We start from the raw sequence: 142,301 nt of genomic DNA on the forward strand, positions 1-142,301 counted from the left end.
TTTGAGAGTTTGTTGAAGAAGCAAAAACCCGTAACAAGCTGAAGATGCAAATTTGGTTCAGCAAAATAAATTAAGCAAATATGAACTAAATGTGATTTGTTTGTTTTGTTGTAAATGTTTTTGCAAATTCCTTTTGAGAATGTACATTGCAGAAACAGGAAATGTTGACCAATGATTGTGTTGCAATGCTGTTCAAGAAATATGACCCCAATTAGCCAGATGGGTGCTCAAAAATGAAGACCCAAATACTCAATTTTGGAAACGCTACACCCCTCACACTGTAGATCAAACTGAGTTGAAATGGGACTCATAAGTCCAGCTCAATGCGCTCCACAAAGGTTTGAGATTACAGTCATAAAGCCTGGTAGTTATCTTTAATGCTTTAATGTATGTTTTGGAAATTGTCAAAGATCTTGATCCTTTGTAGTTTTCAAGGGTCTGTGTTAGCTTGGACCCCAGAATTGCTGCTTTGAATATTTCATTGTTTTCTTTTTAAAACATAGTTCAAACATCTGTAAACTTTTTATGTTTATGCAGTTGTGTATCCTTCATAGACGTCTTTTAATTCATCACAGAAACACATAAAGTTGCGGTATGGCCTCGATTAAAATTGCTTTCATGTGCAAAACATTAAAAACAGGAAATTCCCTGGCAGAGTGGCAGAGTAGTGAAATGAAACAATGAAACAAACTTTACAACACCCAGAGCTCTCTTATCATTCAGCAGTAGTTTACTTAGTGTCAGGCTTTGCACGTTGAAATCTATAAAACTAGCGTGCTCAAATAAGAGGAGGAATTGTTTCAAGCCAAAAAATAAACAACACAAAATGTTGTCTGCAGGAAAAACAAGAAACAAATCAACATAACTGGAGGAGGAGGAGGAGACTAAATCCTGTCGTGCTGCATTACACAGCCTTCTCATGTTTCTCTGCATAAAAGCAGAGCGCAGCAGACAGAGGTTCCACCTCTCAGTGTGTGCACTTTGGAAGAGAGAGCCATCTTGTTGCTGAAACTTTCTGATCGGTAAGTAGATCTCTTGCTCTCAGCTAAAAACACTGAATGGTTTCACTTTATTAATTCAGTAATGAAAAATTGATTGGACAAGATTGTATAAACCAACAGTGTGCACAACTGGAGCCCTTGGATCTAATCTTTAACACCAAACACCAAACAGTCCCTTAGAGATCATTTTTTTAGGGATTATATGTGCTTTTCACTCCTCAGTTCATGTTTATGTGCATGTCACACATTTTGTCAGGATTGTGTATTTTTGTTTAATCTTTGAAAAACCAGCTCAGCTCCTACAATAAGTCTAAAATACACAGTGTAAACACAATTGTTACATTCAGACTGTGCAAAAAAAAAGCACCAATGAAACCCATTCAAACTGTAATTTTTGATCCCACAGCAATCAAAGCATAAAAACATGCATAGTATTATTTCTGGGTGTCATTCTGGGCTTCTGCCTTGGATCGCAAAGCAAGAGGCCTCCTTCCACATGTGCATGAAACGCCTTCTGGCTGCATCAGCTGAGAGCCGTCATGTGAGACAGAGCAGTTGGCTGAGTTAAGTAGTGTCACAGCTTTTCGGGGGGAATAAAGGCTGTTTTTCTTTCTTTTTGTGTGTGCGAATTGATCTAAAATTTCATCATTAATCAGGAAAGTTAAAAATGTTTTTTAAGGTATATGAGGTACCAGAGCAAATAAAAAGAGAAGAGTTTGGTTATTAAAAAATAAATCCAGAGAAAGGATCCCCTGGACCTCTGTACTGAGGTGCAGGCTAAGCCCCCGAAGTCCTCAAATCCTAGAAACGCCCCTGTGGAGCAACTGTCTCAGTGCATGAATGTGTCTGTTGAACTCAAGCTGACAAATATTTGCAAAAGCAGTTGACCATCGAGGTGTGACACACACTACAATGCTGATTGTTAAGATTCTGGAGGACAAAATTTACAAGCGAGAAGAGAATCGGATTCAAGGAGGAAGCTGATTAATGTTCCCCTCCCAAGAAAACAAATTCTTCTGATCACCTCTGTCTTTAATTTCTCCCAGATATGATGAAGAAGAAGGTGATCATTGACGTGGACACAGGGGTGGATGACGCTCAGGCCATCATGATGGCCCTCGCAGCCCCAAACGTGGAGATCCTGGCCATCACCTGCACCCATGGCAACACATCCCTGGACAACGCCTGCAAGAACACATTGCGTGTCTTAAAGGAATGCAACAGGATGGATGTAAGACTTTGTCAGATCCAAGCTTGTATATTATGCAATAATGATTTAGTGGCATCAGCAAATGTTGAACCTGAAATGCCCCACAGATCCCGGTGTACCGTGGCTCTGAAGGGCCCCTGCTGGGTCGTAAACGCCACGCTGGAGAATTCCATGGGAAGGACGGTCTGGGAGACGTCCCAGATCCAGACGCTCCGGGCCTGGAGCTGCTACAGAAGAAAAAAGCAGCAAAGGCCATATCCAAAATTGTCAATGCACATCCTGGAGAGGTGAGTAGATGGTAAACCTCAAATACAAAACACACCATGTCTTTTCAAAAATGGCGGTCCAATTTTTTTGGGAAGCAGTAAGTTACTGCATTATTTTCTACCCTAACACTTATTCAGTGCTTTATACTTAATGATAAATACTATGTTTGCATGTTTTAGGAGAATAACAAAAGGAACAGTTCACCCCCTAATCAAAAACACAGTTTTTCAGAAATAGCTTTTTTACTTAAGATAATGTACAGAATGTTTTTTGAGACGAAGAGAAGGCAGACATTTCTAAAGCCGATATCTCAGTGAAACTGCTAACAACAAGCTCTGTGGAATAAAACTTCAGTCACCAGGTCATGATTTATGGAAAGAGACATTTCTGTTGAGTTTTTTAAATAGTTGTTTTTGGTGCTTTGAGCACCACAAGCTGAGTGCTATCTGGTTCCATATTACTTTAGAGAAGACAGACATCCCTTAGGACGATATCTCCAACACTCTGCAATATACACCAAAACAATCTTGACTGATAAACAGCTCTACAGGTTAAGGGGAAAATATGTATTTCTGATTAAGGGGTGAATTGCACATTTAAATCAAAATATAGATTTAACATTGCTATTTTAGACAGCGCTACAAGTTTTGATTGCTTGTCTTTTGCTGTAAAGTCTAATGTAAAACGTTCAACTGTGTGCAGGTGAGTCTGGTTGCCACGGCACCCCTCACTAACCTGGCCCTCGCAGTACTCATGGCCCCGAACTTCCACAAGAGGCTGAAGGGGCTCTACATCATGGGAGGAAACACTGAGTGTATGTGTATCTGTGTGCAAACACATACTGTGAGTGTTAAACTCAGTGTCATGTACAGTTAACATGGAGAATAATGTGTGTGTGTGTGTGTGCAGCCAGGGGTAACACCACAGTGTGCGGAGAGTTTAACTTCGTGGCTGACCCTGAGTCTGCCTACATCGTGCTGGACCGATATACCTGCCCCACCTACATCGCCACCTGGGAGTTCAGCTGCAGGAACAGCCTGCCGTGGGTCTGTAATTATGTTGTTATGAGAATTTTAATGTGCAAAAGTTGTTTTTTTCCTTTTCTGGCACTGACAATCACCCCCCCCCCCCACCGGTCCACAGACAACAAAGCAATGACACTGGTCTGGATATTGTATAAATATGAAAAAAAGCAACAATAATAGTGAACTTAAAGATACTTTGAGAAAAATTATAATTAAAACAGCACTAACACGAGGACTTAGTTACATTTTTTGCAAGAGCATTTCGTGCAAAAACTAATTAAATAAACAACATAACTGACTTATTTAAATCAGTTTGTGGAAGTAAAAGACGCCTTACTTTCTATCTTTTTCTCCGTCAGTCTTTCTGCGACACTTGGCTGGCCCAAGACACGGACAAGGCTCGTTTCATGGACAAGATTTACAGCCACACCAGAAAGGTACGGAAGCGTCTTGCTTTAATTTAGCACTCTCAAAAAGAATTCAGAATTAAAGTCACTTGTATGTCTCTTTTTTAACTGTCCTCACTGCAGATGGTCCAGACTGAGCGATATCAAAAGGAGCTGATAGGAGGACCTGGATTCAACACCTGTGACACCTACGCTATGGCTGCGGCCATCGAAGACGATTTGGTGACTGAGAGTGAAAAGGTGAAAATACTGCGCTCATCACTGTAACATGCTCTTCTCTGACACCAACATGTTCACACAGTTTCTGCACATTAAAAAAGGCGTATAGTGTGATTAAAGGAATACTTCACCCACCGAAAAAACATTTGTATATCAATCACTCACCCAGTGTTACATTGCATTCATGACTTTGCTTTTCTTGCATGTCTCCACCGTGAACGGAGAATTCAAAAATGGACACATTTCTTCATGAATTGAAGTCATAGGAGACCATGTTTAACAACAGCGAAACTATATCACAGAACTGATGCAGTAAAATTCAAGACTAATTTATCCAGTCTTATGATTGCTACTTTAACAGAAAGGGGAACTGAATGGAAAGAAGTTACACTTTTAGTTCAGTTCCTTTTCTGCTGGGGAAGTACTGAGTATATGACTGGATAAACAAAACTTGGATTATACTGCACAAATTATTTTGATACAGTTTTGCTGTTGTTAAACATGGACCCCTGTGGCTTTAATTTATCAAGAATTTTTGGATTCTTCATTGAGTGTGGAGACATGCCAGAAAAACAAATTTTTCTTCACAAATTTAGCATAAAACAGGGTGAGCAACTGCTATACAATGATAATTTTAGGAGTAAAGTATCCCTTTAAAGCACAGATTTTCAATTTTGACCAAGCAGCAGTATTTAATATAACCTCGTCTTCCTCCTCCAGGTCGCAGTGACAGTGGAGTTGGAGGGAACCTACACCCGAGGCATGATGGTCGTAGACCACATGGACCTGCTGAAGAAGGAACACAAGGTCACCATCATGAAGAAAATCGACTTGGAGAAGTTCAAAACACTGCTGATGAATGCACTGAAATAACTCAATACTCTGATCTTTGGAAAGTACAGTACTGACACAGTACAGACACAGTATAAACGTATTCAGCAGCGTGCAGCTGCATCAGAAAATATTGCATGCATTATAACCATGAACCACACTTAAAGGCCACCGAGGAGAAAAGTATACAGCTGTCCTGTGTTTTCTGACGCTGACTATTGCACTAACACAATGGAAAACATCTGGAAATATCCTGGTATTTTATGTCTTATAACATAAAAGGTAAACTAGAGCTAGACTTTAGAGAAATCAGTTACTTTTTAAATACATTATGTATACAAAAACATACTATTAGACTTTTTACTCATTACTTACATAGTGTTACATAATGTCCACATTATTTGATTAAAAATGTAATTTTTTATGAATGGAGATTGAGATTTTCTATTTTGGGGGATTTTATTGTATTCTATGGATTTGGGGGTATTTAGTCTCATTTCAGGGATGTTTTTTTTTCATCCATTATTGATGCTGTAACTGGCTCAGGTGTTTTGCACTGGTTGTTGTATTAAGTAAGCAGCTTATGATTCATATTGTGAGTTATTAGAAATTTCTGTAGAATTAAGACCCCCCCCAAAAACACTAGAACCTGATTACTGATGGCTGGGTGCCATCCAGAGGGGGGCTGACGAGATCCAATAAAATTGAACAGAAGGGAAAAATTGACTGACGTGTCTCGTGGTTTTGAGTGTATGTTAAGTTTGTTAGAGTATACTTTTAAAACATGAGTTGAAATTTGATATTTGTGTTGGTTTCGAATTGGCCTTTTTTCTTTTATGTAATGAATACTGTAAATATAAAAGATGTGCTTAGTCAGACAAAAGGATCACACTTAAACTTATAACATCTAATAAGATTTTTTTTTTTAATCACATATAATACTATCGGCTTATAAAAATACTTTTTTAGCTGAAGAGGCCTCACATGCATCTGCACCTGATATAAAATAATTTTCCCCTAAAACAAAAACATTTGTAAGGGTTGGAGGTTTAAACACGTCAGACTGGACGAGCAACGAAAAGTATTTATTCCTCCAGGAAGTGATACCGAGGCAGCCTAAATTAATAAAACCTTTTATTGAAAGTGCTCTGGAGTGTACACTTTAAGAAAAAAAGAAAAGGGAAAAAAAGTTCCCACCCAATGTTCCTCCACTTTCCTTTTTTCTCTTCAATAAGCAGAGTTAGATTTTTTTTTTAGTCATTTTTTAAGAAAACTCAAAGAAACAAAGCAAATTTTTCTCTTCAGACACAATCATCTGTTTATATATTACAACCTGCCAGAATACTATTTACAAATCATACAAAAAGAACAATAAAAGTCTGCCTCGTCTGTCCCCGTTTCTGTAACTCATCCGACTGTGAAGCTCAAAACAAGAGCCAAACATTAATAAGAGCAAAAGCTCAGCGTCCCAGTTTACTGAGAGTCAACCAGAGTCCTTCCCAAGCAGATGTTGACCTACAGAAGCTGGAAAAAGATTTGATTTCACCTTGATGTGAGTTGAAAACAGCTCTTAAATCAGCCAGGAGCCACCTGATGTCCATGTCAAAGAAAAACTGGTCCTACTGGACTCTGTACTTGTAAAACCAGCAGAGACCCTGAGTGAAATTCCAGCCCAGAGAGACGGAGAGGACGTATATGAGGCCGAGCAGAGCAAAGGGGTAGAGCAGCACCACGGTGTTCTTCAGGAAGGGGAGAGCTGTGTGGAGAACAAAACATTATACATCTATAAAGTCACAACGAAACATTCATAACATTCCTTTAAAAAGAACAGGCGGTGTTCATTAGTCTCTGACTCCCTTAGATGGAAATGAACACCCAAACCAATAAAATTATTTTTGCAAAGTCCTGCCCCTCCCAAACCCAAACACATCCACATGAATGATCTTTCTCTGTGGGGGGAGTCCCTAAAAGCTCAGTAATTCACCCAGCTGGGCATGGTTTTAGAGGAAACCTCAGTGCATGCTGCAGCAAGCTCCCAAAGTGTCTCAGCCTGTGCTCTGAGTGCATGTTTATACTTCACCTCTGTAAGAGCGCCAAAATTTTAAGTTTTACTTAAAAGTTAAAACTACAAACATTGCAAAGTAACAACAGCAGAGCTCTTGGGTTTCTGTTTGTCTCTGATCGAGTATCCTTTTGTTTTCCTAAATTTAACCCGATCTGCAATTCTGTCTGTTCACGGCAATATTGGAACTTTTCAGTGAAAATTTTGAGAACAATCTTAACTCAGTGTATTGAGTATGAATGGGACTTACCGTTGTACCCTAAGAAAGTGATGTAGAGATAATAACTAATGGCAATCAGCCACAAAGTGTTCCCGACAAAGTATCCCACGAACCAGTCGGAGTTTATCACCACCACATCTGCAACACACGAGACAAACTGTCATTTTAATCTGAATCTTCTGACAAAAACATATGACTTGAAATCACATGTTAGTAGTAATTTAGCCAAAGCGAATGTGCTCAAAGTACATGTGCAAACACCAGAATGTCCAAAAAAAGGTCACATGCTGTGTTATGTCAAAGCTTTTCTTTACAATAGTCAGTTTTCATTATGTCAACTGTTGTTTCTATGTTTAAATAGCAAAAAAGGTTTCTCAATTAACATTATAACTACAGATACTACAGATCTCTGACAAGAATAGCGTGTAAGATTTAGGTAGATTAAGTGGCATCTAGTGGTGAGGACTGTAGATTGCAACCAGATAAAACTTATCCTGTTTAGAGTTCCTTCAGTGTTAATTGTTCATGAGGTTTTTACTGGGAAAAACAAAATGACCTTGTGATTTAAACCAGTAAAAATATTTAATAAAATAGTTTCACATTTTTTAAAAAGTTCTTAAAAATCAGTGTTTTTCAGATGCCGCTTGTTGCTGAGGGGCTAAGAACTATGGTGGCTACTACTACTACTCACGGTTAATAAAGACGAGCTGCAGGAAATGCAGGATGACAAGAAGAGGGTAGAAGGCATTGAGGTGAACATCAAATGCGTAGCCCCACTCCACATCAAAGTTTCTGCTGGGATGTTTCAGAAGGTACTTGTTACTGATGATCCTGAAAAAGACAAAACAAATATTTCAGATGCAATAAAGAATCCATCTTAAAGTGTACAAGTAGCCCTTTGAAACCTGAGCAAACTGGCTGGGTTTCTTTAAAAAACACGGAGAAGACAATGAGTAACAAAAGAAGAAATTACCCAAAAATTAAAAAGTAATTTGTAAAAAGCAAGAAATCACCTGAAAATGTGTTATATAAACAAATAAATAAATATGACAAAAAAGAAAAGAAAAAGAAGAAAAAAACAGACAAAGGAGACTTGGAAAAAGTGCTCAGAAAATTAAAATAATTCTGTGAAATAAATTTGTAATTTTAATTATAAATATAGATATTTCCCTAAACATTTTTGCTTAGCTTTAAAAAAAAAATTTCAAACATTTGTTTTAAAAACAAATTTCTTGCAGTTTGTGGTAAATTTCTTTTCAAGTTGCTCATTGTGTAACCTAGATATATTCTCCTTTTTTTTCTTTCTTCTTCTTTACTAAAGGCCTAAATAGGGACCGAAGTTGGAAACATCAGTTGCTGCAGCTTGTGTGTAACAGGCAGACGCTGTACTATGTTTATTCACATTGTCCCTATAAAAAAAACTTTATAAATGGAAGAGATTGTCTTTTTTCCCATGTTTTTGAAAGAAATTGCACCAATGTGCTCAGATTCAATGGTTTAAATACTTATGAAAGGTATCTAAAAGCAGCGAAAGACAAGTACTCCAAGTTTCAAAGGGTTAAAGTAGAAAAATTACACTGACACAAAAACATGCCTCATTTCCCGACTTCTAAATCCTTTACTCACCACATGAGGGTTGATATGAGCAGACCGACTCCTATACAGTCGACAAAGACCACCCACAGCAGCAGCTTCAGAGTCTCCACCACTCCCATGTCCAGCACCAGACCAAAACCTATTGTTGACACTACAGAGGAACAGAGGGAGCATTCAGTAATCATAACACAACGTCAGAATTTAACGGGCTGCATTTGAATGACTTACCACACAGCCAAATGCTGAGCAGGACCAGGAAAGCCGGGTCGTCCCTGGCCCACTGGTCCTTGGTCTGTTTCCTGTAGTGGAAGTTGCGGTAGACCCTCTGTGGCGACGTGAACAAGTAAAGCATCTGCCACAGGGCAAAATCGAAATCCATTTGTTTGAAATGGAGCAGCCGCCGCAGGTACTTGTAGCGTTTTGCGCCTGCCGTGTGGCGTGCAGCATCTCTAGAACCGAGGGCGCCGTTGCTGTTGGTGGTTGGCAACATGGTGCTGAATGCCGGATGAGCAAAGAAGGAGGTACGGAAAAGCAGGGAGAGAAAATGGAGATAAAAAACGGTTGAATTGCTGAAATCACCCTGAGGAAGTTGAGCACTCTAACCTTAAAACAATACAGTTTAACTGCATTACACTGTATTATGCAATATTTCACGCTTAAAAATGTTCTGTTTTATCACCTGATGCATAATTCTTATTTTGCTTTCAGCCTACAGCTGATGGTGGACCTGACTTCTTCTTGCCTTCTATGTCTTTGAAGAGATGTGCAGATGTGATGTGAATAATTAATTTGCATTTTTGAAAACGTATTCTGCACACACTGTCTACTTTGTTGTTTAACTGATTTAGCACTCCTTCCTTGCATTTACACCTTCCTCCAAGGTGTAAATGCATTCACATTCAAATTTCAAGCAAAGCATGGTTCCTACACAGCTTCAATATTACATGTTTTTCCCATGCTGAAATTGATTTGTACAGTTTTGGTGGTAATTCTGTCACTTATCTTGTCCTCAGTCTAATCTTTACAGGGAGTCAATGGCAAATATAAAACCACATTAACTGCATTTATATCACTCAGGGGAGCAAGACAATATGACTTACATGCAATACTCAACTTTAAAATACCTGATATAGCACCTAATATAGTATGAATTATGTATATGGGCTATATGAATGTCCCATTGTCTATAAAAATGTTTTAACATGCCTTCCCCCTTTTTGCATCACCCCCTACTATCTCATTAATAACATACCGTACCCAGGATCAAACCCATATTGATGACATTGCCATTGTGGTGAACTGACATGAAGCTTTTCAGCCATTACTGCCCCACGAACACACAGAGAAGTTATTATCAAACCAAACAAGTCCTGTATCTTCGTTACGACAGCTTACAAATACGTTACACAGTCTAGTATCTGAAATTGCTATAAAATACCCCATAAACGTGTTACGTTGGTCCTACTGCATATTATAAAAGAACAAAGTCAAACATTGCTAATATTTTTAGCTTAAAACAGAGTGACAACACAGAAACTGAAGAGAATGTGCTAAATATGAACTAAATTGCAAGGAAAACATCTAAGTTATGCATATATATAATCCTATATAAACCAATGACATAGTATTACCCCCAACAAGCACTGATATATTTAATTTTCTCGGTAGTTGACGCTGTGTTTGCTAGCAGACACTGTTAGCTTGATGCTAATTTGTTCAGTAAGATGGGAAGGCCTGGTCAGTTTAATTATAATAAACTCGGCGTAAACGCAGTGGTGAAAGTTTGGTATTAGCTAAACTAAACCTCAACTAAACCTCTTTATTCTGAATAATATTCACCTCTTTTTGCTGTACTCCTTAGCAGGAGAAAGCACCAAACTCCTGCTCGTTTCTGGAGCTGTTTGTGGATGCTTCCTGAAGTGTCGCGAAAATGAACACGTAGCTACTTCCGGTAATAGCTCGGTCATCATGGGAAATGTAGTTGGAGGTGACACGTTTTGGCAGTTCTATTCAAAATAATTGAAATGTTAACCCAAAATTCTGTTTTCTTGTCATCCAGTTGGACACCAAACTGTATATTTTTATAATCTAGAATGATAATATTTCATTAGAAGTAGCCCAATATTAGAAAAAAAAAATAATCCAAAAAGGTCCTGGTTAAATTAAAAGAGAATAAAGATCTAAGTCTAAGGTTTTTGTCTAAGTGGTGTAAGAAGTCAATACATGTGTAAATCTTGGTCATTCATTTTTAGTGAACATTTTTAGCTTTGATGTTATGTAAATAAACATTAAAAAATAGTGTATGAAAGAAAGAACAACAGGACAATTCTAATTGCTTTACAGACCAATAAAACATAAAACATAATAAAGGACACAAAACTACAGCATATTGTACTTTACGATAATAATATGATATAATATAATATAATATAATATGATATAATATATATATAATATAATATAATAATAATATAATATAATATAATAATATAATATAATATAATATATATAATATAATATAATATAATATAATATAATATGACATGACATGACATGACATGACATGACATGACATAATAGAATAGGATAGAATAGAATAGTGAAGTTAGTTTTATTGTGAAAATTCGGGCCACATTTTAAACGGAACTAGCATACTGTTTTATTTCCGCTAGTTACGCCATAGGTTTTTGACTTGGAGTACAACTCTGAACACCGCTGTTCTGGTCAAGAAGGCCAAATAGCGAAAGGTAAGAATCGGAAACATAATATGCACTTAAAATCAGTTAAATATATTTGTTATTTAATTGCACAATCAGCTGATTTTGTTTTTGACCTTATTAGCAGCTGTAACCCCTTTACAACGTTGCATTGCCCGTGTCCTTGAGTGCTCTTAGCTAACGCTGCTAGCCTGCAAGCAAAGAATCCACATTGGGAGGTCCATGCTACATATTAGCTTCTTCTCTTGTCCATAATGTTTTAGACTTTATATATTCATATTAAACATTTATTTGTGTCAGTGTGTTTCGGAATCTCTGCATTTTGTCTCTGTGTATTGTCTCCTTGACACGTTAGCTACGTGTCTGGGTGGCTTGTTGTTGTTGTCAGTGAAAGCTAACGTACCTAGCACTTGCTATTTTGCCCCTTAATCGTCTCTGTATTCATTATTTAGACTGTCTAGATTACTTATAATGAATTAATTATGAATTTATGGGTAAGATATTTTATCTGTTAATTGCAAGTCTCAAACAAATAGATATTAACTTCAACATATGTTAAAGCTTTCTCAATATGAACTCAAACTAACCTAATACTGGCGTATTTTTGGCATCTTTTATCAGTTTTTGGGCTGATTAATTCAACTTTGATTTAATAAATACACATTGAAACCTGCAGCTGTGCCTTTCATGAAACCTGAGCAGTCTAAGATGATGTTGATTGGATTGTTAGTGACATAACATGATTATTAACCTTTATGAAACAAGCACTGTACTTAGTTTTACATAGTTCTCAGTTAATGAAATTTTTAAACTTCTTGAGTTTATTATGTTGAAACAGCAGATATACCATGGATCCCACACAGTTAGTTTAAAAGTAATGTTATTGCAAAACAATTCTGCAAAACCCTCAAGAGAAGTGCAACCCATGTAAAAGCACTGTATAGTCTCTGCAGTATTTTTATTTTATTTATTTAATTTAACCAGTATCTTGCCAGGTAAGTCCCGCTGAGATCAACAATCTCTTTTTCAATGGCGGCCTGGCCAAAACAGCAGCATTAGAAAAAGTTACAGACAAACAATGATACAGACAATAAAAACATAAAAGATTCTCAGTAAAATGTAAAAAAAAAAAAAAATAAAAAAAATAAAGACTCACACTCACTCATACAAGTCTTCAGTTGAAGTCTATAAATACATTACTTATCATTTTAGAGTCAGGTAAGCTCATATGTTGACAGCTTCTTTCTGTTTTTCTCTCACAGAGTCATGTTGCGACTGCCAAACGTCGGCCGGGCTCTAGCCGGAGCTGCTAAGAGCAGCCTGGCTCCAACCAACACTGGTAAGAGCTGTGTGTGTGACTGTGTGTCTGTATACACATCTAAATTAGCAGTCTATTTAAGTTCTTATGCATTTTATTTCTTAGTTTAAACAGGTGTGTGTTTTGGTATATCAGGCATTTTCTTAGTTTGTTTACTTTTCAAAAGCATGTGTGTTTTATTCATTTTCAGGTAGACACTTATGCATTTACATCATTTAAATCAGAAACAGAAACAGAATTCATTTTATACTCATTTTATTCACCAGGTTTTGATTAATTTCAGTGAATTTGACCGTTGCGTTTCCACTTGCAGTACGTACTTCAGTTCGTGCTGCCAGCAACATGGTGGAAGTGTTTGTGGATGGTAAACCAATAGAGGTGGAGCCTGGAACCACCGTGCTGCAGGTCAGAGACATCACATTATTTTACTGCAAACCAATACAGATGTTTCACATGGTCCCTTTTATATTGTATAATGTAGTTTTCTTTACATGCAGTGACCAGTTGGCGTTTTTTTCTGGTATATGTTTTGTCCTGTGATTTAGTGTATAGATGTGGACACAGTGCAGTCAGATAGAAATGAGTTTGCTTTATATTTTTGGATTATTGTCTCCTAATTTGATCTTTTTAGAATTTCACCCCTCATCTTGATCTTTTTTCTTCCTCCATCAGGCCTGTGAGAAGGCAGGGATCCAGATCCCCAGGTTCTGTTACCACGAGCGCCTCTCGGTGGCGGGAAACTGTCGTATGTGTCTGGTGGAGATTGAGAAAGCTCCAAAGGTAACAGAGTGCAGCTGATTGGTCAGCAGGCTGAATGTGTATTAAACTGAACAATGAAAAAAATTACAGTCGATACCTTTGTGCAGAAATTGCTTTAAATTATTGCAGTACTACTGTATTAACTGAAGTGTGTGTGGTCTGCAGCCAGTAGCAGCCTGTGCCATGCCCGTCATGAAGGGTTGGAACATCCTCACCAACTCAGAGAAGACACGCAAAGCTAGGTACAAATTTAACTGTTCAAATATGACCCAAGCTTTTAAAATTTCATGTAAGATAATGAATGTTCAAGTGGAAACAGACAACGTAACAACTTTTCCTGCAACTTTTCCCGTGTATGTGCTGAAATTAAAAATTCAGTGCAGCTTTTTTCTTTTTTGGAGCTCGCTGTGAGTGATTTGAATGGAGGAGCGGAGGCAACAAACGGCTCCTTGAGCTAGGAGCGTAAATTCCCACTGCTCCATTCTTACTACAGATAGTAACTGCAAAGGACTTAATACTGATACCTATGGATAGCCACGACAAAAGAAAAAGACCTCTCCTCTTCCTGTTTTGCTTGTGCAGGGGTTGACACACTTTGTTTGAGATCATATCCGGTGACATTCAGGCTCGTATAGTGAAAATGAGGCTATTAGGTACCGGTTTAAACGCTGATGGTATCATGATTCTATAGCCATTGCTTTGTGTATTTAGCATTTACTGCCTAATGAGAAGTTAAAACCACTTTAATGAATGTGTGTGTCTCTTCAGAGAGGGAGTGATGGAGTTCCTGTTGGCCAACCACCCATTGGACTGTCCCATCTGTGATCAGGGAGGAGAATGTGACCTACAGGTAACTGTGGACTAAGATATCACACATTGATTTATAGTTTAGTTTAGGTTAAAGGGCCAGTTCAAAAATCTGCCTTCCCACTAAAATCTAGTCATGCAGATAGTTTTGATGTTTTTTAAGATATTTGCTGTGACATTAGTACAACCGAGCTTTGAAAAACTCAGTTCCTTTTTTCACTTTTCACTCTGCGTGCTGTGATCTCAGGATCAGTCCATGCAGTTTGGTTCAGACCGCAGTCGTTTCACAGAAGGGAAGAGAGCAGTGGAGGACAAGAACATCGGGCCACTCATCAAAACCATCATGACTCGCTGCATCCAGTGCACACGCTGTGTCCGGTAAGAGCATCATAAACATCCATATTCATCTGCATATAAAGTATTAATGTTGTATGTCAATATATGAGATCATCTAACAGCACATTTATGCATTCCTGTCTGTGTAGTTTTGCCAGTGAGATCGCAGGTGTTGAAGATCTGGGAACAACAGGAAGAGGAAACAACCTGCAGATTGGGACGTACGTGGAGAAGATGTTTATGTCGGAGCTGTCGGGCAACGTTATCGATGTCTGTCCTGTCGGAGCGCTCACCTCCAAACCCTACGCTTTCACCGCTCGACCATGGGAGACCAGGTAGGACAGGATTTTATATTATCACTGTATAAAACCGGAACTGACGTTTACAGTTGCAATTCCTTTTTTGTGTCAGCAGTTTAGGGCGTTTTGGTCAGTTAATGCATTTTCTGTAACTTCATCTTCTGGTGTTCTGCTCCTGTTCTGCAGGAAAACAGAGTCGATTGACGTTCTGGATGCTGTCGGCAGTAACATTGTGGTGAGCACGAGAGGAGGGGAGGTGATGAGGGTGATGCCCAGGCTGAACGAAGACGTCAATGAAGAATGGATCTCTGACAAGACCAGGTAAAATACAGACCCCAGCCAGAAAACCCTAATGTTTCTGACTGAATTAAAGAAGTATTCTGTAAAATAAATGTTTGATCTCTTCACAAACATTATTCCACTTGAAAGATTGATTTTTTGCCATACAGCAAAATTAAGAAGAACAAAAACGTAAATGTGTGTCCTCAGGTTTGCATATGATGGTCTGAAGAGGCAGAGGTTGACCCAACCAATGGTGAAGGATGAGTCCGGTCAGCTGACCCCGACCAGCTGGGAGGATGCTCTCACTCGTGTTGCTGGAGCAGTAAGTTTGGATCTGCCTGATTTCTTTCCTTTCTATAGTTATTACAGGTAAGGTTGCACAGGTGACAGTCACCATTTTTTGTGCAAAATTGAGATTCTGATCATTTGTCACAGATGCCACTATGTGCAATTGGTATTCATATTTTTTACTGATGAGTTTTCCTTCTTGTTTTTATTATTTATGTTGTTCTGTTTATCTCATACATACCTGCTTTGATATGTGTTCATCACAACAGGTGATGATGGTTGATTCAGGAAGTTTTTCACATGCTGCTGCTGCTGCTGCAGAGTGCATGTGTTAAAACATGATCACTCGCTCTTAGTTGGGGAGGCACTTGATTTGACATGTAGCTGAGTTTTCTATGAGTGGAGTACAGATTTTAAAAGGCAGTGTTGCAGCTGGTCACTTTCATTTATTTGTGGCAAACCTAAATTGTGATCGTGATTAATATTCAATTGATTGTGCATCCCTAATTACAGGTGATATTTATGTCTTTTTATTCTTGCATCCCATTTTGATTGTATTTAAATTATCTATGTTTGTGTGTGTGTAGCTGCAGAGTGTGCAGGGCAATGAGATAGCAGCCATTGCAGGAGGCATGGCAGACGCTGAAGCTCTGGTCTCCCTCAAAGACCTCCTCAACAAACTCGACTCAGAAAACCTCTGCACTGAGGAACTCTTCCCGATGGCGGGTGCAGGGTAAGTCTGTGTGTGTGTGTGTGTGTGATGTTGTTTTACAATAAAGTAAACATATGTCTGTTTAGTTGTGCAGCTGAGACCAATGAATCTTTTCCCTGCAGCACTGACCTGCGCTCTAACTACCTGTTGAATTCTCGCATCGTCGGCATCGAGGACTGTGACATGCTGCTGCTGGTGGGAACCAACCCACGCTACGAAGCGCCACTGTTCAACGCCCGAATCCGCAAGAGGTGAACTTATACATCACTCCTTGCTCTTTTTATCAAGTCTCCATCTGGAAACCACAAAATTAGCCTTCATACAGCACTCACTCTATTATTTCTTTATATATTGCTGGATAAAATCAAAGTTATGTAATGTAAACTCTTTCCTGTGTTTCTGTTTTCCTCCTCTTCCTCCTCTGTCAGTTGGCTCCATAATGAGCTGCGTGTTGCTATGGTGGGTCATAAGGTTGATCTGAGCTACACATACAACCATCTGGGAGAGGAGACTTCAATACTGAGTGAGCTGGCGAACGGCACACACCCCTTCTGCCAGGTAACAGACTCGCACGCAATCTGACTTTGGAGGAAGCTTTGGTGCTGATTTATGAACTGATGTGACTTTTATTTTTTTGGCAGCTCTCTGATGAATTTCTGGCAAGTTTTACTTGAATTTTTCCCTTTTTCCTGTCTTCAGGTCCTGTCGGCAGCTAAGCGTCCTGTCGTGGTTGTGGGCAGCAGCGCTCTGCAGAGAGATGATGGAGCAGCAATTTTGAGGGCCGTCTCCACCATCGCTCAGAACGCCAGGACCAGCAGTGGAGTGGAAGAGGGTTGGAAAGTCCTCAACGTCCTTCACAGGTACACCTTGACAACTCTTATACGTTTGGGCTCATTTAAAGTCGTCAAGACATATTGTTTAACATTTAATTTAATATTCTGTAGATCTGATTGTTTGTAGTTGTCTTTTTTGCACAATCAGCCTCAATTAGTGAGGCACAGTTGATGCTTCATGCTCATACTTTGAGTGTTCGTTTTTGTGTGTGTGTGTGTGTGCGCGCACACAGAGTGGCCAGTCAGGTGGCTGCGTTGGATCTTGGCTACAAGGCTGGTGTGGATGCCATCAGGGCAAATCCACCTAAAGTCCTTTTCTTGCTGGGAGCTGATGCCGGCTGCATCACCCGTGCCGACCTGCCCAAAGACAGCCTCATCATCTACCAGGGTATGCACACACACGGATATGAAGAATGAAAAATGACTGAAGTGTCAATAAATAAATAGATGTATAAACTAATACAGGAATAAATAAATAAAGAAAGAATGTAAATAATAATATAAAATATTCTATAATTATATACACATTCAGTGTTAACCATAAAAATACATTAAAGATGATTTTCATCCCCTCCAGGTCACCATGGTGACGTAGGAGCACCTATGGCAGACATCATCCTGCCTGGTGCTGCATACACAGAAAAAAACGCCACTTATGTTAACACTGAAGGCCGAAGCCAGCACACCCGCGTGGCTGTCACCCCTCCTGGGATGGCCAGAGAGGACTGGAAGATCATCAGGGCCGTTTCTGAGGTAAGCAGGACGTCACTCACATGGCACATACCTTAGTCATACTTTATTCACATTAACGCTGTCATCAACATTTCGATTCGATGTCCTCCATCTAATGTGTTTGTGTGTTGCAGCTGGCCGGTCTGACGTTGTCCTACGACTCTCTGGATGATGTCCGATCCCGACTAGCCGAGGTGTCTCCAAATCTGGTCCGTTACGACGATGTAGAGGAGGCAAACTACTTCAAACAGGCCAATGAACTTGCCCAGGTGAACGCACAAATCCATAGAGTCAAAATGTGGAGTGGTATGGACTTAATGCCAGTAAAAAAAGAAAATGATCCATCTTTCTGTTCTTCGCAGGCCGTGAACCAAGACCTCATCGCAGCTCCTCTGGTGCCACCTCAGCTATCAGCAAAGGACTTCTACATGACAGGTGAGTGTGTTTTTAAAAAGGCAAAGGCAAAAAAGGACCAATAAAGACGTAAAATAATCTTCATATTCTTTTCCCTGTCTCTGTGTTCAGACTCTATCAGCAGAGCTTCCCAGACGATGGCCAAATGCGTCAAAGCCGTGACAGAAGGAGCCGCCGCCATCGATGAGCCGTCAGTTTGCTGAACACCTACAAACAGTAAAAACAGTTCTCTCTCCTCTGCTGAAACACACACATCGCCGAACAAACTCAGAGTCGCTCCTTAATTTAAAGTTGTCCTTGATGCTTGTAGTATATCGTTTTCACTCCTGTGAACAGGCTTTGTTGAATAAAGCGTATAAAAAGGTATGAAATATGAATAAAATCTTACAAATGTCTTTACTCCAGTTTTAATGGGTTCCTTTTATTGCGTTTTTGTTTGAAAATCCGCTTGTCACTAACGTTTGTCATTCCTTCACCTATTTTACTCACGTATTGAGGCTCTAAAACTTCAAAACATTGTTCGATGTTGTTTTCTATATTATCATTTCAAAGTTTCACGCCAAATCAAAGTTCACACAGTATCTTTGCCATGCAGTAAAACTCTTAACTGTTCTTTCAACAGAAAGAAAAGTCTTAACTGTTATACTTCAAACATTAAAACGTCAGATTTTTTAATTTTCCAGGCAGCGATTGCCAAATCCTCTCCTATGAAATATGCTCAAATCTGGCTTCTTGCACACGTCTGCTGACATGCAGGTGAAAGAAGACAGTCTCTGCCGAACCCGGAGGTCAGGTCAAGGCCACTGCATTAGAAAAGTAAATAATTAAGACATTAATGACCTGATTGCTATTGTAAGAAAGAAAGAGACATTTCCAAGCATTGTGTTGACTGGTAAAAAAAAAACCACCTCATCGTTTACAAAAACTGTTCTTGAAGTAAAAGTTTGATATGTTGGGAAATGATTTAATTTGAAGATGTATTTTCCAAAATGCTTAATGATTCCTTTAAACTTCAAAATACTGACACTGCTAGTGACATTTGGAGGACAAAAAATGACTTAATTGTTAATAAATAGATTTCCAAATAAATGCAGAAATAAATGATGTAATAATACATGAATAAATCCATAAAGAAATGTATATATAAATACAGGAATAAATATAAAAAATAAAAAATAAATACAGGAATAACTACATAAATGATGAAAAAATACAAGAATGATTTCATAAAGAGATTATAAATACAGAAATACATTAAAAAAAAGTACAGGAATAAATTTGAAAAAAGAATAAAGGCTAATGTTAATAAAGAAATAAATTAAATAGAAATAGTTTAAAGAAATTGTTTAAATAAATTGATTTAAGTCTTTGAAACTTAATGACTGCTGGTGAGATTTTAGCCTCCAAGTCCATCAAAATACAAAGTTATAAGCCGCAGATACACCCCGTGATTGTTTAAGGGAGCTCACTTGACATTTTGAAAGTGATTTTTGGAAAAAAGTGGGATATGGAGGCCGATATTGACTGCCAGCAAGTTTATCTTTAGCTCCAGATTTAGGGCAAGCCTGTAGGGAACGATTGTAACTCATTGAGACTCCCTAAAAGCGGTGTGCATATGCTTCCTCCAGACAAATGGCTCTTGTCATGTACTGTTCCCTGAGAGAGAGAGAGAGAGAGAGAGAGAGAGAGAGAGCTCTTATAACCAAACAGAAGCACACACACACACACACACACACACACACACACACACACTTAAAAACAGAGAAGAGAGAAGACAGTCCCATCTCTTCATTCCCGTCTGCTCTGTGTCTGAGACTGAACACTGTGAGTTCACTACTTCACTCCTCTTCATACCTGGTGTTTATTTCTACTTAAAGGTCAGTATTATTGCAAACCTACATCGCTGTAGTACTTAGTTTGTGTCAGTTATACATTTGCATTATTCACATATGCTGCGATTTAAAGTTGCCCCCTCTGCTCTCTGCAGATTTCATGCAGGGACAGACAGTGGACTGATATTGGGCCCAACAGGAAAATGGTTCCAGTTAAACTCCTCATTCTGGGAGCTCATAACACTGGAAAAACAGGTACAAACTGCGCACTCAAACATTAATGCACAGGAATAGAGAAGGTGGGGAGACAGGTTATGTAACTGTAGCTCAGATCAGAGACGCTGTCACATGTTCATCACATGAAAAACGTTAGTTTAAGCAACCAGAAGAGGTTAACTTTAGGGTTAAGTTTTGGTCATGGTTAAAGGGCTTTTGCTAAATATGGAAACTGCACACAGATCTTAACGCTGACCCCTCTTCCTCTTCCTGAGCATTGAAGTGTAAATGTGTCCAGCCGAGGACTGCCTCATGGCTTTCGTCAAATCTTTTCATGGTGGAGAAACAGATCAGTGTGAGAAATGTTGTTTTTTTTTCATGCATGGGGTTTCACTATAAACTGTTAATTTTGCATAATTTAATAAGTCTGATGAAAGTGACTTCTTAAGTTGGTTTTTCTACCATAAAATTAAAGAAGGATGATTAAACTGAAGGTAAGAACACAACTGCCAACATCATGACTCAAGGGTTATATACTCAAAATTATTACCAAGTTGCATAGACTATTAAAACCAGTGTAAACCTTCAGGTTTGTACAAGTCAGCTACATTTTAGGAAGTGGAGGAAATATTCATATCCTTTACTTGAGTTAAAGTACTAGTACAAAACTTAGAAGAAATCTCGATTACAAGTAAAAGTCCTGCATTGAATATGTTACTAAAGAAAAGCAAATTGAATCCGGAAAATGTAATTAAAGTTTAAAAAATAAAAATAATAAAAAGGAAAAGCAGCACATCTTCACATTTGTGTAGCTGTAATCATTAAATGTTTTGCAACAAAAAATGACTCTAACAACCAGAATATTTGACAGTTAATTATTTTCTCTACCAACTTATTTTAGCTTTGTTTAAAGCAATACGTCAACTCCTGAATGACCATTTGTATTCCTTTAAATATTTTGGGTAATTTATTTACATCAAAACATCTGCATTCTGTACAATATTTTACCTGTTTCTCATATGTTTGGTATGCAAAAATCTTAATTTTAAAATAAATACAGCTTTCAAATAATTCTAATGGAGCACAAAGTACAATATTTTCCCCTGAACTGAAGTTGAGTAAAAGTATAAAGTGCCAGGAAAAGAAAGCTCTAAAGTATAAGTACCTTAAATTTTTAATTAAGTACAGTATTTTAGGAATGATCTGTTTCCACCACTGACTACAGGACACTTTCAGCAGATTTATTCCAAATAGTTATGATGACACCAGAGCTTCGAGCTCATAATATTACTCAAAATCCAAAGTAAAGCATAAAATATCAAAACTATCAAAATTATAGATGTGACAGAGGTAGATATCAAGCTTTAATTCCTTAAAATGCATTGAAAATGCCCTCATTTTTCAGACGTAAGGGCTCAAATTACAGCTTAGACAAGCCTGACAAACCTTTTAATGTGTCCTGCCAAAAGGAAATATAGAGAGCCCTCAAACAGCCGACGTCAAACAAACCGTCCAGACTCCTTCCACCCAAACACAGAGAAAACACTTCGGCATTTGTTTAAACAAGGCAGGTAACATTACAGAAAGGAAAGTCCTCAAAGCTGTGCAACACAGGAACATCCAGTACAGAAAGCTGCAGATCAGATGTGTAAATTAAACTTTATATGTGTGTGAACGCACAGTATGTCAAATTATTATTTTGTGTTTCTGGCAGTTCACTCTGTGTGTGTCTGCTTTGTGTCTCCAGCACTGTGTGTTCGTTTCATAACGAAGCGCTTCATTGGAGAATACGACCATAAAAAGGGTAAATATTTACTACAGTGAGCAGTATGGACATTCAAGCAAGAAATAATTGTACATGTATTACATAATAAATAAAAATAACACAAGTCAAATTTGTTTTTCTACAGAGGTGACCTACAGATGCAGTCGGGTGGTGGACCAGGAAGCTGTTGATCTTGAGATTTTGGATATAGCTTGTAAGGTAAATGCTGGCTTCTTATTGCTAAGTGACTGTAAGTGATTTAGTGAAGAAGCCTTTTTTCCAAAATGTTAAACAATCCCTTTGTTTGCACCACTATCGTGTGACATAATGTCCTCCAGGAGAGCTCTGTGGCGTCTCTGGAGTCCTCCATTCGCTGGGCAGACGGTTTCCTGCTGCTTTACTCCATCACACAACGCCTCAGCTTCCTGGAGGTCCCTCGACTCAAGAAACTCATCGAGCAAACCAAAGAAAGTCTGGGTAGGAAAACTTTTGTCTTTTCTACCACCACCTGTCTCTAGGAGTCACCAATGTCAAGCCTCAAAGGGAAGATCACTCTAAAATTAAAAATTAATATTTTTTCCTCTCATCTGTAGTGCTATTTTTCAGTCTATGTAATACATAATATATGTAGGAACTCTTTTCTCTATCCAAACTACACCCTCCAAACGTTAAACCAACCGTGTTGTTTTACAGTAATGTTTTTTTTACGTCGCATACTGACGTAACTCATCATGTATTTAATTCATGTTGCCTTTCGTTTCGTTTCATACTTTTTTTTTTACCCAAAACATATTTTTTCTAAACCTAACCAAATAGTTTTGTTGCCTAAACTTAACCAAGACTATTTAGCTGTGCATCACATAGATCTGCTTAACAGTTCCCCCAGTGCATCACTCTCAGACACGGTGGCGTCTATATTTGACAACCTGGGAATCAGAACAAGGTTGTGCGCATATCTACAACACTCAGCAACTCACACCAAAATTATCATTCATAAATTACACTCCATGTAAAAGGAAAAACATGCATTTTTGATTTTGGTGTGAACTGTCCCTTTAATGCCAGATGCTACACTTAAAGGCTTTAATGTCACTTATTTGACAGCATGTAGATAAAGGCTGCATGTGTGAAAACATGCCTTTTGTAAGTTTTGGCAGGAAGTCAGTGAAATTGTTTCACCTCCCCAATTTTGTTTTTAAAGAAAACACAATGTCGGCATCACCAGTAATTTTATATTAGTTCATCTATGATTTAGAGACACATGAAACAGAACTTTGACTACTAACTAACACACCAGCTGCTGAACGAATGAACCAGCTGTGTGAGCTCCACAGGAACACTGTGTTCAGCTATGTTTGCTCTTAAAGTCCACTGAGTCTCTGCTCTGACTCCATCTGTGTATTGTCACCTTTACACACACACATACACACACACACGCATGCACAGATGAAGCAGGGACATACAGTATATTCCATGTTTGGTAGGCCATCCTGTGATCTGTAGCTAACATGTGAACACAAACTCCCAACACTGCATAGCATCATCCTACTGGTTTATTGACACTCTGTGTGTGTGTGTGTGTGTGTGTGTGTGTGTGTGTGTGTGTGTGTGTGTGTGTGTGTGTGTGTGTGCCAGTTGTCCCTACAGTGCTGGTAGCCAATAAGGCAGACTTGGAGATTGGCAGGGAGGTGACGACAGAGGAAGGGCAGAGACTTGCCAAAGACTTGAGGTTTGTTTGTGGGTGTTTTCAATTATTTTCCCACTTCCTTCTCTAGACTGTTTTTAAATTCTAAATTGCCCACATCCTTGTTTGTTTTGTTTTCTTGATATAAATGACATTGTGTGTGTTGTAACTGTTATTTTGATGAAAATAATATGAGAAGAGGACAATGGCAATGTTATGGACTAAATGAGGATCTTATATTCAATTCAGTGAATATTACATATTAAGTGAAATGCAGGCGTCAGATATAACATTCAGTGTGTGTGTGTGTGTGTGTGTGTGTGTGTGTGTTTATGTTTACAGGTGCAGTTTCAGGGAGCTGTCGGTTGCAGAGGCTGTGTTAGCTGTGGAAGCGGCTGTGCTTCAGCTCATTAGGTTTGGTTCAGTTGTATTATAACTTATCGATGGATTAATTTCAGGAATTTGAATATGCTGTTTAAGCATTATGGATAATCTAAAACTCTGTCAATTTGAAATTTAAGGAATTACTTGCTGATATACTTTGGTTTCTTATTTTTCAGTTAATATCTTAAAGATAGTAACATTAGCCTCAAATTTTTTCCACCAGAGGGGATAGTGGGTGGCCCGAGCCCCCTGTGGAGGCACCACTGGACAGCTCCACATAATTACTCTTTAAGAGGAAATGCTATTTTCGTTTTCTGAAGTTTAATTGACAAATTCAGAGTCACAACTGGATTGATATCTAGTGTGTTGTATTATGTCCTATCTGAAAAAAATTGCAAAAGTATGTTGTTTTTTTTTGCACACTAACTGCCAAAACAGTTAAAAGATTAGTTTAAGGTTGTGTGTTGTATTGACCGGGGATGCAGAGGTTGGTAGTTGGTGGTGATTTTTAGTTTCTTGTGTCTGACAGGCTGGTGTTGGATCAGCAGCGCCCTCTGCCTGACCGCCGCTCCTACATGCTGACTGTTCGCCATGCTCTGACCCGGAAACTGACCCGCTCCAAGACCATGCAGTGGTGACCACAGCAAACACAATTCACCAGTTAGGCCTATAACAGTGGGGCATTTAATGAAATTTTGTAGGCTGATCTGACTGTTTTTGTAGCTTCAGTCTGGAGCTTCAGGCTGTCTGTGTTCATGGTTTTTCACTCTGGATTGTGCAGGAAAAGTGCTACAAAAATGTTTTACTTTACAAGGAAAATCACTGTAGACACAAAGTGTGAGTTTGACTACCTAAGAGAGTTAGTTGAACAAGCAAACTCCGATTTAAGTTTGCAGTTTTGGCGATATTTACTGCACGATTCCATCTCAGAGGTTGGATCTGGATTAATACAATATTAGAAGGAGAAATTTGTGTGTCAACAGTTTAACAGGCCTGTATGAGGATGCAGGGCAATTATTCAGAGAAGAAAACAGCTTCCTTTCTGGGGAGAACAAATATAAAATGGCCTAAATACATTTTCAAAGACAGTTGATGTTGATTTTTAGGTTGAACTTTAGATACACAAAGAGTTATTGTAGAGGACAATAATATCTGTGCAGTTACGGCAGAAATAAATGATAAATAATATATGTTTCTCTAATTACAGCCTTTATTTTTGTAAATTAACATGCATTTGTCCATATCCTAATGTCCTTGCGTGTAATGTGTTATATTCTCCAGTAGAGAGTGGTGCAGTCATTTCATGGTGCAGACTCACCACGGACCCAAAGTATGTGAAATTACACTGTTCAGCACAATTTGGCCAGTCTATGAGCAACTCTGTTGCCTTTATTATGGAAGAATCTAACCCAAAATCAAAGCAGTCTAAATCTTGTCGAAAGCCTTCTAGGAGGAGTGGAGGTCATTATAGCATCAGATTTTGGAATTAGAATCACATTTGGCTAACGTTGGGTGTCCACATAGTTTTGGCCAGGCTGTCAACTTCACGGTACATTTTTGTAATTTGTACAAGAATCTAAGCAGTGGATGAACCAGTCAGTGAAGTAAGTGAGTAAGACAGTTGAACGTGTAGGAGTATGTACATAACGTAACGTTGTGTAAAGAACAAAGCTGGCTTTGATTACAGTCTTGGCCTTATACAACTCTGTGTTTGTCTCCATGCATCGTTCTCTCTTTCTCCTCGTGCCACACTCTGAACTTCTGAACTTTACGACCAGCGAGAGACATCTGAAAAAAGACACGCAGGAAAAAGCAATACAAAAATAAGAGGTACTATAACAGGGAAGGAAAACATTGGGCTTCTTTGGCATCTGGTTTGTATGTGAGGAGCAGAGAGAGGAAAGAAGAGCTGCTGTTTAGAAAAACTGCTCGAGCTGCTCACTCGTAAAGGCATTATGGGAAAATTGACTGGATGCAGACTCTCCATCCCACCACTCTGTCCTCCCCCACGGCCATTTATTTTACATGAAATACTCCACCCAGCTACCACCAACCAACCACAGAACCCCACTGGGCTCCATGTACAAACACAGAGGATGAAAATGTGCATATAGTTACCAGTTTTGGCTTAAAAGTTACAAGTTCCACAATTTTCATTATATCTGACCACATTTTTTTTCTATTTATGGCTGGTATTTTTCAGCATTAGCCATTCAAAGATTTTTGATTCTGTGACTTCATCTTTATTTAGTAGTGTTCATCGTTAGGTCCATTGGCAGGATCTGCCTTTACTGTGTATTATAAAGCTACACCTGCTCTTACCTCCAGACACCACAGGTGTCGTTAAAAAAACATGATTGCAGGAGATGAATGCACCATTTCTGTATGATTTAGTGTCTGAGTTGGATTGTCTGCGCGTGGCTCTCAACATGGACGTGACCTTACATAATGTTACGCTTTAACAGCAGTGTCTTATTTTTTACATGGGACATGTACTGTGGTCCATCCACCTGTCCTCCCTCCCATCTATGTGGACTTTCTCAGTCTTTATACACGTCAGTTTGCCACACATCAGTTGTAGTTTATTGACGGCCCGGTGTGTCTTATAAACATGCTAAAGGTTGCCTTTGACATCGATATCACACAAAGGGATGTGATAAAGGGGCGGTATATGGTGCCAGGGAATGAGAATGGTCTCTTTACAATGTGATAAAAAGCCAAAAAACAGGAGAGCTTCTTGAGACTAGTAATAGTACAAAAAGACGGTGGTCTTTAATGAACAAATTAGAATAAACGGGTAGGAGCCAAGGCACTTATCTTGATGAAGAAAGTTAAAATGCCTTTATTTGATTGGCAGGTTCTAAAAGTAAAACATGCTGAAAAAACAACTGATTCTTCGATGCATTTCGGCGTCCAGCCTTCTTCTTCTTCCTTTTGTACCAGAACATATGTACATGCTTTACTATAAAAAACAACAACAAAAATTCATTTTTTTTTCTTATACTGTGCCTGATTGTACCTGTATTCACCATTTGTCTGAAACACTGCATTTTAGTGTGTCTTCATAAGTACCCCCTCTCAAAAAAGCCCTGTCTGCTCTGACTGGTGTTTCTATGTCTTCTGCATCTGCGCTCTCAGCATCTTTGCACCGTCATTGCTTCTGAAAAAGGTAATGGCACTTCAGCAGCACTTTATTCCTTTATATAGTGTACTTGTGACATCACAACTTCACAAAAGTCCTGAAGGCTCATTTATAGGCACAGTTTCTGTATGCAGACTGTGTGTATTTCTCTGTGGATTGAGAATTTCACAGTATTGATATAGCACCTATATCTGCCTTATAATAAAAAAAAGACATGGAAATCGGATTGTTACAATATGGGACCTTTAAAAAATCATTATACGCTGGTTTATTTAGCTGTTTTTCTGTATCCCTCAATCCCAGTTGAGGTGGTACTTTGATAGTCATGATGGTGGTTGATGGGGTCCTACTTCAAGTCCCCAAAAAGTCTTGTGCCGGCCCTGATTACTCATTTAACAGACTGCTTGGGGACAGAAGTCATCCATACCAAAGTATGAATTTATATTCACCGACATGAGTGGGTGCTACAGCGAATATGCTTTCGCCTGTTAACAGGGTCAGCGCAGGGAGGGAGAAAAAACACATTATGTGAGGACTAAGTAATTTTCTGGTGGTGACTGTGTGACGGAGAGTGAAACTGTCATTTACTCAGACAGACATAAACTGTGTGTTCTCCACCTCGAGGCTGTGATGTTTGTTTGTGATACCAACACACCCGATTAGATTTGAGAGACAGACGGACCGAGACTGAGGAGGATGATGACTACAATGGATGTGCGGAGAGGTAATGACATCAAAGCGGTCACCAAGGAGACGAAAGGTCAGAACCCAGAGTCACCTCAGATAATACATCCATGCTTCAGCTCAGAATAGGGGATGAGTCACACTTACTGCGTCATCACAGCAGGAGCCAATCAGATTGCTGCCTGTCACAACCTGCATCAATAGATAAGCAACCAATCAGACACCCAAAGCTTCTGGATTGTACAAATATCAATCAAATGTATCGCTCGTATCCTGATGAACACTTTATATGCAGTAAGGTAAACAGTTATTTACAGTGCATATGAATGTCCTTGTGTCCCGCTATCACTCTGCATCCTGGACTGTGTCCAGGAAGAGGTGGAAGCTTACTTTCCATAAAAGCCGACTGTTGTTTAGATCTGCCGATTAATGCAACTGAGTTTTTAAACCACAGACTGTATAAACACTGGAAAACTTTAAATAAAAGCCTAGTTCCAATTAAATGTTCACTCCCTTTCACTAGCCAGGTATGGCGACATATTTTGACAAATATCGGCCTGTCTCAATTTGAGGCCTGGTCTGGTTGCCTGTTCAGTATACCACTGTCGAAATTGAGTTGATTTCATGCTGAAGCGATGAACACAACTCATTGACAGTTTTGTTAACAATGACAATGAAAAAACTGAAAGGCACCATCCATAAATAATAATAAAAAATGGGGTTTTATATGAAAAAAGCTTAAGAACTAAAATTTTGTCATTAAAGGTAAAATGTGATGCATTTGTTGTTTTATTCAGCATGTCCTAATTTCTCTAAAACTTTTACAAAAACTTGTTCTTCATGTTTTGAGATTTTTTTTGTTTGTCTGTAGATTGTCTTCATCTATTCCTCTTTAACTTGCACATTACTGCCTCCAACTGTCGATATGCTTCACCACCCTCTGCACTTAGTCAAATTGCACATCACAAGTTATACAAACAAAAAAGGCATTGTCTCAATGAAAATATTGCTCCAAAGTGCCACCAGTGGTCAAAAACTCCACTTTAACTCCACTTTAAACCTTTAAATTTGAATTAGGATTATGGAAGATCCCCACAGTTATGCAATGTGTGGGAGAAACAAACACTCAGTCCCTTGAGGTGGGACACTGCTGCAAACTGATATGCAGACAAAGGAAGGAAAAAAGAGGAGCACAGAGAGAAGGAAAGAGCGATTAGTAAAAGGCAGAAAAACGAAACACCAGGAAGAAACAAGAGAAGAGGATGCAGAGTAACTGGAGATTATTACATAACTGTCACTAAGTATTGTTAAAACAGGAACATAGCACACACACACAAACACCTGATGGTAATCAGTGTCAGGTATGACAAAGGGCTTCATGAACTCGAACACACCCTCTGCAACCACTGATGGAGACAATACAATCACGGACAAATCCATGGAAATATCAAATATCACACATTGAGGGGAATGTTTTTAGGTCTGTATGTGCTCCATGTGGATATGACCTTGGTAGGTATTTAACACCATCATTGGGTCAATTTATTCTTTTTGTGGTGTGCTGATTTCATTCTGCAAAGTTGTATCACTTAAAAATGCCCTTCTTACAAGCCTCATTCACTTAAATATACCTTGACTATATAATGGTTTAGCACACACACACACACACACACACACATGCATCTCTGATACCTGCAGCACACCAGACAGAGTTTCAATCTCTCTGTCTCTCACAGGAGAAACAATCAGGGACAGGATGAGAGGTGACGAATTAGATGGGCGAGCCTGAGCAATCACGGAAGACAAAAAAATATCTGCTTCATTCCCACCTTGCAGTGTGTGTTTGTGTGTGTGTGTGTGTGTGTGTGTGTGTGTGTGTGTGTTTGTGTGAGAGTGTGTGTGTTGTAGCTGCAGGTAATATTTTGGGATGTCAAAACAGTTTATCTGCTCTGTTTTTCTTTTACACAGAAACACACATTTCTCTGTTGTGATTGTCTTACTTTCATAAATATATTAATCCTTTGAAACCTTGAGCGACATCACATTTCTTGTGCTGCTTTCAGATGCATTTAAAAAGTACTTATACCTTTGAGCCCTGAGCAGTGGTGCAATTTCTTTCAAAAACATGGGGAAAAAGGCAATTAGCAACTTGGTAAAAGAAATGTATATGAAAAAAAAATCCCCCCCAAAAAAATAGAGGAAAATGTCTTGGGAAAAAGCTAGAAAAAATATGTATAATTGGCATGTGTAATTATCATAATTAATTTCTTTCATTCATTTCTTTATGTTTTTTTCAATGTAACTTTACTGCAGTTTTTACTAATTTCTTCTTTTGTTGCTCATTGTCTTATTCCCATGTTTTTGAAGGAAATCGTGACAATTTGCTCTGGTTTCATAGGGTTTTAACAGCTCCCTCTGACCGAACGGACTCTTGGTAACCTTTTGACCTTTTCAACGATATTTGGATTTACACCAGAATAAGCCCTGTTGGAACCAATAACACTAACGAGGGCTCAGCTCCACTGAAGTGTCCCAGGATGTCACACAAATGAGCCACCAAACAAATCAAACAAATGAACTAAACACATCCTCTTCACATCCTTAAAGGCCACTTAGCCCAGCTGATTAGACCTGTGCTCCGTCTTGAAGTTGTGCGAGTCATTACAGGAGGTCATCGAACTTGTTGTGCTAATAAGAAGGATGAAGCTTTAATTTGTCCCCTAGGCTAACAAGAGAGTGAGAGGGATGTCAAACCAGTCTGTGCATGCCCACACAGTCCTAACAGGACATCTAATCAGTCAGCATAATTAAAAAAAACCTGTGAGTAAATCATGGGTGTGCAGGGCCTTTGATGCAGCAACTATTCTAAAAATCCACACCTTAAAAGCTTTGATGAAATAGTTACTTTTCATGATTTATAATGCCTTAATTGCTCATATGATTCTGTATTTTGTTGAATTATTAATTCTCTGGTTATATACAGTGGTGTAAGAAGTAACCAATTCATGTCCTTCATCTAAATATGTAAAAAAAAAAAAAAAAAAAAAAAAAAAAGAAAGAAAATGTATTCTGATATATTGCATTCAAACTTTTATCTAAAATAATAAATATAAATAATACATAAATATTAATAAATATTTAATTTGTATGTTTTCTTTCTTGTTCAATCACCCAAAAATAAAAATTGTTGTGTTTTTCATTGCCTCATAATGAGCCTTTTATGTCTGCATAGGACGCCAGGCCTAGTTTATGGGGATTAACAAAAAATATGTACAAAATATGCCAACAAACATAAGAGAGCACAAATATTTAACATTCTACACAGAACATAAATAATACTAATAGGCCTACTAATACTACCATTACCAATAATAATAATACTAATAAATATATGAATAAATAAATGGAGACAGACAGAAACAAAAGTAAGCAAACAAAAATACTTCATATTCATGTCACATCAGGGGGTTGATCCAAATAAGTTTTTATAGTAGTCTAAAAATCAGTTGCTCTTTTATTTTTATTTTTTTAAGTTGTAAAAGCAAGACAGGAAAGCATTGGGTTGAAATAAATTTTTTTAAAACCTAAAAAAACAATTTAATGGCTAAAGAATTTCGCCATTTAAATAAAAAAACATGAAAAAAATGACAGCATAGTAAAATATATTTTACGTTTTATCGTTTTATTTTTGTGTTTGGGGGCGTGTCCGTAATTTGACGCCACGGGGCGGGGCTTCACTGAATATTCATTGGCGCGTGGGGGCAGGCGGCGCACGCGAGCAGAGAGAGGCTGAGCCGCGCGCACACAGCTGAATGGATAACACCGTCTCCGCCACAGCAGTAAAAGGATGTGAATTTTCGACATTTTTCAAGTTTGTCACCAAAAGAAAGCAGCGGCCGGACTCGACTCACCGGTTTTACCGACAGGCGGTGCAAATTAACGGCCGGACACTGACCGAGCACGCGGCAGCCGTTAGACAATAAACTGCTTAATTTTAATGATTTGAATTTTAGATAGTTAGCTACTGAGCATCCGTCCAGTGAGCTGCAGACAGACACAGACAGTCATGATGGAGTCTATCTTAGACAGTTTGACAGCAGAGAAACTCTACCCGTCCGGCGGGACCAACCTGTTGGACCTGGAGGAACTCAGCGACGGAGATTTCCTCACTAATGTGGTGAGTTTGGAGCATTTAATTAGCTTGACTTTTGATAGCTTATCGTTTTTTACCCTCACATTTGTGTTAAACAGTTAATGAAACTATCCAGTCAGCTGTCAGTGTATCAAACTCACCTCTGCTGCCTGTTCCGCCCGGAGCCGGACCTCAGGAGGGCGGTGCAGTTATTAAGATCCTGACTGACATCCGGGGCTCGTACCCTGCGTGCGTGCGTATGTGTTTAATTGTGCAAACCATTATGTGAGACTGGGGACACCGACAGAGGCTGGAGTGTTACTGGTTAACTTGTGTTTTGTGCTTATATGTTCAAAAGGCAGGTGTTGCAGTCCTCTGGGTGTGTGTGTGTGTGTGTGTGTGTGTGTGTGTGTGTGTGTGTGTACAATAGACTGGGCATATCCTGAACAGAAACTGGTTTATGTACAGCTTGTGTGCAATCGAGACTATTAATTCAGTATTAATTCATTAGTTATTAATTAACTCTTTCAGTGCTTGTCTGGTAGGGTTTTGGGGAAGCATAGTAGCCTATTGCATAGTATTGCAATATTATTATAAGTACTAGGGGGTCGATATTGGTTTTTCAGGGCTTATACAGATAGCGAGTATTAGTAGTTTGTGTGAATATAAAAAACTCCAACACAAAAATTTGTTTAAATTCCTTTAGCACATTTTTAGTAAAAACTGAAACTTTCAACATCATATACAGCAAGTTCCCTAGAAACGTTTTGTTAAAATAAAGTTAAGTCAAAATTTAGATAAAAATAAATAAAAAATAGCTCCCTGAGGTTTTACAAAGTAAAAGTGGCCAATTATCAGCTCCAATAATCGACCAGGTGGAAAACCTGTCGACCCCTAATATGTACCTAGTATATAGTTACAAGTATCAGTTTTTAATTATATAAATTATTAATATTGCAAACAAATATAAAACTTTTGGTAGCCTACTAGAACAAAAAAAAAAAAAAAAACACAATGAAAACATTATCTTATGAGATAAAACAGATGTTGGCAAAGTTTTCCTTTGGGGACATAATTTGTAGTTGAAAAAAAAGTGATATATTGCAATGTATTTTATCATGACACTCAGCATATTGAAACGTGTTTAAAATCACAAAAATATTGCATCATGACTTATCATTAAATAGATGTGGTGATTCCCATGCCTATTTAAATGAAGGCATGATTATTAATTCAAATTCTAAAATGCACTGATTACTGTAACCTAAGTCTTGTTTTAATATTATTTTGACAACCAGTTTATCATTTAAGTGATCTTTAATGCAAAAATAGTAAACTTTAAGTTTTTCCACTTTCTCAAATGCTGCTTTCTTAATCTTCTATAAACTGTTGGTCAAGTAAACAAGACATTTAAAAATGTCTCAGTGGACTCTTGAAAATTTTAAATGGTGGACTCAAAGGGTGGAAACAACCAGAGGTCCCACGATCATGATAATTAAGTCACTATATTATTATTTAAGCCTTTTGCATTATGCTGAGCATTGCAATAACATTCATCGTCACACACTGTGATTTATTACCTTTTTTCGATTTAAATTGTGCCCCCAATGAAAAACTTTGTCAACATGTTTTATCTAATAAGAAAAAGTTTCTCACTTCCATCATTTTTATTGCAACAACATGTGTCAAGTAAACTGATAAAGCAACTTTTTTCATTGTTGTAACAGGCTACCAAAAGTTTAATTTGTGTTTGCAATATTAATAATTTATGTGATAAAAACATTAATATTTGCCACCCGTGTATTGATACAATAATTGCCACACAAATACTGCAATCTGGTAGATCCATTGCTAATGAATTGTATGTCTAACTTATTCAGTTTCTATCAACTGTATCAGTATAAAATTCACCCCAGACAGTTATACACTGTCAAATTGCAATCATGCATGCCACATCTACTGTGAACACTTTAATTAGATCTTCTCCAACCAGCTCAGTGCTGCTGCAAAATAATCAGTGTTGCCGTAAAAAGTCCACACACACATTTCAGACTGTTGCAATAAAAAAGTTAGAGGAAAATTACATATCTCTCCTGTCAAAAACCACCTGTTGCTATTGATTCTCTCGCCATAACCTCATTCAAGAACAGCAGGTTCCCTGGGGCTACAGCATGTATCATCTCCAGTCTGACATGAGACGTTGCGTCCTAAATTTGAAAGACCTGTGGCTGTAATGAACTGTGTGGTAGAGCAGAATCATGCTTGTTCATTAATGAAACAATCATGTTGGTTAAAGAAGCAAAAGTGGTGCAACAGGAAGTAATTAAGTGATTGTTTCATGCCCAGTTTTGGCAATAGCATCTGCACTGTTGCATATAAACATAGTAAAATCTAATAATGAGAGCACTGATGTATGACAATGTATTCCTCCTCATCCCACCCTGTTTCCAAGCGCACGGCATGTGTGCGGTGCACCTCCAGCCACAAAATGCCAAAAGTACACTGCTGTGCCCTCTGCGTGCGCCACGCTTGACCGAGCTTTGCACTCTTAATTCATGGAAACAGGCTGAGAGCCGTTTCACTGCTGCACACTGAGAGTTGAACGATAAATATCACAATATCAGCAGGAAGGTCTATTTCTTTATTTCTGCTCTGACTTTCTTTCCACTCTGTGTCATTTCCTTTTTTTAAACGGCACAGGTTTTTCAGAGCAGACCTCTATTCTAGTCAGTGAGTCAGCCCAGCAGTCTGCTTGTGGTTTAAACCCCCCCGCGCCTGTTCTAAATAAAGTAGTCCACTCTGCTGTGAAGCCACTAGGCTGGGCTGTACCACTGAGGGCATGGGAAAGGATGGATGATTAGCCACCGACCTGCAAAATGGCATGCTTATAAATATATTTCAATCGCTCTGTAATATAAAATCTGTTGTAGTGTTGTATGCACAGGTACTGATGATGTATCTGAGGCCTCCTTGTGTCATTGATGCTGGTGCTGCACAAGTGGCAAGAGCTTTTTTGCTGAAAATGCATCTACAAGTGGCGGTGATGAGAGCAGTGAGACTGAACCAAAACAGTAAAGTTGTGGGGCATAAAGCTAAGATGAGGAGCAGAAAAGTGCTATAAAGCTCCAAAGAGGGAGGGAGGGTGATGAGAGGTGACTAACCAACTCCACTTTCCTTTTTTCTCTCTCTCTCTTCTTATCTTTTTATTTATTCAGTTTATTTAATTTTTAAATAATTTTAATTTTTAAAAAATGTAATATTAATTTTAATTTTGGTTCATCACTCTGAATTATTCTTTCACATTACATATCATCATTTTATCCATTTTTAATATAAAAATATTGATTTTAGCACCTTTGATGTTGGGAGAAGATAAAGGAGAGTGCATTTTTTCCCATTCAGTGCTGCTGTGAAGTGCAATTTTGTCTATAATGGTTAGGACATCATGAATGGACACACAGAGACATGAGCTTGTTGTTATTTATTAAGGCGTGCTCTGTGGTGCAGTGCTGCAGAGATTTTTACACTTCCTGCTCTGTATTTTGTTTTCCTCTTCTGTGCCATGTTGATAACCAGGAGGTAAGACTCAGTGTAGATAAGAAAAAGGAGTGGGCACAGCAAAGCTGATAGAGATTCCTCATAATAAAACTAAACTGAACTGACATTATCAGCAGGATGAATGGCTGCACATTATTTTTTCATATGTTTTCTTAGAATTAGAATTACAGAATTAACATGCGATAGGATCAGATACTTATAATGGCATCTCTGTATTTCTGAGCATCAGTAAGGATTGCCTGATTACCTCAGGCCAGTAAAATGCCACATCAGGCTAGTAAATCTAGCAACTCACTTGTCTGATCGGGTAAGTGGTTAAAAAGAATTAAACACATTATTTAATTGTATGTATTTTTTTTAAAGATATTTTTTAGGGCTTTTTTGTTGCCATTATTGGACAGGATCGATGTAGTGTGACCGGGGCTGGACTCGAACCCTGCGACCGCTGCGGCGGTGACACAGCCTCTGGACATGGGGTGACATTTACCAACTGAGCCACTGGATGCCCCAAAAACATTTTTTTTAACAGCGCTGATGTTTGGCCATCTCGCTTCCCTCTGCATGCACAGTACTGATCACTAGAGAATAATGGCAGGTAGAGACAATGTTTTTGAGCCAAAGTCCAAGCGAGTGAAACAGGAGTTTATTTGAGTGGCGTTAGAGGATTATGTATTGAAAACAAGACTGAGTGTATGGCTGGACCGTGATGTAATGCTAGAGGGCTTTTAATTTGAAAGGACTTTTGGTTTGAGACAGAAAATGGCCAGAATACACCAAGTAACAGACTTTTGCTTACAGCGCTTAATAAATGCATATTAAAATGTAGAACAGCACAATTAGACACAATTACTCAGCAGAGAGGACTGACTTTCTCCACAGTTTTACCCACTGATCAGCTCCATTGTTTCACTGATGTCAGTTTATGAAATGTCCAATTGCCGTTGATAACCAAAAGAATAAGTTTTTCATGTTGGCGACATCACTCCGATTCTGTAACACGTGATATTCACTTAAGTTTCAAGGTGTCTCATATTTCCACCTCCCCAATAACGGTGGCTGCACCCATTCTGACACTGTAACACATAAGAGTCACTGAGATGGTAATAAAGGCTTTAAGGCTTGTGTCACAAAGACACGGCTGTTCCTCAAACAAATTGATGAAGCGATCCTCTCTCTCCGTCCAAAACTGCCTTTTCGACAGCTGGCTAGTTAGCGGTCAATCGTGCCACTACAGAAAGAGAAGAATACAGTAATACAGGACTGCCAGCGTTCACAGCTCTGTCAGCCTGTCAGAAAGTTTTATTTCGAAAATAACAACAGCCAATGATGTCATCAGTCAATGGTGCAACTTCATCACTCGCTCACTTCCTCACTCACTCAATCACTCACACTCACTCACACTCATGGACAGACTTTTGTGTTTATAAAACATTAAAATTGCATCCAGGAGGAGAAAAAATAGCCGCCAACATTCGAATGCTCTTAAGCTTTCTGTAAACATGGAGTCAACTGTCTTATTTTCTTTTTTTTATGCCAAACAGTTCCTATTAAATGGGAACATGCCTTGGCTGCAGTTAGAATTGTGCATCATGTGCAGTAAACCATTTTATGACAATATCAATGATCATGCATGGATAACATCATTTAGCACTTAACGGGTTAGAACAGCTCTGTATGCAGCTTTCCTAAATCCTGGAGGAGAACTGAGTATTAGTGCTGCAACAAATGATTATTCTCATGATGCATTAATCACCGATGTGAACTGGGATTTTTTGAGGGTACAGTCATGTTGGACGAATGCAGGGGCGAATGCCATGGTAACGCACTATGTTGACCTTTCATTAACTGTCTACCAGAGATAATTTGAAGCACATGAGGGTCAATTTCAAAGCTTGGGGAAAAATTGAATGGATGGAACAAAGATCTACATATGGAAAAACTGCTTTTCACTGTTTTATATAATTTTATATGGAATATCTTTTTATTTTTGGACTGTCGGACACACAAGACTTGTCATTTGGGCTCTGTAGAATTGCAATTTTGTAAGATTTTGAAAATTCACCTAATGATGAATTGGGAAAACAACTTATTTCTTCATATAAAATTAGTGGATGAACACATTTGCACACAGATGCACAAAGTGGGGTCAAGCAGGGACAGTGCAGTGTAGTCTACATGATCTAATTCTACTCTACTATAGTCTATGTTTGTAGAAAAACTTTATCTCGAGAAAAACAAAACTGTAGATATTTGAACTTTTTGGCCTCTTATCAATGTTATTTTTTTCTCTACATTTATAGTCTAGTCCCTGTGTTCTCTCCTTTCTATTCTACTGTATTCTACTCTCCGTTCAGACCCTGTACTCCAGCTGCAAAACGACACACCCCTCTCATTTGCATGCTCGCTGCCGATTGGCCACCGAGCTGCCAGATGGAATGTGAGCAGGCATGCAGCTGAGTGTGTGTGTGTGTGTGTGTGTGCGTGTGTGTGTGTGTGTGTGAAGGGAAAAATACTCTTCTTCTGTCTTAGCGAGGACTATAGCTGAGTTCACTTCTGTCTCCACACACACTCACAGTAACCTCGGCTCACTCCGCTCTCAGTTCAAGTGAAGCCAAACACAGTCAACCCGCTGCAGCCGCACGCCACCACATGAAGCCAAATACAGTTGAGAACATTGCCATTTTCTTATCTGTGGCAGCCAGTGTTAGAGCATAATGACATGATGTTTTCTGGGCTCTCACAATTTCATTTTACACTGCAAGAAATCACCGTCTCACCCTGCCATGCAGTCTTTAATTGACTTTCAGTGTATCTAAAATCCAGTAAAAAAAGACTGCCAGAGGATTTTCTAGAATTTAAAGATTATGTCAGTGTTTTTCATATGTTTACCTTCTTTACTATAAATCCTGAATACTTAACATTAACTTTGATCATTTTCCAATGCATGCTGTAACAGTTCAGATGTATGAATGACAGACTCCTAGTAATGTTTACTTTTATTTTTGAGTAACCCGTGTCAAAAATTTTTAAAAAATGCCTTTGAATACTTCCCAATGTCAAACAAACTATAGGTTTTCACCCGAGCTTGAAAAATTACAAACAATTAATCAATAATCAGAATATTTTCCGCTTAATTATCTGTCTATATTTTAACTGATTGTTTTAGGTTTTCTCTGATATTTTCCCCCGATTCATACTACAACATTTTGGATTATTGTATGTATGGTGATCTGTGAAAAAGCAACTGAATGTGATGGACTGAAGTTATTGCTCAAAATTGTGGCTGAGACTGGTGATGCAGTGAAATCTTATCACTGTGTGAAAATATTCACGCAGAGAGGAAGTCTGTCCAACAAGACTGAGTGCTGTCTGCAGCCTGGTGCAACATTTCTCAAGTTGTAGTCATTTAACCTGCCAAAACATTGACAGTAACAGTAATTTATGAGAATCAGTTTGTTTATGGCAGTATAAATCTGCCAAAAAATTACAAGATGTTGCTTAAATGTTAGGTCAGGTTACTTTATTTTTACTTGTTGGTAGATTTGTTTTGGAGTCAATGACAAGGCATCTTTGATTTATTGTACTTTTCTTGATTGAATGATAATTCAGTCTGGAAACACACAAGCTAACATGCATGCAGAAGCCTTTGACACTTTGACCCCGTCGATTAGATAGTTGTGTAGGGATAAGACCGTATAAATAGCAGCCAAACAAAGAGCTTTATGAGGCCAAGAATTGGAAACCAAGATACATTAACAACTGGAATAAGCAAAACCAGAGCCACTACAGTTGGCTCCTGAAGGCTGAATTTGAGACTACATGACTTGTTGAGAAAAAATGTTTCTTCAGTGTATTTCCCTTTGGCTTTTACATGATGTTCTGGGGAGTTTACGATGGTTTCCACTGCAGTGCTCATGCCATAATGACATAAAGTTTTTGGCCTGACTCCGCAGTCCAGTTTATCCCCGTGCTGTCTTTCCTCACTCTATCAAGAAAAGCAAATCACACACAGACCAACACTGGTGATTTTTTTCTGCCGATTTCACCTGAACCAGTAAGGCATCCAAATGACAGGAGAGGAGAGCGATATGTTGAGACTCAACACTGTTAATTACAGGCACAACAGAGTCACTCTCTGCTTTTATAATTACTCCTTGCGTCTGTCTTTCCCAGCTCCTTCTCTGTGTGATTTACATCCCAGCCCCATCCCCCCCTAATAACACACCACCACCACAGAAATAAACTATAAAAACTGTCAACTGCTTTTTTAACACCGTTTTCCTCCCTAATGTGATTCTTTTCCCAGCAGAGAGGGTTCAGATAATGAAAGGTCCAGACCTCCGCTCCTCTTTTCACACTGACTGCAGCTGTTCTTCACCGACCACCTAAGTCATTAAGCTTCCTGTCCTAATAACAACAGTAGCAGCTTCCTCTGTATGTATGTCATCAAGCTGTGCTAGAGAGTGCTTTAGAAGACAAATTACGAAACAAAAAGTAAAATACCGCCAGTAGAAAATAAAATGAACTTTAACATTTGCCAGTGATGAATGTCAGGTGGCGCGGATGGGATGCAGGTTAGCATCAGCACTGAATATAATGCTCCACTGAGTGCTGACCTTTTCTCCAATCAATTTTATTGTTAGAAGAAAATAATATCGCATTATCTGCATACATAATTAGGCTGAAATTCGCAGTCTGCCTGATAAATTAACACTGCAGCTTCCAGGGCAACAATTTGATGTTGTTATCCATGCAATTCTGTTTACATTATATAATATAATGCTATGATTATGGCCGTTATGGCTTTTTATAGACCAAATCAATCCTTGTGAGGGTCCATCCATTAAGCTTAATGTCCCCAGTTTTAATCCAAGTGTAATTCCTTCTCTTCTCTCATTCTCCTGTTTTTTTTTTCTATTGTCAGAATCTCTAATAAAGTAAAAATAACTCGAAATAGAAATAAATCATTTGTGCATTAAATGCTTGAACTGGCTAAGCACAGGTGCAGCAAATCTGGATGAAGATGAACATTTTCTTCTTATAAGCAGTCATTTTTATAGGCCAACAATACATTTTTAGACTGGATGTACATAGTGGTCTGACTATAGAAATAGAACTAATAGAAAAGGCATTGAACTGTTTGCTATGGTCCTTTAGTACAAAAGAATTGTTAGTTTTTATGGTGAAAACACACATCAGTAGAGCCGTAAAGTGTTTCACACTCACTAGTTTGAGAATCTCAGTTTTGCCTATTTATGACACCTATTTTCCTTTTACCATGCATCAACCAAGTTTCTCTCTTTTACAGAACTAAAACTAATGTTAACTTAATTGTCTATTAATTAATCAGATGGAAGCCAAACAAACATCACTAACACTATCTTAGGTAGATTTGTCATCTTGTTAGTAAGTCCACTATTCCACTGATTGCCAACTCTGATTTGGTTGAAATAAATCTTTAATTCAAGAAGTTCAAGAACATATGCCGATCTGTGCGCTGTTTATCCCCACTGTCTCTCTCATCCTTTGAGCTGTCCACAGATGCAGCAGCTCTCACTCCTTCTTTCAAGGCAGAAACATCATCCTTTATGAAATGAATGAAAATAATGGCCACAAAAGTAGCCGGTAACATGACAGCACATGGTTTGATTTATGGAAACAGAGCTAAGAGACATCCCAAAACAGAAACTGTAATGACATTAAAAATAATGATCAGTGTTTAGGAGTGGATAGATATTTTAAATGATATTTATGTCATCAAAAAGATTACTTTCTCTCTTTGCCTTCAGAAAAGTGCAATCATCCATCTCCTCACAGCTTATTGAAAGCCTCTGAATGCATCTAAAATCTACCTCCATGCTTGTGCCTCCAGGGTCTGACCCAATGGACCAATCTAAAACTTGAATTTGTAATTAACATATTCGACTTTGGCATATTAAACTGAAACATGAGAGAAGGAGATGTAAATGAAGCTGTCTGTACATGTCCAGTCCTGACAGGAGGAGATTTAATCACTCAGAATAGCTGAAAATGTTGAGTGTAAGAAAAACATCTCCACTGCCATGGGTACATCATGATTATGCCAGTGGCAGGTGAGGTGATAGATAAGAAAAATATTTTTTTCAAACAGGACTGTGCTGGTAGGTGAACAACTAGTGCAAATACAAAACTGTAGTCAAGTGCTACAAATTTAGCTAAATGTAACTCAAAGAGCCACTGCTGGAACCACAAGAGTTAAATTGTATAAAGTAAAATATCAGCATTGCAAGTAGAGAGCACTATAAAGGCTAAACTGTTGTTCTGATGCAGCTACTTGAGCTAACTTTAGCTCATTACTAAATAGTTTCAATTATAAACCTTCCTTTGCTCCCTCTGCACCATACCAGCTTCACCCACATTTCTCCATATGGGAAACTTTTCCTTGTTTATTTTTGAGCAGCCCAGTTTAAATGTGACCTATATTCCCTCATGGAGCAGAGTTAAAGCGGAAGTGTTAGGGTTATTTAAAGGAGTATTATTACAACTTTTAGTGCAGCAGGGGAACAAGGCTGCTCTGTTAGTACTTCTTTTTGTGGATGTGTTTTTTTATGAATGAGTGAGTATTCACTTGTGTGTGACAGAGAGAGTGACTGCAGGATTACTGAGAGCACACACACACACCCACCTTGTTGAACAGCGGCTGTCAGTTGCTTTATCCTGCAGTAAGCACTGATACTTGACTCGCTGTCAGCTCTAACTTTTGTGACAAATGCAATGTGTTTTCTGTGACTACTTCAAAATAAAAGCTATCCACTGTTTAGTCGCTGAAAGCTTTTAATGGTTTGCATAAGCAGTAAATTCATCCAGCTCTGATGTGATGTTGCAGCCCACTCTCACTCCAAACTCATCGAATACTTTTATCAGTGATTTCAGCGCCATACACAGATGCAAAGAGGCACAATTTGCAATAATATGATATGCACTGAGCACGTCAGTTTTAGAGGCAGTGGACAGCAACCCAACTTGTCAGTCACCATCGCTTTGTCAGTGATTTCAGCATCAGATCAAGGTCCACTGACAAAGGGATGGCGTTTGGCGTGTTGGCATGAAAACATGTTGGATGTTTGGACAGTGAACAGAACCTTTAATGTCATTAGTTACATTTTTACATTTCCTGTTACAAGAAATCAGAATTTCCAGTGTGAAAAATGTGTCCGCAAGATGCCCCTAAACTTTCCTTCCTAGTCGCTGTTCGTATTTTACAAAACTCAACACAGTTTCAAAACATCAGCAGTTTTTTTATGTGTCATGTGCTTCTGTTAGTTTACCCACCATCTGTGTGTCTGCCCTCTGTGTGTGTGTTTGTGAGTATGAGTGTGTGCTCAAGCCACATGGTTTCATTGGACAGCTGCATGTGTCCCAGAGTTTAGCACAGTCTGAGTTAATGCATGTGTGAAGGTGTGAATGTTAGTTAAAGTTGCCTCAGCAGTATTTAAGGAAGAGTGTAGAACATATACACATCAGCAGTAATTCCCATTACTCATACTGGCAATATAGTCATGTACAAATAGCTGTAGATTTTAGGGGAGATGGAGGGGCCACCCCCCCCCCGCAACAAAAACATGAGAGTAGCAGGGTGCCATTATTTTGACTGAATTGAAGGCATTTCCTCCATAAATTGGTGCAGAAAAGACACAAACTTGTGCATACAAATTCACCAGAATGCAGGAAATTAAGTGTTTGATGCTTATAATGTTCTACTACTACACCATTGAAGCCTGTAGTAGTGTCATGAAGCCAAAGGAGTAAAACTTGCTTTTTTAGCAATCCTATGTGTTAATGGCTGGTTACAAGTACTTCTGGCCAGCGACAGACAACTGGCGTCTGACTAAAACACAAATTGCTGACTTTTACCCATCAAAACTGAACTACGCACTAACATGTTTAAAACCGTTTGCACTCTTGGCCTTATAAAGTCTAAACTAAACATTCAAATGTTTTATGTGAGCACTGGTGTTGGGTAAGTGGCGTGGAAAGAGCTCCAAAAAGCTTTTAAATTCTCCGTTGCTGATATTAAAAAATATTGAATTCAGCTCTGTATTTATATCCCAGTCGTGCCTTTATTGTTGCTACTGGACTGATTTAATCTGCTGTGACACTTTTGGTGGTTTTAAGGAGTTTAAGGTAATTTCCAGGAATAAAACATGTAAATCTATTTTTGTAGTTGCTGTTAATTAAATCATGTTATTTCTGTGTCTATCTGAAAATCCTCTTAGCAGAGTTTACTTGTGTATCAAATTGGTTCCTTCCAACCTCTCTCTGTGTGTGTGTGTGTGTGTGTGTGTGTGTGTGTGTGTGTGTGTGTGCTTTTGTACTGCCTTATGCATGTTTGCTCAAGAACAGGGTGACTCATATTGTGTGTTTGTGTGTGTTATAAGCAGTGAAATCAGAGCACCATGCTGTCCCAGGCTTCCAGAACATCGTCTCTGAGCTCAGTGACTCATCTCATCCAGACTGAGGATGAATCTATCAATGCTCGTTCCCATTGACTGACTCCTCATCTCGTCAGCACACTCTGGGCTGTCTGGGTTTCTGACTCTGACAGATAGTCTGTGGTACAACTGAAACAGCCAATTAGAATTAATTAATTGACAAGTATTTTAATAATCACTTGAGTCTTTTTTTTTCTAGCAAAAGTTTTTTTTTTCTTGTTCCAGCCTCTCCAGTGGGAAGATTCACTGCTTTGTTTAGGTTCAAATCATTGTAAGCCGAATGTTTTTAGATTTTGGACTATTAGGGAAACACTTGAAACTTGGAAAGCTGACAGAAACCTGCAGAAACCGTAACTTTTTTCAATCCAACTGCCATAAAAAAGTTTGCATTGATTGTTCTGCAAACCACAAATATGTTACATTTGTCCATAATTTTGTGGCTGATATGTTGAAACTTTCTCAACAACGCTCTGGTAAAGGTGTGGTTAGTGGTTTAAGCGCAACAATAACTTGGTTATGGTTAGGAAAAGATCATGTTTTGGCTTAAAACTCCTATGTATAGTGCTATGAAAGCTGCTGGAAAAGCAGGGACGGGTTGTTGAAATACACCCAGGTTCGGTTGCTCAGATGTCACTAAGAATGCCCAATGTGTTGGTGAAAAACACCCTGTTTCAGTAGCTCAAATGTCACTGGGAACACCATAATGTTATGGTGAAAACCACTCAGGTTTCATGGTTCCAATGACATTTGGAAATGCATGATGTGTTAGGAAAGAAAACAAGGTTTGGTCCCACAAATGCTGCTCGGAAATGCAGTAAAGTATTGGGGAAAAACACTCAGGTTCTGTGGCTCAAACGTTGTTTGGAAATGGCACTATTTGTCAGTAAAAACCCCTAGGTTTGGTGCCATAAACACTGATGGAAACGTTGCGAAAGGGTCACCAAAGGCAACAGGTGATGTAGTTTGTTGGTCTCGATCAGTGGTCGGCAGCATGGCAGGCATCTTGCCAAAGTGACGAGCCATCCATCATCCATATTCTGGGCTGGGCTAACTTTTCACTCACACTGACAGATTATTATAATCACAAATACTATAGCTGTATTATGTATCTCCAAAGCACTGGCGTTTCATGAGCTGAAAAAATACAGCCCTCTTGCCAGCTTTGTGTTAATGCATTTTTGTGAGACAATCCAATTGTTTTTTAAATGTTTTATTTAGCTTAAGAAGTAGAATTGTCTCACCCACAAAAGTAAAACTTGATCCTTCAGTTTATCTGGAAAAAATCACCAAAGTCAAAGACTCATAAAAGCATTATGACTTTATTTAGAGTGGTAACTGTCCCATGGAAAACCGTTATTTTATTGAATAAAATAACATTTCTGTCTCCATGTTTCTCTCCATGTTTTCCAGCCTTTCTCAGGTGACCAGATGGATGACTTCAGCAGTGAATTATTCAACAGTTTCTTTGATGACCATCTATTAGAGCGGCCCCTCATGGCAGACAGACCTTCACCTCTACACATGGACATGGAGGACAGCAGCCCAGGTCAGCTCCTCTTTTATTGTGTGAAATTATCGTTTCAGCTCCTTGCGGTATTAAAATAAGAGAACACATTGTAAGAATTGCACAAAAAGTCCAACACCAGTGTGGTTGGATCACAGTGGTCTTTCCTTCCAATAACATTTCTCCAGAATTCCCAGTTATTTCCAATGTAATGATAAAACTCTCAAAGCAGGTTAATGCTGGTTGGGATCCTTTTCCAACGTCCAACCACTGTCTTGGAGTTGTTTAACTTGAAATACTTCTAGGCTCAAAAATAACAAAGCTTTCCTCTCCATAACTAATATTCACATTTGGATGACCTTATTTCCCCGGATAACCTCCAGCAGTCCAGCAGCCACTTGTTCCACTCAGCAACAAATGTCTGAGTAGAAAAGACCCCAATCCCATTATTTGGTTGGATTGGACAGCCAAAAACTCTGGCTCGGTCTTCCTCAGGAGGTCAAATTCCACCATATGAGCCAGTTTCTGTTGCCAAACTCTGTGACTTCCAAAAGTCTTGCCAGACGGAAACACACGCCTACTCCTCACCTAGCAGGTGCTGGGTCTGTGAAGAGGAGGCACGAAAGAGAGCCTTGAGTCTCTGCCAATCCTCAGTGAGGTCTGACCTGACCTGCTGGGCTCAGCTCAGGCCGAGCTATGATTTCTTAAAATTCCTGAAGCATGAATTAGTTTGGGTTTGTTTAAATTTTCTCTAGTCTGTGTAATGCAGGGTTCCCTCAGATTTGTAAAACGTCTTGAAAGGCCTTGAATTCATTAATTTAAAATTAGGCCTTAATTGGTATGAAAACATCTAAAATCATTCTCTCAAAAGTTTTAAAAATGCTAAGATATGGGAAGTAGGAATTATTATTTATTTTTTTACTTTGCATTGTAAAATTTCAAAATAATTGATAATTAAAAAAAATAATTTACAGAATGCCTCTTGCATTAACGTCAACAAAAAGTCATGTTTTATGTTGCAAAAAATATTTTGGCAATAGTTTTGGCTATTATTAAATTAGTTTTACATTTCAGTCCAAAAGGTATTAAAAAAGTCTTAAATCCCACTCGCCATAAGATGAAGGAACCCTGGTGTAATGTCATGAACTGTGTTGTCATCAGCACATCCTGACTTCCACCTCTTATTAGTAAAGGAGAAATGCTATACAATCTCTATTTTATATGTATGGCCTGATATATTTTTGGGCTGTGCTGAACATTCGGCAGGAGAAAGGCCATGTCAGAGATTGTGTCACAAATGTCTGCTGCTGCACTGAAATACTTTAGTTGACTTTAGCTCGGAGAAAATGTATTGATTTTTCTTTTTTTACAAATTCAGGTTTTTAATTGGGCTCAGGCCCAAAACTGCTGCCATTGTTCGGGTTTCAGTTAGGATGGACATAAATTATGTGGGCTAGTAGCTGTAGTACCAAGCTGTTGGTTCAGGTTACAACTGGCTGATCCTCCACTGCGCACTCACTCGTAGACTAAGCTGTGCAAATAGGCCTTGTTATAGCTGCTCAGAGTTATTGAACTGTAAGTTGTCTCAGTCTGTTGAAGTGCTCAGATGAATGAACCTGTTGCTTGAGTCTGGCGTTGCCATGGTCATAAAGACCTAAAAAAAACTGATAGGAAAAACAGGATAAAAAAAGTGACTGTCATATTTTAGGACCATAATTTTTAAAGTGGATGCCGGGAGGGCTCAGCACATTGGACTGAAGATGAAGTAAAATGCTATAAAAAATATCATTTTAGAAAATAAAATAAAATCATTATTTTGTGTTTTATGATAAAATATTATTTTATTAGTATATAACATATACATATATTTTCTGTGTCCATCTTTCTAATTGCCTGCTAGTCAAAACATCCTTCATCACGTCCTCAGGTGTCAGTGTTGAGCGCTCACAGTTGATGCTTTACACAAAGCTATACTCCCCCTGAATTTAGATTGCTAGCCTGCTTTCTAGTAACTAACTCGTGGACCCAGGAATGTTGACGGACTTTTTAGCCAATTTAACCTTTTGGCAAACAGGAAATTACAATTACGTCTGTCACATGATGCCATGGGGCCCAAAAACGCTTTTTTCATAGATGTAAATTGTAAGAGTAAATCAGTAGATACATTTTTTGAGTGCCACAGTCCCTGAGGAATGACTTGTTTTTCTATCTGGATTTGATCCACTTGGTCTGATAACATTTTCAGAAGAGAAGTTCAGAAGAGTTTCATGATTAAATCATTTTATCCAAATTCAAGTTGGCGTCGGGCCAAACCCTAAGGTAGTTGCTTTGTGCTTAATCTACTATGCAAAAGATTTGGGTAATTTCATACAGTGGAAAGCAAGCTTTTGTTGCATTACCTATGCATTTATAAAACTAAGGAGATATATTCATTGTTTTTTTTCTCTTTTTTTCTTGTGCCTTTGGATTTTTAATGGCTTTATGAAGACATCTCGCAATAGCGGAGCTCCGGCCATAAGCTAGTGCTATTTTGGCATGGAAAAGTTTGGGAACCCCTGTTTTAAGAGATAATAAATTAAATTTTCAAGCATGTCTGAACGACAAACAGCCATCACTTTGACAGATTAGTGAAGACAGCGTTGTTACATTTTTCATATCTGAAAAGGACTTTTGAATCTCGCAGATATTCAAGCAGAGCACAGCTACTCATTAAGCGAAGACTCCGCCCCCCAGAGCCCAGCCCTGTCAATCAAAATGGACCACGAGTCTGGTAGGTCATCTATTCATTAAAAAAAACTCATATTAGGTATCTGAAAACATGCAGAGCCAATCAAAACTCTGTGTTTAGTCTTTAACATGCTGGCTGTTCCCCATGGTTATCTGGTTGGCTCACTGCCTGTGTGATGTAATACTTCACATGCCGTCTTCACTTGACCCCGTCTGCTGTCTGTCAAATAGCATACACTCTGATTGGCTGTCTGTCTCATAACATGTGTGATGATTGGCTTAATCTGTTATTTATTATAATGAATGTAAGAGGTGCCTGTAGGAACAAGTGTCTGCTGCAGTGCATTATGAAAATACTACATATTTCTCTCTCTTTCTGACTCATCGTCCTCATTATCTCTTCATGTCTTCTTCTGTGTCTGCGTCTCTGCCCGTCTGTACCTGTACCTGTCTCACTCTGTCTGTCTGCATGCTGTCTGCTCTCCGTTTGTCCCGGGGATCCTGCTGTCTGAGCAGCAGGATCCCAGTCTGAGCAGTTTTCCTCCAGCTAAGCCCTGCCCACCTAACACACACACACACACACACACACACACACACACACACACACACACATGGACTCACACAACGCTATGACAAGCATATGGTTTTGAGTCTGCAGCTTTAGCCGAAGCCAGCGGAAACTCTCTTTCTCTCCTCTGTCAGGTTATCTCTCCCTCTCTCTCTCTCTCTCTTCTTCCTGTCTGTCTCACTCTCACTCTCACTCACTCTCCTGTTTTCTATCTTTATCTCCTTCTCTTTCTCCTTTAATCCAATTAAATCTGCTTTATTGGTGTAGTATCAGATTCCCTCCATTGCCAAAATACCGCAAAAAGTCCAGCTCACATCTAAAAACAACAGTGCTGTAAACTAGAATATGTTTTTCGGTAATATTTTGTGCTATAGAGAGAATAATATAATGCCACCAAGTTTGAATTACTCCAATCAATCCAAACTGAACATGTATGCTTTAGTTACAATGTAAATGTACACTCATGCCAAAACAAACAGGACGTTATTAAAACTAAACTGACGTATTAAACCACAAACCATCAACATAATATATTACCTCATAAAACGAAACATTTACACAGCTTTGATTCAAGGTAGGTTATATAAATATATAGATTTTATTTCTTTCTCATTCATTGCCTCTGTCTGTGGCTACATAACTGTTGACTCAAGCTCACATGTGGAGCACACACACACACACACACACACACACACACACACACACACATTTCATATATATTTGAGTCTACTCCAGCCTGTTTCATATTGAACTTAATCCAAAATGCATTTCACAGCTTGCATCTACTCCATAAAGTTTGACTATGGACTTAAGGATACTTACTTTCCCCCAAGTTATGCAGCATAAGGGCTCCTGTAGGGCTCAATGTGTCTTTGATTTAGTGAGTATGACTTTTTAGGAAGATATTACTCTTTTATAATATTGTGAAGTTTGATTTAATTATGATAATTAATTTAAAGTTGTTATGATCGACGCACTGCCTTTCAATATGTTGGGGTTGTATTCTCATTCATTCAAAGGGGTTTTATTCACATGGGAAATATACAATTGCATTGCCAAAGCAAATGTGAAATAGAAACAGAAACTGTTTGTGCAACAGGTGTTTTATATATATATATATATGTCACTTTGAATCAGGTGACACATCTGACACACTCACCTAATGGAAGAAAGATATTGGCAGAAATCAGCATGTTGGCAGATTTCGAATTTTCATTTTAAAGCCATTATCTGCTGACACTAATGATGTGCCGATGTCGTCATGCATCCCTAGTTTATTATCATCTTTTTGATGTTACTTTTTCATATTTGTTGGATTTTGCTTTCATGTTTATTCGTGGTACAACAATTCAAGTATCTTTAAATGGGGGAGAAAACGGTTTCACTGCATGCAGCAGCAGTGATAAAAAATCTGTTTGCCATTTTGATTTGATGCTCCTTTGGGTTTAGGAGCACTGGGTCTGGACTTTGTAACACTAGGGGCGATCATCTGCACTTGATGCTCCACCTGTTGAATGCTGCTCTGCTTTCCTACAGAGTGATGGAAAACCCTGCTTGCTGCATAGTTTTCATTTTTAGATTTAGCACTTTGCTTTGTTCACATTTTTTCTCAAACAGCTGGACAGTTCGCTGTCATTTTGGCATGAAAAATATTTTGACAAGACTGCTGCAGCTGAGACTTGGATCCTCTTATATCCTCATAATGGCATTTCAAGGTTGGACTTGGAAGTATTGAAAGTATTTGGCTACAATTGCATCGCACCTTTATGCGCTTTCTAGAAGGCAACTTTGAGTACATGTTCAATATGTGCTAACACACGGGCACACAGGGGGAAATGGCAGTAGGTTCTTGCAAGACTGGTCCATAAATACTGGGATCTCAGCACCTGCTATTCAACCCTAATCTCCAGTGAAGCATCGTAACATGCTGCCTTTTCACCGACCTGCTCAGCATCCAGTCAGAGCTGCACAATAGAAGCAGCTGCTTGTTTGTCTTGATGAGTCAGGTTAATTAGCCACCTGGGGATGTTCGGGAGTTGTCGACCTTTCAGAGAGACAGTTTGGAGGAATTTGTGGCTCATAGTTTGTTCTTTTGGACGACGATGTAGATAGCAATTATAAAATGGTATGTTAGGCAAGAGATGTGCCAGTCATATACCGATTACAGATGAAATTAGCCTGATTTGACACCAGTTCTTACATGTTTTTATAGGAAATTGCAAGAAAAAAGGGCATTGCATGACCCTCAGCCTCTGCTAGGAATGGTCATTTTATTAATTGGAATTTTATTTAAAAATGCCTATTTGGTCTAATTCTTTATCAGTTTCCTGAGTGACTTCTGATCACTTTTCTGTGGGGAAAAACAGTAGGCCTCCACAGGTTTTCAGGATCGCTCCAACCATTTTATTAAATCTGAGTCTGGACACAGTGTAGAAAAGGAGGAGGAAAATAGACATGCATGTGATTCAGATGTGCAAAAGATCCTCTGTTGGTGTTTAATTGTTTTCTTAATCAGAGAAAAAATCTTCTAAGCCTGCCTGCGTGGCGCTTATTATATTACAACAGAGGATATTTACTCTTGGTAATGGACATGCTGCTCTGTTGGAAAGCAGTGGCACTCGTGCATAGAGTGTCAAATACTTGGCATTTCTGGAATTTAAGCTTATGTTGTGAAGAAAGATGCTTCATCATATTGCTGCTGTTTCCACCATGACTTGAAATGATCATTTTACAGACATTACAAGCTGCACTGTTGGCATCTTTCTTTGTAAAATGAAGCCATAAATTTTTTTTCAATTAAGTTTTTGGCTTTCATATATACCAACTGAGAAAGTTGGTGACACTTTTGTTACTAGTTAAAAAGTTAGTCTCATGATTGACTACCTCACATTTAGGTAGCTTTTCATCTGCAGTTCCTGGGCAGAAAAGAATTATGGCATAATGTTATAATTCAGACAGTTACAGAGAATAAACATCGCATTATACAAAACTAAAAGCGCTTTCCTTTTAAAAACATTACATCATACAAAAAGAAATAGAACACTCTGTGTTTGGTACTTTGTGGTTAATGTAATTTGATTATTCATAATAACATTTTAATACTACTAAAGTGGCTGATATGTCATGAAAATGAACTCAAACTTGAGCCAACGTCTCCACTCATGGTCAGACTGTTCTGGGGCCCCTGGGGCAAAAAACAAAAAAGCTATTTTTTGGCCCTTATTGCCTCCAAGTTCCCATCAAATATAGTGCCTCTCAGTCAATACTTGCACACTGGAATTATAGCTTGCCCAAATTTTATTGTGCTGACACTGATTAACAGGACCACAGCCAATCAATATTTCAAAAACAGCAGAGTTTGGAGTTCATCCTCAGTCACTTTAAATATGTTGCTTTTGGTGATTTATGGCTTTCAGCTTCATAGCGAGTTTTTTACTTTCCTGTCCCCTTTCCTTTTTCCATCTCCCTCTCTCTCAGCCTGTGGTCTCAGTCCTCGTTGCTCTTATCCTGTCAAGCAGAAGCTGTGTGTTTTACTGCAGCTCCTACTGCGCTGCTCCATCTATTGTTTTAATACTCCTACTGCCCCACTGAGATCAAACACAGTCGCCACCTCGCCTCCGTGAACCCCCTGCCAGGAGCCTTTGGTCATTAGCCATTACTCCATGATTGGATTTCTTTCCAGAGTTTACTAGCCACACAGGCAGACTTTCTGTTATTAACAGCATCCAAAGAGATCCCGTAAAGCAGTGAGAGGAGAGGATCAGGTTTTACTTTATTATTTTCATCCACAGCATCTTCAACATTGACTTAAGGACAAAAATATAAACAGTAAGTCAAAAATGAAGTTTTAACACCCTGCACATACTTTTAGGAATTGCCTTTTTGTTGAGCTCTAAGAGATTTAATCATTGAATTGTCACAAATATCAGGGTTCCCGTGGATCTTTAAAAAGTCTTAAAAGTCATTGAAGTCATTTATTCTAAAAAAAGGCCTCAATTACTATTGAACCGTCTTGGTCCTAAAATTAGTCTTAAAAATGCTAAAACAAGGAAAGTAGTATTTTTTTTAACATTGCATCGTAAAATCTCAAAATAATTGGTAAAATCTGTTTTTAAAATATGTCACCGAATGTCTCTTGCATTGACGTCACACAGATCAGAATAGAGGAATAACACTTATATACATTCACCACATCCATTAATTGGCAAATGTAATTTTTTAAAAGCTAACCAAATGAACACTTGTAGATAATGTGTTTGTATGTTATGTTTTCCATATGTTCCACTCCAGAAAGTAAAAAAAAAAGGTCTGCATTTGAAACATATCAATTAACTTGTTAACTTTACCAAAATAATCATGTTTTATGTTACAGTAAGGTTTGAAATTTGAAATAATTAAAAGTAAATCTTAGTAATTGATGTTTTTTTCTATCAGTTTTGGTTATTATTGTAGATTTAATTCCAAATGGCATTAAAAAAGTCTTAAATGTCTTAAATCCAATGTGCCTTAAGCTGTGGGAACCCTGAAGCATGCATCCAAATTTGATTTGTGGTGTGTGTGGGCTTCATTTCACTTAACTTTATTGTCCCTGCTTTATTAAGAAAGTGTCATCTGACTGGCCATTTTAAGAAAATGTATATATGATAATGTACAAGTTACTATTTTTCTTGGAAAATTGTTGCACTTACGTTAGCTTATGTAAAACTACTCTGTCAGCTTCATTTAATGACATGGAAATTATTCTTTGCTGAGTGCACCTAATATTATATTTATGAAGAGCTATTCTAGCAGTATGAAGGACAAGAAACAAAAGGACACAAAGAAAATGTTCCACAATCAAATCACCAGTTAAGCGGAAATTGCTGGATTTCTTTAAAAAACAAAACAAAACATGTGTACAAGGCAATGAGAAAAAAAAGAAGAAATGTACCAAAAACTAACAAGAGATTAATAAACAAAATATAAGAAAATTACCTGAAAATTAATTTAACAAACAAAACAAAACAAACAAAAAATAAATAAAAAGAAAAGAAAATGAAAAAAGAAAAAGAAAGAAAGAAAGAAAACATATGTAATTATAATAATTATTAATTTAGTTTTTTCCCCTTGCTTTTTCTTTTTCCCTAAACATTTCCCCTAGCTTTGTAAAAATGATTTTCTAAATCTATTAATTACTTGGAACATTTCTTATGTAGTCTCTCATTGCCTTTTTTGATGTTTCTGAAAGAAATCAACAATTTGCTAAGGACAGGCAGACTGACAGACAGGTAGACAGGTAGATAGATAGATAGATAAATAGATAGATAGATAGATAGATAGATGGATAGATGGTTAATCAAATTTCCCTTGAACTTAAATGCATAGGACAACCGTCCTATGCATTCGCCAACAGCTTCTGGTATTCATTAAAAAATGGTAGTAGTGGGCTTCCAATGAGGCCCTGGCTTAACAAGGGCAGGAGGCTTAACGAGGCTCCGGGTAGCAGCAGGACCAGCCTCATTATCCTCAGCTTCTGAGGGTCTCACTCACACAGAGGATGTGGGGAAAAGGTACATGGTGGACCCACCCTAAAACAGAATTTGACTCCTGATTTATTTTAGTGTGTAGTCAGTGATTGCTGATCAGTGAAGAGCTAGCAGTGAGTGGGCTGTCATGAACTTTAATCATTTAGTCGTTGGCGTGAAAGATTTGCACCAAAATTACACTGGTATCCTATTACAGGACTGCTGATGAGCTGTTTGGTGCCACACTGTTGGTGGTGGTGGGTGCTTTACATCATGATTACATCATGTGACAACTGGTAGCCGGGTTGCCATGATAATATTTGATAGTAACAGTGACGTGTCACAGCTGCGTGCTCATTAAATTAAATTATGGCTTTATTAGCTGCAGCTGTGTTTTCCATACTACGATGGATGTCCCTTGAGCAAATTCAACATGTTACAGCTACATACTCCTAACAGTTTCCATCAGTGCATTTTAATCAGGGTTAGTTTGTCGTCAGTTGATTTCGAGACAAGATTAGATTGAAAACATTTATAGCCTGCACAGTGTGTCCTGTATTTTTCAGTAGAGCTGAAATAATTAGTAAATTAACCCTCCTGTTATGTTGCAGGTCAAATTGACCTGTTTCAGAGTTCAAAAATATATTTAAAATCATTTTTGCAGCATGAAACCACACACGCATGCAAACAAAATGTTCTTGTTTTCTTCTTCAGGTTTCCTAAAAATTGTTAAAAAATTTAATGTAATTTTAAGATGTAAATTTGAATTTCAAGGGTCAATTTGACACAAACAAAAGAGATGTGTTGTTTGAATTAATAAATATGCCCCCATAACAGAAACCTTTTAAAAAATGTTGAAAAAAAAAGTGTTGAAACTAATGTTGTGAATTTTTAGTTTTGAGTTTATAGAAAAAAAGCAGTTTGTAAATGATTTTTTAAAGGGAATTAAAAAATTCTCATCAGTAAACCATGATGTGTAAGAGGTGAAAAACTTGATGACACTAATTTTTGATAAAATTTATATTAGCTGAGCTAAACATAATAAAATATATACTACTTTTAAATGGTTAAATATGCACCGAGTCAATTTAATCGGGGAACATTATTGCTGGTACTTAAAGCTGAACGTAACAGGGGGTTAATCAATAGGTTCTTTGCATATGACGTCGTACATCTGAGCGCTGTCCAGATGGAGGGCAGGCAACTGGAGGCAATGACTCCAAACACTGCACAAATGCTTATGATTTGCGGTTTTTATGGCCTTTCCAATCTTTTAAATTGGGACAAAACAAAGGCCACATTAAGGCCTTAAAAATAATAGGATGTAAAGAGTAAAAGTTGAAAAAAAACTGTGGCAGATATGGCTCAAAAACATCCATATTTAGTCTGGAGGAGCAGATTAACTATTGGCAAACTTTAACGATCAAGTGTGTGTTAAACATGCCTCGAGTTGAATCCAGTTGCAATGTGCTGTGACAGCTTCTCTGTGTTTGTAGCGATGACCTACAACCCAGATTGCGTTTCAGTGAGAAAATAGTACCTAAACTTTGCAAACATTAGCTGGTGATGTGAGCCTGACAGCAGTGAATCAAAGAGTTGAAGTATAGTTATACTCAAGCACATTTACTCACCAAGCCAAAAACAAAACGGCCGTTTCTGTCATGGACCCAACTGCACGCAGAATAGTTAGAGTCCCCTAGACTCTTGTCAGTTTTTAACGGCTCGCCATGTCACGTTAGTAATGTCTGGAGGACAAGGTAAGTTTTCTTCGTTTTGTATGGATCACGTCCAACATGACTTTCAGTTTTCACTTTTCTTTCCTCTATTTCCAGTTTACACATTGGATTTATCACGTCCTGCTCTCCACCTGAATTTCGCACGTCATTATAGTCACATGATTGCTGGCATAGTAAATAAAAGTCATTATTTTGATGATCGCTTTATCACAATTTATCAATACAATAACAGTAATCATCAGTTACAGTGACCCTTAAATAAATGTAAATAGAAGGTATGTTTTTTTTCGTTGAACAAACATTTTATTACGACAATTGAAACTTGCAACCATTTTTTAAAAAACAGAGTATGTGTAAAAAGTCTGCCTTTTCAAAATAGCTTAAACTAAGGTGAAATTCTTTGTTCAACTGTTTTTATTTTTATTTTTCAGTACCGTAGATAAGTAAATGTACATAGTATGATAAGCATTAATTATCATGCCTCAATCGCTGCAACCCTTATGGCAAGTCAAAATGCTAAACTTTAGTTGCAGCCTCTCAAATGTGACGATTTGCTGCTTATCTCCGTTTTATATGATTGTAAACTGAATCCATTTCAGTTGTGGATTGTTGACCAGACAAAACAAGACATTTTAAGATGTCACCCGAGGGTTTTGGAAGTTAAAATTGCCATTTTCAACTGTTTTCTGACATTTGTAGACCAAACAAATCACTGTACACTCATGTTCTACCCACTGATCTAGGAACTGACTGAAACAAACACCACAATCAGTAATGATTCCCACTTCTCCACAAGTTTCCTGTCTCTTTTACATTTTAACAGTATTTGTACCCTTTGCTTCTGAGTTAAAATAAACCCAAACACCTAAAGGTCAGTGTTGAGTCTGCACCTCCTGACTTTAGGTTTGTCTGAGACAGCAGAAAGAAGCCACAGGGATTTGTTTTTAGGATGGACAGACATGCTGCTGTGGTGATGATCTCTGACGGACACACACACACACACACACACACACACACACACACACAAACACACACACAGACCTCCATCCCCTTGCCTCTACCCAGCACACTCAGCTTGTAAACTTCAGAGCATTTTACCAGCAGACATGTTGCTAGGAGACCAGGAGGTGATTAAAATGATCTTGACACACATGTGCGCGCAGGCTCGCGCGCGCGCGCGCACACGCACACACACACACACACACACACACACACACACACACACAGAGCAGCACTTGTCTTGTTAAGCTGCTACTGCTGCTCTTTCCATACACCACTGGTTGTGTGTGTTTGTGTGTGTGTTGTGACAAACATCAAAGTGTCCGGTGCTCATGTCTTATTGTGACATGATTCATTATATTTTAAAAATGATGAAAAAAACACTTCGTTCTTTACCTGCAGCTCCTCTTTTGTCAATATTTGCCTGAAAAGAGTTTAGTTTCTTTCAGTTTAAAGTAAAATGAAATGTAGACTGTGCAGTAGACTTTTGCCTAATGAGGTTCTCTTGGAGCAGTGCCTAATCAGCTCACCTTTAAAACTCACTTAATTGAAAGCATACAGAGTTAACCTTCAACTCTGACAGACCCATTAGTGAGTCTATCTTTTTAAACTCTGTGTGGACAAGCAATGTCCAAATAAACACAATGTTATTTTGAACAAAATTTCACAAGTGATTCAGTATTCAGCTTCCATAAAGTTGGGCGACTTGCAGGAGACAAATTAAGAAAAAAAAAAAGATAATGCCATGAAATTCCACATTTTAGTTAGAAGTATGCATTAAACTAAAAATATACTTCCCATATAATATAATTCCCTTAAATATAACTTTTTCACAAGACACACCAATCTGAGCACTCTGTCTGGGGAGGGACACAGTATAATAAGGGGTCTGGGGGTCCTCCTCCAGAAAAAATTGCGATTTAAATCTCATTTCCTAGGTTTTTGCAAACATTTAGGGACTATACTTACTAAAACAAAATCAGGGTAATAATTAAGTTCGTCATCATGCTACATTCTGCCATAATGGCACTAAACATGCTCAAACTATTACTAAACTTGGTCAAGACACTGAATCTGAAATAATTGTGTGAATGTTTGTGTGATTGTGTGAGTTTGTGCAATGTTTTTAAAAACTAAGTAGCAGTTGGCGCAAAGTGAATGTGACAAGCAGTGTAAAAGCGCCTTGAGAAGTTGAACAAGAGAAATGGGAATTTGAAAAGTAGGGTGACATGCCCCTCTCATCCGAGGTGGAAATTACACATCATGTCTGAGGAGATGGAGCAGCAGAGTGCAAGTGCAGTTGCAGTATTTTTACTTAACTGTTCGTAGTTTCATATTATTCATTTATTTTATATTTATATTTCTTTTATTTGTTTTCCACCTCTGGCCTATTGGTAACTTTTTACAGAGTTATGGTATCCATGTGCTGTATAATGATTTTATTATATTTATTTATTTAAATTTATATTTGTAAATATATATATTTCTATATATTGTTAGGTTTTAACTTTTAGCACTCTTGCATGTGACAGAAGACATCAAACACCTGTCTTCATAATTTGAGTAGTACTTCTTATGACGACTAAACTGACCTTCTGTAAAATTGATGGAATATATTTTTAACCCTTTTTAAACAAGAGCGAATGTTCAAATATATTTTATATTTATGCTAATTTGTCCCTGATATTTTCCCTTAAAGTGTGATGATGTGATGGTGTTCATATGATGAAGCTAAACTTCTGGTTGACTCTTCTCGTTGTCGCTGATGAACTGAGATGACGTTTGCCCTGTCAGTCCCTGTGACTTTTGGTTTTGACTTTTGGAGCTGGTACTGGCAGGGCGGAACGGAGCCTCTTCATCATCTTAGGACAACAAATAAACCAGGCGCGCTGGTGACCAGGCTTCCTGCAGCCCTGCAGTGGCGCTTATGTACCTAAAAATACTTTCTGCAGCTCACAGTAGACTAAACAATGGACTACCTGTCAGATGCTCTTATATATATATCCTCATTGTGTTTTCGGGAACCTCCTTTAAAATTGCACTCTGTCCTCATTGTTGGGTCACTCAATTATGCATATTTCCTGCAGTGTTTAAAGGCTGCTACTGTTTCTTCTCTCAGGGAGGACACTGAAGACGAGTTGCTTGCTCAGCCCATCTTTTATTTCAGGGTTGATACACACTAGCTGGAGACAAATTATGCACCACAGTTGCCAGAGCGTCGTCGTCCAGCAGTCTGTAATAACCAGTTTTGTCAGGAAGTGCTTGAATGTTTTGGGGGAAGCTCTTTGAAAGTGTGATTTATAAGCTACCAGTTACTTCCCATTGGAAGACCTCCCTGAAGGTCCCTCAAAAGAAATATAGGTTTACTTTCATAAGCTGATCTGAAAATAAAGTTTACTTTGGTTTTTGCAAAGGACCAGGAGCTTTCTTAGCTGGAATTAAGGTGTTTGGTTATTAGCAAAAACATCTGATATTTCAGGTATTTTCTATCATTTCTTTTTTAGGTTAGCTACCTACCTTTATATCAATATCACATATATTTTCACATGCCCTATTTTCTACCATCAAGCCTTCTGTCCACTGAATGAAGTGGACAAAGGTTTAGTTTCAGTAACTGACTTAAACCCTTTAACACCTGAACAAATTGGTGTAATTTCTTTCAAAAACATAGGAGCAACTTGGTGTGAAATGTTCCAGGAGTTGAAAAATTACTAGATTTAGAAAAATAGTTTTTTTTCAAAAGCTAGAAGAAGAAAAGGAGTGTCTAGGGTGAAAGAAAATCGAAAGAAAAACTATTTTCGTTAGTAAAATAATGTTGTTTTGAAGGACCTTTTTTTTTTTTTTAACTTTTTTCATTTTTGTTTTGTCTGTTCTAAATTAATTTTCAGGTATTTTTTTGTCATTTCTTCTGTCGTTGCTCATTGTCTTCCTCCGATGTATTTGAAAGAAATCAAGCTCAGTTTGCTCAGGTGTGAAAGGGTTAAAAGGTGAGCCTACTCTGAGAAGTACTTTAACCCTCACACAAGAGAGACAAAGATTTAATTGGTTTTATAGTTTTGAAAGAGGACCTACAAAATACTGCAGCTGTCCATCACAAAATGGACACATTTAGCTTTCTTAGGTAACAAAATGAATTGTAAATGTTGATTTTGTGCTATTTTGTCTTTCCTGTAGAATTTGAATGGAGCTTCAGTCAGGACCTGTCTGCCATCTTGGTGAAACAGGAGGAGCCTGATGTGGGTCAAAGGTTAGATCCTCAGCCTCTGGAAGGTCCGCCTCTCATATTAAACCCCGCCCCCCCACACAGAGGGTCGCCATGGAAACACACGGTTGGCATCTATCTGAACTTTAAACACTACAGTTGATTTTGTTCAAAAACACCGTTTATCAGCGTTACTGTTGGTTTTGTTTTGCTGCAGGAGCCCAGTCAAGACAGTGTAAAACCATTAGCCATAAAAGATGAACCCAGAGAGATTGGACAGTACCTCAGCCTGCCCAGCGGTAAACACACACACTCACACATGTTGCAGAAGTATCACAATTCAATTCAGCAACGATTAAGAAGTGATACAAATGCATCCGATCCCTGCAGAGCTTAAAAAGTTTGCTTAATCCATGCAATGTTTTTCAAGAAAACATGTTTAAAACATTAAAATGTTTGCAAATTAACCAATCAGGACCTTATTCCAGCTAAAATAAAACGGCTGTTGCAAGATACGGTCCAATGAAATTAATCCTTGGCTTCAGAAAAAAGTCTCAGTCAACAAATATTTGTTGGTTTTTATTTCCCTCAACTTGTCTTGTCTTCTCCTGAGCTTTAAAACCTAGAATCAACCACTGATTGAAAAAGGTTGTTGGTATAGATCTCTAGTAATGCCTAGATATTGGATGGCAAGATGACGCCTATTCATTCCAATGGAGTTGCTCACCCGATGTATACACCAAAAAATGTTTTAAAAAACGTAGTTTTTGGGCAATGGGGACAAGAAAAAGTGGAGATGACATGCAGCAAAACGCCGGTGCAATGAGGACGAATACCCTCTAAATATGGAGCACATGGTCTACCATTTCAGCTACCTGGGAAAGTGTTGCAAATGTAAAACCTACATGGCTCCAAAAATTGATAACAAAAAGAGTCATATCCTTGTTTGCAGTCCGAGGTGTCCTGTCAACAGGTTTGCAATTGTCTCTTTTGTAGTGGTGGTCCATTGGCAAAATGTTTTTGGGCCACAGGGGATTTTTTTGCTGCAGTACTGTAAGTGGCCACTGGAAATAACGGCAACAAGGCTGAGCAGCGTTCATGGTGACCTAGTTGTTGGGAACACTATTCCTCCCTCAGCCTGGGAGCCAGTGCAACCTGACAGACCAAGTTCAGGACAGGAACAGCCCTCCACAGCTTCTGGTCTTTGTATCTGTATCACGTTGTTGTCATGTTTGAGATTTGGACCTATTTTCTGCATTTTCAGCAGACACAGAACACCAACAAACCTCACGTGCTGTTTGAATCGTTAAAAAAAAGTAGAATTTCTCAGGTCAGAGTCGCAGCACTCAATCATCACCCTCCTCTCCATTTAGACGATGCTCTCCAGCTCCCGCCCACCCCTCCCAGCAGTAATCACGGTGACAGCGACGGCTCCCTCCCTCCCTCCTCCCCGCACCTCCCTCTGCCACCGTCCTCCCCTCAACCACAACAGAGGCCAGGAGGTCGTGCCTCCTCCTCATCCTCCTCCTCCTCTTCCTCAGCCATCTCTTCTTCACCTCTCCTCACTGCACCACATGTGAGTAAAAGAACGCCTCTCCAAATCTTTCTGCTCCGAACTCATTTTTTTAAATTTATTTATTTTTTTAATTTTCATATAATCTGCTGACAAATGGGAGCTATTCAATGAAATTCAATCTTTTCAGTGTCTTGCCATTGTCAGCAGCTTTTCTTTAAAAATAAAATGAATCACATGTGTCCTGATGCCATAACGTAATGCGTTATAACCAAATGTTTACAAAGAATTGTTCACTGTCAGCAAAAATGTTTGATTCGGTCATGATGCAGCTGAGCTGCTTTAAAATCACAACACAAAATCGCTGTGTTGTTCAAAGGAACAGCTGATGACTCAGTCTGCAGGGTTTATTTTAAAGGAGACCTGTAATGATTTTGCTTATTTTCTGTCATACATATCCTGTCACAGTTTTGGATGTCCATATTAAATGTTGCAAAAGTTTAAAAAAATGAGGTAAACACATGTAAAATTCATCTCTCAGACCATTATTAATATTCTTTCTCCAACATTTTTCTCCTTTGGCTACAAATTGACGTCCACTTGGGGTGGATTTCTTGATATCATCATTTGATCCAGGCAAAGTTATGTAATAATGTTTACATTATATACACTGCTACATGATAACATCAGGAAAACATGTGATCTTGGGTGCTGATGTTTCTTTGATTTGTCACTTTTTACTTTTTGCCCAGTTGTGAAGTGATGTTTTTAGAAGCTTTAATTTTGGTTATTTTTCATGGTAGAAAGTGCTGCCATACTTTGTTTCAGTCATTTCTTGGCTGCAAGTATCACTGCTACATGTAGCTACATGACAACATCAGGAAAACTTGTAATCTTGGTTGCTGATGTTGTTAATTTCTCTCTGATTTTGGATCGTACTCCTGCTACAACATGTGAATATTCGGGTTTAGAAGCTTTTTTTCATGACTTTTCACACTGGTAAGTGCCACTATACACTCAGTCATTCCTGGCTAAAAACTTGAATGTGTTGGCTCAAACGCACCTTCAAAACCTTGAAGACAGGTGTGCAGGAGGACAGGTGCCAACATTGGGTATTTTAGACCAAGGGTGAATACAGGTGTTCCAGTGCAGACAGTATGAGGAAAATTGTATTTTTTGACCATAAAATCATGTAAACATGTTCTAGTTGAAACCCCAAACATGATTCTAAACCTGCAAATGAGCATGACTGGTCAACGTCAACATAAATTGTTGATAAAGGTTGTAAATGTATTGATGTTTGTGTTGTTGTGCAGAAGCTGCAGGGTTCAGGACCCCTCTTGCTGACAGAAGAAGAGAAGAGGACCCTGGTTGCTGAGGGTTACCCAGTACCGAACAAACTTCCTCTCACCAAGAGTGAAGAGAAGGCACTGAAGAGGGTCCGACGGAAGATTAAAAACAAGGTAAACACTGCACCTTTCAATTTAATTGTGCTCACAGCTGGGCCGATATATATATAAAGCTATTTACAGAGCCGGTGAATCTGACTGACATCAGGGAGCTCAGACGAGAAATCAAAATCAAATGATGAAACAGACATATTATTATTACTGAACAAACATTATTCAAAGCATTAACTAACATCAGCTCAGTCTGAGCAGATTTCTTTGGGTGCTTAACATTAAGAATTCAAAGATTGTCGGTTACTGTATGAAAACACACTCGCCATCAAAAGTAAAAATGAAGATCAACCCCAGGTACACTCTCATTTAGCGTTTTGCTCATTATTAGTTAGTTAGTTAAGCTCTGTGTCTCTTGGATGGCTGCTGCTTACAGTGTGGCAGCTGGTCGCTACCTTTTTATAAAGCCCCATCCTCACCTGAGCACTGTGGGGGTACACCAATAAACATCCCGAACACAGTAAATAAGAAGAAAATACAGGCAGAGGGCAAGTCTGCAGAAAAATACACCACCACACACTTCTTGTGAGTCAAAAGTAATAACTGAGAGGGATTAATTCTGTATGTCTCATATTTTTTAGGAATGTCCTGCATATCAGAGCTTGAATAAATCATAAAAATCTTTACATCTTTCTGACATTTTTCTGTTTTTCTTTGCAGATCTCTGCTCAGGAGAGTCGGAGGAAGAAGAAAGAATATGTGGAATGTCTGGAGAAAAAGTAAGGCTTGGAAAAAAAATCTTTGTCCTTGTGTTTCCATTCCTTTTCCACTCCTTTTGGTTTACCTTTGTATCTGGCTGACTTTTTCTGCAATTTCCAACCCCTTTTTTTCTCATCATAGTCCTATCAAATGGTATTAAAGTAAAGGTACTACAGTATATCAGTGGACGGAGCTATCAGGAATAGTTTAGTCAGATTCAAATTAATAAGGATAAAGGTGGTGTAATTGTATATGTTAGTTCTGTATGTTTCTGATCAAAACGCTCAGCAGCCTCCCAAATCTGATGCACTCGTGATTAACCTTTAACATTTTCCAGTAAAGGATCTTTTAAAATGCTATTTCTTATTGAACCAGAACTAAATCATGGAGATAAGTGTTGAACTGCTAAAGTATTATTGTTATTTCAACCAGTTTCATGCCAGCCAGACTCTCGCAAATGCTTAAAATGATGCTTACATAGCGATGTCTATGCAATAAATGAATTACTTTTTTCATCCACTCCTCCGAGCTGTATTTAAAAGGGCTTCATTTGGTCCAGAAAACAACCATGATGGCTAGTGAGGTTGAATCTAACTACAGGCCTTTTTAGACATAATTTTGTGTTCTTTATGTGCATTGCTGACATCAAAATAACAAATGCAACTGAAAAAAGAGAGAAAAGATAAATTTGTGTAATGCTGAAGTGAGCCTGGCAGTTAAACTATAGTTAGGAGGTTGTGGAGATTGTGATAACAGACAGTCGTGCCCTGCGGGGGTTAAACTGCAGGCAGAATATTAACAAACTCCCTTCTAATTCTGGGGTCAGGTACAGATGTCCAGATGAACACATAATACATACAGGATGTATTTCATCACTAAAAGTGAACAGAAACTCCTTCCTCTCTTTTTTCCGTTGTTATTTTGGCCATTCATTGCTGTGGCAGGACTCCAGTAACCTGCTGAACACATGGGTCACAGAGTGAAAGAGAGGTGAAAATGTGGGCTTGATTTTCACAACACTTTGATTACAAAAAGTTCCCAAAATGGCTCATAAAATATCCCAAAAGGGAAAGATTGAACAATTAATGAAGAGGATGTGTAAAAACAGAAACCCTTCTCTTTCTTTGTGTTTATGTTTCCTTTTTGGACAAGATTATTGAAGGATCCTTTAGAAATAAAACAGCAGGACGACTTGATGAAAAGAATGTGTATAATAGAGACGTATCTGAACCAAACACTCAAGGAGATCAGGAGGATTATGGGTAATAGAGCAAAAGATTAAGAAGATGTTGAGTCAATAATAGATGTCAATGGGATTAGCAGATGACGGAGGGAGAGAAAAGGAGGCGGACCAAGGGGACAGTTGGATTGTCTCTCATCCTGCAAAAATCCATATCTGTGCTTTGTCCAAAAATTAGAATTTAAATGTCAAAATGAACTGAGCTTTAATGAGTAATATTGTTTCTGATCAGAGTAAAAGACCATTAAAGACAATGAAAATAATCTGTTTGTGTGTATCAGGGTGGAGAGCTACACGTCAGAAAACAGCGACCTGTGGAGAAAAGTAGAAAACCTGGAGACCGCCAACAGGTGAGGTCTTACACACACACACACACACACACACACACACACACACACACACACGCATGCTGGCTGACAATAGTGTTTTCTTGTCGCCACCTGTCAGCCTTATTAGGATACCCTTAGTATGATAAGCAGTTATGGATAATGAATGAATAAGGGATACATATTGATATTGAATATTTGAAACAGTTTTAGTACTCATTTTCCGTTGTTTCGATAAAGTGGTACCGGCTGTACTTTCTTATTGCCTCTTAACACACCCTGACACCCAGCCCTGACACACCAGGCCAATATTCGGTTGTCAGTCAATGTTGGGCTGTCAATGAGCATCAGTCACCCCCGTTTTTGTGGTGTGTTTGCACTATTGGCACTAGTCACGCCTTGTCAGCTTTTGTTGACCTTTTTTTGATGTCTGAGATGGCGGAGCCCGCTGGTGATTGAATTCACTCTTACTGGAAATTCAGCTCAGCGTACAAGAATAGAAACCAAAGAAAGAAATGCAAATAAATGAGTAAAGTTGTTATATTAGGTAAGATTATTATTCAAGACATTCGGCTCTTTAGCAGTATCAGTTCATAATTGTGTTATTGTTCGCTAGTGCACAGTAAATATCCTCTGTTCCTTTAACATGGGGTTATTTTGTAAATGTACTGGCAGACTGACATCTAGAATCCATCCTGACAGTTTTTCGGTTTCCGTTTTTTTATGAGAAATATGGACAATTGCTCTGTGGAGAGTTATTTCTCTCATACAGGTGCAGAACGTACTTGACTGTTGGCCTTAGTCTTTGCCTTGTGTTCAGGTAATATGATACGACGCCTTAGTTGTTACTAGTTTTTTAATGTCTGTTTGGTGGTAACTTCAGTCATTCTGCTGTTTGCTGCAACCAAACAAGAAAAGGAAAGTATGTGATATAATGTTATTGTCTTGCTATATTTATCATATAGTGAAAACTTTAAATCATATGCCCACAATGCCAATTTTCCCTGTGATATCGAAAATGGCATTGAAAATCAATATATTTCAAGGTATTGTGTCGAAGTTAGAAATGCTTCTTGCCGTTGTGTCTCTACACAGACTGAAACTGTTGTAATCTGGCTCTGAACACTAATAACAAAGACCCGACATTCTTGTAATGATGTTTGGATTATCATCACTGAAAATAGCAACACGCTTGCAAAGAATGCAGCTTGATAAGCTGAGGGTTGAATGATCTGCGCTGCAGCAGGGCTCGCTTTTCTTTTATCTTTACTTGGAGAAATAATGATTAGTATAACTGTAAAGTGAGCTGCAGTCAGGTAGTCTTCAAAGGACAAATGCACTCGTCTGCAGGTTATACAGTACATACTAGTGTTCATGCTCTGAAACAGTTTATATGTAGTGTGCTGCATCGAAAGAATTATAGGAGTCTAAACAGAAATTTGTCTGCTCTCAGACTCACCCAGCGCTGTTTGTCTCCTCTGTTATTATAACAATATAAAACCAATCTGCTATTACCGGGGGGTGGGTGGATGGGTGGGTGGGTGGGTGTGGTGATGCTGAGGGTTGAGGGGGGGTCTGTCTGTCTGTCTGTCTGTCTGTCTGTGGTGGCCTCAGCCTGTCATTAAAGCTGCGAGTTAACAGTAGCTTTCATCATGGAAGGCAAACCCCCTCCCTTCCCACCACACACACACACACACACACACACACACACACACACACACACACACAGATGAATATGTTAAACCACCACACAGAGGAACAATGAGTTGGCACAAACTGGGGGAACATGAGTCAGCACGCTCACTCTCACATAAATGCCAGAATATGTGCAGGTCTAAAATAACGCTTTTAAACGAATGAGCTAAATTTAAGATGCAAGTTCCTAAAAATGCCCCAAGTGCAGTTATTAGCGGTTGTTTTGTTCTCCATCCAGTGGTTTCTTTTAACTGCATGTCCACTTGGTTCCATACAGAACTGGGTTAGTGCGACCGGTTTATTAGTTGTACAGAAGAACTCAGTCTTCGTAGTTTTCATGAGTTATTTTCGATTTTTGTGTCATGCCAAACATTTGTTCCGTTTTCACATGGGATTACAAGACACCCAATATTTTTTATGTGCAAAACAGAAACAAATACAAACATACGAAAAACACCACAAAAACAACATCCTCAAAATGGACTGTTCAAATGAGAAACTACCAAATATTCACACATCTTGATAAAGACCTTTTTTCCTCTTCTCCAAGGCTTTCTCCAGATAACTGGCAAATTTAAATGTTTCATATTTGAACAGCCAGCTCAGTCTTCATGCATCTCCAGAACTCAGAAATACTGTATTGATCCTCGGGAGTAGATTAGGTTACATTTTAATTGTTCTTATTTGCATATAGTCAATAAATCATAAAGAAATTGAAATAAGACGTATGTGAGAAAACAATGTGCATTATGCTAAAATATATAGGGCAGTATATGCATGTAAATATATGTCAAAGCAATATCTTGAAATAAGAAATACAAGAAATTTGTACAGATATGTGCATCTTACTATAAGTGTGCTGATCATAAAATGGAGTGGAGTGCATGTGGAGAGCATTAGAGCAGGTGTCTTTGACGATTTTCAGGCCAAGGGCCCCTTAGCTGAAGTGAACGATGTGTCCGAGTGTCTTGCTCAAAAAAAGTTACAAAATGATCCATTGCAGCCCACATAAATGTCTGTGCACTTGATACACTGGCGATAATGCATCAATTGGCTGATATGTGCGAAAAAGGCGCCACACAGTGATTTACCTTCAACTATCTCAAATGATCGCACAAGGATTCATGGGAATATCACAGTCATATTTTCCAGGCCTGGAAAAGTCATGGAACTAGTAAAACTTTAAAAATTATGACATAAAGACATTTTGAGATTATTATTATTGTTTTTATTTGGAAGAAGAAAACTGGTTTGGAAGTGTTTATTGAAAAGGTTTGGGCGATTTTTTTTTTTCTTTTTTAGATTTTTTGCTAACTCTCTTATCCAACAAAAAAAACTTTTCAGATGGAGGTCCCTGATGTGGAATTGTATCAAATGAGGGTCTGTGAGATAATGTGTATCAATTCAGGGGTCCTTGACACAAAAAAAAGTTTGAGAACCACAATTTTAGACAGTTGTCTTAATTGTCACAATTGTCTTAAATTGACAAGAGATTTAAACATTGACTTTTTAGAGACGTTTATTTGATGTCTGAGCCAAAATCAGATAAGAAAATTGAAAATAATGTCATGTCTGTGTGTCCAGTGCTGATAGAAGTTCCTGTTATGTTTAGGAGGAAACTGCTCACTCCCCTAAAGTGAAAACAAGAAAAAATCATTAATTAAAATAATTTTAAATGTTCCATTCTTGTGCTGAGAAGTGACACACAGTATTATTCACAGAGTCCACCAGCACGACCTTTCAAAGCATAAAAATTGTATTAAAAGCAGCAATAACTTTACAGTAAATCACTGTGGTTCCACATCAAAGACCAGTGTGAGTGATGCTGGTCACCATCATCTCATATAAGTTTATTACAGCTGGCAGCACACAATGTAATACTACAGTCTGGTGCGTGTGACACACATGAGACATCTGATTGACCACTTTATTGTCTGGTTTCGTTTCCAGCTTATTTAATGGTTGACTGACTCGCTGGTGGCTGGTTAAAAGCTGTAACTGGTTCTCTGTCTCCACCTAATGGTCAGAGTGAGTCCTCAACGCTACTGACTGCTCATACCATCAGAACCCTGCTCTCCAGATCCCACTGATATACTGTATTATTCTGGTTTTACTGGTGTAGTCTGCCCAGCTTGACGGTACTCTTTATACACTTGTGTTAACTGACACAGTAGCAGTAACCCAGGTGGATAAAGCAGACTTTAAAGTACAAGAGGAGATAAGATAAAAGAGAATTTAACCGGTGTAGCTTCCTCGAGGTGCGGCACAATCTGTGATTCAAGGAAAGAAAAATCTTCGACCAAACACATTTGAGGGTTCCTGCGGATCCTTAAATACTCTAAAACATGAGGCCTTCATTTCTATTAAAATATCTTAAATCAATCTTTCTAAAGTCTTAAACATGTTTTTGGACGTGACAAGTAGGATTTTGGAAACCGCTTTTTCTGATGTTGCATGGTAAAATCTCAAAATAAGTGGTAACATCTACTTTTGGTAATTTGATTTCCCAAATTCCTCTTCTGAAACTCATCATGATAGGAATCCAGGCAGTGGGATCTCACATGCAGAGTGAAAAACAAAATCACCAATAAAAGGCAGCCAGAAAATGCCATATATTACCACTTCAGTTTGTACCAAATAGATTATTGTATCATAATATATTTATTGTCTTTCATGTGTTCCACTCTTAAAAGTTTTTGTTTCAACACGTGGTATAGATAATCTAGCAATTTCACAGGACAAAAATGTCGTGTTTTATGTTAAAATAAATATTTTGGCAAATTATCCTTCAGTTTTGGTCACTGTGCGATTGTTAATTTTATTCCGAGAGGCATTAAAAAAGTCTTAAAAAATTTTCCTTAAGCTACAGGAGGCCTGTTTTTCTAGTGGTGATGTACAGTTTGTAATCTTTATTTTCTCTCTGTTGGTCTTTCTTCAGGTCTCTCCTACAGCAGCTCCAGAAGCTTCAGTCATTGGTTTCAGGGAAAGTCGTCCCCCGTTCTTGTAAAATTGCCTCAACTCAAACAGGGACATGCCTCATGGTAAATATAATGCTCGTCTAACTGTAAAGCTTCTCACAAACATAAATTTGAATATTGTTGTTATTAAAGTGACTGTATTTGCCCCTGGAGTTTTTCTCATCATAATTGTAATTAAGAGCTGCAGTGATTCATCAATTAGTTGTCAACAGTTTAATTAATAGCCAGCTCTGTGACCATAAACTGAGTGTTTTTGGTTTGTGGATTAACACGACATTTGAGGACTTCATATTGAGCTTTTTAGAGTTAAAATTTTTTACAATTACAACTTCTCTATTAAAAGAGATGAATCAACAATGAATGAATGAATATTCCTTATTGGCAGCCCTGTTTAACCCCTTTTTCGTGTTTTGCTCCTCTCTCTGTGCAGATGGTGGCCGTGTGTTTTGTCCTGGTGTTGGGCTCCTTCTCTCCTTGTTTCTCCCCCCTCTCCCTCCTTACTCACACCTCCTCTTTGTCCTCATCCTCCTCTTCCTCTCAACCCTCACCCTCCTCTCCTCTTCCGTCAGCGGACCTCTACACCACCAGTCAGGGTAAGTCTTAAAATATGTCACCTTTTACTCAACTTTATTATAGAAATGATTCTTAAGTACATTTAAAAGATTCATGCAGTCTCGATCTCTAACACTAAGTACCCTGAATCTGAAACTGCACAAATCTATCTGTAAGCAACACCAATATATTTATCATTCATACTGGTAACCTGTTTTTGACTTTATATATATTGGGTTGCACCTTGTTTTCACTTTACTGTTATCTAGTCTAGGTTTTTATAATTTTCTCCTTAATGGTATTTTTTTAGATAGATAGCAGAAACAATAACAAACTGAGAGCATCAAATTTTATGAAGGAAACTTTGTTGTTAAATTTGTAATAATTCATGACAAAAGTATGATTCCAAAATAAAACACATGAAGGAAGATAGATAGAGATCCCTGAACTTTAGTCTTGTAAAGAGGACACGAGTATCAACTTTCTCTCTTGCTGCATTCCACTTCCCTATAAATTCACTTCCTTAAGCCACTTACCCTTGGGGAAACCCTTATGAAACCAGAGGTTAGGCTGTCATCACGTTAAGTACCACTCCTCTCTGCCAGCAACCAGCCTCTGAGGGCTGAGGGGAAAAGCCTGCGAGACTGCCCTCACCATGGGGCTGAAACTGTGCCCCGCTCATGGCCTCAGAGATCATTACAACCTAAAATATAATGTTGGAAAATGACATGAGAATGAAAACCAGTATGTGTGTGTGTGTTACAGTCCGTTCCCGCAGCCTGCTCTTCTACAACGAAGGGTCTCCACTGGAGGAGAGTTTAGCGACATCAGAAGGGGAGAGGCTACAGTCAGAGGGCCGCGTCCAGACGAGCCGGTACACAGCTGACAGCAACAACCAGACAACTGGGCCTGAGTTAGACCGGAGGTAGGGAAAAAAAGACAAAGATCTTTTGTCAGATTGATTACTGTAATTTTATAGCTCTATAAACACAACATCTATTGCATGTCTGTCCGTCCTGGAAGAGGGATCCCTCCTCAGTTGCGCTTCCGGAGGTTTCCGTCTTTTTTTCCCTGTTAAACGGTCTTTTGGGGGGAGTTTTTCCACCTTCTTTTCATATTATTTATTTTTTTTCTGGACATACCACACTGACTTTTTTTGACACATTATGCTTTGAATTTTTTCAACGTGTTATACTATGGCTTTTTTTACATACTATACTATGATGTTTTTACAGTTTTTTTCAGCATAATATATTCCCTTATCCGCTGCAAGGGTTCAAGAAAAGAGGGATACCCTCTGAGGCAAATTTTGATTTGTGATATTAGGTTTTTTTGCATAAAATTGAGTTGAACTGAATGTTTTTATGCTGATTTTTAAAAAATTCCTTCTCAATACTAAGCAAACGCGTCTTTTCTCCTTAGAGAAACAAAACCAGAAGGAGCCTCTGAGTTTTTCTGACACAGCCTGACCATTCCTACCATGACTTCTAACCTCTGACCCCTAAAAAGCCCCGAAACCTCCAGATTCCTGAACTCAGCGGGCTTCATATCAACATCCACCTGGATCCAAATCAGTCCACCATCATCCCTTTTGGTGAGCCTCAAGACAAGACGTCCTCCCATCCTCCACAGCCGGTTCACTGCCTGTACGTGGTGCTTCACCTCTCTGCTTCTACAGACTCTGCGACACCTGAATATACTTGATTTTAAAGGGAACATCTTATCAGAATTTAAACGTTTATGCATTCAAATCCAACTAATCTGTTATTATTTAGTTTAAACAATCATGTCATCAAGTACATAAGAAACATAGGGCCTAATTAAGATGTAACAAAGATGCAATTTGTAGCATTTTAACAAAAAAAAAAATCAAATCACCACAGGCAGCATTTTCAAGAAGAAAGGCCGATAAAGAGCCGCCTAAGCTGTGATCATGTGCGACGAGTATTATCCAGAGGTGTGGACTTAAGTCACGTGATTCGGACTCGAGTAAGGCTCAAGTCAAAAATCCACGACTAGGCTCGATTTGACTCACAGCTAATTTTTTACTTAAACATTTATGACTCATGAGTTTACTTGAACTAGAATCATTTGACTTGAAAATACTTGATACCTTCCCCCAAATATTAAAAAGTATGTTATTTAAAAAGTGTGCCACAAATTAATGTTTTGATTAAACTAATGTTAGCCCTGTTCATTCCCACCAAGGACACACTTAAATCCCCATATCCACTTTGTTTAAAGCAATCCGACAGTATTTAAGCTGAAGGAGAGAAACGTGAAGAGCTAACGTTATGCTACTGAATGCCAGTTAGATAAAAAATATACCAATGTCACGTTCAAAAATGATGTGGCGGTCAACAAAAACCAAATTGCTGTATGTCAAACTTGGGGGTCAAAAATTACAGATGGAGATGCAAAAAACCTCCGACTTTGCACAAAATTGAAGTTTAGTCAATTAGTCGAGGCTAACTTTTCGACAGGCTTGTTTGAACAAATAACACATTTTTAAAATCATCCATATTTTTTTAGAATTTGACATATTATGCTGTTGATAAAATGGTATTGCGTTTGATGAAGGGTGCATTTTGACTTGTTTGAAACCCAAAGTTTAAGACCTGGGACTTGACTTGTGACTTTTCAGTCTTGACCCTGGACTTGTCCTGTCTTGACTCTGGACATCCATGCCTTAATTTAGGACTTAACTCTGGACTTGAGTGCAACGACTTTAGACTTACTTTGGACTTTAAAGATAACGACTTGGTCCCACCTCTTGTATTAGCTCATGTCGAGTCATACCTAATGCAAGTATTAGCAGCTTTCGGCTTCCTCCCTTTGTCTCCAGAACTAATGTAGCGTATCATTACCATTTAGAAGCGAGCATTGTGGGAAATGTGGTCTTTAAGTTGAGAGAAACCCATTATGATACACCTTTGCACCTTTGAAGAAAACTCATGAACATAAATAGTAATATATGGATACTTGATGGACCTCCACTGTGGAAGTATTTTACTTCCAAGACAAAATTAAATAATGAAAATGAACTTTTTTAAAAGGAAGTTGTGCCATTTAAAAAAAAGTGCCTTCCAGTTACTTAAAATATGACCAACTTGGCCTTAAATCTAAAGCCCACACTCACTTTAAAAAATGTAACTAGATTAAAAACTTTTTTTTTAGGTTCTTCTAATTCTTTTTTTTTCAATAACCATAAACTGGATTAATTTTGTGGAATTTTTGGGGGAAATATTTTATTTACGTGCCTGTGGATGTAAAAGCTTGTCAAATTCATCTTTGAAACGAGCCAGCTTTGGTTGGAACTGCTTTGTGTAATGTGTTGTGTAAAGTTTTTCACGTCCAAATTCTACATAATTTTGGGGGACCAATATTTTCATATCAAGGGACCATTAAAGGAGGTCCAGACAGAGGTTGGGAAACATGACATAAAAGTATTTTTATGGAATTAAAAATTGCATATGTAATATATTTGCAGCATCAAAAAAGAGCATATTTAATTTATGCGAAAAAAAAAGAAATACTGAACATGTTTTTAAGGTTAGTCTATGTTGTCTTTTTTTGTTTTTATAAATAATGTTTACAAAAAACACCAAAATACAACTTATAATATATTCTGAGCATCAAAAAAAGAGCATATTTATTGTATGCAAGAAAAAAAAAGGAATTGAATGTTGTGTTTTGGCTTTTTAGGATGATGAAGTTTTACATGACGGTGTTCATTCACATGCCGTTTCATGGGAGTGTAAAACTTTGACATGAACTGTTTGTGTCTTTAACTGTAATACAGTGTTTATGTGTCACTGCTGTCGCATGAAAACCAAAGAGGGGCTCTTTTTGCTCCCCTGTGATTTAAAAATGCTGTTATCTTGTACACTTACACCTTTAAAAAGATAATTTTTACGCTCAATCTGAAGTTGTTTTTGACCTAAAAAGACAAAGTTATTAATCACAAATCAACAGCAAAATTTGAAATGTAAATGTAGATATTCTTCTGTCATAAATTTGTTGAATCGAGCAGCAGAGGACACATTTCATCAATACTAAATGTGCTCATGCGACAGCAGTGTATGTTGTATTTATTCCTGTTTGTAGAAAGTGTGTATATATTGATGAAGCCAATCAGGGGACTGAAATATTCCAGGAAGTAAAACACCACTAGCTTCATTATCGCCAAAAATTTGAGGGAACACTGAGACATTTTCATAAATAAAAAAGTCTTTATTTCTTTACCACTATTCTGACAATGTCAGAAAAAAATTGAAAAATTAAATGTCATGGTATTCCTTCAAATTAACAGCTATAAAAACAGACATTTCACTGTCCCAGACCAAACCTTTGAGGAAATAATTACAAGTCTTTGTCATTACAATCAACACACATTTTTCCGTTATTTTTTTTTATTATTATTCATCTCTGTTTCATTTTGTGTCCCTCCTCCTGTGTGTGCGTACACAAAACCATCATGTGACTGCAGCCCGTTGCACAAACATCCTGTCATTCTCACCCGTAACAGTCGTATTGCACCAGTGTACATAACAAATGACAACCTAATGTGCAGTTGTTGTAAATAAGGGCCTTGTTTTTGTATTGTGATATAGTAGTCTGAAATTTTAACCTGTGGAATCATTGTGGGGAAAAATGGAAGATGTAAAGAGGGGAGGGATTTTTAAAAAATAAAGGGAGGGTGACTTTTTTCCACTTGTATAGAAACCTTGATAACAGCAGCTGCACACAGTTTGAATAGTTTTAAAACACCTCAGAGTGCTTGATTATTTTCACCTGTTCTTGTTTGAGAGAGAATAATCAAGCACTTTCCAGGTATTTAAAATGTGTTTGGGTGGAATGTTGTCTTGGTTTGTTGTATAGCGTCTTGCATGTTCCTCCATATACAACTATGTTATCTTAGTGTAGTCCGTAGAGTAGAAACCAGCAAAATATTAAAAAACTGCATCAGCAACACTGTGTCTGTGGATTTTCTCGCTTTAAATTCAACTTTAAATTATTTGTTTTGGTCCCAGTCTTAACTGAGTCTTGATCCCTTTTTCCAGTTTAGCTGAAGTGTTTGAGTATGAGCTGTTTCCGGAGGTCCTCTGCCTGGATGTCACGGTCCTCGGGTCTCTGTTCGATGCTCTCGGGCTGTTCCAGAGGGTCGGTTCTCTCCAGAGTCCAGGCGTCCAGCCCTGACTGCAGGGAGGCGTTGTGGAGGACGCAGCAGGCCAGCAGGATGGATGAACTCCTCTCTGGAGAATACTGCAGGACAGGACAGGACAGGAGACAGGATAGTGAGGTACGATGATGAGGATGCAAAAGTTAGTCTGATCTTTTTTGTATTCACATGCAATAAGAGTTTGCAATGGTTAGGGATATTTTCAAGATCGATTCCTTTGAAGATTATTTTCCATCCTGCTCCTGGTGTAAAACAACAAACTTCCTGTAAGAAATGTGATATTTTAACAATTCCTTATGTGTCCGCAAATACAGACAACTCTAGAAACTACAGGATAAAAGGCATCATATGTGGACAGTATTCTTGACAATTTGGTATCAATATAATCCATAAAAATAAACTTTTAAGGTACAAACTTTACATTTTGGATTTTCAACTTGCTACCAGTCTCCATTGATTTGCTGTAATATTTTAGTTGGAGGAGACCTTGGGAAAGTAAAAACACATAAAAAATATAAATACAATTGAATATAACACCCAAAACTCAGAATGCTTTAACAAATAGAACAATACTTGAATGTTTATCAAAATAATTGGCAGTTAATTTTCTATCAATCAACTGCTTGTAAAAACTCTTTGGTAATTTAATTTATAACAAATCATCGTATTTTTCAAACTCTTCTTGTGATTTTCATGCAAAAAAACTAATTTGAGAAGTACCTAAAGCTGTCAGATAAATGTAGTGCTGTAAAAAGCACAATATTTCCCTCTGAAATGTGGTGGAGTAAAAGTATGAAAGTAACAGGAAAAATAAATACTCAAGTAAAGTACAAGTACTTCAAATTCATATTTAAGTTCAGTACTTGAGTAAATGTACTTGGTTACATTCCACCTTTGTGTACCTGAAGCGATCTTTTGCTGCTGTCCAAACATCTGAATCTGGTCTGGATGGCTCTGAAGGTTCTGTCCACGATCTCATGTGTCGCAGAGTGAGCCAGATTATACTGAAACTCTGCAGGCGACTCTGGGCAGTCGACGGGTGTCATCAGCCACTTCTTTAGAGGGTAACGACGGTCACCTAGGAAACAGAAATCAAAAAGAGCTTTATTCCTCTTTTGAAATGGTTCAGACTGCACTGAATGACGGAAGAAATCTGAAATATGTGTCTCACCCAGCAGCCAGCCGTCCTCTACGTCCTGCAGCTGTTTGCTGAGAGCAGATCTCTCTAAAACATCTGTGTCTTTGAGTCCACCTGGCCAGTGTGTTTCTGCGCTGAGTAACAATCCTCTGGCATCACAAACCAGCTGACAGCCCACAGAGTGAAAGCCCTTCTTGTTCACGTATGACGAGTCTTCGCTGTTAGGAGCTTTGATGGTGACCTGGAGGTGAAGTGACAAGAAAATCAGTCAGACTGTCACCTGTAAAATTATTAGGAAAAAGAGGGGGGGGGGGGGGGGGGGGGGGGATCATAATAATAATATTTTAAAAACACCAAAACCTTCAAAATATTAGAAAAAAATAAAAATCATCCCAAAAACTCAAAATTATTCTACAAATAAAAATGATGAAAAATAGAAAGAAAAACACCCCCCAACTCAAAATTATTAGAAATAAATAAACAAATGCTAAAAAAAAAAACCTTTAAACTATAGATTTTAGAAAAATAAAATAGAACCGAGTAACTGTATTTAGTTACATTCTACCACTGTTAATAACTCAAACCTGAACACAGTCCAGCACCCCGAGAACTCCTGGAAATCCTGCCACTCTCTGAAACTGCTGGAGGGACTGCTCTGTGGTGGAAGGATCTCTGGAAGAGAAACATTATTGTTGCTGTTATCATACATTTTATTTCTCTTATTATTGTTTTTAATATTTTTGTGTTATTGTTGGTATCACCTGTTGAAGGTGATAAACTGTGGAGCCTTTTCCACCAGGGCTTTGGTCACATTAGACACACATCTCGACATTGACGCCTGGCTGATCCCTATCGTGTCTCCCATAGATGTCTGGAAGGAGCCAGATGTGTAGAAGCCCAAAGCAGCCAACACCTGGACCTCAGGGCTGATGGCTCTGGAGCGCTGGGTACGTCTGCAGAGAGCCTGACAGAAATCACACATACATAAATACATTTAAATCAATAGATAATAGTGTGTTTATTCAAAACTGAGGCTTGGCACATGCACACCTCTCTGAGTAACTCCACCAGATACAGAATAAAGTCTCGGGGGAAGCCAAAGTGCGTGAGGAGGAACTCGTCAGGGACAGAGTCCAGGTCAAAGCGGTCCAGTGTCTTGTGGCCTCGACCGTGTAAGAGAAGATCACAGTCCAAGATGGCTATAGGGATCGCCATGCTGTGGGTAATAACATATTACAAGTATTTTATTGTATTACAATTTATTTGATATTTATAGAGGATTATTTTCATACTGTAAACGTGCACACAACAAAGTTACTTCCACTTTGTTCTTGGCATCAATAACATATGCTTGTATGAATTTTATACCCGACTGATACTGAAATCTACAAATTTGTGTGATTAGGGACTGCTCGTCATCTATGAAAGGGAAGAGGGTGGTTGATTTGGCTTAGGGGAAAGACATTCAACTTTAAATAGTTATATTTTATATTTTATTTTAAATATCCTAGGAACCCCAAAGCCTGCGAGAGGGTTTTAAGTGCATGTTTTCTTTAAAAATCTCCAAATTGCAGTCCCTAATATGTAAAAAACAAACAAAATAAAACATATAAGTAACAATAAAACAGAAAAACTAAGAAATCAAATAATAGTAAGTAGTAACAACTGAGCACATTGTTGGTTTTTTTTTGTTTTTTTTTCAAAAACATAGGAATAAGGCAGTGAGCAACTTGGTAAGACATGGTCCACAGATAGGGAAAAGACAACAGCTAGGGGGAAACTATAATTATAATTCTATAACGCTAAAAATTGCATATTTAAAAATATGTAACAGAATTATATAATGATTTTTAGCAGTTTTTCCAGGGGTAATTGGGGTAATTTCTTCTTCAATTGTTCATTGCAGTCCTCCTATGATTTTGAAAGAAATCATCCAATTTGTTCCTGTTACAGAGTGATAAACACTCACTCCCAGTGCATTAAACATTATTAGAATTGCCTCCTTCATTTTACACCACCCCCTCCGCTGTCAATGATAACGAACAGTCTCTAAACAGTTTGTAAAACACCATAAACTATAATATAAAAAATGAAGTGACAATGTAATGGTTGATTATACCGATTTAATTTTGTTTCATTTTATTACAGAACGAATATAGTACTCGTTGACTGAAAAATCGTGTCAGATTCTGACTTAATCGCATGTAAAAACAGTCCTCGTGTTTTAAAGTTGGCGTTTGTTGTCACTGTATAACTGAATCAGTCAACATGCTAACTAGCTAGCTTTTTACCTAGCATTAAAGCATTCCTAATTTCAGCTATGTGTGTTTTTGAGGCAAGACTACGAACATACGCAGCTGAATAGCTCTAAAATGTAGCCATATTTCATTTCGTTTGCGTTAATAAAGAAAGAGCTTTTACCTTTAAAAATGCAGCATTTCACAACCAAAACAAAACACAGGAACAATCAACCCGTGACGCTCATTCGCAGATTCGACACAGGAAGTGGCGTAGTGTATTTTAAGTACAGATTACGGATTTATAGCAACAAAAAGGTAATAAAAACCTTACGTTATCTTGTTAATATTCACTAAATATAACTGTCGTGTCTCGTGTTTTATCGGTCGACGATATACATTTTATAGACCTGAAAAAAAAAAAAATCAACGAAAGTGCCTTTGCGAAAGTGCTGCTATCCAAACACGTCGACATGGAGAAGATAAACAGAAAAGTAGCACAGTCGCTGCTGACGTTGTGTACGTCTGAATTTGGCATGTAAATGTTTGTGTAACGCAGCGTTGCGTGCCATATTTCCTAAATAAATTAGTGTTTTATTGAAGCTCCGCCGCCAAGGGAGAAGCTAATGTAAGTTTAGCTGTTTTGTGGTGGAGTTAAAGTGCGTGTTATTTAGCTAGCTAGTCAACATTAGCCACATGCTAATGCTAGTTGGTTAGTGAGTCACCTATTCAGTGGCTGAGCCTCCTCTTTGTGGGACAAAAACGTTTAGAAATTAGCATTAATATGTCAGTATTGTGCTGTTTTAATTTTCAAGGTGTACCGGCGTACCGTGTAAGATGGTTGTCAGTATTTTTTCGTTTAACATGACCTCTATATATTATTCGGACAGTTTCATGTCAACGTAGAGGCCTCACTTGCTATCCTATAACGTAAACATGCTATACGGAGGGTTAAAAACAACAGTTTTAGACATATTTTTTCTGCTAACACCAATGAGTGCATTCTCATAATATTTTTACTGATTCCAGTTGAACTGTTAAATTGCTAGATAGCAAAGGACTTTATATATGTGGTCAAAATGGCTTGTTTTGGTTCATATTTGGCATGTTTATGGTTACTACTCTTATTTGTTGAAGAAACGTAAGGTGTGGATATATTGTGTGTACATTTATACATATGTTAGTTGAGATTTATTTAACTTGTCTCGTCAGTTATTTGGTTTTCATAAATTTAATTAAATAGTTTCTGCATCCTGCGGGAAACAATCATTTGACAGGCTGTGGAGGGAGGGGCATTAAGTGGGTGAACTTAATAATGAGAAACACTTAAGGGGGAGATGGGTCAACTACACAGGTCATGGGACTTTATGCCAACATTCAGAAATATTCTCATGTAGGAAAATACAAAATGTAATCCTAGGTGAAAAAAGTAGCTGGCCATGACATATGTGTTGTCTTTTTTTATGTTTATTATAGAAAATTGTTTTTCAAGGATGATTTTATATATTCTTGTTGAACAATAATGATTTGATCCTCACAACATTAATAATTAGGTATTCAATGTCTGATACATTGCCAAGATAAGGTTATTAAATCAGCAATCATCACTCACAGATATACTAATGTTTTTAGGACTATTCTCTACAGTAATAATATAAAGGCATGAAACATTTATTACTTCTTTTTTTTTTTTTTGCTTCATTGCACCACACAAATTGTTCACTCTACCAACCAAAGTTATCTATAATAGGATAGTGATATTGTAGGAGCACCACAGTGATGATGCCATTATAAAAACAGGAATTAAATGTTTCATTTTATAAATTTTAATAGGTCGTTGTTTATTCAAAGACTAGGTTTGTGTTAGGTATGTAAATAACAATTGTTCAGTTTTGTCTTTCACTTTTAAAAAAAACCTACTGTGCAGAAAAATAAAAGAATGTATCTAATTAATTGTTAATAAAATGCTTTAGAAGTTGGCATGTGAACTATTGAATGTAGAGGAAAATGTTGAATTTGTACCCTAAATGGGCAGTTTATCTCAGGAGATACAATTTGTCATTTGGAAACTAAAGGTCACATTTTGACAAAAATTATGAAATCCAGTTATTTTAGCCCAGATACATCGGAAAATAGCAATTAATAATAATTTTCAAAAATATTTGTATGTGCCTGCCCATTTAAGGGTCAACTATAATTTTGGATGCAGTGGCAATTTTTGGCCTGGTACCGTAAATACTTGAATGTCTTCGACTAACAGATTGTCCTCAAAAGATTTTATTAACAGCAAAAAGTGGATTAAAAACACTAATTTCAGTTATGTTCATTTCTTGTTTGATTTCAGGGTCGTGACAACATGGACAGTGGCCTGAGTCCCCAGGATAAAAAAGACTTGGACAAGTTCATTAAATTCTTTGCCTTGAAGGTAAAATGCCTGAAGTATGATGCTCCTGTTACTTGTGCTCACAGCTTTAAAATAGTGTTTAAACATATTTAAAGCAACATGTCTTTCCATAAACAATGTTAATGTGACTCTGGATACTTCTTTAAACTGACTTATAAATGTTTCTTATGTCGTGTTTGTAGACTGTCCAGGTGATTGTCCAAGCTCGTCTTGGAGAGAAGATCTGCACTCGCTCGTCCTCATCGCCGACTGGCTCTGACTGGGTAAAATAATTTAGTTGTTCTATTACATTTTGCTATTGTAATGATTAGAAGGATTTACAGTTCACTGTAGATCTTCACATATATATCTAGCTGCTTGGACTGTCAGTTTTTGTCTGTAAAAGTGTGTAAGTTCAACTTCAAATCATTTTGCTATTATTATAATTTTTTTCCAGTTTAATTTGGCTATCAAAGACATCCCAGAAGTGACTCATGAAGCCAAGAAGGCGCTGGCCGGCCAACTTCCAGGCATCGGACGCTCCATGTGTGTTGAGATCTCCCTGAAGACTTCAGAGGTAAAAACACCCTCGACAAGGAAAACTCAGATCATCTACAGCCGTTCATTCTCTTTGAATTCTCAATGATGCAGGGACTTTAACATAAGCTTTTTATTGGAGAAGGTGATAAGATATCTGTTGACAACAGAATTTAGTATCCCTATATAGCTGTGTGAGTCATAAAATAATTATCCCTGTACGTAAATGTCACCAGTGTTTTATACATTTTAACAGTAAACACATTAACTCCTTTATGTATAAACAGTTTTAAAGAAATAAACATTTATTTTTCATTGCACTTGAACGTTGATCTTTCTTTTTTTGTGTGTCACTCAGGGAGACTCGATGGAGTTAGAGACTTGGTGCCTGGAGATGAATGAAAAGTGAGTGGATTTTGCTTGTTTTTACTTTTGTTAGTGGTCAAATGTTTAAGAAAATAAGAAGTTTACCAGATTGTCTTAGCCTCTGTGAAGTATGCACATGGTTAGCCTTGAGGACCACAGATCTGTATCAGAGGTAACAGACCCCAATACTGTGCTGTTATGTTCATTTCATCATGTGTTGCCCTTGTGACGATGTGTACTACAGCTTTGTGAGCAAATAAACAACAGAGAAGCACAAAATTAAAATCACAGCCAGCAGTTTCAGTAAAAAGTGCTGATGCGACAGCGAGTGTTGGATGCTTTAAATTATAAATGGTTTATTTAGTCTCTTTTTTGTGACATTTTGAGTTATATCACATCTTTGAAGTGTTTCTGCTGTTTGAAAACTGCTGCCTGCCAACCTTTTCACAACAGATCTACATGACAATACATGAGATGACACAAAACACAAAAAAAGAAAACTGGCTTAATTCTGGCTTAATATTGAGCTGCAATTTTTATGTCAGACTGTTAGATTAATTTCAGTGTAGACTTACTCTATCCTAGTAAGTTGAAATTTATTTGAGATACTGCCACACTGCTGATGAGTTACTGTCTGTCTCTATTGTAGGTGTGATAAGGACATCAAGGTGTCATACACAGTTTACAACCGTCTGTCTGTCCTCCTGAAGTCTCTGCTGGCCATCACCAGAGTCACACCTGCGTATAAACTCTCCAGAAAGCAGGGACACGATTATGTCATATTATACAGGTGAGTGCGGACTCTACCTGTCCTGATAAACAGCTGGTTTAACTACAAAGCTACACCAGCTTTGTTCTGTCTCCTGTTCCATTAAGTTCACATTTCACCATCTGTTTCTGTCTCTCTTATGTTTAGGATTTATTTCGGAGAAGTTCAGTTGAGTGGATTAGGAGAAGGTAACTGTAAAAACTCTGCTTCTTGACTGACATGTTTTAAATCTTTGAATAGGTGTAACAGCCCCAGGCGCACACATTGTACTGTAGACTTTACAAAATACAGGTTACACAGTGGTGTACTTAAACCTCACAGACCGAGGTGCTAAAGAGCTTAAATTTTTTTAAAAATTGCAGTTTTTTACTTTTTACTGGAAAGAAATGGAATTTTATTGTGTTTCTTTTTTCTTCTAGTACTTGCCACATGAAAAATGTCCAGATACTAATAGTCTTGAAGTACTGAAGTCTGGAAGTTTAATAGTCTCGTAGTCACATCATAAACACATACATTAAAACACCAAATAACATGCATGATCTTTAAGAGTAGTTTCCTTGTTAAAGGCATAATTATGTAATAATGTAATAATAATTGTAACATGTAAGACCTAAAACAGCATATTTTTTTGTAAATGAGCCAGAAGTTTCATTGAAAATTTCCCTTAACTTTTGTATCAAATTCAGTTTAAATATGTAATCAAATTCACACCTTTCACATTAGCTTATGTGGTTGTTATAGTGAAGTTTGTTGTTTGTTTTAAAGGTTTTCAGACGGTGCGTGTCGGCGTCGTTGGCACTCCTGTCGGCACAGTCACACTTTCATGTGCTTACCGCACCAACCTGGCATTTATGTCCAACAGGTAACTAGCACACTATGTTTGATACAGCATCATCCTATTACACAGAAAATAGAAACGTGCTCATTTTTTCTTTCCTAATACAGATACTTGAACTTGAAAATCGGCCAACATAAAGTACAGATCTCATACCAATGTACAAAAAAAAGAATAATTTTCAGGAAATATAGATGTGAAATTTTGCTATCATGGCTGTATGACACAGCTCAGGTTAAACTCTTTGTAAAACATATAAACTTTTGCTATCAGTTAACGCTACATTATTTTCCTGAAATCAGTTATTTTTAGCTGCTTTTAACTGTAAACAAGGCAACTGTTTGAGAGCGGCAAAGAAAATTATGTGGTATCAAACCAATGCATTGAGTCATGTACTCGCCGATCCTCGATCCTGCATTTTAGGCAGTATCTGAGGCATTTTCAATATTCTGTTGGAACAACTCTGTGAAGAAAGTTATTTATTGCTTTTTAAAGTTCAAACGTGCATAACCAGTCTGTTGTATAACTTTTCACTCAAAACAATTTTTGAAATGTCCTCTCTCTGCAGACAGTTTGAGCGGTCGGCTCCGATCATGGGGATCATTGTAGATCACTTTGTGGATCCTCCCTGCAGCAGCCAGCGACCTGCAAACATGGGGCATCCCTGCAACTACAGGTAGTGACAGGAATCAGTGGAAATGCACAGAACCATTGTTTTTTTTTTAATGAAAGTCCTGACATTATTCACCCACAAAGTCAAATAACCACCAAACACACAGTGATCAGTTTATTCTCAGGCTGTTTGTAAACAATCAAGAGCTTTTATTTGTGATTCGGGCTTTGGAGGTGACAGTTAGCAATACTCTGATTGCATTTTTAAGCATACGACTCAGCTGCAACTGCTGAGTGAACAAACATTTTAGGCTGCCTGAAAAGAGAAATGACAAAATGAGGTCAGCTCTCCATCAGCTTATAAATTTTCTACCTTCCTGCTGGAGTTTTCATCATCTGAATTGTGTGTGTGTGTGTGTGTGTGTGTGTGTGTTCAGAGCTCCAGATGAGGAGGACGGAGGATATGCAGGAGTTCAGGATTCCCAGGAGGTCTGCACCACCTCCTTCTCCACCTCCCCTCCCTCTCAGGTAAGAGGACCTCTCCCTCGCTCCTCTTCACCGTTTCTTTCTTTATCCTGTGACTCTTCTCTCCATTTTCATACCTGTTTTTTATTTCACCTTCTCTTTTCTCTCTCTGTCTGTTTTCTTTCCTGTTGTCTTTCTATTGTATGTTTGTGTGTGCGTGTGTGTCGGCACTATCTCAGTGTGTGTGTACACTGAGTCCTTCGCCCTCTAAACTGTCCAAGCCCCTCCCTCTGGACAGTCTGCCGCTTCCATTGGCTCCTGGACTTGTCACTCACACTGTGAGTCTATACTGGCCACTGTGAGATTGGGACTGTGTGTGAAACTGTGCTAAAATAACACTCGTCACTCTGTTTTCTCATTCATTTGGGGTGTGTGTTGCTCCCTGGTGTGTCAGAGTTGCATCATTTTCACTGCCATCCGTTTGGACTGTGTTTAAAGTTTTATCACTTGCTTTAATGCAGAGCTTTATGCACAGTAGAGCTGTTTTATCCTGATTTCTTATCATCTCCATCACATTTAGCAAAGTAGTTAATAACAGAACCATCTCTAGTGCATACCTCTGATCTTCTGATGACACTGTGTGTCTACAATGTTACAATGAATTGTTTTGTGTCTAATATTGCCTCCTCTGTCTCTCTGTCTGTCTCTGTAGCTGTATGCTTCCAGGTTATCATATCAGCCTCCAGCTCTAGCAGGAGCTGCTGAGATTTGTCACCCTGCTGCCAATCCAAACCAGGTGATACACATACGTCCGTCACCAAGCTATTCACTTCCCGATCCATATACAGATATATCTGTGACACGTCACCGTAAATGTAACAAGAATTCCACAAATTACAAATGATCTGTTAGTGGTAATCTAGAGACAGTGGGCCTCAATCACCAATATTTTCAAGTGCGTAGAAAAGTCAACATCAGATTCACGACATGTTCTTAAACTGCAGAATTGTGTTCTTATAATGCTGAATCCCGTTGACCTCTTAAGTTGAAATTATATGACGAGTTGAACCTTTTTAGCATCGGTAAACACTCAATCCATAAAAAAACTTTTTGAGAGTGTAGGGCTGTGTGCACCTTCACAAATTGAAAATAAAAATTGAGAGAAATAAGTCAGAAATGTCCAAACTCTTCAGATCTAAAAAGGGTGAAGCAGCAGAGTCCAAAAGTAAAAAAAAAAACTTAAGTAGTTCTGAAATGGGAATTATTTCTACAGGGAGTGAACGCCAAACAAGCTGTTATATTTAGCAGCATCAGCAGTGAATATAAAATAACAGAAACAAAAAAGATACATGGGGTACTGTTACACGCTAACTTAACACTGTATCCAGAGAAGAAGAAGCAAAAAAAAGAAAAGAAAAAAAAGAGGTGTGAGGCCAAAAAAATACACTGACACTGATCACTGGAGGGGGACAGGTTTGCCCTCATCACTCTGCAAATAGATTTACATGATCACCGAAGATGTGTTCACTTGTCAGGACATGATCTGCTACACCTTGTAGCGGTTAATCTGTCATTGCGTCAGTGGATCGAGGGTGCAGAACAGGCTTTGACTTTAGGCCTATAAATAACAAAATAAATCACTAAGTACTTAATGTCCAAAAGAGGAGGGAGAGGTTAGACTTGTTATTTCTTTTGTCAATATTAAAAAAGCCTTTAATAAATGGGCTTGCAACATGTAGCATTTATTTTGCATTTCAGCACTCCAATGTGCAAAGGTGTGCTTATGAATTTGTGTAAATTTTGTTCTAATTTTAGAACAAATCCCACATAAGAAAACAGAGAATCTTAATTAAAAATGTGTGTGGGTTTTTAAGAAGAAATTTCTTCTTAAGGATGGTTGTTGAATGAGGCTCAGTGTTTCCATTTCACAGGAGTTATAGAGTAGAAACTCTCATGTTTAAATTTAAATCACAGGTTTCCACTCTGTCTACTATAACTCTGCTCTCTTCTTCCTCCTCAGATGTTGCATGCTGGGAAGGATCATGGAGGGGTTGTGTTGGTTCCCACGCAGCCTCTTCATGCAGCTGATGCTCATCTGACAGCAGAGCATGCCGCCAACACACCTGGCAGCAGGTAATTCTCTCCTGAAATCACAGCAATTCAGCATCTATAATATGCTGAAATCTTAACTGGCACGAGGGAAACATTGTAGCTGCATAAGTGAATTTTTTTTGTCCCATAATACATATAAGATATTGGGATTGTCAATATCTAAACAAGAACTCGGTCATCTCTCCTCTCAGTGGTGATGATGACGGCCTGTCGCACAGCGGAGAAAGACGGAGGGATGAAGGGAGGAGGAGTGTTTCTCCCTCTGACCCTGTGGAGTCTCTCAACGCATTTACAAGGAAAATCGGAGCCTTTGTCAATAAACCCAACACACAGGTAAATCAAATATGATTCTTTGACTTAAAGATTTGAAGCATAAAACTGTATTTCCTGTGTTTTATTACTGCTCATCATATTGAAGTTATCATCACAATTTTTTATGTAGTGTAATCGCTGCATTGAGTGCACTGATTTTAGTCATGTGTCTATATGTGTGTGTGTGTGTGTGTGTGTGTGTGTGTGTGTGTGTGTGTGTGTGTGTGTGTAGATAACGGCAGCCAGTCTGGACCTGCCATTTGCTGAGTTTGCTCCTCGAGGCCTGGACTCAGAGGAGAATGATCCCATGGTAACCATTAGGAAGAGGATAATGTCACAAAAATGCCTTCAGGAAACGTTTGACAGATACGTTGGCATACATTTCCTACAATTGGCATATTCTGTTTGTGTGCAGGTGCAGCCTCCAGACTCTCCTCCGTGCCCGTCCCCCCTGCAGGCCAGCCTCCATTCTCAGGGCTCAGAGGGATCGGGGCAGCAGGATGACTTTGTCATGGTCGACTTTGTACGTACACATTGCACTGTTCTCTTCTTTCTGCTCCCTACTGCCCAGGCTTTCCATGAGTGGTTTAGAAAAGCACTATAGAAAAAAGTTCAAGAAGCGCGCACATCCAAAAGAGATAAAGACGAGGCGCTGGACAAAGCAAAAACAGATATGTAACAGATATCCCTTCCATGAAAGTTTATTCGATTACCTCCACACGTGAGATGTTACTGGCTTTAGCTCTTCCTCAGACTTCCTCTGAGCCTGACATTTAGGTAAAGCAGTGAAGTACTCTCAAAATAGCAGACGCCCAGTCTCATATTGATTTTTTTTAGGTGGCTAAAATAAAGAAAACTGCAGCCACATTCACAGTAACACATCACTTAGCTTCTACAACATGAGACTCCAACTTGCTATGTTTTTTTTATATTTAAAGAAAGTTTTGTTAATGTAAGATTGGGAAATTTCAACAATGTCTCTGTGTGTGCAGCGTCCAGCCTTCTCTAAAGACGACTTGTTGCCGATGGATCTGGGAACTTTCTACAGAGAGTTTCAAAACCCTCCACAGCTGGCCAGCCTCTCACTACACATCAGCTCCCAGTCAATGGCCGATGACCTGGTAACGTTTTTTAATGTTTTAGGTCTTTTTTTTTTAATCAAGATTCTTTTTATAATGTGTTTGGTAAAAAATGTAACATATACATTCACTGGACAGACATTTTTTTCTCCCCTTCTCCCTCCCTTCCCCTCATCCTGAACACCTGCACACAATAGCCAGAAAGTTAAGAAATAATACATAAATGCACATACACACATATACGTTCACATATTACTCACTACGAATTATTTTTATCTACGTTTAGAGCTTCAAAGTGAGCTAAGAAAGGCATCAAAGACTTTCTGAGTTGATCCCTTTATAGTATACTGAATCCTCTCTAGTTGGACAAAATACACAACCTCTCTCACCCAATCTCCAAATACAGGTGGCAGTGGTGCTTTCCAAAAAGTTACCATGTTGGCTTGCAGCTCAGTCAAGCTGGCATTTCATTCCAAACAAGGGCACAAATGGACATTGTTGCAAATGTTGACGTTCCCAAAAACTGCTCAGTTTTGGACAGAAACGTGTGTGTCAGGGTGGCAGGTTCTTGCCGACATCGGTCACATGTGGTGTCAAGGTCTGCTGTAATCTTGCACGGTTTTGCTTTAATCCAGTGCAGACAATGTATAATTTTAAATTAAACTACTATTCAACTACTACATGTTTAAGACAAATAGACAAAGAACAGATTATGACTATTATTTTTGCCACAGTTTTTGAAATTTGTTCACCTAGATCTCCCTCTCGGTTATTCTGGAGGGACTCCAGTGTCATCACATTATACTGTGTGCAACAACTGATAAATTATATGTATAGCTCGCTTTGCATCTATTTACAATTGACAATATCGTCCAAAAGGGACGGAGATGGACATGAGGAAAAGAGGTATTCCAGGCAGTAACATTTCTAAGCTGCAGATATCTATAAAAATGAGCTCTAGAAATATTACATTTTTGTACTAATCGGTCAAAAGAGTTTAACACACTGTCACAGAAGAGATCATACGTTGACATAATTCATGTTTTTGACTGAAATACTGAAACTGAATATATGGGGCGCCTGGTGCCTCAGTGGATAGAGCGGCACCCCATGTACAGAGGCTGTGTCCTCGCCACAGCGGCCGCGGGTTCAGATCCAGCCTCTGCCCTCTGCTGCATGTCTCTCCCCTCTCTCTTTCTCTCCCCCTTTCTCACTCACACTGTCCTGTCAATTAAAGTCAATAAAAGATCAAAAAATAAACTTACAAAATAAAAAAGAAGCAACTAAATATATGTTAGTTTAACAGAAATGTGTGTTTTCTGTGTGCAGGACTCGCTGCCAGAGAAATTGGCCGTTTATGAGAAAAACATCGACGAGTTTGACGCTTTTGTGGACATGCTCCAATAGAGGAGGAGGACTACATGTGCGGACAGACTAAACGGATGGTGGCAAATGATACTGAAAAATATTGAATGAAAGGAAGAAGCTGACTGGAGGCTCTGTAATCATTTGTCCTGTGAGAATCAGACTAAATCACCATATTCAATATGAAGCTCCTCATTTCTGACATTTCCCCCTCTCTTACCCTCCTGTCAGGCACGTTCACCTCGCTTAACAGCTTGTACAGTCCACTGTAAATACTGTATTATCTCCTCCGACACTGGCATACCCCCTCTCTGGTCTGGTAGTGTTAATTTAATCTATTATTTTCTATGTGGCACAAATCTCGTCATCAGTGTTTAATCAGGACTTCAATCAACTCTGTCACGTTAGACAGCCATGCAATTCACGGACGGACTATCTGCACTTTTTGTTAAACTGTAGTTCACAAAACTTCCTCCCTGCTGAACACTGCTCGCCTCCTGAAGGTTTCCTTTGGCCTTTCTGATCATATCCGAGGTGAAAAATCTGTGAAACACACTTCAAATCTTGGAGAGGTGGTCAAATAAATTGCACTTAGCCTCACAGTGGATACCAGTCCTTTGCAAATAAGTGTTGTAATTAAGAAACTTCCTGCTTTACATTCTCAAAATTGACAAAAAGCAGTTGTGGGGTTCTCAAAGGCATCTTGATTATAAGTCTGTCATTCATATCCTCGAGCCATTTGTTCCCAGCTGGTCTGGGCATTTAACCCTCTGAAACCTGGAGCAACACAGCTTTTCTCGTGCTGCTGTCAGGCGCCTCTCAAAAATATTTAAACCTTTGAGCCCTGAGCAAATTGATGCGATTTCTTTCAGAAACATGAGGAAAATGGTAATGAGCAACTTGGTAGAAATGTTCCACAAATTGCAAGAAATTACTAGATTTAAGATCTTGTTTTTTTTTAAGCGAGGGAAAAATGTCTAGGGGAATTTTTTTTATAGTTAACACAGTTACATTGAAAAATGATACTCCAGAATTATTAGAATTCCTTGGCACTTTTTCCTCATATATTTCAACTAATTTTCAGGTAATATTTTTACATTTTTTGCTAATTTTTGGGTCATGTTTTTCCTTAGTTACTCATTGCCTTCTTCTAATGTTTTTGGAGAAAAAAAATCATGCCAATTTGCTCAGGTATTCAAAGGGGTAAAACGGCCAACTTTAATGTTTGCAAATGGGCCCCGAATGCAATAAAAAAAAGTGAATTAAATTCTCTCCTAATATGTACAGAAGGCACATTTTCCATGCTGAAGCAACTTGTGAACGACACTCTGCTGCCAGTTTGTTGTATTCGACTTAGCTACCTAATATTCTGGCAGCAGTGTGTTTTTCCTCCAGGCTGAACAACATGCATATATATATTTGGGGGGTTTTGTAAAGGTCTGATAAACATTTCCAGCTGTCCACAGAAGGGGCCGGGGTCACCATCCATGACTGTTTGAGTTTGGTTGAAAGCTTTAATTTAAACTTTTCTTTGCTGTTGGTCTAGATGTCCTAATAAAGCATGGCTGCTCTGTTGAAACTACTGATGTCTCTCATCAAGTGACCCAGGACAGATGTCTTAACCCACCGTGCAACGTCGTTCTCCTGCATGAAAAGGTATTTATTAAAGGAGAACTTAAGACCAGGCGTTCACATGGTTTTCTACAGGTGGCTGCAGGTGAAACTATGAGGTGGATGTGAAATAATAGGAGAGGCACATAACCTGTTAGAATAATGCACAGGTGGTTTTGGTTTATTGGAAATTTCACTTTTTCCAGTCAGTCAGTGTCAGTCAAAAGCACATTTATAAGTTTAATTAAATGATTAATTTTGTCGTTTTTATTTACATTGTAGGCATCATTTCCCTGTGTTAATCTTTAAATTTCATCCTTAATTGTGAAGCGGTAACAATAAGTTTATGTTGCAGGAAAGGTGAGGGGATACCTGTTCGCCCTCAGGCGATGAGCTTACCAGGCAAGTTAAAGGGAATACTTTACCCCAAAAATGACCATATGCATATCAGTTTCTTACCCTTTGTTACACTGAATTTGTGAACAAAATAGTTTTCTGTCATATGCTCAGTACTTTCTAAACAGACAGTTCTGTCTGTTGGGAAACTGAACTATAAGTGAATTTTACACTCCATTCAAGCACAGTCGCTCTTATGGTATTTTATGGTATTTAACCGAATGTTAGCGTTCAGATGAGCTGAACATGAAAAAAGTCAAATCCTGGCGGGAGTGTTTTATAAAGAGATGTACATTTGTGTTAGAGTTTAATGTGAAAAAAACAGCAGGCTTAACTGATGCAGGCAGAGGAAGACCAGCTGCTCCTGTGTTCAGAGCTGAAAGTACCGTTTTTGTCAATGAAATCTGGCTTTGAAGGGAGCAATTTATAAAGATTTTGTTCTCGCACTCGTCTGATGAATGAAGAATCCAAAAACAGTAAGGTTTTTTAATGAATTTAACAGGGTGAGTAATTGATAGATGAAAGGCCATTTGGAGGGTAAAGTATTCCTTAGTAGAGTGGAAACTGGGGAACAGAAAGCCTGATTGTTTTTTTCTTGCGGTTTTTTTTATTTATTTTTTAAATCAAATATGCCTACTAGCACCTCTCAAGCTCACTAACTAAAACAATCTTTGTTCAGTCTGTATAAAAACTATTGAGCGTGAATTCCAGGAAATATTCCAGATAAAACCACAATGTCTTTACATTTTTGTTCAGATTGAAACACGCAGTAAGTTTATGAGCTTTAGAGGTGCATGAAGGTGCATTTTGAGATTGCTATTTTCCCATACTTGCGATCTTTATAGTAAAGTGAAGCTAATGGTGTCTTGGCATCATGACAAAAACCGGGCATATAAAAATGGTTGAAATTCTTAACATTAATGAATATTTGATATTTATGTTTAGGACTGATGTTAAAAAAAATCCTCAATTTCTTATAAAATCTGCTCGTAAAAACTACCTAGCGGAAATTCCAGGAATCAGTTTGCCATACAAAAAAAAAATCAGCCCATAATTTCCAATAAAATCATAATATCTTTATATTTTTTGTGAGCTTCAGAGCTGCATGAAGGCACATTTTGAAAAGTAAAGCTAATAGTGCCTTGGTTATGAATTAGCCTCACATTTAACCTACACATGAGAGTATTATCCATCTTCTTATCCAAATCTGGGAAAGACAACATGCATGTTAATGGGATTTTACAATGAATGAATGAATCAAAGGAAAAAACTTGTCAGAATTCTCAAATGGAATTTTATTGTTGGTATTTTCCATCACATACCTGCAGGGCTGCAAAGGGTCAAAACCATAGAGTTAAGAGTATGGTAGCACGCATTTTACAAATACTCTACAATTCATGTCCCTCCGACTCGTCACGCCATGCGGCCGTAACCAACTACAGGTTATTGCTCCTCTTCTCTGAAGCCCCTTAACTCTGACGCTGCTACCTAAAGGGCTGAGAACCGTTAAACCAACATTTCATCTTCATTTCACGTGAATAGCTATCTGGAAGGCTATGGAGGAGCGCTGCTTAGATCAACTCTCCCAGACAACAATGACAGAAAGTTCCTAACTATTAATGTTTTTTTTCTAGAGTTAGCCACTTAACATGCCGTTTTGAAACCTCTGAGCTGTGGCGCACAGAGGCCGTTTCCCCCCAGGTAACGCTGGGAACACGGAACGAGAAAAGAAACAAAATAAAAATACAAAAAAAGAAAAAAAAATTCACAGGAGACAGGCAGTGATCGCCCAGTGTGCATTTCATTCATTTCCTCAGTCCACGAGAATGTCCTGTCCCCATTTACCCCCACTGTGGCCCCCTCTGAGACTGTCCAATGTGTTGGGGAACGTGGAGAATGAGTCCCTCTGGGCACGGTGAGACGAGTCAAACATCAGGGAATGGTTGGAAACAAAACGTCCAGATAACATAAGACAGGGACACTTTATTCCCACTTCCTCGGATACGGGGTGAAAGTCTTTGATGGCCAATGTCCTCCATTGTCGTAAATATCCAACCTGTTCCCCCAGCCGGCTGAATGTAGGCGGAGTTATATAATAGTGGGGTCGGTCTGGGTGGTGATGGGCGAGGGGGTGAAGGCTAGCGTCCGTACACACTACAGATCAGAGCAGGAGGAAGAAGAGGGAGTGTATGGAGGAGATCCAGGAGCTCGACTTTTCTTCATGGGCTTTTTTTTTTTTTTAAAGAGCGGGGAGGTGACCGGGGCTTCAGGCTCAGGCAGTATTCAGTAGGTCCTGTATGGCTTTCTGCTGCGTCTCGTTCAGTGTCGATACACACTGTGTCCATAACCCTGCTGACACCTGGAGGAAATGACACAAGTCAGTTAATGCTCTCCAAGACCTTTTAAAGATCATTTTTTAACAAAGTGATTTTTGGACAAACCATCATTTTCTTATTCAAGCAGTGCAGGTAAGTATAAAGGTCAGTAGTATATGTGTGGTCCCATGCAGAGATGGGTTTTCAGAATCAGAAATACTTTATTGATCCCCACTGGGAAATCGAGATACATTACAGTAGCTCAGATGCCAAGCACAGAGAATTATAGATATAGAAATAATACCTATAAAATAAAAATTACGTAAAAACTATAGAATAAAAGTTAAAATTAAAATATATAATAAAAATATGTGCATTAGTAAAAATATAACAGAAATATGTGCTTTAGTAAAAATATAAAATAATATCTGCATTACTAAAAATGTTAATTAAATATGAGCATTATATTTCAATTTCACACCAGTATGTAAAAATTAAAAAATGTAGAATATGTATAAAATGCTGAGTATGTGAAGTGTGTGAAAATATGTCAGTAAGAGTCAAACGCTGTTGTTTTACACATCACATGTCAATGTTTGTGGCAATTAAGGCCTCACTAATTCAAATTTAAGACGATTCATACACTTGAAAGACCTAATATTGTTAAAGATTAATTTAGATTAATGTTAAGATTAATTTAGGACTTTGTGGACGTGTAGACACACTGCATATTACATGTCCTTCTTTAGTTTCTTTGGAAAGCAGCTGTTGGAAGACTTTGTGTTTAAGGCTCACCTGTACTTGACGGATGACATTTGCCAGCCGTTTGCTGCACGCGTCTTCATTCTTAACCGATTCGTTCGCAACGCCATCTGCAATGATGAGGAAAATTTTGGGAAGGTTGGAGTTGTCTGGTCCAAGGACGATGGGGTTGTTACTGTGGAGAGAAGATGGGAGAGAAAGAATTAGGAGTTTGTTCATCTCCTCATTTAAAGAAATAATTATATCAGACGTGTTTCCAGGGTCCTACCTTTCAATGAGGTCGCACAGGAAGTCGAATGTGTGCACGGCCTCCTCTTTGTCCTCGTTGAGCGGTAGCCAGCTGAGCCAATGGGGAAGGATCTCGTTGACATTTACGCACTCTGGCCGAAACCTCATGACCTTTCCTACAGCGGAGATGCAGTTCTCTGTAGCATTGACGTTCTCCTTGGAGCGTGAGTCAGTTGCCTGGATGACTCGGACCAGCAGGGGGATGGCCTCTGGATCAACGACACAAACAAATCGAGTTCAGTAACCAAAACAAGCTTCAAACTAATCAAATTGAGTCCAGCGCCGGGTCATACCTGTGCAGAACGGGCGGTAATTCTCTCCTCCATACTGAGCCATGACACCGACACCGTAGGCGGCTGCCTGCCGGACCTCGGGGCTTGTGTCACACAGTGACTGCAACATCGGCCGCAGGAAATACTCTGCATATTTGAAGGAGGCGGGGCTGCAGTGCTCCACAACGTCGTCAAAGATGCACAGACCCCACTGTCTGTCCGCCCACGGCCTGTTGGGACACTAAAGACAAGTTCAGTCAGTTACTGTGATGTGAAACATAATTTAACTGACTGGCACCATCTAGTGGCCTTTAGTTTATGGTTTTCATTCGGCAGGAGGTACTCACTATTAACTGGACGATGAGCTGCAGCAGCTGCTCAAACCAAGGCAGCACCTTCTCTTTGTAACTACTGAACACTGAGTGCAGGATGTCTGACACTTTGGTGAGGATGTACACGTCGTTCTCATCCTGGAGAAAGACAAAACAGACGAGGGAAAACATGAGGCCTTTTTTCCGCCACCACTGTTTCTGACATTTATGGACAACACCATTTTAAGGCTTTTGTCACAGCTCCTTTTTCCTGAAGTGCAAATATTTACCTCATCTTGTAATGATTCCTCCACCTGCTCATCATAGTCTTCATCCTGTCTCTTGGCTGTGAAGGACAAAGAAGTGCTCTGTGAGGATTGTGTATAATCACAAGTTTTGTCTCAAGAAGAGATATGAAGCTCCTCCTATAGCCGTCTTACCCTGTCTGAGCTCCTGATTCTTAAAATGCTCCTCCAGTTTTCCTTTCAAGATGCCGCCAAGCTCCTCAAAATGCTCGTTGTTCAGGCAGCCGTCTCCCATCAGCTCAATGCACTTTAAATTAAAAACCATCAGACAGGTCAGAAACTGGACCTAATTATTCAACCGTATTAAATGTAACACTTCAGGGGGAAAAAGTTACCTTTGCGAAAGAGTGCATGATCTCCGACAAGACATCCGAGTCTGGCTCTGTGCCGATGGCCTTGATGAGAGCGTCGCACATGAAGTGCCACATCTGGGTGAGGTACTCCGGCCCTCGAACCCGTGCGCACTCCAGCAGCAGGGGCATGGACTCAGCTGCCGCCACCCGCACACGTGACACGGTCAAGGAAAACAGCGTCACCAAGCCCCCCCCCCTTCTTTCATATCCCACAGTTTAAAGCTCAAAAGGTTTAAAAGAACAAAAGGATATCATCGTGGAAGTAAAACTTGAGCAGAGGGACCATCAGCTTCACCACTTGCTCCGTGTACTCCACAAAGCCTTCTTTCAGCTCTTTGGCATAACACACCTGGAAGACAAAACGGAGCGAATCACTAAGGCGCCGATCAGACAGAGCGCTTTTCTTTTCATTGTTGCTACACTTAATCACCTGTGTTTAGCTTAACTTTGAGTTTGCTGTGTAGGATGTAAACTTATTGATCTGTGGTTTAAAGTCTGGTGGAGGGCACTTTGGGACCGGACACAGAGAAACGGAGATCCGTGTGACTTTATAACGGGAAATCACAGGAGGTGTCACCAGCTGGTCCAAGGAGCTTTGCCTGGACGATGGTCTGTTAAAGGCTTATTTTTAGGATGAATTGGGGACTGTTTTACAATCTGCTGTTTAACGGTGGGTCTAATTATGGTTGGTAAAATCTTACAAAGTAGCTTTGGCTGGTTTGGTTGGTTTAGCACAGACCACTGATCATTCTCTTACTTTGTTAAGTCCACTACAGAAAGCCTGCCATTCAATTCAACTGATAGGACGAGAAAACATGCCTATAATGTTGGACGCTTTGTCCACTCTCAGTTGAGGTTATGCCAACTTGGGGAGCTCAGGACAATCCTACAAAAACGCAGAGTGAATAGAGCAGCAAAAGCAACAAGCAAAACGCTTCAAAAAAAAAAGCCACTCCAGAACTGCTAAAAGTACTCTTTTTGATCAGGGACTAACAGGGCTGAAACACTAGCAATGACCTCAGTATCTACACAGAGATGAACAATGGCTTTACATCAATGCCACCATCTGCTGCTCTGCTATATCTGCCTCAGACCCCCTTTAGGATCCTGAAAGTTTGGCAGGACATCATGTGTCTCAGTGCTCTCCTGCTGCAGTGGACTGGACGACTCACCAGCATCTGGCAGGCAGTGGCCTTCTCCTCCAGTCCGGCCGTCTTGATGCCAAAACTCTGCTGGTCTCCCAGGTTGACAAACTCCCAGCCGTCATCCTCTGATATGTTCTCCATGTCCTGGGCTGCGAGACAGACGCTCATTTATAAATACTGTATCTTTCATGTGGTTTTGTCCCAATTGCCCACTGCTTTTGTGTCACTGGTGTTACTTACTGTCGAGCAGGGCCACCTCTGGCTTGATGGAGGCCGTCTTCATCAGGGGGCCCATCACCACAGGCAGGTACTGTTGAAACTCCTTCCCCAGGATCTTACACATCCTGGCCCAGGCTGAGATCATGTACGAGATCTAAACCGCAAGAAACAAAAACGTGATGAAGGGTCGACGATGCAGCATCAAGAAAACCAGACGGATCAAAGTGATGCCCGTACCTGTGGATCGTCATCCTCCAGATCATTGAAGTCTGTCTGGGTTTTGAGGAGCAGCTGCATGACGGCGGAGGCATCTGGCATGAACTAGCAACACAACAGAGAGAAGAGGACAAATGTTACGATGGAGGTCGCCCTGATGAAGATCTCAGTGGACAGTTTCATGTGCCTGCAGGCGTACCTTCTCCTTGCCGACAGCCAGGCCGATGAGGCTGATGCACTCTATGGTCTTTCCTCGCAGCAGCCGGAGCTCCTTCTGCACGGCGTTTTCCACGATGTGTTTGAGCGACGGCATGAACAGGTCGTAGTATGGCACAAACTTCTCCTCGGCCGTGTCGGCCACAGAGGCGATGGACGTCACCACCTGCTCCAAGACCAGTTTGGTGCCCTTCTGGATTAACTGGGAGGAGAGAAGAGGACACAGGTATGATTTCTAACAATAAACTGAAAATAACACAGCGCTATAATTCTTATGATTTATCAAAGTAATGTATATTTAAATAAGAAATCAGTAAATTAATAATTAATTTGTACCTCTTGCAGCTTGGCTACCATGATGACGTGAAGGTGCTGCACCAAGCTGTCCAGATAAGGGATCAGCAGTGTTTTGGGACAGTCCTCTGTGAAGTTGATGAGGGCGGCGGCAGCATGCGCCTGCACCCGAGGATTACTCTGGTCCTCCATGGTCTGAAGCAGAGCTGAGATCACCTGGAAGACAAGAGGACACAGGGTCAGAATCTTTTTTTCAACCTTTACTGTTTGAAATGATCTGATCTGAAAGGATCTGAATCATATTTCCTCTCAAATCTATCGCATCAGATTGAAGAGATGCAGTAGTTACCTTGTCATGGAATTTCTTTTGGAAAGTTGGGGCGAAGTCTGTGGCCATTTGTCCAATAGCGTTGCAGGCAGCATAGCGTACCCTTGGGTGCTGAGGAGGAAAAAGGAGGCAAAACTCATTACCACCAACAAGAACTGTGACATTAGTGATTAAATACGTAAAGAATTTGGAGGAGAAAACAAAAAAATCTACACACAAACAATGACTGTAAATGCACAAAATATACTGTTTTTGGCACGTATTCTGAAAAATAATATTCCTACTAAGCTTATTTTCATGACTATTAAAAAATGTATATTTCACAAATATTCCCAATTAAGCACGGACATCATTCTCAGCTGTGCTTGGCAGTTTATCTCATCAAAATAAAATAGAAAAGTTGAACGACTGGTGATAGTTTAGCCATTTTGGTTTTTTTTGCATCAATTTCTTTTCAAAGTTTCCTACCAGTGGCTGACTTGTCTTCAACCACCTTAAAAAAAAAAAAAAAAAGGTTGCTACCCAAGTCTTGCGTAATGTCTAAAAGCAGGCGTGTTTCTCTCTCTGACCATAAATGTGGGCTTTCCTTTAGGCCATGCATCTCCACGCCAGCATTACAAATCTTTGGCTGATAGGTTTGTGTACAACACACAGAGCTGACTGTAAGCCTATTCACAAATGTGCTGTATACATGTCCAAACAATGCCTTTAAAACCTGAATAATATTCAGATAACCTACGTCTTAAATGGAAAATGCCCCAATCATAACAATAGCGGAGTATTATTGTGCACGTAAACGTAGTCAAAGTGCTGTGGTATGTCTCTATAAACCTAGAAACACAGCTAATTTAAGTCATCATGTGCCAAAGCTTCCTATTAAAGAATAAAGTTAGAAGCTGTCTCTTACAGGATCGGAGCAGAAGAGGAGGACGAAGCTGACGATCTCCTGGAGGATGGCCTCCATCTGCTGGTGGCAGCCCTCGCCAATGGCCGACAGCGCCATCAGCCCGGCATGGCGGTACTTCCAATCAGCTGGCGACAAATTGAGTGGGTTAGCCTCATGTTCATGCTAAAGACTTTACATGTTTTCACTTATCTTTAATTTTTACACAGTTTACTTACGGTTCTGCAGCATCTGCATGATGTGCTGTTTGATCATGGGCAAAATGATCTTTCCTCCCAGACCGCAGGCGATTCTGTCGAGAGCGCTCTCCCCAGCCACGGCGTTACTGGTGAGTGACAAGAAAGTAACTCAGCACAAGTGTGAGAACACAATTTCAAACCTCTAAGCACTTTGCAGATACCTTATATTCACTGTTGTTGTTTTGTGTCTCACCTGTCAAAGTCATCGTCCTCCAGCTCATCAGCCATTGCCCACTCATCATCGTCCTCGAGGTCCACCATCATAGCCAACATCTGGGGCACTGAGGACACAACATGTAAGTATGACAACTGTTCTTTTCAACTTCTTTAAGTGGCTAAAAATCTAAGATGGAGAGGTTAGATAGTGAACTAAATCCTCACCGCTCTGCGCCACAATGGCTGTGTGTTTCCTCAGCATGGCTGCTGCGGTCTCAGATAAGGTGACGATGACCTCGAGCGCCAACTGTCTCTGCATGTTTGTCAGGTTGGTGTCGGCACACAGCTGAAGAGACATGGCAACAAGTCAGTCACATAAAGTTAAAGTTCCCATCCAAAAATAAGCAGTGTGTGTTGGATCAACAGCAGTAAAGTTAGAATATTATATAATATTTTGCATTCGGGTGCTCTGACTCACCTTCAGACAGAGCTGCAGGGTGGCCTCCAGGTTGGGTCTCAGGTATTTGGGCGCTGTGTCTGCGATTTCCACTAATGACTTGAGCACGGAGTCGTCTCCCTGGTAGCACGACTCGTTCACTGCCTGATTAGAAACAGACGCTGGGGTTAGTGTTGCATACATTCACTCTGCAGGGGCACGCTGCTGTTGCTGAATTTACACCGTCACCACAATCCGAGCGCTTAACCTCCACCTACCATCATGAGTCACTGACAAGAAAATACTCACGAAACGCTGTTGCAAGAGAGCTTAGCCGTCTTTGATCAATGCAACCAGTGTCATCTCTACATACTGTAGCCTGAGCAGAAATTAAATTACATTCAACACCTCTCAGTTAATGCAAACAAGCTGCAAAGCACCTCAGCTCTGTCTTTGAACGTCCATCTTCCATTTGCAGATACATTTTCTTATTTACGTTCCACATCATGACTTTATATAATTATGTGCATGATAGAGTCAAACAAGTCGCCTTTTTCACCTGGACTGTGTACTGCATGTTCCAACCTGACATTAGCTAATGCATAAACATCAGACTACAGGACATGTAACACTTAGCTCACATGGATGTATCTCAAGAGGCTCATTTAGAAACATTCACTGACTGCTTAAAAGCCATTACTGCTGTATGGATGACTTCACTCAAAACGCTCTGGAAAATGAGTTCCGGAAACTTGTAGGAAACATCTGAGCACGTGCGAAACTAAATTAGAGGTCACTGATACCTCCTTGCAACAAATGCGGAACAGGTTCCGTTCAGGTTTGTGTACCTAATTTTGAACCTTTTTGCATTTTCCACCAAAATATAATTGGAAGCTGGAGCCAAAATGAGCAGTTTTTCCTTGACTTGAGGTGCGAACCGCAATGGTTCATCAGTGTGCGTGTCATACTCTAAGACTGGAAAGAGAGGACTGAGTCTTGCAAGTAATAGATTTCTATGTCTTTTTATCATTAATAGCGATAAAAAGTCCACGGTTGTTTTTTTTGGACATAAAGAAATATCCGTCAATAATAACATCACAGTGCATCCTTGTGCACTGTTGTTGTTCCTTGACTATAACAATTCTGCTCAAAACTGATAAAAATGCAGAAAAATGTGGGTTTTTTTGCTAAATAGCAGCAGAGCTAATTTGGTGAAAAGGGAGTACATGTTGCTCGGAGGGCCTGGTTTCGTACCTGCAGGATGCCTGGCAGCAGGTCAGCGAAGTGCTTGAGCAGTGCCGTGTTGCTTTCATTTGACAGAACAAAGGAGGCCGCAGCCCGAGCAGCCAGGGTGCGGATCTGAAGAATCATTTCAAAAATAAATAAATTAAATAACGCACAGTCACATGAGTTACAAAATTACCTGACCAAAATCCTCTGTAGTTTGATCTTACCTGTGGGTTAGCCTGGTCCTGCATGCACTGAACCAGCATGCGCTTGATGACCTCCATATAATGCTGCTGCTGGTTGCCGAAGATTCCTGGGAAGTTCCTAAAGAGGCCAAGACACACAACTGTCAGCCACCTGCACATAAAAGCTGTTAAACTTAACCACTCATGTGGCCTAAAAAGATTTGGGATGAAGCAACTCACCAGAATATGTGCAGGGCGGATTCTCGCAGGCTGACATTGTCCGAGTTGACAGAGTCAAACAGAAACTTAAGCACCTCTGGCCACTGGTTGTTCCCATCGTCATCTGGATTAAAGACATGCGACAGGATGAGCCACGTTTGCTAAAAACGTCCACACCGGACGAGCTGTAAAAAGCTCAGAGGGACATTACCGATGAGGTTGCGGGTGAGCTCAGCCGCGATGTCGCAGACCTTCTTGCGGATGTTTGGCGACGTCTCCTGCTGGATGCTGGTCAGCAGCTCCGTCTTGATGGCGGTCTGCATCTCCAGGGTCAGGCCTGGGTAGATCTCCTCGAAGGATGATGACAGCAGCCGCCGCAGCAGCACCGCCGCCATCTGTTTGACCTGAGTGGACCGGACACTTGGTTTCAACAATATTTTACGCCTCTCTCCATCAAACACTTAAACTAAACCTAAACTTTTATTTCTGGTTTGGTCGGGTGGTGCAGCTTTTCTAGTATTTTTTTGAACCCAATATAAGATTATTTTGGGATTTCACAAGTACGTATATCAATTACTTACCCCGTGTTAACACTTTTTTGCTAAGAAAACTGTTTTTCTCAAATGCCTCCACAGTGAACAAAGAATCCCGAAACTGAGGATACTTTTGATGAATTTAAGTTATAGGCAACCACGTTTGTAAGCAGTGGACATTTTTGGGATATTGTGTGACTTAAAAAATAAATTTAGATTCAAAGTTGCACAATTAAACAAATGTATGCAATAGAATATTTTCATCACTTTACTTTGTCATCAGACAGCGAATTCTAACGGGCAACTAAAGCTGGTATATTACTCTCATCTAAGCCAGAGTCGAAGTTTCGCTTTCGGTTCCTCGTTAAGCGCTGTGTGTTTGGGAAATAACGATCACTCGACTGGATAAATGAGACTTGGTATACTGCACGAGTTGTGTTTGTGAATGGGTGTTTTGATACAGTTTTGCTGTTAAACAGTCACCCCTTCAACTCAATTCATCCAATTTTTTCTCTGTTTTTAGATTCTTCGTGCACTGTGGAGGCTTTCAAGGAAAAAAGTTTTCTTCATGAATCCATCAAAACCTGAGGTGAGTAACTGAAATATAAATGACCGTTTTATGGGTGATGTGTTATTTTAAAACATAATCATAATACTAAATTTCCCTGGACAAACAGTATGACTGCAGTTATGTTTAAAACTTTTCAAAGACTTTTTAAGCATCTGTGGCAACCTTGTGCACAGTAACATTTAGTGTTAGTCTAAATACAATGTTTAGAGTCAATGGTCAAAAAACACACAGACAAAACCTGCAGCATCTTAAAAAGCAGAGTCACCCTCCCTGGGCCGAGCACCTCTCTGCCTGCTCCCATTTCAAGACTCTAAAAATATCAGCCTCGAGGTAAAGAAAAGGAGAGGAGGAATGAGGGACCAAGCAGCTGCTGGACTCAGAGTAAACTGCCTAAATGCCAAAACCGTGACTCATAATGAGCTGCCTCGGTGTCAGACCACGGCGACTGCCCATGTGTGATGGCCGAGGTGCATTCTCGAAATGCTGTCAATGTGGCACCTTTTCAGCACAGAGATATTACAGTAATGCAGACATGATGCAAAGTCACATGACCTTTGCTTTTGACACTTCTAATTGGCTAGCAGGTGTCTGTTTTAAATAAAGCTTTAAGTGAGGCAAACATTACATTAAAGCCTGAATATGTGCTAATCTGAAGACAAACTGAAGCACCACATTTATGTTACTAACCTCCTCTGCAGCGGATGCATCTCTGATGGCCTGCAGCAAGAATGTGATCTTGTTCTGGCCCAGGATCGTGTCATAGGTCTCCTGCAAGGAAAATGAATGGACAGTGATTAGGGTGAGTCATGCCTTACAGATGCAACTTCAGCCCCGTGAAAAATGCATATCCACCCGGGGGAGAGTGTCGCAGACAAAGAAATGCTGCCTCGCACATGCTTGTAATTCTGCGCCGCAACAGATGCCGAGGGTGGTTTATAATTTCATTAATCTTTGTGAATGAAGTAATGACATGGATGTGGCTATTCACTGGGTTTTTATTGCTTTGACTGTAAAATCAGCCTCAATAGCTTGTGCTGCAATCGGTTTAGTAGATCTTTTTAATCCATGATACATGGGAGTCAATGGTTTGTGGTTTAGTTTCTGTTCTGTTTGGCCTTGCTATCAAAAGTTACATTCATCGCTGAGTTAATACAATGCGAACGCTATGAGTCTGCTTCAGATTAAGGTTTTCCACTAGCCACCCGAAGAGTCTTTGTGGACCCGCTACAAAGTGTTGAATAATCATCCAAGTTTGCATCTGACTGTCAACTCCTTATTTGATAAAATAACTTCAGTAGGTCTAGATTTGGACACTTTCCCATCAGAGGATCAGACTTTAAATATAGCAAAGCAAGAACAGAAAAGAAGAAAAGTGCTTACTGCAGTTTGGATGCCTCAAATCTCCAATATCATGGGACAAGAATCTCTCAGAGGGAAATTTAACATCAATACAGCTGGCTGTTCTGATGAACGCTGTCTGCTGTGCACTGGTTTTAGTCTCCAATCTTATCAAGCTGCTTCACTGAAGCCACAACAGAAATGTAAACACATATGATGATCTATTTGGAAGTAGTAAAGCTTTGGGCGTATGCTCCGAGGAAATTATTACAGCTGTGCAAATGGTAAACAAAGACTTTTGTTTCCTTGTTTTTTTTTTAATAGTAGTACACATTAGCATGACAAAGACAGGACGAGGAGGAGCATCATTGTGTAGGGTGGCAGAGAAACCTGTTTACACATTTAAATAGAAACGCCTGCTTTAACCAGGTGTCACATAAAATATCTTTCTTCATCTGCCTTGCATCAGCTTCAGTTTAGTTCTACAAAACACTTACATTTAAAGTTTTGTCATTAACATTTAAGTCATTTTTCAAACACTAACATTTTTGTTTAGTTACCAAACAATAACATTTAAGTCCTTTTACCAACCATGAAGTTGCCTCCTCAAAAAAGGACAAAGTGCCGTCTTCAACGACTGTACTAAGCCAAACCACCACATCTTCAAGACAAACGTGACACTTTGGTCATTTCACAACTTTAAGACCACAACAATATTGTGCTTCATGTCTTGCTATCCCTCTCACACCCTCATCATGTTATGAATGGGGGTGAGCTGGGGACGCCTACAAATGTTTAGTAGCCGTTTCTGTAGCTGTTAATATATGGGTTTACAGTCCTCTACAGATGGATCAATTCCTATTGTGTGTGTAAGACAGAAAGGGAGAGTTTCTATAAAGGATGAATTCCGATGAGCTTAGTATCGCGACAGACAGTCTGTGGTTTATAATGAAAAACGCTGACTGCCATTGAAGGGGGGAGTGTGATAAGATTCAACCACCCCATCCAAAAGTCGGGTGCTGGAGAGGTAAACTATGGTTAACAATGCTTTGCCGCGACAAGAGGCTAATCGTGGTGGGAAAAAAGTGAATAGGCCAGCTAGACTCATCCCAAACAAATCCTCTGGAGAAACTAATCCAGTGAGAGAGGATGAACCGGGAGTCTTTATCAGTGACGTGAATGAAACTGAGATAATTCGCTTCGTGTGTAACATTTAAAGCAAACCAGGAGGACGGTAGCACGCTTTAAACAGACGTGTTAAAGTGACTTTATGATAAATTGTCTAAAGGCCATGCTTAAGCACTGCTAACACGGCTCGCCCTCTGAATGAACTGGCTCGCTAACCTTATCCGTGACACTGATTTCTTTAATATTAGACCTATAACGTGACATGTGTGTCGGTATTTCACTCCTCGACTCATTATGTTATTCTCTAATCTTTAAGCAGCACTGATCAGCGCTAGCTCGCTGGCTAGTGAAACTAGCAGCACCGGTAGCTCCTTAGCTTCATGCTACTTCACGACGCTGAAGTTCGCCTCCGATTCGTTGCTGCCGATTCAGCAGTTAAGGGAAACATAACTTGCATTGCTTTTCAGGTTTTTCTGAACCTTTTACTTTTGAGGAAGCATGTTAGACAATTAAAGTGCCTGATATCCAATTTCACATTTGAAAAACATTTATTGTATTTGTGAAACTGAAAAAAGTCAGATTTCGCAACATTTTACCAAAGAAGACCACATTGGTCCACATCCAGATAAAAAAACACTACACATAAATGAATCAAATCCCAGAGAGGCTAAATATTATTTAAAACAATTTATCAGATTTGTGAAAACAACTACACTGAGAGGGGTCAAATCAAATCAAAATCAGAATAAAGGTGTCACATATCTGCCTCTCTTGGATAATCTAGTCTGGATTTAGTTTACGTATAGTGGTTTTCAAATGATTTCAGTCAGCGTCGGGTCATTATATTAAATGTCTAACATGCTTTCACAAAAGTAAAAAGGTGCAAAAACTCGAGATTAGTTACTTTTCCCTCAACTCTCCCCTTAGCTGCTGAAGCGGAAGCTGCGAATCGAAAGCGAACTTCAGCGTAGTTGCTACTTCCTGTACTCTCTCTGCTACATGGCTAGCTTCACTGTCAGCTGGAGATTTTGGGATCGGTACCCAACAAACGGAACATTTCACTCTGAATCGACCCGCCTGAGTGTGACACAAACACGCATAACCACACAGGGTCACCGCCTGGCTCCGATCACCACGATTTACATTATATCCACATAACTACGCAACATGGTGGAGGTAGTTAGCTTTAGCTGGCTGGTAACTCGGTGTCGGCTTCACATTGCACGTGGGCTACCGAGCCTGACGTGAAAGCTTCCTGCGCGCGCGGCCAGACTGAACAGCTAAGGCGGTTAGCCGTTGCTAACCCCGATCGCACTGTTTTCTACAATCGCCGGACTTGTCACTCATAAAATCGGCAAAGTTTTGTCGCCTCACCTCTGCTTGCTTCCTGACGTTGTTGTCAGGGCTCATCAGGTTGCCCAGCAAGAGGTAGAACTGCTGCTGCTGTTCCGCCATTGCAGTGAGATCCAAAAAGACCAGCCGGGTGGAGAAGCGGCGAAATGAGCCCGGCAGACCCTGCTTCGGTCACACAATGCTGCCGGCGTCCCATTGGCTGGCTTTTTTAACTCCACTCGCCGCTCATTGGACGAGAGCTCTGTTTCAAACGCACCTCATTGGCTGACGCAGATTCTCTACGTCTATTGGCTGGAGTCGACAGAGAAAAGTGAATGCGTCGTTCCTATTGGCTAATAATGAATTGCCAAAGCGCGGGAATGACTACATCATTGCTGGCGAAACAGAAGCGGTATTAGAAAGTAACTAAGTACTTTTACGCGAGTACTGTACTTGTGCACAATGTTGCGGTACTTGTACCTAACTTGAGTATTTGCATTTTGTGCTATTGTAGACGTCTACTTCACTGCATTTCACAGGGAAGTATTGTATTTTTGTATTTGTATTTATTCATTTTGCACAGTTTAAAACTTACAGAAAACAAAAATAACAAGTAATATACAGTGCAGGGAGAGGCAAAAAACCCAAAAGGCTTATTTAAAGCCTCCACCTCAAACTTTCTTTTCTAGATTATTAAAAAACCCAAAATACAGGAATAACACAAAAATATTACGATTATTATTACTACTATTTATTGCAACTGTAGATCGTGTAAGCCTCTCACATGCTAAATTTGTCCTCAGGAAAAATAAACTGAAGCTTTATTGAAAAAAAATATTTTTAAACCAAACATATTTAAATATTGTAGTTTACATCTGTTTAAATGTAGCTCAAAATTCTTGTTTGACTCTTTTCTTTTTTTTCTTTGAATATTATATTTTTTTAACTTACTTCTGATTGAGATTTGAATATGAAAAAATGTTTTTCTTTTGGTGATGTATTAAACAGTACCGGAAAAAAGTGGGTAAAATGGTTAAAAAAAATGTCAGAAGTAATCATGTAATTACCTTGACATATTTGGTATCTTTGGAAACTTTAAAATAGAATTCACAATCAGTGCATTCAAAGTTATTACAGTGCTTACATCTTTTATAATTTTAAAACAAGTTGTTCACAGCTTAAACATTTCAACGGACAGTGCGGAGCAATGTCCACTAGATGGCAGTCAAGTTTTTTTTATAATGCATTTATTTTTCAATCAATTCAGTAAACCTCTGACAGTGACATCACCTCTGTGTTGCAGGTCAGATGGCCATAGCAAAAAGTTGCAGCAGATGTGGGAGACTTTTGGTGGAAAGATGCAAGAAAAAGTTGAGTAGATGTTTGTCTTTGTTTCTTTATGTCAATGTCATTGCCCATTTTATTGTGCTGTCCCAACATTAAACTACTTGGGAAATGTTTTCCAATGCATTAAATGGTCAGTTTTATGACTTTAACATTAATGTCTGTACTGTAGATCCTGTCGCATTTTGCAAACTAACTGGTTTATATCACATAAACAGAAACTCATGTAAAACCCTAGACTGCTTTTAATATTTTGGCTGCTTACTTTACAGACAGAGGGGGCTCACTGTTTTTCTAACAGATGGTGCTGCAGAGTTTATGACACTTTTGGTCCACCCTGGCTCTTGACAGCACCCCTACTGGTCTGAATGAAACCTGTAACTTGTTCCCGTCTACAGAGCCGCAGCAGAGTCCAGACCTCTGGATAGCGGGCTGCCGTGAACCTGCACCATCTCTGAAACCTGACCACTGAAGCAACAGCAGGAATCCCAATATGAATAAAAAGTGAGAGGTAAGCTCGAGATTCATTTAGTTGCATTAACTTTATTCCATGACTTAGCTTTTGCAAGATAGAAGCCCACTTAAAATCGGTTTTTGGACCTTTACGCCCCATCGTTGACAGACTATACCAAACTCCATTCAAAAATTAAGTTGTTTTTGGTGTCAAGCTTTCCGGAAATAATATTTTAATATAAAACATTCCACAAACCTGTTTCTAGGGTCCGCTCCTTAATTCGGCGTACATCTACCAAGCAGCAGTTAATGCATTCACATTTTTTTCTGGAAAACAAATCGTGCAAAACGCGTGCATTGGTACTACAGTAAAATAAACTAACGACTTTTTCATGTTAAGATCTTTTGGTAAATTGCATCGTATAGAGAATCCGTAATCAACCAAGCAATGCTCTACTTTCCGATCTGATTTGCTGTTGGTCGCCACGGTGTGTTATAGCGGAGCAAATGCGTGGGAAATACACGAAAAGTAGTCACTAAAATTAAAATGTCTGCTGCGTTGTGTAGTGAGCTGCAGGTGCTGGTTCATCAGCATTGAGAAACATTAAAAGTTCTTTTTATGGTAAATGCTGATTAAAAACATACATTTAGTAGAGTTTGACATACCAACTGTTTAAGCAGTTTGCAGAGCAGCATTAACTATTATTGACATTTTACACTGAATCATGCATGATAAGTTAAAGATTTGCCATTTGTATGATAATGTGAAAATATTTGTTGATCCTGTAAAGCAAATGCAGTTATGAATAGTGATGATTTTGCCCTCAAGTTTAAAATGGCTTCATGTGCACATACAGATTACCTACATAGGTTTAAAATGATAACAATAATAGCAAAAAGTAACAGGCTGAGCAACTAACTTGTGGAGCCAAAACTATCTTATCCCATTTTTCATTTTGTTATGGTATTTCTCAATCACACATATAATAATAGTTTATCCAGGATGTATTCAACCTTTAATTTGAAAGTTTTACTCTGAGTGTGCTATTTATCAGTATCTGATTTTTCATATTTCCATACCTTCTTGACATTTTTGCTGAGGATAATGGTGTATGACGGTAGTTGTGTTGAAAAAAAAACAAAGAACGAAAGCTGAGCTACTGCTGATCCTTGCAGCGAGTTTGTCATTGTGTAGCTTACAGTGCTATGTTTTTAGCCTGATTTAGACAAGTCTTGCAAGGTAAAATACACAATGCCCCCATAAAATAATGAATAGAAATAAACGCCCTTCTTACTGGATGACGCTTGATGCTGTTGCTGGTAAAGATACATCAGTGGGCTGAACGGAGGTGACTGAATAAAATCCTGTGGCGAATAAGCTGCTTATGTAGTTGGAAGAATTCATCCCAAGATAATGATATATGTTGCACTACTCCCAAACAGGGGCATAGGCATTTTTATTTTTTAAAAGTCCTGTAACATTATCCCCACGACTCCATCCATCTTTCTCAGTTTAACTGCTTGTTGTACCAGTAGGCTGACCTCTGTTGGCGCGTGATGTGCACGACAATACATCGCCTTGATGCAGCATCTCTGTATCAGTTTAATAGAAAGAGGAGTGTCTTTTTGACTGTATAGAAAATGTACCATTTTTTCTGTAAACACCCAAGTATACTGTAATACCTTAATACCACCCAAGCCTACTATTTACTTTGTTTAGTAATATAACTTTTTATATATATTTGAGGGACATGTATGTGTATGACATATATCATACACAAACATGAAAAGGTGACAACTCTATAATAGCTGGGTTCATGACAACTTTGGGACTTGAAATGAAGGTTATTAATTTAAATTCTTCATATTTCCCTTTTTGTCAGCTTTGCTATTGTTCATGCCACAGTAAAAAAGTGGAAGCCAATGGATTTATGACAGTATTGGAATCTGAAATGCAGGTTATTACCTACTTAAGTCAACTTTAATCCATCATGTTTCTTTTTTGGAGTGGAAATCAGTGGCCGAGGAAGAAAAACAGATCCAGACACGTACAATTCTATGCTAACTTTTGAAAAGTAGTAAGCAAGCGGTCAAAAGTAGACAAAGACCAACCATGTAGTAAATATCATAGTATTTGTTAGGGTTGGGGGGATCAATACAGCATAGTATTGCAATTTTTTGTAGTTGCCGAGTATCAGATTTTCATCATGCAAATTGTTAATAATTGCAAATAAAAATTAAACATTTGGAAGCCTACAAAAATAATAAAATCAAATGCTTTTTCAGTCCAGTTAAACATAGGTCCAAAAATGGCTATATATCGCTAAAAACATATCACAAAACTCACCCTATTGTGAATCTAAAAATTGCAATAATTTTGTATTGTGACTTAAGTATCATGATAATATCGTATTGCGGTTATTCCCACCCCAAATATTTATCAAAAGTGTATGGTCACAGACATTACTGTACAGCAGATTTATTTTTTATTTTATTTTCCGCCACTTTTCAAACATCAGCTGACTGGAAACAGAGCTGCTAAGACCCCTCACTACATGCAAGTGTTGGCTGCTAATATATAACCCCCTAAATGGAAATGGCATTAAATCATTAAACTGAACGCCGGAGTGTGTTACCCACAGACCTCCGCAGTTTCACATGAGGTCAGGCTGAAGTGGAAAAGGAGAGAAAGATGGATGAGGAGAGAATGAGTGAGTTTAGTGCTGAGGGGCTGATGGACAGGCGGCTGGGCGTTAAGGTTTTCTCCACTCACAGAGCCCAGAATTCAGAGTCAGAGATGATGTGTGTGTGAGAGTGTTTAACCTTTATTTATTCAGGGAAAATTGTTATGTGGTATTCCAGGAAAACTCAGCAGAAAGCCACAGTCATCCAACATCGGTGGATGAGAATTTGCCATTTAGCAACTTTATGGGACCATGATAGGAGTTGCTGTGGAGGAGAGCACACATTTAGGAATTCAACCCTTTGAAACCTGAGCAATTTGGCTTAATTTCTAAAAAAAAAAAAATCTATAAGGAAAGAAGACGATGAGAAACAAAAAAAAGAGAAATGACCAAAAAATGAGTAATAAATTTGTAAACAAAACAAAACAAAAAAACCCTGAAAATTAGTTACACCAACCAACAACAACAAAAAAAGGAAAAAAAATGTTATAAAAAAGAAACAAGATCTGGAAAAAGTACATAAAAAAATAATAATTGTGCAACATAATTTTAAATAACTAATTATGATAATTATAAAACAGTTTTTCTCGAGCTTTTCCTGGTTTTCCGCAGACATTTTTCTCTAGCTTTTCAAAAATCATTTTCTGAAACTTCTCATTTCTTGCAATTCATGCAGCATTTCTTACCAAGTTGCTCATTGCCTTTTTCCCCATTTTTCTGAATGAAATGGCACCAGTTTGCTCAAGTTTCAAAGGTTCAAATACTTGTGAAAAGTGTCTTAAAGCAGCATAAAAAAGTGATGTCGCTCCAGTTTTCAAATGGTTATTCAACCAGCAACTTTTCAATCCCAAGCAAATGACAGTTTTTGAAAACCCTTGATCAAGAAATAGCTCAAAGGCTAACTGCTCCTAAAACCACAATCTCATTTTTACATTTCTATTTCTGCATGAGTAAATAAACAAGATAGGAAGTGTAAATAAAACACCTTTTTTTAAGCACTAAGTCGTGTTAACTTGATATCTTATATTTAGAATATTTCTCACATTAGCATTTTTCCTAGAACTCTCCGTTTAACCTGCGTATGATTTTTTAAGTGTCCTCACTGGGCTGCCTGTCTCACCTCTAAGCTGCTCCTCTACTCTGTGTGTGTGTGTGTGTGTGTGTGTGTGTGTGTGTGTGTCTGTGTGTGTGTCCCGTAAGCACAGTTTTATTGCTCCAGTAGAAAGGTAAACCTCGGTGACTGCTGGGTTTTTAAAAAATCAACACAGCCAAGTTTGTTTAGAAAGGAGTGAGCCGAATGTTTGAAGCATTAAAAGTCAATATTTCTTTGTGACACACAGACCTGTTTCACAGTGGAGCGCTATGTTCTGGACAAGGCAGCCATTGAGGGCTGTGACGCGTGTGTGTGGGGGTGGCGGTGGGGGGTCAGGTGCTGGTTTTGGGGGTTAAGAGTTGTTGGGTAACCGCTGTAGGCCTGCTTTGCAGCTGGCCATGGATTAATGGAAATCAGTGGAGATTAACTAATATGCTTAAAGCATATAAAAACATACAGTAGGACCATAATAAGCTGTTCACTTTTAACCACGTCTCCTATAAATGAAGCTATTATGGAGTTAATGTAATTCCTTCCTCGATTACGTTCACCCACATGTCTTTTCTAATCCAGAAAGTGTGATATTGTAGCTCCAGCAGTGTATGAGTACAATACACATGATATTGAAAACAGGATTAGCATCCTATGTGTCACATGTGGTTAAGGTTGAGCTACTAAAGCCTACTCGGTTAAAGCTAGAATTAGGCATGGGCGGTATCACGGTATTTGGGTATTAAGAAACCCCGACGGCGTTATTTTAAATGCTGTCAGAATTATAGACCCTCATCTTTGTATCAACTTTATACTGGAGGATGTTTTGCTTGCAGTGCGCATCACGTACCCTGGAGGTAACGGCCAGGTCACGCTGCATGTGCGAGCAGTGTGTGTTCATGCTGGCAGTGTTTGTTGTTACAGCGCTGCTGCAGAGCTGGATACTGTTATAACGACGGTAATTTCCACAATTCAACGCACATTCGCCACTCAATTATGAAGCAGTACATGCTACTTCATCTTCAGCAACATGGTCCTGCAAATGTTTCACAGTAAAATGCCTTGTGTCAACAACTGAAGGGATTCTGCTGACAGAAACTCTGTCAGAGGGCTTTTATTTTGAAAAAGAAACAGAAAAGGTTGAGTGAAACAGATACTGTTGTATTTCTTCATGTCTGTGACAGATAGAAATTGAAATTGTAGTAAAAGGTTGCATGGAGGCAGTACAGTTATCTATTTTTGCTGAAATCTGGCTCCTCGAAGGAAACTTTTGTTGACATGGTTGAGGTTATCGTCACTTTATCGACAAAGACAATTTTGATCATGCCTGGCTGATAACTTTGAAAGCTTGTGATTAGGAGTGAAAACTCAGCAGAAATAGCTGTGGGGTTTTGAAGGTTAATAGGCAGATTCACTGATTTTTTAAATTATATTTTTCTGAGACTGAAATGATCGCTACTAAAGATATGCAATCAAATATGTACAACACAGATGGTACAAAAAATGCTCATAACAGCTACTTGATTTTGACCCAGTGTGCTTGGGGGTGGACGCACCACAAATAATTTGAGTTTTTCAAAATGCAGTCGCACTCAGAGGTCATCAGAGGTGGCTGAATGTGCTGTAAACTAGCAGTGATACATTTTCAGAAGGTGACATAGAAGTCACTCTCATATTCACTCGTTAAGTTGACAGCTTGGAGGCTGTCTTTTAGCTCCCCTGAAGTGTTCTCTGTAATGTTCAAACCTGACCATCTCTCAGTGATCACGGTTTGGGTTTTCGCTCAGCACCCCCCTGCGTCTCACTGTGCCTGTAATCATTCAGCCTCAGCGGTGACAGGAGGGCTGTAAAAACAGAGCCGGAGGAGGTCATTCTGAAGTTTGCACAGGAACGAGCCATTCATCGTCTCAGGGGGGTTTGGGACTCTGCTGTGGTGAGACGGAGGCTGAGAGAGATGAATGTCCTGCTCTGTAAAGGTTGGGGATGAGGCCGGGAAGTGTTATTTGTCTCTTCTGCTCCGCTGGGCACACGGGAAGCTAAACGATCCTGTCGTTTTTCACTGGATATGATTTATCGGTGCCATTAATTTCTGAATAGGAGGTCACCCCTTCTCCTCCTCAGATAGGCACATCAGTAGCCGTGCCTGACTGGTGTCGCTGTCAACAGTACGTAAACCTGTCACACTTCTGGCTTGTTGACACAGAGTGTGTCCATGCTAAGACAGTTAATTTGGAGACATCATGTGTGAAAAGGACATATGTCCACAGTAGTGTTGAAAGTTTGTTTGCACGAAGATCTCCATCCCCAACCAGCCTCACCTTATCACTTTCCAGAAGCTCTCTTTTCTATATCCATGCTATAAAGCCCAAGCTGTTATAAGATTTATTCACTCTGAGGCCACTTTTGAAACTCTCAAACTGTGTGCAGTGGACAGAAGGTGAAAACAGAGAGTAAACTCATCTCTGTGGTGGCTCATTATTGGGTATACCTCCGATAATACATCCACAGTACACCTAGTATCTATGTAATAAACAGTCCAAACTAAAGGTTCACTTGTGCCTTGAGTTTAAATGAATTTATCACAGAAAATTAATTGATGCATCACATTTTGGGGTCAAATATAATCCAGAAAGTTCTGGTCTGTTAATGTGTATGCTAGGCTAATCCTGCATGCAAGATTTGATCTGTAAGGGATGGTTCGGGTCTTGTGTAGTGAGGTTGTATGAGGTACTTATCTGTAGTCAGAGTATTACCTACACAGTGTTACTTTTGTTACTTTTGAAATGTAATAGGTTACAGATCATTGGTGACCCTGTTGAGAATGTAATAAGTTATGTTACTGTTTAAATAACTTCATCAAAGTATTGTAACTTATTACCTTTGATAACTTTTCTAACAAATGTTTTAAACTGGGCGATAAAGCTGAAAATGTCCAGAAATAGGCTATAACAAAAGAAGGAGTTTCTGCACAACAAAAGTTTGAAAAGAAACAAAATTAATCAGTGTGAATTCCTGACAACGTTAGATGGTAATACATCGTCAATCCTATTATTATTTCAACTATAATTTAGCATCTGTCTGACGTAAGACTCCAACATCTTTCTGACGTCATATTGACGTCTGGTGCCAACTGGGTTGGAAATCAATGAGTACGCTTACAAGCACAAAATAGTCCTGTCACTGCCCTTGTTCAGAAAAAGAAAGTATTCCTACTCAGCAATTTACATGTCTAATGAAAATGAATATTCCATTAACACTCCTGTTTACATACAGCCTTGCATACTCTGAAAAACGTTTCTTAATATGTTGTTTATCATGTAAAAATATGGAAAACTAGAACAGCTAGAGCTGCTTGTTATTTTGCTTCTTTGTATCAAAATAGGATTTTTCAAAGATTTCTATCAGTGGCGTAATTTTTGGACCATGTGCAATCTCAGCCTCCCCTTTCCAAATCCTTCAATATCTTTAAAAGTAGGTGTGTTTCTACTTCTGACCAGCAGTGAGGGCTTTTCTGCATGCATCTCTACCCCAGCCTGCAAACTGTTAGTGAGTTTGTGTACAATGTATCCATGACAACGCACAGAGCTGACTGTAAAGAGACAGCAGGCCGTGTGTCGCAAACTGCAGTAAAACCCAAACTGAGGCGTATATTTTGAATTGGCTGTATACATGCCCAGATAATGCCTTTTAAACCTTAATAATGCCAGGATATCCCACATGACTTAATTGGAAAATGCTAAATTTGGAAAATGGCCTAACTCAGAATATTTAAACAGAATATGCTGTTTATATGTGTCACATTAAATTCAGAATATTGTCATATTAGGAGTAATAGGGGGAAATTGGTGTGCATATAACCATGGCCATTTTCTGACAGAAAGGTAAAGTGGTGCAAATATTGTAAAAATAGTGTATACTTTAACTACATCTTAGCCACATGAAAAAAAAAAAATCAGTACATTTTGCTGCTGTGTTGAATTACAGCCTGCTTCTCCAAACTGGGACGTGCTGAAAGACATCTACTGCAAGTTATTCACTGACTATGGATAAATGCCTCATACAACGTTGCTTCAAAAGATCCAAACTATCCCTTTCATAAGAGAGAATCTTCTTTTTCCTGTCTTTATTTCAGCCATAATCTCCACTACTCGCTGTGAATGCTGTAATACACAACTTCATCATGACTCCAAATGCGCTGGCATGCTAAAGTAAATATGACAAATGCATCTAAAACCAAAAAAAACTCTCAGGCACGAGGAGAGAAGTGCAATTTTAGTGCTGAATTTGATCGACCTCAAAGACCCAAAGAATCTCAGTCAACACATACAGCGTGTGGCCCCTTTTTGTCATTGATGGGTCACATTGAATCAAATTTACCAGTAAACAGTGCTGCTCTTTCTGCTGGCCATCAGGTGACTCTGGAGGCCAAACTGGGTTTCTTTGTTTAGACAAACATAATGTTTGTCTGAGCTAATGGCATTTGCTGTTGACTCTGCCTCCTCATTCATTTGCACGTTGATGATACTGCAGCTGCGCTCGACCAACACTGAGGCTCGTTTTGTATCCAATTGACCTCAGATCACTTTATGGACGCTGATTTAGATGCAGATAGTTAGTTTAAAGAAGTTAGCCAACAGCTTTCAGCAGCTCAGTAACTCAGTGCATTTAAAATGTTATAAGAGATTTAAGGCTCTGCTTTGTACCAAAAGAAACTGTGCACAAAGTTCATTTTTGTATGAAATCACACATAGATCCATGAAGAAAATATGTTCAAGTATCTATTTTTGAAATAATGAAATACAGAAATTTTGAGTTGAAACTTTAATGTACACATGATATCCAGTGTAAATATGCTTCAGTGAAACAAAGCAATAATTTCTGGGAAAGTCTTCAATAGCAAAGTCACATTAACGTTGAAATAATTTGTCATTGTATATTGAATGTTGACTGCACACTGTAACATCTATCGAAGAATGATACCATCAGCATAAGATCTGTTCCCGAAGGGCCTCGTTTTCACTGTGCAATTTTGTCTGCGATTAGGTACAATCTTCGGGGAAAATGAAAGCTCAAATTAAACCACAAAGGAAGTGAGTCAGTCAGTGGGTCCCGATCAGGCAGATTGCGTGTATGCAGCCTGAGGCAGCTTTTTGTAATAGTTTTTCTGCTCGATGCACCTTGTGTTTTTGCAGGAGCGCTGTGTGCACTTGGAGTTTAAAAAACTTTAACTCAGAGGGGAAAAAGTGTCCTACGTCATTGGTGTGTTTTTCCTCACTGTCCAGTCACATGAACTGAGTGGCCGGCCCTCTTTACTGCATTTTAACATTTTACGAACCATAATTAGGCCAGACGACTGTCTAACTGCCCCAAAGCAGCCTGTTGTCATTCCAAAGTTGTCAAATACCGCCGCTTTTGAAGTGCCCTGGCGTAAGATCTTGACGCCAAAAGCTAACCTTAGCACCCGCATGATATGCTGCTGGACAACATCAGCGTAGAGCGCGGCTGAACAGAATCGTTTTCTGTGTTATTAAATGTCGCCAGAGGACCGTATAGTACCTGCTGCAGCAGCAGGTGAGAACGTGGCTGGATGGAACCTGTCGCATGGTGCGAACAAACCCAGGACTCTCATGTGGGAGTCTGATGTTCACTCTCGATTTGAATTTAATGTTTTCTCAACACCTTTCTATGTTCTATGCTCTTTTTTGGGTAATCCTAACCATCTGCACCAGCATGTGAGTTTGTCCCGCTCATCCCGTAGTTGTATACGACCTGTGCGCTCTAGAGATATCCTCCAGTAACGCATTGCGTGTAGGCAAGCATATATACAAAAGCGCTCATGTTGCAGCTGGATAGCAAGTATGTCTCCAGCCTTACTGTGCACCAGTGAACATTAAGACAAACCATCAGAAAACATTTCTGTTAAGAGCTCAATGGCTAAAAAAAAACAATCTTACCACATATAACAAGTTTGTTTCGACCTCACTCCCTCTTAACTTTAGCTGTTTGTTTACATTCATCCCCATCCGTTTGTCTTCTCCTGCATTGTGCTGAACAGCCAATCAGAGCATTTTCTTTCACCAACGGGCTCCACAGCCATCACTACCAATTCAACATCCTGAATCGGCAGAAAAAAAATGTGTGAGAATCGATGAGGGCCAACAGTGCAGGACACACCACCTAACTTCCCACAAATGTAATATGAAAGAGAAAAATGATCTTTGGGTCATTGTTGTTTGCTTATGTACTGATACACCTACCAATGGGTTTGAGTCATCTCTTTGGAAAAAATCAGGGGTTTGGGCAGAGCGGGTCAAAATGTGTCAAAGCAGCACTTACGTTGGGCCGATGGCAACGGCCTGCGGCCCAACGTAGGCGAACAGCTGACTGTCTGCTTGGTGTGTCACGGCCTTAAGAGTTTGAAATCTTGTGAGGTTGCAGCAGTTGTTGAATTCAGTGAAGACCTTTGATTGGTTGTTGGAGTTTTATTGAATTCTTGAATGTTTCTGTATCCTTTTTCTTTTCTCTCTGTCTCCGTATATGTACCAAATATGCATTTGCTTCCTATTTGATTCTGTTTTTGTGCATGTTTTTTGCGTGTGAAGCACATTGAGCTTACATTGTATGAAATGTGCTATATAAAGACATTTCATTACTGAAATTACTGGACTTGACCCTTTTTTTCTTTTGGCATTCTGGAACAGTTTCTACAAGGATGTTTTTACTAGTTGTTTTGGCTGTTTATGACTGTAATCTCACCCAATTTATTGTTATTTTTTATCCAAAATCTAAATCTGGATCTCTCAAGGATAACAACACAGACACACACTCACACAGGGCAGACATCCCTCTCTATTCAGAGTTAAGTTTGCTCTGCACAAACAGGAATGCTTTGCTCCCCCTCAGCCTCCCCCATCACACACACACACCCCTTCACTCCCCCCCTCCACCTCCCTACACACACTCTGGTCAGTGTGCCACTGTGTGCCGATGTGTAACAAGTTCTCATACCTCTTTTCTTTCTCTCTCACCATGTGAAGGGTCTGTGCCAGCCGTTTGCCTCCCGGATCTGTTTGGTGATGAAAGTAAGTTTATTTTCCTGTGCATATATCTGTGTGTTTAGTGTGTGTGCGTGTGTGTGTTGGCTGGCTGTTTCAGGGCAATTACTTATTCTTTTGTGTTTTGTCCTTTCTGTCTTTGTGTCTAAGTCGCCCACTTTTTGTGGCTGTTTTTCTGCCTGTTTTTCTATTTCCCCTCTGAATTTCTTCTTAGCGATCTATAACATGACCCCCGACCTCTCCCTTCCTCCGCCCGTTTTATCCCACCCTCAGCGTGTATCGCTGTGTGTCTGCCTGCGCAGACTACATGTTGCACAGACAGACATGTGTTCACATTGGAGGGAGGGGGGGTTCAGGTAATGTGTAGTGGATATTTCCTTTGTTCTGTCTGAGTGCTGAAATTGGCTTGGGGCTGGTTTTGGAGAGAAAAGCAGAGGGGAGAGAAGAGGAAAAGCCTGGATCAATAGCCTCAGTCTGGATTGTAAAATTATGTCTGAATGGGTGTAATTTTTTTTGGAGCCTGCCTGTTCAATAGATACATAAGAGCCACATGTTGCACTGATTGTAACCTCTGATACTGATGGATATTTTTGACTAGAAGCAGCACCTGGCAATTTTTGGGTAAAAAATTGCAATTATTTTCTCCTTTTCCCCCAAAATAATTGCTGGCACCTCTCATAGATGACTAATAGAAAGGTAGACAAACAAATATTTAATTTGTTATTCTTTTTTTATGATATTTTTTATGAATATTGAGGTATGAGTCATGAATGAAAAATACTAGTCATATCTGGCATCACAATAATCTCCACATGTGCTTGTCTGCAATAAGGACTACAATTTACAAGGTCCTTCTCCATGACAACAGCATCACTTAATTATATGCAATGGATTAATCAGTCAAACACCAATACTGTTAGTCACACAAGAGTATCAAAGATAAACACAGCTGGCGTGATAGCAGTAGATCGATTTATTTTCTGCACTTTTTGCACTGGGCAGCACAACAAAAAGCATCCACTCAAAGGTACATTTAAGTAATAAATACAAGGAGAGCTTTGGCTCACAAACTAATCATCATACTGAGATAATACAACCCAAAGCAATAATTTGTATTCTGCAGCTCACGGTTATTAGATACACTTAAAAATGGTGCCTTGAATATTTTTCTCTTTCATTTACAAGGCATCCTCAAGGGGTGGACAGTATTGTGTAAACACTGTTAAAAATCCAATTAAGTTAAATACAATAGCTATGAATCATATTACCTTTGTGAAGCTTATTATGGTACTCTATTTTAAAGACTGTTAAAGGTTGAATTTATCCTCTTTGGTAGCAGCCTTTTCTGGAGCTTTGAACCTCATCTCATGGCTGTCCTCAGTGGAAATTACCTGTTTACACTTCTCTCTATATGTATGCATCTTCTCATTATGCATATACATTTACTACAGTCATCGACTGACAGTCGACCCGCTCTGCCCAAACCAATGATATTTTCTAATGAGATGTCTCAAACACATTGGTAGGCATATAAGTAAATAGGCAAACAACACTGACCCAAAGATCATTTTCTCTTTCATATTACATTTGTGGGAAGTTATTACAGTGAATGTAATAGCTATTGCAAATGTAGTAGCTAGAGAAATATGTATTATGTTTGTAGTAGCAACTGCTATTACGTTTGTTGGAAATGTATTACATTTGTGGGTTTATTACATTAAAAACTGCAGATTTGTATATGTTTCTGGGCTGTTATAATGTTGGCAGGTGTAAAAGGCCTTGAAGAAATTTCTTCAAATTTGGCACAAGTGTTCTCATGAATTCAAGGATGATTAGAATTTGGTTGGCAAGGGTCAAAAGTCAAGGTCACTGTGACCTCATGAAGCACATTCATATGCAAATTATGACAGAAACTCACACAAATGTCTAGCAGGACATTATAATGAAGTGATCATATTTAAACTTCACTGTGACATCATGATGTTCTGCAAAAAACATTTTCTGGCCTTTTCTCAAGGTTATTACTGAAGGACAGAAGGGGTGACATTAGGTCAGATACTGAACTGGTGACTCTAATCTTAAACTTTGTGACTCAGAGGAAAGATGTGTGAGAAGCGTCCATGTTTTCACAGACATGGACGTGAACTGTGTGCAATCTGACATACAACTGCAAAGCAGCAAGTCCAGTTTATATTTTAGCCATAAATTTTGACATGCACTATTTATGTCTAAGATTCAGATTTAACTTTTACTTGTGTGATTTAAAAACAAAAGATATTTCATGGTTGGAGGGAAGCCTCAGGCTCTAAGATTTTCATTGCCAATGACTGCTTCTCTCCACTTGTTGCACACATGTTGAGAATAATGAGCTTGGACTTGGATAGAGTTGGCTCAGTTCTTAAACATAGAACATCAATTGTGTGATAACAGATGTTTGTATTGCACTGTGTATATTCTGGAGAAAGGTGCCGTCTTTAATACTACTTGTCATACTGTGGGTGTGAATTCAGTTGTATTATACCTGTTTTAGGCTGCAGTTTTTAGTGGGATTGTGGTGCAAGTGATGTTTGCACTTTATGTGGCTCTTAGTCAAACCTTTTGCATGAATTTATCTTTTTGACCTGCACTGGTGCTTTTGTGCAGAGATAGTGGATGAACTTGGTAAATATTCATCTCTTATTAACCTATTAATACAAACATGTGTCAAGGGGATTTGTAACAGGGCTGCTGGATATGCAAAAAGATCATAATGATTATGTGATTTTTGCTAAGGTTTCTACTAAAAAAGCATCTGAAATATGATTTTTAAGCCGAAGCATCTCCAATGCACCACAATACTTCACTCATAATGCTATTTTGTGACACATCTAACCTTCATGTAAAAATTACAGCTCCTGCAATTTGGATAATGTACTTGGTCATAGTGTGATTTCCATAATATTTTGATTAATTGATTGTGCAGCCCTAATGTACGGCCCATGCGTAGTGCCTTATTTATAGCTTACAACAACTGTTCATTTAAGATTTAAGTGAAAACATCCTTTCACTCTACATAATCATAACAGGGTTCCCATTGTCACTGAATTCCTGGAAAACTTATGAAATCTGAAATACTGTGTTCCAGGCTTAGAAATGCTTTTGAATTAAGTTTAAGTTTTGAATATACACTGTTTTGGTTATCATTTTCATTATGTCCATAAAATTCCCAAACATGTCCAACATCGCTCAAAAATACATTGTATTTAACATCTAGTGCTGCACTGTGTGACCGTGGACTGAACTGGTGGTGTTTTATCCCCAAAAGTGCCTGGGAAGTGCTTGTTCGTAGGCGTACTCATTTTCAACTATTCAAATAAAGACATGGAAATGGGGTAAAATATTTTGGAAAAATTCTGGTTTTGAAAACTCATTGATAAAAGATGTGAGAGCCTGTTCAAATAAAAGTGAACATTTAAACATTTGCTAAAGGCATTTAAACAAAGTTTTATGTTGGAGTTTGTTATATTCCAAATTTTAAGTATTCACAGAAATATTTTTATTTTTATTTTAAATGCATATCGGCCCAAAATATCTGTTATTGGTCTCATTGACTACTAATAATCGGTTTCCGTATCATATCGGCAAAACCAGTATCAGTGGACCATTACTATTTTGAGTGTGTCTGCTGTCGGTGCGGGCAGGTATTGTAAGGAATGGTTGGGTTGACATTTTTGGTCGTGTCTAATGACTTTCACTTGTTAGTAGAGCATTTTCAGTGAATGTAGAAGTTATACATTTAGTGATACGCCCTAATTGTGTCTCGTGAAATGGAGTCCACAATGAGATAACCGTGTGAGGCGGAGAGGAGCGAGTGGAGATAGGAGGAGAGGGATCGGTGCAGCTGTGTGCCTCTTTAGGATTCCTGCTCTCTACCTCCTCTCGCCGGGGCCAAACCGGCATCATTAGGTTTGGCAAATTACCCAGGCGGCCATTGTGGCGCAGCCATGGCACGTTAGTGTGTCTTTTTAACTGTGGCTAAACTCAGTCTATTCACTTGTAAAAGAGAGCAGGCATTGGCAGATAGTTGGCAGGTTGCACAGAGAGGCCATTCACCCCGGTAGGAAGGAGCTGAGAACACTGCCTCGGAAATGGTCCTCTCTGAATATTTTGATGGAGAGACTTTGGATGCCCTCTCAGTGTCCGTTTGCTCCAACCAAACTGACTATTGATAAATGATATTATTACTTTATAGGTGAGGGCTGCTGTCGGGTAGGAGCTGATAACAGGGAGATTTTTAGGAATTTGTTGTTGTTTTGTGAGAGCTTTTTCTTTAAGGAGGAATCTGGAATCAGGTTGTTCGGTGTAAGGTGGAGGTGATGGATTCACTGTTTCTTTTAATGATATTTGGATGAAGTTCAAGTACAAGAGGGTTTAGACAAGAGGCTCATATACAAAGGTCAAACGCTGCACTCTCTCCTTTTGTCTTAAATGCCACGGAGGAACAAGTTTCACAGCCTTGAATGAGCAAATAATTACTTGTAATTAATTTCCCTGTCATATATCACCTCCGTAAAGAGGATTTGTCAGGATTTTAATGAAGCACACTTAACATGTGCACCCAGTGTCTCAGCATGCTCATTTTGTCGCCTGTGTAATCCTGGTGGAGGTGTTATTAGGCATTTTCAAGGTCTTTTGTCGTCTGATCACGACACATAACTCCCTATAATAGTGGTTTTGTAAGAAACGACTGAAGAGGTTTTGCTCATCCTGACAGAAAAAGAAATAGCACCTTCACAGTGTCAGTGCGGCTGCCCCTGTTGGCGCATTCAAACTTAGTGAGCTTAGTGGTCACATGACTGTTAAAAAAAAGAGATTCACCCATGCTTTACTCTTCACTCCATCGAATCAACTCATTCATATATAAGCAGAGAAGGTATCCAAGTGACACACACCATGGGAGGGCCATCCCTTTGGCTCCTGAAAAGACTCAAATGTTCTTCTGTTTGTCTGAAGACAAAGCCAAGAGCGCTTGAAAAGAAAGTTCTTGAAATAAAGAAGGGAGGCTCACAAAAAACATTCACATCTCATGTTACTTTAATTCTTTTAACTTTAAATTTTAAGATCAGTTTCTTTCTCCAAACTTTAACGTCCAATAATTGGCAAAACGTTGTCTTCTGGAAGAAAAATGAGGAGTTACACAAAAACCTCTGCAGTGTGTAAACTTTGTACAACTGTGATGAAGTGCTGCGGGAACACTGCTACACAGTCCAAACACTTGTTAATGTGTCACTGCAGTTTCACTGGAGACTCTGGAGGCTGCAGCTAGCTCTGCTAACCTTTGTGGCTTTTTTTTGTTTTTTTTTTTTTTTTTTTTACTTTTTTTTCACCAGTCTTCTCTGGCTTTTTTTCTCAAGATTTAGTGGATTATTTCACATCTCAGGCCTTGAAAAGTACTTGAATAAATCAGTCTGAGAAAGAAAAATCATCCTTTGGTTGAGGGGGCAGAATTTGTATGCAACAAGAGGTCAAAATTTGGGATGCACGACATTGGAGAATAGCATTTGATTGATTATGCATATATAATTTAACCTTTTCACCATACAGGGTTTGTGTGTTTTCTAACTGCAACAAATCACATGCTGGTGATAAAAGTCAAAGTGAAATAAGAGGTGAAGGTAAACTATCTATATATAGGCATAGGTTTTAAAGAAGTAGTTAGCAGTGAGCTGTTTTTGTTAGAGTCTCCAGAAGTGATGGACAACAGACTATTCTGCAGAATAAGGACACATTTAATGACCGAAAGACCATTTATAATCATCACTTTGGTCAACTTAACTTATTTTACTTATTTTTAGTGCTTTAGTGAGTCGATTCTACCACATTCAGAAGATCTGTAGTCTCATGAGGATTGTAGCAATTACTGCAGTTGTGTCTTTTCCCAAAATCTAATTTAGGAGTGGATGCATATTGCAGTATGCATGCAATTGTTTGCAAAGTAATTATAGTATTATTATGGTGTTATGACTGGAAGAAAAATGAACTTCTCAACATGTTTAGGGTGGAGCACACTGGCTAGTGTAGATCTGACAGTTTCAGCTTCTTAGTTTATGCAGAGTCTGCGAAGCTTCATGTGATGTTTGAGTGAGCTCTCAGTCTCACACAGGGATGAGAGGCAGAGTATATACCCATTATTTAACCAGGATGGTCCCATTGAGATCAGAGACTTTTTTTACAAGAGAGACCTGGCCAAGAGTCACAAGTGATTGAGGAAAAACAGAGCTGCAATCGATGCTTACAGAAAAAGTATACACCTTTCGTATTTTCCTTTATTGATACAGTAAAATCAAGTCTTAAACTTTATGCGAGGTGGCTGTCGGAGGGTTAAAACCTTGGCAGTGCTCCTGTCCGTGTGGAGGTCACATGTTGGCTCCGTGTTCCTGTGGTTTTCCTCCCACAGTCGAAACACATACAGGTCACATGAATCAAACACTCTGTATTTCTAATCTCCTCACAGGTTGTTAAGGCTTTATGGTGTTTTTCCAACACGGGCAGCGACATGAATGAATGAATGTTCTGACGCGCTCATGGCTCCAGGAAAACAGACTCAAATTTTTTACCTGCCTTTACTTCCTAGTTTTTGGTCAAAAGCTGATTTCCTCCTAAATCTTAAATCGTTTCTATGTATCTGCTGGTTTGAAATAACTTAAATTTCATTGACTACTTTTGAACACTTAATCAGCGTTGTGTGAACCTGTTTGGCAAGGGTTTAAATGTAAGGGATGTTCATCGATATGTAAAAGTCCAGCACTCCAGTTTGAAAATGACACATATTTACGTTTTCTTTACAAGTGACCTCTTGTGGTCATTTTCGTAATGTCTGTCCTCTCATAAGTAAAGAAGAAGTACCGTGATATTTTTAAAGTGCTGCAAAACCTCTCAGGAAGAAGTTCAGGGTGGTTTGTTGTATACACAAGGTCTCAAATGTCTGACTTTTTGACAGTCGAGTGCTGTGAGCATGCCGTCTCCTACCTCAGTCAGTGTGGTTTGTTTTAGCCATAACTTCAACGATGATTTTTCTCCAACCTGAACAAAGTAATTTTAATCGAATAAACTGAACTGTAGCAGAGGTGGCATATCTGAAAATGCTCATGTAGATCATTTGAAGGCCTTGACAAATTACTTCTTTATTTAGGTATGGAGACTTGTTAATCTAAGCACGCAGTTTTCCTCTTTAACTAAGGCCGACCACAGAGTGAGAATCTGCGTCCGCACATTTTCTCCTGCCCCTGAAGAATCTGACTGACATCTGCTGCTGCTCCCCCTCACTGTACTGAATAGACAAGTCCCAGAACACTAGGCCTCTTACTGGCCTGCCTTTGCGCGGTGAGAGGAACATGGCCACATAACAAAAGCGAGGCCAGCGGTGAAGGCTCTGCTCCTGTCGCTTCATTAAGCAGCAATGTCAGACCCAGCAGGTTGAAAAACCTCTGCCTCTACACACATTCAGTGCTCCCGGTGAGCCGTAGACAGGCACACATTCAGGCCTCCATTCTGTAGAGCACGTAGCAGCTGCAATGAAACTAGTTTAAGGGTTAAAGGAGAGTGGGAGAAGCTTAACAAATTTGCTGAACTGTTGCTCAAAGGAACATATTTTTTGCAATAAATGTGAAACTTAACACTGAGTAAATGGTTGGTTGTTTTACAATTTTAAACAAATTTGTTTTTCAGTTTGATAATGAAAGGTGCAAACTAGTCCATCTTATTGGTGGCTATGGACTTGACTGCTGTCAGTGCAATTTGCTTTCATGGTTTAGTTTTGACTGACAGCTTCTTTCAGCTGTTCTGATTGACATTTTGGCTGCCTGTCGGGATTAAAAAAGCACAGAAACAGGATTCAGAGACTGATGAGTTATGGTAGAAGCTGCTATAAACATCACTCCTCTCATACTTCCATGCGTCCTTTATGTTGGTATAGATGCAGCCAAGAGATGGACTAGAGGGCGAAGTCAACACACAGTAAGGAGTGAGGGGACGGTGCAAGAGCTCGTAGTAATGATCCTTTTTACAGTGGCAGGATTGCAGACAGCAGCGGTCTGTGAGTCCATGAAATACATTGCGACAAGTGGACGGAGAATTCTTTTTACTATGTTATTGTTTGTTCAGCCATGTCAAAATATCTTTGTCATCTCCTGTGTTTGTATCAAGCTTTAACAAAGCTAATGTGCCCCCACAACCTCAGGGGATATTGTTCCTTTTTTTCAATATCTGAAAGCTGAAAGCTGTCAGAAAACATGTATAAATACAGACGAAAGAATGCAGAGTACAAACAGAGGGCTCGTTTGTGTCCCTATACGTATCTCACCTTGAGCATAAATGAGCCACAAAGCAGAGACGAGGAGTGGGCCACAGAGGTGTGATCTTCTTTCTCACTCCACAGCACCTAGATTTGTTTTCTAAACTTGTAGTCTTCAGCCCCAACCAACGCTGACTCAAGTGACATCACTTGAAGTAATAATTACGGCCCAAGCACGAGGCGTACAATGACCCTCTTGGAATGCAAGGAATTATTGTTTTTCTGCCAAATGAATCACATTTTTGGAGGTCTAAACATGCTCAAAGCTCGGCCAGGCCGGACATGGTACCCACGTACATATATTTTCCAAAATAAGGTCTTATAATGGACACGGGAATGAGGGACTTCTCTTCTCTGTGCAGTAAGACTTCGATTCAGACTTTGATGTGTAAAACTGTTGGAGTTCCCCTTAAAACTTAAAAGAATAATTTCTCTTTCATTCATATGCTGATTTTAACTGCTTTCATGTCTCACACTTCAGCTGATACTTCAAACCCTTCCCCTGCTTTAAAGGCATTTTCACTTACCTGCTGACTTCAAAATTCTTTTGAAAATGTAACTTTTTCTAATTCATGGTTAAATTCATGATCAGAAGTCTTCCCAAAGATTTTTTTCTATAAGGTTTCAAAATGTAAAAGTTAGTTTCTTTAGTTTTCCACAACTTCATTACACATGCATATTGCAATGATTTCCTTCCCCTCAACAAAGACGAGGCTGGAATCGGGAGTTTCATCTATCAAATACTAAAAATAAAGCTGTAAAATGTAAATGTTATGCTGTGACAGTAAAGTTGGCGTCGTCCTTTTGACCTGGATGTCCGTGTGTTCACACAGCAGTAAGAGAAGAGCTCCATTTGTCAGCTGTAGTTCACTTGTTGATATTTAGCATCACTCAGGGAACTTGTCAGTTTGCTTTGCCAGCTCTTCATAACATGTTTCACATCATGACCAAATGTTGGACAGTGAGTCCTACAAGTCCACAAATGTCCACAGGTGCTGACACAGGTGTGTACAGAGCATATAGCCTAAATTATCTGCTAGTTTTTAGCAGTATTGCGCTATTTTGCAGCGTTCTTTGGGCCTTTGCTGTGACCCCCAGGCTCCGGTCATCATCAGATGATCATCTTTGAGCAGATTTGATATACACAAATGAATTTTGATGCTGACACAAAGACCCCTCAAGTGTCTCTCAGTTCAGAGTTCACACCCCGTTTGGCTCTGCGCCCGGGCTCGTCCCTGAAAAGCTCCCCTTCGTCATAAAGATCTCTGTTGATGGCACCCTCGGTCTGAGAGTCGGCATTAGAGAGATTGGCGGCTTTGGCCTTTTGAGGTGAATTAGCCATGGCCGAGTCCTGCTGACACTGCGGGGCTGGACACCCAAAGCAGACAGACAGAGCCAGCAGAGGGACCGCTGGGCTGGCAAAACTAATTTAAATGGATAGACAGGCGGACAGGGAGAAAGGAAGGGTGTGCAGAAGTTTAAAGTGCTGTTACAGATGTTTATATTTTATATTTTAGTCATTTGTTTTCGTCCTTGTTTGATTCTGTGCTAAAACTGATAGACTTCTCCTCTGTTCCCATAGAAGTTTCCCGAGGACCTGATAGAAGACTGGATGTGGTTGTAACTATGGTAACGTCAGGGTGGGGGGCGTGGGCCCTCTCCCCCTGTGGCCTCGTGCTGGTCATCTGTTCGTCTGTGTGTCTGTCCCAGCAGCCTGACATCAAACCAGCAGACTGTAGCAGAAAGGAGCATCCTGTTGTCTCTTACCAAGGTGAGTGCATCAATGTCACTCTGTTTTTCCTTTAGTTACACAGAGACATGTCCACCTTTGTCCTCAACTACTGGTCGCTATCCTCGTCTAAAGCACCATTGTAGCAGCAACTATAAACTAGCTGATTCATGCTTTGTAGGTCTGAAAGCTGATTTATAACATTTCGCCCAATTTTAGTGGCAACATAATTTGAAATAGCTTGTTAAACAGTAAATCCACATTTGGAAAATAGCACTGATCCAGTTTATATCTGATTTATTAAATCTCAGACTTTTATTGTTTGAAAATAAAATTGAGCTCACAAAAACTTATTGACAACCTTCATTGTTTCATGCAGTTAAATTTAGCGTTTACACATATAAAAAATACTAGTACATCTAATCAGTCAGCATGAATATAAACTGTTATAGCCGATGAAAAAGAGAATCTAATTTCAGCGCCACCATAGCTGCTAATAGAGTTTGATATTTGACAGACTCCTGTAGGAGAGAGTCTCTCATTTCCCACCACCTCCTGCAGTTCTGCAATTCTTGCAGGTCAAATATTTGCTAATGTGTGTTAGGAAGAGGTTTAAAGTTTTGCGACAAACTGCCACTTTGGTGACATGTAAAATATCTATGCTTCTTTGTAGCTGCCTCTCAAAATCACTGTTGTTTTTTGTGATCTAATTTTTATTGAGGTTTTTACAAGAACTGGAAGGGATCATTACAAAAGCCAAAGTGGGATGCAGTCAACAAAGGACATTGTGGTGTAAAGTTCACCTGTACGTTCCCTTCCTCTCCACCTGCAACCCCCCCACCACACCTAAAAACCTACCTTTTTCTTTTAAAAGCTGAATCCCAGAAATAAAAATTAGTAATGGAACAAAGCTAATTTCCTCCACTGAACGGTATCGACAGAAATAGCGGACAGTATACATAAGTTGTATGTATACATGGAAAAGATGTAATATATATGTTCAGTAATCAAACTGATCGACATGTTTAGAGCACAGTTCAAATTAGAAATCACTGTTGTCAGAGTGATGGCTTGTATTCATGTTGTCGCCATCTTTCATTGCTGTTCAACTTTAATCAGAGATGATAAAAGTGCTGCAGTGTTTAAAGCTGTCAGGTGGCATTAATCTAGATTAATCTTGTGCGTGACGTCTCGCACATGAGAGTTATAGGTGTTGAAATTTTGGATCTGTGCTTGGCCATTTAAACAGGTCTATATGAGTTGAATACATTTTTTGGATGTCTACAGTCTGGCCTCATTAAATGTTTTTCTTCAACTGTCCAACAACTGTGAAAGGCTCTGTGATGATATTATTTTGACAGGATGTCAGCTCCCATTCAGCTCAAAGTGTTCGACTGGCAAACCGTGCTGTTATTGTTTTGGTTACATTTGTCCCACAAGCCAGACCGTCCAATAAAAAGACCCAGCATGCATTTAGACACCAGTAATTTGCTCTTGAACACTGTGGGAAGGATTAATTTGGAGGACTTTGTGAGGACACACGACCCAAAGATTATGTGAAACAGCCAGTGGCTGGTTTATGGTTCAGTTTTGGTTCGCTGTCATCCTGCTCAGAGAGAGGTTTTAAATCAAGACTATTTCATTTACTCTATTATAACTGTACTGATACAGCACCTTTCATAAACAAAGTCACAATGTGCTTTACAAGGTAAAAAAAAGGACAATTAAGTAAAGTCAGGAAAATAAAAGTACAGGGAATTAAATCAAATAGAAATGTGCTGCAAAAAGATGAAAGAGTCAAAGCAAGGACATTGCTCTCATTGATATTCCTGTTGTTCCTGTAATGATTACATCCAGCTACACTCCCTGAGCTAAAAAAAAGTGAAAACTGAGCTACAAAAGGCTCATTAAACAGGAGAAACAGCAACCAAACAAATATTTATCTCCGTGCATATGCATATGATTTTAATGCCCTGATGAAGACCGGTAGTGATCCAAACATGTTGGGTTTTTTTAAATGGTTTAGCCGAGACAATAATGGCTTTTTCATGTAATTCCCCTCATGTTTCCCATTTTTGGAGTGTCTCGATTTCCTTCCTGTTTATCCTGTTGGTTCCCGTTTTCCATGAGCACCTGACACAAGCTTTTGACCAATGTTTGATTGTAGTCTACAGACCAAAAAAAAAAAAATATATATATATATGTCCGTCTTTATTTAAATTGCTGTATTTTTGGATGATTTCAGTTGTCCAACTTGATGCATTTTTGGTACCAAACCTCCTGACTCTTATCATGTTCAGCCCTCCAATTTCTGAATTCTCATCCTTGGTGTTTAAGTTTTAAAGCTTCGTCCTGAGCCGCTGTTTTGGGATCAGGTCAAAAGGCTCATGGAAGGTTGCGGAGCTGCAGAATCAGGTGATTCACTGGAGAGAAATGTGACACATCAGTAAAAATCACTGAGGCTGGAGCTGTTAGCCAGAGACCATTTGGTAGTTTCGGGTTCACACGCACTTCACATTATGTCTCTGCATGACCTTTCGCTCTTACATCCTGTTGTTGTTTTTGTGTCTAGCGTTGAGGCCGTGGATGTCGGAGTTCTCCCACCCAGGAGTGAAGGATTTCTCCCAGTTGGCCCTGGACCTGAGCAGAAACCAGCTCATTGTGGGAGCAAGGTGACAAATTACTGCACTAAAAGCAGACAGCATCCAGTTAATATATGTTGCTAATATACACTTGCACTTGCATAACACTTGCTTTTTTGTTTAATATGGTTTGATCAAATGCATTTATTGAGCTAGCAGTTAAACCTTCTGCAGAGTGTGTGTGTATGTATTTCTTTATCTACAACATGAAATATCTCTTTTACAGAAACTTCCTTTTCAGACTGAGTTTGCGCAACGCTTCCCTCATACAGGTAACGTGAGCCAAGAGCAAGTTTTGGGTTCAATTTATTTTTCTTTTATATTGGTAGAATTTTGAATTGATAAAAAGATAAAATGGACAACATTTTATTTCTGTAAAATACATATTTTAAAAGTATTTAGAATTGCATTTTAATAATTTTGCAAATATTTATTGAATATTTAAATGAATGGATGATTGAAATTAATCAAATAAAAAAGATGTTCTTTTTTGTGGGATTTGAGCCCTATATACTTATGTTTTTCTTTAACCCTTTGAAGCCTGGAGCAACATCACTTTTCTTCGGCTTTTAATCTGCCTCCTAGCACCTGGAAAGCTCCGTAATTAATATGTTATATCCACAGTTTAAACACAACAGATTGTATTTTTGTGGGGGTAATGTCTTGTGTTGTGAGTTTTGCAGTGACTTTTTGTTTTTTACAAATTAAACACACATAATGTTGCGTTGAAATTATTACACTCTTATCTAACTCTCAGCAATGAAGCAAATAAGCAAATTTTCCAAAGTATTTAACTATTCCTTTAAATTTAGCAAAAATGTTCCATATGTGTTTTCTAATTTTATGTATATATATATATATATTGTTTCCAGGCGACAGAATGGTCACCTGATGAAGACACAAAGCGCTCATGTCAGAGCAAAGGGAAGACTGAGGTAATGTGTTGAGTCAGAACAGAGTATATTAAACAGAAATTATCTGAATCTGTAGCTATTCTTTATAAAACAAGGGAGCTGTTGAGCAAGAAATGTCTGTACATATTGTACTGCTCACTTGTAATGCTATATAGTATTGTGCTATAATTTGGGGAAATGCATAATAATTAAACTTCAGAAAATATCTCTTAAAGAGGATAATTCATTAAGCTGGCTGTTATGATTCTACGGATATTTTTTTTGAGGATCCTACACGTTAAAATTAGTAGACATTGTGTATTTAAAAACATTGGAAATACTTTTTTTCAGCCTGTAAACAATAGCCTTCTTGTCTGTATTTATTTATTTTTTTAATTTAGAGAAGGAAATTCCAATTTAAGAGGGTTGGTCATTTTTGAAACAAGTAAGAACAAAAATAAAATATGAATAATAAAATAATAACATACAGATTTATTTCCAATTTTGGGAGTCAAGGTATGAAACTCGTTGCTGAGTTGAAATTTTGTTTCTCTATTTTGGGTTTTAAAAAAACCTTAAAATGTAAAATCACAGATTATCATGTAAAATGATTAAAATCTTAAATAATTGATTGAAATGAGCATTACAGTTTAGAAAATAACAGGTTTTGTTTTTAATTCATTCATTTTGCTTTTTTGGTGTTGCTGGTAGATTGGGTTATCCTTTGGTTGATTTAGGATATAAAAATAAGACTTGGGTTTCAGCCTGTTTGTTTTTGGTTATTGATGAAAGAAGTTGTGTGAAATAATCAGTTTCTCATGATGCATGTTACTCACATGAACTGAAATCAAGTTTTGTTTATGGCCGAGTTGTGATGTGTTTGTCTGCAGGAGGAGTGTCAAAACTACATCCGGGTTTTGTTGTTAAGTGGAGGGACGCTCTACACGTGTGGGACCAATGCTTTCACCCCCGTCTGCATAACCAGGCAGGTTGGTATTATCATGAGATGTGATGAAGCACATTACCAGCAGGGTTTTCTTAAGTTTTCCCTTTTTTTTTGGCTTCATGACCCCAAAACGTATGAATACAAATGATTGATTTAGAAAGGATTAAACTGTGATTTTTTCAGCTCAACATTTTTGCATCAGCTTTGTGCATTTGGGAAATAAAAGAAGCTCAAGATTGTATCTTTTTCTCCTGACAAAATGAATCAAAAGTTTGAAATAATGTTTTTGTTTTCATTTGCATCCCACAGTACAAACCAATTACTAAAACAGAAGCAGCAGATTCTCATTTTCCCTCTATTGTTTGTTTATTTGTTGTGAATTCAATGGTGTTGTTTACTTCCTGCCAGATTGGTAACATCAGCGAGGTTTTGGACACAGTGAACGGTGTCGCCCGATGTCCCTATGACCCACGCCACAACTCCACTGCCATGGTAACGGAGCGGGGCGAGTTGTATGCTGCTACGGTGATCGACTTCTCAGGACGTGACCCTGTCATCTACAGGAGCCTGGGGAACATGCCGCCACTGCGCACCGCTCAGTACAACTCCAAATGGCTCAATGGTAAACAACACTTATTTGTCCCTTTTTTCCAGCCCTATAACAATGTTTTCGTGGGTATATTATCTTCTCTCTTCCTCTCATGTGTCTTTCAGAGCCTAATTTCGTGTCTGTGTATGAGATCGGTCGGTTTGCCTACTTCTTCCTGAGAGAAACCGCCGTTGAAAACGACTGTGGGAAGATAGTGTTCTCTCGGGTGGCACGGGTCTGTAAGAACGATATGGGTGGACGTTTTCTTTTGGAGGACACCTGGACCACCTTCATGAAGGCCCGACTCAACTGCTCACGCTCAGGAGAAATCCCCTTCTACTACAACGAGCTGCAGAGCACCTTTTACCTCCCGGAGCAGGACCTGATCTACGGTATCTTCACCACTAATGTGTGAGTAATAACGTTCTTTAACAACTTATTTAAAGTCCCTCTCCGGCTGTTTTTATGCTTCCACGCCAACAATATCTGAGGCCAGAGACGCTATGTTTTTGGGTCGTCTGTCCATCCAGTTTTGAGAAATATGGCTTTATTGAATCGCCTGAAATACCACCTCATGCGTGTGAACAAACTTTTTTGTGATAAATGGGATTTTTTTTTTTCAACGTCAATGTGACATCATTATGTTCTGCAAAAACCAGGGTCCCCGCACATCATTGAAAAGTCCTCAAGGGCAATGAATTAATCAATCTTAAAATAAGACTTTAATAGTCTTAAGATATCTGTTTTTCAGATAAGGTTCCTTCTCAAACAGAGAAATGAGGTGCTGATGTCTGTCACTGTGTATTTTATCTCTATACCTTGTTGATAACAAAGATTACCAGCCATTTTCTGTATTTCACTCTTGATTTTTTTCTTACTGAATGACAGAGATCTAACCGTGATCTCATCCCCCCCTCCTTTAGAAACAGTATATCAGCATCTGCCGTCTGTGCCTTCAATCTGAGCTCCATCACGCAGGCATTTAATGGACCCTTTCGCTACCAGGAGAACCCCCGCACTGCCTGGCTCTCCACCCCAAACCCCATCCCCAATTTCCAGGTAACTCACCTAAACAAACCGGATCCACACAGCTGTGTCTCTCAGGCAGCATGATGTCGATAGATGAGAAAATGTGAGGCAGGAAGTTTTGTCCCTCTGTAATCTCCCAGCCTTCCCTCTGAAAAGTTTTCAAAAGCCTGACACTCATTTCATCTTGCCGTGCCAAGTACAGAGATAGCAGAAGAGCACAAAGAAAACTGCAGCTCAGCTCCGTCAAATATATCTCCAACAATAAATGCCTGGCAACGTTCCCAAGGTATATACAAAATGCTGCCCAAATCAGGCTGCAGGGACATTGTTGTGACATTTCAGTTCATGTAATCTCTGCATTTCATATGCAGTAGTTTTATTTCTTATTTCAGATTTGCATTCATTTAACATACACTTGTGCTGTCAGTCGTGGCCTCCTGCAGCTCGATCTTTCTTATGGAGGAAGTTTAACTGAAAGCAGAAAAACAAGAAAAGAGACAAGTAAAACTAAAAACATTCATGAAACCCCTCATACTGACACTTCTAATTTGAATAAATACAGTTTGTAGTTAGTGCAAACACAAAGGTCTGTTGACAGGTTGAAGGTGTACTCATCAGTAAAATTGGCTGCTGGGGTGTTTTGTTGAAAAGAAAATTGCAGACTCGGGCCTTTTCCACAGGTACACAGGTTTTGGTTTTGTTTTTTAAGTATAGCTTTTTCTATGCTTTTTTTATAGTCTGCCATTTATTATGTTGTCTCCTGTGTCTGGTGGCCCGAAGACAAATTTTCACCTTGGTATAATAAACAATGCAGTACAATAAAGGGAATTTTGTATTCTTTTCTAATCTGGCCTTTAGTCCATATGGAAACTATGCGCCTCTGTGTGATTGTCATTGTAATCTCCGGTAAGTGCAGCTAAGGCTAGATAGCTTGCAAATGATTTTCTACCAAAGGATCTTCTGTTTTATTTTCCAAAGACTTTGTCTGAAAGACAGAGAGTCAATTGTTTTTGAAAGCCCTTCAATTGTGTTTTTTTGCGTTTTCATTTGGATAGTGAGGTTTTTAAGTGGTTGTGTGGAGAGGATTTTTTTTTTGAGAACAAAAGAGAGAAACAACAGTTAAAAAAAAAACAGAAACATGTTAAAAAACCACAAGCCTTTATCAATAACACATGACACTATTTTCTCAGTGTGGCACACTGGAGGAGGGAGGCCCCGGGGGGAACCTGACAGAGCGCAGCCTCCAGGACGCCCAGCGACTCTTCCTAATGAACGATGTGGTCCAACCAGTCACCATCAACCCTCTGCTCACCCAGGACAACCTGCGCTTCTCCAAGCTGGTGGTGGACATCGTGCAGGGCCGAGACACACTCTACCATGTCATGTACATCGGCACTGGTGAGCAAGAACAGGGAGAGTCAGTTGTATTGCTGATTTGAAATGAATTTTAAAATAATAAGATAAAGAAAATTGATCGTATAATCCGAGAACCTTTCTCTTTCATCCAATCAGAATACGGCACCATCCTGAAGACTCTCTCCACAACCAACAAAAGCCTCCAAGGCTGCTACCTGGAGGAGCTCAGGCTCCTTCCTCAAGGGAAAATCGGACCAATCAAGAGTCTGCAGATCCTCCACAGTGACAGATCTTTGATTGTTGGGCTTGATGATAAACTGGTGAAGATCCCATTAGAGCGCTGCGCCAGCTACCCAACTGAACGGTACGACCCAACACACCCACAGAACTGCAGCTTACGTTTTCTGAAAAATGAGTTGGGCTCTCAGGTAATGAGAAGCAGATTTATGAACTGTTAATCTTGTTTCATAATTGATCGGAAAAGAAGGAGTTGGGACTTAGAATTTAAAAAAGGTAGATATACCGACACATCCCATTTCTGTAGTCAATTATTCAGTAAAGTTGAAGTTTGAAATCTGGGAGTCAGCTCAATTTGTGGATTCACTGCAGCTGCTGGTGAGTGTGCAAATTTACAAACTCAACTTGAAAATACTTAAAAAGATTGATGAACTTAGTGCCATTAAAGAGACAAACACGTGTGGGTGGCCAAGTCTGAAAGGCTCGCAATAAATGCTGACAAAGATGATTATGTTAAGAGCTCGGTTTATTTCCCCTGTAAAAAAACTGCTTTTGAAATGTCAGTCCATATTTTGGCGGAGCAGACATTACATAAGCAGGCATTTAACAAGTTTGTTGACGCTTCTAGAATAAGTTGACAACCTTGAAAAACATTGTGTGATGTCTCAGTATCAGCCCCTCTAGCAGTCGTTCTACTTTAAACACAAAAGCAGTCCTATAAAACAGAGAAACAATTTTAAACATCCTGCTGACTGTGTAACTGTAGAAATGTGCAGATTACCAGAGTCTTTGACTTGACATTTCTGCAGCTGCAACAATGACTGACTGTTTGTCTGCATGTATCATATTAGTCAGTGCTTGGAGGCTCGGGACCCATATTGCGGCTGGGATCTCAAACAGAAGCGCTGCACCACCATCGAGGAGAGCTCCAACATGAACCAGTGGACCCAGAACATCACCGAGTGCCCGGTAAGACAATCACAGTCAGTGTGGTGTATTAATCATGTAAGCTTGTTCTTGTAGAAACCCAAAACACAATTATAAACCTGAGAATGAGCATAATTGGTCCAATTTAAATGAATTTCTATTTCTTTAACACAGAGCTGTATATTAAGTAACAACATTAAGGTGATATTTACAGTTGCAGGGCATCAAACTTTCAGTTCAGACCATTTTGGTGCATTTAGGAAAATGTGATTTATTCATGTGCACATGGCGCAAACTTTAAACCTTTAAATCCTCTTTTTGAGGTGAGGAACCTGACACAGGATGGTGGTTTTGGTTCTTGGGGGCCATGGCAACCCTGTAACCATGATGACGGCGAGGGCTCCATCAGCAGCTGCGCGTGTCGGTCACGCTCATGTGACGGACCGCTGGCCCGATGCGGTGGGGTCGAATGTAAAGGCCCAACTATCCAGGTGGCAAACTGCTCCAGGTACAGTCCTCTATATGCTGATAATTATACAAAAGAGTGATCTTTGGGAAGCATCTGATTTAATAACAAAGCTGAAAATAGTTGGATCAATACATCCTTACTCCTTTAGCTCTAAAATACCTCATCAGAGTTCATAACAGACGTATCAATTGTTTGGCAATGTTTGGCAACATTAGTGTTGTATAAATCACAAAAGCTGAACACTGCGGTTTTGTTCTCAGTGCAACAAGTTGCCTTTGATTTTTTTTATGAATAAATTCCAAAATAAAAGCAATGTTTTAGCAATTTCACTGCAAAAATCACCTGGAAACATCTAAACATGCATCAAGCATCACGCTGCAACAGTCCAGAAAAATCTAGTTTCTAACATTTAACAGCTGCTGAAAACTGCTGGTGCTGGAAACAAGTTTGATAGCCATAAATCACATGGATTCTCAATTCTGTTCCTCAGGAACGGCGGCTGGACTCCCTGGTCTTCATGGGGCCAGTGCAGCAGCAGCTGTGGTATCGGGTTTGAAGTGAGGCAGCGGTCCTGCAACAACCCTTCACCGCGTCACGGTGGTCGAATCTGTGTTGGACAGGGCAGAGAGGAGAGGTGAGATGGAAAACGTTTGCATCCTATTTCTGAACCAGGATGAAAGCACACATGACAGAGCTAAAATATCACCACTTTGGATAACAACAACCTCTCTGTGTTTCCAGGCTGTGCAATGAGAAAAAGCCGTGTCCCCTGCCCGTGATGTGGACAGCGTGGGGCCCCTGGGCTCACTGCAGTGCTGAATGTGGAGGGGGGGTCCACTCCAGGACCAGGACCTGTGAGAATGGAAACAGCTGTCCTGGATGTGCCACGGTACTGTAGTGCTTATTTTGTAAAGACAGGATTCGATAGGATTCGATTGGAAATAATCACGGCTAGTGTGGTGGCTGCAATAGAAGAAAACCTGCTGAGGTTTTGAACATCCATCACCATGCTTCTTGGAATTTTATCACGAGAGGAGAAGCCTCATAAAATCACTCAATGGAAACACAGTCATCTCGCAATTGTTTTTTTATCGACATTTCGAAAATATCGCTTAAGTTTTATGCAAGTCTGTAATGGAAACCCGCTTATTGACTCCACAGGCAAAAAAAGAAGCAAGTTAACCGTATTTATGAAGTATTTTTATACAAAACTGGCATGTACAGTGTGTGAATGATACAGAGTCAGTCTGTACCTATGGTAATTCAACAGCTACATGCAATTTCAGACAGATTGGGAAACCCATTGAAGAAAAATGGATACAGACAGATGGACAGACAGAGTTTTCTTCATTTTATAGAAGGATGTTAATCTAGAGTGATGTAAAATGTGCACTGAATTCCTGTACGGGTCACATTGCTGTTCAGACTGAGGTCGCATTTCAAAATATCAGATCTGCCAGAAAATATCAGAAAATGCCGCAGTCACGTGAACGATAGGTGTAAACACAGCAATAGCTATGTGTTTTAAAACAAAAACATATTAGTATGTTTTACTATTACTCCATAGTTTGGATGTAGACTCTTTACACTAAATCTGCTCTGCTGTGGTTGGTTTACAGTGAGTATTTCTTTTTTTATATATATACTTTCATTAATGAACACTCTTTATGTTATAGGGACAATAAACAAAAAAACAAAAAAAGCAGAGCAGATATTAGGTTGTGGGATTTTTTAAAAGTCAAGACTTTTTTTTAAATTTGAAGTAGGATATCACAAATGGTACATAAAATAATTATGAGTGATTTCACTCAGTTTACAATTAATATTACTGTATATTTTGTAAGATTAATATAGTTAAATCTTTGCTGTTTCTGATTGATCTCAAATTATTACAGACCTTTTCAAACAGGATAAATTAGTTTAAATACATGTTGAATTGAACAGTCTTACCATATTTCTATAAAGCAATCAATTTTTCATTCATGCTTCTCTGCAGAGAAAATAATTTATGAGTTTTAATCGGTCCTCTTGGCTCTACTCGCTACAGGACGGATTATTGGTTTATTAAATTCAAAGATTAATCCCTTTGGAAGCATGAATATGCTTGGTAAATTGGTACCAGATGGATTATGGTATTTTTATATCAGTTTCTTTTCAAGCTAATTTTATGATCAATTCTTTTGGACCATGACCTATGCAGAGTGCCACAGCTGCTTCTTTTTACCTGCTGCTGAGGAGCTTCACAGCGAGGGTGTAACACACATCGAGGTTTACGCTGAAAGAACAAGATCCCTCACTGGCTTCCCAACCACAAACAATGGCAATTGTGTTTCTTGAAACCCACGAAGGAGCCAGAAGAAGTTACTGTGTGTCTCCAGCGAGATGCAGCCTTCAATGCTGCCTTAAGCTTTGCCTTTTCACAGCCATCAGAAGAGTTTACGTAGTCCTATTAAACACAGTAATTGGCTGCGTAATAAAGTCCCACAGTAAGATATGCAATATTTGTGTTTTTTAGTGTTGTTTATTAAGACAGCAGTGTGTCTCTGCAAGCTGTTTATGATGAATTTCAGACTAATAAAACCCTCAGTAGAACAAACAGACGTCTAGATTATTGGTGATGAGCTTCCTCTGGCCTGTTTTCCAGGAGTATAAGGCCTGTAACTTAGAGGCCTGCCCTGAGGTGCGCCGCAACACCCCCTGGACCCCCTGGATGCCGGTCAACGTCAGTCAAGATGGGTCAAGGCAGGAGCAGAGATTCAGGTACACCTGCAGGGCGCTGCTCCCCGACCCCCAGCAGCTCCAGCTGGGCAAGAAGAAGCTGGAGACCCGGTTCTGCCCCAATGACGGGTCTGGAGCCTGCCAGACTGACTGTGAGTGTGAACAGGGAACATGTTATGGAGGCATTAACTCTCTTGTTTGCGGTTTTGTTTGTAAA

At 39.0% G+C, this 142,301-nt stretch overlaps 9 protein-coding genes across 12 annotated transcripts in view; 6 read left to right on the forward strand and 3 right to left on the reverse strand.

Annotated features, from left to right (window-relative positions):
* Positions 1-788: 788 nt before the first annotated feature.
* On the forward strand, positions 789-5,682 carry LOC121962753 (inosine-uridine preferring nucleoside hydrolase-like). 2 transcript variants are annotated; one of them, XM_042513041.1, is made up of 8 exons: positions 789-1,022; positions 2,048-2,232; positions 2,319-2,498; positions 3,181-3,292; positions 3,388-3,524; positions 3,863-3,940; positions 4,034-4,150; positions 4,850-5,682. In XM_042513041.1, exons 2-8 carry the CDS (start codon positions 2,050-2,052, stop codon positions 5,000-5,002), a joined length of 960 nt encoding a protein of 319 aa, XP_042368975.1. In that variant the 5' UTR covers positions 789-1,022; positions 2,048-2,049; the 3' UTR covers positions 5,003-5,682. The 2 variants fall into 2 exon arrangements, with proteins under 2 accessions (XP_042368975.1, XP_042368974.1); XM_042513040.1 differs by lacking the exon at positions 789-1,022 and adding an exon at positions 1,420-1,564.
* A 395-nt stretch (positions 5,683-6,077) lies between these two features.
* Positions 6,078-10,767, reverse strand: unc50 (unc-50 homolog (C. elegans)). Its single transcript, XM_042513042.1, has 6 exons — positions 10,678-10,767; positions 9,067-9,332; positions 8,869-8,989; positions 7,934-8,073; positions 7,273-7,380; positions 6,078-6,716 (listed from the first exon to the last, which is right to left on the reverse strand). Exons 2-6 carry the CDS (start codon positions 9,326-9,328, stop codon positions 6,580-6,582), a joined length of 768 nt encoding a protein of 255 aa, XP_042368976.1. The 5' UTR covers positions 9,329-9,332; positions 10,678-10,767; the 3' UTR covers positions 6,078-6,579.
* A 745-nt stretch (positions 10,768-11,512) lies between these two features.
* On the forward strand, positions 11,513-18,734 carry LOC121962740 (NADH-ubiquinone oxidoreductase 75 kDa subunit, mitochondrial-like). The gene is made up of 19 exons (XM_042513026.1): positions 11,513-11,585; positions 12,818-12,894; positions 13,187-13,278; positions 13,546-13,653; positions 13,798-13,874; positions 14,401-14,482; positions 14,687-14,817; positions 14,925-15,110; positions 15,261-15,395; positions 15,564-15,678; positions 16,232-16,377; positions 16,479-16,607; positions 16,785-16,914; positions 17,056-17,216; positions 17,423-17,577; positions 17,767-17,942; positions 18,056-18,190; positions 18,284-18,356; positions 18,447-18,734. Exons 2-19 carry the CDS (start codon positions 12,822-12,824, stop codon positions 18,536-18,538), a joined length of 2,196 nt encoding a protein of 731 aa, XP_042368960.1. The 5' UTR covers positions 11,513-11,585; positions 12,818-12,821; the 3' UTR covers positions 18,539-18,734.
* A 1,410-nt stretch (positions 18,735-20,144) lies between these two features.
* zgc:110699 (uncharacterized protein LOC325371 homolog) lies at positions 20,145-25,611 on the forward strand. The gene is made up of 8 exons (XM_042513300.1): positions 20,145-20,212; positions 20,323-20,422; positions 22,131-22,187; positions 22,294-22,367; positions 22,487-22,625; positions 23,784-23,877; positions 24,175-24,246; positions 24,746-25,611. The coding sequence occupies exons 2-8, from the start codon at positions 20,371-20,373 to the stop codon at positions 24,852-24,854; spliced, it is 597 nt and encodes a 198-aa protein (XP_042369234.1). The 5' UTR covers positions 20,145-20,212; positions 20,323-20,370; the 3' UTR covers positions 24,855-25,611.
* A 6,167-nt stretch (positions 25,612-31,778) lies between these two features.
* creb3l1 (cAMP responsive element binding protein 3-like 1) lies at positions 31,779-74,071 on the forward strand. 2 transcript variants are annotated; one of them, XM_042513149.1, is made up of 13 exons: positions 31,780-32,219; positions 45,614-45,749; positions 48,391-48,477; positions 60,416-60,570; positions 60,661-60,742; positions 61,817-62,019; positions 63,273-63,419; positions 64,077-64,135; positions 65,637-65,705; positions 70,315-70,417; positions 70,785-70,947; positions 71,672-71,831; positions 72,329-74,071. In XM_042513149.1, exons 1-13 carry the CDS (start codon positions 32,109-32,111, stop codon positions 72,363-72,365), a joined length of 1,512 nt encoding a protein of 503 aa, XP_042369083.1. In that variant the 5' UTR covers positions 31,780-32,108; the 3' UTR covers positions 72,366-74,071. The 2 variants fall into 2 exon arrangements, with proteins under 2 accessions (XP_042369084.1, XP_042369083.1); XM_042513150.1 differs by lacking the exon at positions 48,391-48,477 and having other exon boundaries at positions 31,779-32,219.
* A 424-nt stretch (positions 74,072-74,495) lies between these two features.
* Positions 74,496-79,716, reverse strand: harbi1 (harbinger transposase derived 1). The gene is made up of 7 exons (XM_042513151.1): positions 79,648-79,716; positions 78,277-78,442; positions 77,988-78,190; positions 77,811-77,898; positions 77,260-77,467; positions 76,991-77,166; positions 74,496-76,171 (listed from the first exon to the last, which is right to left on the reverse strand). Exons 2-7 carry the CDS (start codon positions 78,439-78,441, stop codon positions 75,971-75,973), a joined length of 1,041 nt encoding a protein of 346 aa, XP_042369085.1. The 5' UTR covers position 78,442; positions 79,648-79,716; the 3' UTR covers positions 74,496-75,970.
* Positions 79,717-79,936: 220 nt separating this feature from the next.
* On the forward strand, positions 79,937-91,190 carry atg13 (ATG13 autophagy related 13 homolog (S. cerevisiae)). 2 transcript variants are annotated; one of them, XM_042512982.1, is made up of 18 exons: positions 79,937-80,091; positions 81,808-81,888; positions 82,050-82,130; positions 82,304-82,423; positions 82,742-82,788; positions 83,399-83,539; positions 83,666-83,706; positions 84,284-84,380; positions 84,922-85,029; positions 85,403-85,493; positions 85,670-85,768; positions 86,143-86,226; positions 87,451-87,563; positions 87,734-87,875; positions 88,087-88,164; positions 88,270-88,377; positions 88,847-88,975; positions 90,263-91,190. In XM_042512982.1, exons 2-18 carry the CDS (start codon positions 81,820-81,822, stop codon positions 90,338-90,340), a joined length of 1,626 nt encoding a protein of 541 aa, XP_042368916.1. In that variant the 5' UTR covers positions 79,937-80,091; positions 81,808-81,819; the 3' UTR covers positions 90,341-91,190. The 2 variants fall into 2 exon arrangements, with proteins under 2 accessions (XP_042368916.1, XP_042368917.1); XM_042512983.1 differs by lacking the exon at positions 85,670-85,768.
* A 2,389-nt stretch (positions 91,191-93,579) lies between these two features.
* Positions 93,580-107,773, reverse strand: kpnb3 (karyopherin (importin) beta 3). The gene is made up of 26 exons (XM_042512907.1): positions 107,640-107,773; positions 104,487-104,567; positions 102,907-103,099; positions 102,717-102,819; positions 102,519-102,615; positions 102,319-102,423; positions 101,107-101,229; positions 100,854-100,974; positions 100,666-100,753; positions 100,452-100,558; positions 100,237-100,361; positions 99,351-99,440; positions 99,044-99,217; positions 98,691-98,909; positions 98,513-98,596; positions 98,297-98,429; positions 98,084-98,205; positions 97,164-97,260; positions 96,894-97,066; positions 96,694-96,805; positions 96,544-96,599; positions 96,290-96,412; positions 95,964-96,183; positions 95,651-95,879; positions 95,416-95,557; positions 93,580-94,664 (listed from the first exon to the last, which is right to left on the reverse strand). The coding sequence occupies exons 1-26, from the start codon at positions 107,718-107,720 to the stop codon at positions 94,578-94,580; spliced, it is 3,285 nt and encodes a 1,094-aa protein (XP_042368841.1). The 5' UTR covers positions 107,721-107,773; the 3' UTR covers positions 93,580-94,577.
* Positions 107,774-120,171: 12,398 nt separating this feature from the next.
* The window catches only part of LOC121962663 (semaphorin-5B-like), a 28,668-nt gene continuing 6,538 nt past the window's right edge, over positions 120,172-142,301 (forward strand). The window contains exons 1-16 of the mRNA XM_042512908.1: positions 120,172-120,244; positions 130,132-130,320; positions 132,851-132,950; positions 133,147-133,192; positions 133,793-133,855; positions 134,704-134,802; positions 135,168-135,381; positions 135,474-135,759; positions 136,272-136,407; positions 137,568-137,775; positions 137,890-138,097; positions 138,822-138,939; positions 139,221-139,405; positions 139,857-140,000; positions 140,108-140,255; positions 142,011-142,236. Coding sequence (XP_042368842.1) covers positions 130,176-130,320; positions 132,851-132,950; positions 133,147-133,192; positions 133,793-133,855; positions 134,704-134,802; positions 135,168-135,381; positions 135,474-135,759; positions 136,272-136,407; positions 137,568-137,775; positions 137,890-138,097; positions 138,822-138,939; positions 139,221-139,405; positions 139,857-140,000; positions 140,108-140,255; positions 142,011-142,236 — 2,326 coding nt within the window. The 5' untranslated portion in view covers positions 120,172-120,244; positions 130,132-130,175. The remainder of the gene's footprint in view (positions 120,245-130,131; positions 130,321-132,850; positions 132,951-133,146; positions 133,193-133,792; positions 133,856-134,703; positions 134,803-135,167; positions 135,382-135,473; positions 135,760-136,271; positions 136,408-137,567; positions 137,776-137,889; positions 138,098-138,821; positions 138,940-139,220; positions 139,406-139,856; positions 140,001-140,107; positions 140,256-142,010; positions 142,237-142,301) is intronic.

The sequence above is a fragment of the Plectropomus leopardus genome, chromosome 24 (genome assembly GCF_008729295.1).
Source record: "Plectropomus leopardus isolate mb chromosome 24, YSFRI_Pleo_2.0, whole genome shotgun sequence".
Classification (NCBI taxonomy): domain Eukaryota; kingdom Metazoa; phylum Chordata; class Actinopteri; order Perciformes; family Serranidae; genus Plectropomus; species Plectropomus leopardus.

Coding starts and splice junctions, on each gene's coding strand:
- LOC121962753 (XM_042513040.1), top strand. CDS start 1,426: ATGCATAGTATTATTTCTGGGTGTCATTCTGGGCTTCTGCCTTGGATC. Junction 1,565..2,047: donor GAGACAGAGCAGTTGGCTGA/GTTAAGTAGTGT, acceptor AATTTCTCCCAG/ATATGATGAAGAAGAAGGTG. Junction 2,499..3,180: donor TCAATGCACATCCTGGAGAG/GTGAGTAGATGG, acceptor AACTGTGTGCAG/GTGAGTCTGGTTGCCACGGC.
- unc50 (XM_042513042.1), bottom strand. CDS start 9,328: ATGTTGCCAACCACCAACAGCAACGGCGCCCTCGGTTCTAGAGATGCT. Junction 8,074..8,868: donor CTCATATCAACCCTCATGTG/GTGAGTAAAGGA, acceptor TGTCTTTTTCAG/GATCATCAGTAACAAGTACC. Junction 7,381..7,933: donor GCAGCTCGTCTTTATTAACC/GTGAGTAGTAGT, acceptor CGTGTGTTGCAG/ATGTGGTGGTGATAAACTCC.
- LOC121962740 (XM_042513026.1), top strand. CDS start 12,822: ATGTTGCGACTGCCAAACGTCGGCCGGGCTCTAGCCGGAGCTGCTAAG. Junction 16,378..16,478: donor TTCCCGATGGCGGGTGCAGG/GTAAGTCTGTGT, acceptor TTTTCCCTGCAG/CACTGACCTGCGCTCTAACT. Junction 17,578..17,766: donor CAGCCTCATCATCTACCAGG/GTATGCACACAC, acceptor CATCCCCTCCAG/GTCACCATGGTGACGTAGGA.
- zgc:110699 (XM_042513300.1), top strand. CDS start 20,371: ATGGTTCCAGTTAAACTCCTCATTCTGGGAGCTCATAACACTGGAAAA. Junction 22,368..22,486: donor TTTTGGATATAGCTTGTAAG/GTAAATGCTGGC, acceptor AATGTCCTCCAG/GAGAGCTCTGTGGCGTCTCT. Junction 22,626..23,783: donor GCAAACCAAAGAAAGTCTGG/GTAGGAAAACTT, acceptor TGTGTGTGCCAG/TTGTCCCTACAGTGCTGGTA.
- creb3l1 (XM_042513149.1), top strand. CDS start 32,109: ATGATGGAGTCTATCTTAGACAGTTTGACAGCAGAGAAACTCTACCCG. Junction 65,706..70,314: donor AACCTGGAGACCGCCAACAG/GTGAGGTCTTAC, acceptor GTCTTTCTTCAG/GTCTCTCCTACAGCAGCTCC. Junction 71,832..72,328: donor GGGCCTGAGTTAGACCGGAG/GTAGGGAAAAAA, acceptor TTTTCTCCTTAG/AGAAACAAAACCAGAAGGAG.
- harbi1 (XM_042513151.1), bottom strand. CDS start 78,441: ATGGCGATCCCTATAGCCATCTTGGACTGTGATCTTCTCTTACACGGT. Junction 78,191..78,276: donor TGGTGGAGTTACTCAGAGAG/GTGTGCATGTGC, acceptor GATTTCTGTCAG/GCTCTCTGCAGACGTACCCA. Junction 76,172..76,990: donor GCAGCAAAAGATCGCTTCAG/GTACACAAAGGT, acceptor CCTGTCCTGCAG/TATTCTCCAGAGAGGAGTTC.
- atg13 (XM_042512982.1), top strand. CDS start 81,820: ATGGACAGTGGCCTGAGTCCCCAGGATAAAAAAGACTTGGACAAGTTC. Junction 82,131..82,303: donor CGCCGACTGGCTCTGACTGG/GTAAAATAATTT, acceptor ATTTTTTTCCAG/TTTAATTTGGCTATCAAAGA. Junction 87,564..87,733: donor GCCAACACACCTGGCAGCAG/GTAATTCTCTCC, acceptor CTCTCCTCTCAG/TGGTGATGATGACGGCCTGT.
- kpnb3 (XM_042512907.1), bottom strand. CDS start 107,720: ATGGCGGAACAGCAGCAGCAGTTCTACCTCTTGCTGGGCAACCTGATG. Junction 103,100..104,486: donor ATGCATCCGCTGCAGAGGAG/GTTAGTAACATA, acceptor CGGTCCACTCAG/GTCAAACAGATGGCGGCGGT. Junction 100,362..100,451: donor CATGCAGATGCTGCAGAACC/GTAAGTAAACTG, acceptor ATTTGTCGCCAG/CTGATTGGAAGTACCGCCAT.